At 33.6% G+C, this 107,142-nt stretch overlaps 12 protein-coding genes across 14 annotated transcripts; 6 read left to right on the forward strand and 6 right to left on the reverse strand.

Annotated features, from left to right (window-relative positions):
• Positions 1–9,845: 9,845 nt before the first annotated feature.
• On the forward strand, positions 9,846–10,934 carry LOC146958320 (acidic endochitinase-like). Its single transcript, XM_085739835.1, has one exon. It carries the CDS (start codon positions 9,884–9,886, stop codon positions 10,772–10,774), a length of 891 nt encoding a protein of 296 aa, XP_085595961.1. The 5' UTR covers positions 9,846–9,883; the 3' UTR covers positions 10,775–10,934.
• A 20,593-nt stretch (positions 10,935–31,527) lies between these two features.
• Positions 31,528–34,765, reverse strand: LOC146958321 (protein FAR1-RELATED SEQUENCE 5-like). Its single transcript, XM_085739836.1, has 3 exons — positions 34,423–34,765; positions 33,650–33,743; positions 31,528–33,522 (listed from the first exon to the last, which is right to left on the reverse strand). The coding sequence occupies exons 2-3, from the start codon at positions 33,737–33,739 to the stop codon at positions 31,543–31,545; spliced, it is 2,070 nt and encodes a 689-aa protein (XP_085595962.1). The 5' UTR covers positions 33,740–33,743; positions 34,423–34,765; the 3' UTR covers positions 31,528–31,542.
• Positions 34,766–35,817: 1,052 nt separating this feature from the next.
• On the forward strand, positions 35,818–36,979 carry LOC146958322 (hevamine-A-like). Its single transcript, XM_085739837.1, has one exon. The coding sequence runs from the start codon at positions 35,940–35,942 to the stop codon at positions 36,831–36,833; it is 894 nt and encodes a 297-aa protein (XP_085595963.1). The 5' UTR covers positions 35,818–35,939; the 3' UTR covers positions 36,834–36,979.
• Positions 36,980–38,166: 1,187 nt separating this feature from the next.
• Positions 38,167–40,452, reverse strand: LOC146958323 (uncharacterized). Its single transcript, XM_085739838.1, has 2 exons — positions 39,564–40,452; positions 38,167–38,480 (listed from the first exon to the last, which is right to left on the reverse strand). Exons 1-2 carry the CDS (start codon positions 40,220–40,222, stop codon positions 38,468–38,470), a joined length of 672 nt encoding a protein of 223 aa, XP_085595964.1. The 5' UTR covers positions 40,223–40,452; the 3' UTR covers positions 38,167–38,467.
• Positions 40,453–41,995: 1,543 nt separating this feature from the next.
• On the forward strand, positions 41,996–43,097 carry LOC146958324 (hevamine-A-like). The gene has a single exon (XM_085739839.1). The coding sequence runs from the start codon at positions 42,102–42,104 to the stop codon at positions 42,993–42,995; it is 894 nt and encodes a 297-aa protein (XP_085595965.1). The 5' UTR covers positions 41,996–42,101; the 3' UTR covers positions 42,996–43,097.
• Positions 43,098–47,995: 4,898 nt separating this feature from the next.
• LOC146958325 (acidic endochitinase-like) lies at positions 47,996–49,175 on the forward strand. The gene has a single exon (XM_085739841.1). It carries the CDS (start codon positions 48,170–48,172, stop codon positions 49,043–49,045), a length of 876 nt encoding a protein of 291 aa, XP_085595967.1. The 5' UTR covers positions 47,996–48,169; the 3' UTR covers positions 49,046–49,175.
• Positions 49,176–49,636: 461 nt separating this feature from the next.
• Positions 49,637–54,246, reverse strand: LOC146958326 (plastidial pyruvate kinase 2-like). The gene is made up of 12 exons (XM_085739840.1): positions 53,847–54,246; positions 53,414–53,701; positions 53,139–53,304; positions 52,469–52,603; positions 52,206–52,316; positions 52,012–52,100; positions 51,778–51,840; positions 51,481–51,656; positions 51,186–51,288; positions 50,899–51,047; positions 50,412–50,520; positions 49,637–50,022 (listed from the first exon to the last, which is right to left on the reverse strand). Exons 1-12 carry the CDS (start codon positions 54,075–54,077, stop codon positions 49,903–49,905), a joined length of 1,740 nt encoding a protein of 579 aa, XP_085595966.1. The 5' UTR covers positions 54,078–54,246; the 3' UTR covers positions 49,637–49,902.
• Positions 54,247–57,410: 3,164 nt separating this feature from the next.
• ATIM (timeless family protein) lies at positions 57,411–68,748 on the forward strand. 2 transcript variants are annotated; one of them, XM_085739823.1, is made up of 22 exons: positions 57,411–57,613; positions 57,728–57,880; positions 57,978–58,137; positions 58,264–58,582; positions 58,789–58,926; positions 59,002–59,191; positions 59,311–59,441; positions 60,387–60,590; positions 60,930–61,096; positions 61,562–61,640; positions 63,548–64,222; positions 64,316–64,686; positions 64,902–64,976; positions 65,050–65,154; positions 65,387–65,626; positions 66,114–66,182; positions 66,339–66,563; positions 66,821–66,931; positions 67,218–67,328; positions 67,604–67,714; positions 67,903–68,010; positions 68,370–68,748. In XM_085739823.1, the coding sequence occupies exons 1-22, from the start codon at positions 57,511–57,513 to the stop codon at positions 68,530–68,532; spliced, it is 4,008 nt and encodes a 1,335-aa protein (XP_085595949.1). In that variant the 5' UTR covers positions 57,411–57,510; the 3' UTR covers positions 68,533–68,748. The 2 variants fall into 2 exon arrangements, with proteins under 2 accessions (XP_085595949.1, XP_085595950.1); XM_085739824.1 differs by lacking the exon at positions 66,821–66,931.
• A 1,655-nt stretch (positions 68,749–70,403) lies between these two features.
• On the reverse strand, positions 70,404–76,998 carry LOC146958328 (uncharacterized). The gene is made up of 15 exons (XM_085739827.1): positions 76,463–76,998; positions 76,247–76,369; positions 75,025–75,166; positions 74,745–74,953; positions 73,935–73,993; positions 73,704–73,798; positions 73,208–73,310; positions 73,014–73,108; positions 72,881–72,943; positions 72,211–72,286; positions 72,028–72,136; positions 71,688–71,800; positions 71,550–71,608; positions 70,975–71,080; positions 70,404–70,798 (listed from the first exon to the last, which is right to left on the reverse strand). Exons 1-15 carry the CDS (start codon positions 76,857–76,859, stop codon positions 70,661–70,663), a joined length of 1,887 nt encoding a protein of 628 aa, XP_085595953.1. The 5' UTR covers positions 76,860–76,998; the 3' UTR covers positions 70,404–70,660.
• A 1,276-nt stretch (positions 76,999–78,274) lies between these two features.
• LOC146958329 (Protein kinase superfamily protein) lies at positions 78,275–82,742 on the reverse strand. Its single transcript, XM_085739825.1, has 5 exons — positions 82,437–82,742; positions 80,576–81,951; positions 79,865–80,045; positions 79,281–79,734; positions 78,275–78,771 (listed from the first exon to the last, which is right to left on the reverse strand). The coding sequence occupies exons 1-5, from the start codon at positions 82,682–82,684 to the stop codon at positions 78,427–78,429; spliced, it is 2,604 nt and encodes an 867-aa protein (XP_085595951.1). The 5' UTR covers positions 82,685–82,742; the 3' UTR covers positions 78,275–78,426.
• Positions 82,743–84,121: 1,379 nt separating this feature from the next.
• LOC146958330 (protein FAR1-RELATED SEQUENCE 5-like) lies at positions 84,122–88,635 on the reverse strand. The gene is made up of 3 exons (XM_085739826.1): positions 88,490–88,635; positions 84,962–87,119; positions 84,122–84,680 (listed from the first exon to the last, which is right to left on the reverse strand). Exons 1-2 carry the CDS (start codon positions 88,518–88,520, stop codon positions 85,093–85,095), a joined length of 2,058 nt encoding a protein of 685 aa, XP_085595952.1. The 5' UTR covers positions 88,521–88,635; the 3' UTR covers positions 84,122–84,680; positions 84,962–85,092.
• Positions 88,636–99,315: 10,680 nt separating this feature from the next.
• Positions 99,316–103,552, forward strand: LOC146958331 (uncharacterized). Of its 2 annotated transcripts, none has more exons than XM_085739847.1 (4): positions 99,316–99,812; positions 99,930–100,085; positions 102,168–102,233; positions 102,857–103,552. In XM_085739847.1, exons 1-4 carry the CDS (start codon positions 99,792–99,794, stop codon positions 103,523–103,525), a joined length of 912 nt encoding a protein of 303 aa, XP_085595973.1. In that variant the 5' UTR covers positions 99,316–99,791; the 3' UTR covers positions 103,526–103,552. The 2 variants fall into 2 exon arrangements, with proteins under 2 accessions (XP_085595973.1, XP_085595972.1); XM_085739846.1 differs by having other exon boundaries at positions 99,316–99,624.
• Positions 103,553–107,142: the final 3,590 nt, after the last annotated feature.

Consider the following 107,142-nt stretch of genomic DNA (forward strand, 5'->3'; position numbering starts at 1 on the left):
CAAGTTATTGTAGGAAAAGCCGAGAAATAAGCGTTAAATGCCTTATTACGCTTTATATATCTTACTCTATCCTTTTGTGCAGGAATTAGCCTCAAGACACTGAGCAAAGACCAAAAATCATGAAAAAGTGCAAATTAGCAAAAGCCGGTTTTGAAGAATTCGCTATTAGCGTGTTCCACGCTATTAGCGAAATTGGTCCAGAGAGGTACGCCATTAGCGTACCTGGAGCGAAGCAGAATCTGGGTTTGAAGATATACGCTATTAGCGTAAATGACGCTATTAGCGTAAAGGTTCCAGAGGACTACGCTGTTAGCGTACCAAGGGTGAAGAAACAGGGCAAGGACCAGCGTGGCACACTGCAATTGGCTAGAACTTAGGCCGACCTACCACGCTAATAGCGTATATTTCGCTATTAGCGTAGGTGTAAAAACTCAGCCCTTTAAAATAGAAGTTTACCTCTCTTTTAGAATATACTATTCCATTAGATATTTATATAGATGCTAGGAGAGAAAATAGGGTAGAGCATATAGAGTGAGAGTGATTTTGGAGGTTGGATTCTTCTTCCTTTGTGAGACATCACAAGGTGTAATGATTCCTTCCTTTTCAATCCATCCTTGCAAGGCTTCCATGATGATGTGTAGCTAAATATCCTTTGTTGGGATGAGAGGTACTTGATCCTTGCTAACATGTAATCCTTTGATTTAAGCTTACATATGGTTCTAGCAATTTATATTCATTATTGTTGTTATTCTTGTTGTTAATGCTTTCAATGAGATTCAAGATGATTTGGACACAAACTCTTGAATCTAGAGCTAGAGTAGCAATATATCTTAGGTTATGTCATTCTTGACAAGTTTGTTTATCTTTGATAATCACCATAATCAAGAGTTTAATGCTTTTGGACACTTAGCCAGGCTGGACACGGTCGATTAAGTTATCTGATCGTCTTTGTGATCGTTTAAGGGATTTGGACATGAATGTTTAAATGATACCTTAGAGTCAATTATATCGCTTTGGAAACGAAGGATAGTCTAGAATTGATTGTGATAATATTGGTTATAAAGCTAGAATTCGTATGGATCGTTGGGTTATGTGTGACGCTTGGTTAAGGAACTCTACTCCTAACAAGTTTCAATCCTTATTAATCTCAACCTTTTACTTTTTGCAATTTAGTTTAGTTAATTATAATTCAAACAAACAATCACTCTTAATACTTGGAATGATATTTGATGTTGAAATATCCTTGATGTCGCACTAATCCCTGTGGAGACGATACAAATACTTATCCTGTTTGATGCAAAACTACATTCATCAATACTCAGTCATATAAAGGTTACTATATTTATAAAATTCTTTAAAATTTTAATTGTGAAAAGGAGATTTTGTGTTATAAAATTCTTAAATGAAAATTTACGTTCTCCTTAATTCTAGATGCAAAATATGTGCTTAACTACGAAACACAATTCTTAATAATATATGCCATTAATAAATTATATATACATAAGGTTTCATACTATCATTGAGTTACCATTGGTGTTACTAATTCTGCTATACTCATGTGCAAAATATGTGGTTGAGTTCATTAAACTCTATTAGTTAAAATTCTATAACCACTTATGTTGATAATCTTGCACTAGCAATTAAGTATCCCACTGTTGAATATATTGCATTATTATAATATTTCTATATCAGTGGTCACTAATGAGAATCCCACTAAGTCTTGTTAATATATATGTGGGATCAGTGGGAGTGTGTACACAACACTATATTATGAGCTCAAATGAGAAATCTCACTCTTGTTTATATATATGAGATCAAGAGAAATGTGTACACAATATTATTCTCATCATTGCCATATACTCTTGTGCATACTATAAAATATGGCATAGCCTAATGACTTTAAACTTTAGTCTCATTCTATTATATTGAGATATATATTAAAATTCTTTTAATATCTCAATAAGCATCATAATTGGATGCTTAAGTCAATTTTGTTGGAATATGCACAATAACTTCTTAGCATGCAAATATATATTGTGCTTCTCTTTTACCAACATTCCACATTTTATGAAGTCATAAATAATAAGTACAATGTATAATATCAATACTCCTATCGAGTATGATATTGTGTTCTTGTAGTACTTATAATCTGATGTAATCATAAATGTCCGTTCAGTATTAACATTTTAGTGGCCACATTAATCCACATCTTATTTTTCTTTAAACTAAGTGTCTATGTTAATCCATTTTGGAGATTCTTGAATTTCCTATTTCTTTATGGTTTTTCATAGTCACATTTTTTCTAAAACTCGGATTAATTGAATGTCAAAGAACATTTATCGATTTTGATTAAATGTAATTACATTCTCTTAATAGGCTATCCCTATAAGTAATTATTATTCTTATACCTGTGTGGATATATGACTTTTATAAAATTGAAAACTCATTGGCAGAACCACTAACCACATACTTATGTATATGAGTATTGTAACTCATTTAAGTCTATGATATTTTGGGTTAGTGGGAGTTTATTATAGCGGGTTAGTGGGAGTTTATTATAGCATTTAATATGCATGGACCTTTACTGGATTACAAATTCTCAATTTATAATGTTAATCCATATTCTTTATTCTATGTGAAATGTAAGGTTTAACATGTATGATTTTGTTTGCCCTATCGGATTCAATTTCTGCATTGTTGAATTTTGTGTTTCTTATACTACCTTGATGACAAGTACTATTATAAATATTTGATATACTTCTACTACCATTCTTATATTACTTTTGATATTTAATTAAAGTAATCCAAGTGGGAGATTGTTGAATATTTGGATTTACTTTACTTAAATATTAAAATATAAATGTATTATATAGTATTAAATATTTAATCTTATTGTGCTTGCTATTTATATTGGGCTTATTGTGAACGGACCGTGATGGGTTGGACCGTGATGGGTTGGACCGTATTTATTAGTCAGCCCATTTGAGAGGTCCCTGCCTCCACTGATGAGTATATAAGCTAACTATCCCATTAGGTTAGTCACACTGGAAACTGAAAGAACGCTCAATCAGTAAGGCGGCAGAAGAGCTCTCAAAACCTAATTCTCTGAAGTCACTTTCAAGTCTCCATGATTCTTCTTCAACCATTCAAGGTACATGGTTATTATGTCAATTAATACCGTTGATAATATGTTATATTCCATATCTATGAATTTGATAATATATTGTAAAATTACTTCAAGTTTCGCATACAATTCAGTCGGTCTTTCATTTTTCTTTGAATATAGCACGATTTTTCCTTCAAGTCCTTCTCTATAAACTCGAGGTCTTCGACCACTTCATGGCGATACTTACGATAGTCCTTTAAGAGTTCCAGTTCACATAACCATTCTCCATCAAACATTCTTTTGAGTAGATGAATCAAACCGAAGAGTGCGTCCATGTGTTTATCAAGTATAGATAATGGAGTATTCTGAGATAATAGCTCTAGCAAGTCATAAAGATTAAAGTATACTTGTAGACGGAAGTCGTCGTCATTCCAAGCCAATTCGGAACGAAAACGCCTGTCTCGATCGTCGGTGGAGAGAAAGTTGGCGATAGTCTGATCAACTTTTTCAGCAGTGAAATCTAGCATGTCTATTCTGTAAACTTGCATTTGTTGTCGAAGTTCTGGGGAGAAGTTCTTCGGTTCATCTTCATTATCGTCGTGGTAGCAGCTACAAGCCATTGATTGAATTCAACGAAGAAGGGGAGCATAGATATTAGGGCTTAGGGTTAGAGAGAGTGTGGTTATAGGGTTAGATTTAGAGATAAAGCATTTATATTGAATTCAAAGCACTAAAATTTCTCGAAGACTATACCGAATTCTTAAAGATAGAGCATTTATATGCTGGCAATTGTGATTTGGATGCAAAGGTTGTTTGGATAAGATTATGAATTAGATCAGCTTATTGTTAGTCCCAACTAAATTGCCCAACGACACACATAACTTCCCATACATGTGGGAATTTTTCTAGTCACATCCAGTATATTTTTCGTTACACCTAAATTTACTTAAAATTTTACAATGATGTTAAAATTACCCTTTCATATAAAAAATTTCAAAACTCTAATTCATTGTTACAATGAATATCAATCAATATAAATGAAAGATTAAATAGTGAATCAAAACATCTTTCATCCATAGTCTGTTGCATATAGATAAATGAATTTATGTCTCTGTGAGCTTAGTTCAGCTGGTAAGGACAATGCATAATTAATATATGCAGGTCTGGTGTTCGAACCCCGAACACCACAAAAAAAAGAAAAAGAAATAATATATGCAAGGTCTGGTGTTCGAACCCCGAACACCACAAAAAAAGATAAATGAATTTCTTCTTTTTTTCAATGATGCTGACTTATTATTTTATCTTGTTGTTCAACGTACTGATATGTTATGCACTCTACAAGGTACGTGTATTTGATGGTGCACTACGCGTTAATGTTAATTAAATTTAAATAAACATTAATTTAAAGGTTGAGATTAACTTAAATTCAATTTACGTAGATACATATAAACTTAGTTTACATAAACTACTTAGACCGAGTTTACATGTACCTACTTAAAATAGGATTACGTAGAATCGTTGAACAATGTTGAAGAGTTTAACACAAATTTCAAATTAAATATGTACACTTAAATTCAGTTGGCATGACCTACTTAATTTAATTCCAATTTCATTAGACGTAATATATATCATAAGTTATATTTGTCCAACTTGTCTACACAAGCTTAGGAGTACTCTGTTATCTCTCATCGCTTTCTAACTTAAATTTTGCCCTCCACGTAAGCCACCAATTGAAAATGTTTGAATGTATGAAGGTGAAGATTTCTTTATCTTATTGTCTTAGACGAATGCAAGTTTAGGTGTGGATATCAGTTTGTTTAGGCTTATCGAATTTGAATTCTCGAATATATATCCAACCAATCAATTTTTTTTTTTAGGGAAAACCAACCAATCAATTTAAATTGGCTATTTTTAAACATTAAATGCACCAAACTAACATTGATTTTTAAATTTGGTTCGGTTCATGTTAGGGGGGTTCCTAAGTCTAGCTACCCATGCCGTGTTCTCTCTTAAAAAAAAACCAATGTTATATTTCACGATTAAAAAGAGTAATGTTATATCTCATAAACTCTTTGTTAGTGAAATTACACCATGCAAGTTTCGGGTTCAAGATCCTCCTCGAACATGTATATTGGATTTGATGGAATTCATGTTGAATATTGGCGCGTAAATACTCAGTCACAAATATTGTTGTCGTGTTCGTGATGTTTATTGTTGCAATGTTTAGCATTTATCATAGAGTGTTTGACTTATATTTTCAAGACATAATTCCTTTTTATGGGTTACTTGTTAACAAGACCCATTATTTTAGCATTGATGAACTTTTGCGAATTTCTTTAATAATGTATAACAACTCAAACCAAATAAACCCGTATATTAAAATCTCAAATTTTCCAAGAGTAAGACTTAAATAATGACATCCCCGTGAGTTAAACTCAGTTGGTACGGATATGCATTAATATATGTAAGGGTCGGGGTTCGAACCTCAGACACCCCACTCACTCATCTTAAAAAAAGTGAATTCTAGTCACTTGACTACCTGACAAAAAAAGACTTAAATAACGACAAAACATACCATTTTTGTTTTCTAGTACTATGATTTAGAATGTGATTGAGGTTTTAGAGTGAGAATATATCGTATAGCGTATTAGCCTTGTCTTAGGATAAAAAAAAGGGATCAACAATTTTTTTTATTCAAACTTAATAGCCCAACAATTTGTTAACTTAGACTTGAGTCTTAAAAAACAAAATTGTTTTGACTAATACATAAATTCTTTAATTGTATAAAGTTGTTTAGCCGAATTTATTTTATTTGTCAACCCTTCAATTATGGTAGACACAATTGAAATATGAGTTTGTATAACATGTGCAACATTGCATATGTTAAAACAATTGATAGTAGTAACTTTTTTTTGGAAAGCAACAATTATTTATTCAAAAGTTTTATATTTAATATTAAATGTATAAGTTTCAATACAAATTTCTATTTTAAACTTCTTAATATGTGCAAATTTGCACATTATAGAAAAACTCTTGAAATATAAGTGATACTTATTAATAAGACACATTTTATTTTTTGAAGAACTCAACTCAAACTACCGATCAAAATTAATATCGGAGAAAATTAAACTTGAGAAATAAAGAAAAACACACTTCAAGATTATAAACTAATACCACCAAAGCAAAGCAATTGGATTAATAAGATCCACTTTAAAGTGGGTCATAAGTTTATATGTGTAAATAGATAGATGAAACAAAATCATCCCGGATGACACGCTAAACATGGTTGGAAGTAAAAATGAAAGCTTCTCGAATTGATATGGATATTGTATATCACGCGTCGATCCTGAAGGAATTTAAAAGACCAATTCAATCATAAAAAAGAAAAGACCAATTCAATACAAATGGTGGTCAATGACGTCCAAGAATTTTTGTATTAATTTGACAATAGAAGGTTGCGTTAACCTGAAACTATACAAAGTTCGTGTTATATATGACAGATGATTAATTGGACAATTAACTAACTCAACTCAATCTTCTTCACCGCACATTACGCCTCAATTTATTAACAACGTATCTTTCAACGTTGGTGGCTATCACCTATTTACATCAGAAGTGGTGTGAACTTCAAAGGCAGCATCAATAAAAAGTGTGAGGTGTTTACCCATCTAAATCAAAGTCGTAAATCGATAAAAAAAAAAAGAAAAACAAACTATATAAAATCAAATTTATTGAATATGTTTAGAAGTTTTTTTTGTGAAAACCATTAAGATTATAAAGTCCACACGAGTATATGTAGGAAACATGCATTGTAATATGTAGGGGTTGAAATTCAAACTTTAAACACTTCATTTATTCATCTTAAACAAAGTGAATTTTAACTACCGGACAACTTGACAAAAAAAATTAGATCAAATTTTAAATTCTTCTCCAATATCCATGTTTATAGTACTAATTGTTTCTTTTTACACAATTGTAATTTAAACATTAAAAACTTATCTAAATTAAACTATATTATATCTTGTAACCAAAAAAAAACTATATTATATCTGACCGATTCAGATTTTTTTAAATAGGCCAAGTGAAAACCGAACCACATACAAATTTATCATCGGATGATTTTTATATCAAAACCGCACAACGAACGGTCGAACACACCTAAATAAGTACTAATTAAAATGTACTCATATTTTAATTTCGGTAGGCTAGTCTATATAGAGTTTTGCTCTGACTTTAAACGAGTCTTAAAGCTAATTAAAATGTACTCATATTTTAATTTTGGTAGGCTAGTCTATATAGAGTTTTGCTCTGACTTTAAACGAGTCTTAACGCAATGGTAAATTTGTTATCATGTGATTGTAATATCACGTGTTCAAGTTCTAGAAATAATACGTACCTTATAAAAAAAAACAAGGTAAGACTCCATACAATACCCAAAAAATAGAGGGCGGGTTTTAGCATGGGGAAATTGTTGAATTTCTCCATCTTAGACCAATTTTGTTTTATTTGTGTTATTACTTGTACTGCTGTGTTGTTACTTGTTATTACCTGTACTCCCTGTTTTCTTATATTTCAATTCAGACCCTAATTAAAAATAATAATTTAACCTCAATTGTTTAGTTAATTCATTTACAGGTGGATGCTTGTTTTCTTTTTTACCCTCCTCTGTTGAAAAGTCTAACACCTGTTACCCAATTCCATTTTCAAACAGTAATCTTTGTATAATTAAATAATTTTATGTTTTTAGAAAAATATAATTTTTTTCTTAAAACATGTTCTTGGTTATACTTTTTTATATGAATATCACCTGATTCATAAAAACGATAAAATCTACATCATCAAAATTCATATTATTAGTCTTTAAAAAAAATCATATTATTTGTAAAATAGCTATTACGGTCATCATTAGTAAGAGTTAAAGTTGTTGGAGATTCAAAGGTCAAATTCAAACGAATGAGTAAATATTGTTTTACCAACTACTACTAACATTTATCAAGTTTTTCTAAATAATAAAGAAAAATGAAATATTTATTTTGACTAAAAAAACAACATAGTAACGGAAAATAAAATAACACCGTTTTCTACATGTTCCAAATCTATAAATCTTTAAAAAAAACTAGGTAATTTATACAATTTCAAAAAGTGTACATTAGTTTTTTAATATTAAAATCTCATTCAAGTTCTAGGTAAACATTCTAGAGCAATCCTATCCATTGATATTTATTAATATTAAATCAATGACCCTTGTTAAATTGACCTAAGTTAGGGAAATGTATCAATTTGCCCATGCTAAACGTTGCCAAAATGGAGACACATTTTCGATCCCCAATGCAGAATTTTTAGTACACAAAACAGTCTTTTTATTTTTTAGATGCCCGTTAACAATATTACGTGGTTGTGACATGCCAAACATTGTCATTTTCTTCTAAAATCAATAATTTGATTTTTTTTAGGGAATAATTTGAATTGATTTTTTTTAGGGAATAATTTGAATTAATGTTTATCTTCTTTCTCGTAATATTTTAATGTAAACCACCAACTTAATTCTTATTAAGACAAATCTTTAGAATTTATAAGTCCTAACTCAACTGGTCAAAATTATTAAATCGAACATTGAAGTTCAAATCCTGATCTCCATTTATGTAAAGTTTCGATAGTTATTTAACTTTTTATCTTTTTTTTTGTGGTGGCCGGGGGTTTAAACCCCGGACCTTGCATATTTTTGTGCATTGTCCATACCAACTGAGTTAAGTTCACGAGTACATTTAACTTTTTTTTCTGTCATATAAAACAAGTCTTTAGATGGCCTATGGGAAATAAATTATACGTGTTTCCTTCCTAGTTAAGACGAATTCAAGCCAGCTCATCATCAACTAACAAGACACGGTTCTTATAAAATCAAAAATCTTTCTCCAGTTGACTGCTAATGAGAATTAAACTGTCAATTTTATATAAAAGAATAATAATTAAACTGTTAGCAAGGTTCATGCCTTAATAGTTTGATCATCAATATTTATTTTACTAATTAAAGGAGAAAATTCTCAATACTTTTTTTTTAATAAACAAAATGTTCAATACTTGAAAGTTGAAACATAGCAGATTAGTTATTCGTGTGCTAGAATAGTGTTAATTACCCATGAATAACATATGAGATTATTCGAGACAAAAAGAACATATGTGATTATTCGAGACAAAGAGAATATTATCAAAAGTTTAAAAGTAGTTATGATTGAAGGAAAACTATTCTAAGGATCGAACTATTTAGAATGATTGACGATGTAAAAAAAATTACAATGATAGTACATATTTAAGTATAATACATTTTGTAGAGGAAAAAAAAATTATTCTCCCCAAAATAAAATGATAGTACATATGAATTAAATCCTATTATAATTTATAAAACCGTCCCATGAAATATATTCACAAACTTTCATACGTAATTTAGCCAAATCTAACCTCTTCCTCTTTGATGAATAAAAAACCAAGCAATCACCATTGATATCTTAAGCGATTCATTAATTAGACCCTTTTACACGCTTAGCTAAATTTAATTTGATACTTCTAAGACTAAAGAGATCAAATGTTGAAATTTCATACATCTTACTTTTCTTCCCTATGAATGAATGCAAACAATTTAATCACCAACGTACATAACACGGTTCTCATAGTTTCCTTACCCAACTTTGTATTTACATACCCTCCAACACCTATAAAATGCTATGAACCCATTAACATTTTCAACACAACCAAACCAACAACCTTAAAAAACAATCAAACATGGCATCCTTCAAACAAGTTTCAATCCTGTTATTCCCTCTTTTCCTCATTTCCCTATTCAAATCCTCTCATGCTGCAGGAATTGCTGTCTATTGGGGCCAAAACGGCAACGAAGGTTCCTTAGCAGATGCTTGCAACACAGACAACTACCAATTTGTAAACATAGCTTTTCTATCCACTTTTGGCAATGGCCAAACCCCAACTCTAAACCTTGCTGGCCATTGTGATCCAGCCTCAAATGGTTGCACAAAGTTTAGTAGTGAAATTCAAACTTGTCAAAGCAAAGGCATCAAAGTGTTGCTATCTCTCGGAGGTGGTGCCGGAAGCTACTCTCTTTCCTCAGCTGATGATGCCACACAGGTTGCAAATTACCTATGGAACAATTTCTTGGGTGGCACGTCATCTTCAAGACCATTAGGTGATGCTGTTTTGGATGGAATTGATTTTGATATTGAAGCTGGTGGTGAACACTATGATGACCTTGCAAAAGCACTTAATGGTTTTAGTTCACAAAGGAGAGTTTACTTGTCTGCAGCACCTCAATGTCCTTACCCTGATGCTCATTTGGATTCAGCTATTAAGACTGGTTTATTTGATTATGTGTGGGTTCAGTTTTATAATAATCCTCAGTGCCAATACTCAAGTGGAAACACTAACAATCTTGTTAATGCTTGGAATCAATGGACTTCAAGTCAAGCTAAACAAGTGTTTTTAGGTGTTCCTGCTAATGATGCTGCTGCTCCAAGTGGTGGTTTTATTCCTTCTGATGTTTTGAACTCTCAAGTTCTTCCTGCTATCAAGGGTTCTGCTAAATATGGTGGTGTCATGATTTGGGATAGATTCAATGATGGTCAAAGTGGGTATAGTAATGCTATCAAGGGCAGTGTTTAATTATTAACTAGTTTATTAGTCTATGTATTTGGAATAAGTAGCATGTTCATGGTAGGTTTTGTTCCTACACATTAACAAGTGCTATGTGATCACTTGGTTATACATTTATATCTATGTAATAATAAGAGGATATTGAAAATAATGTGTGATTTCCAGGAAATATGCAGCTTATTTGAATGATACTTATCATTTAATTAAGATTTAGATGCTCTTATATATTAATTTCATTATGTGCGTAACTAACTTTGAAGAATTGTTTCAGCCTACTATTGTTTATGTTCTTAGAAAAATGATATTGGATCACAAAAATTGGGTCACAGATACAACCCCATGTACTGTTCGTTGTATTCATACAATCAACACTACTTTTTTTTACCATCATTTTTTTAAAAATAAACTTTTTTTTATTATAGAGAAATAATTTTGTAACGCAAAAATTGAGTTGTGCCATTAATCACAAAAATATATGTTGTTAACCATTTTATTAATCAATTTTACTACTTCATTAACCATAAAAAAGCAAGGTATTAGCACTTTTTCATAAACTTATGTACTTCGGTCCTTTTTTTAAAACTAAAATAAGTGGTTAATATCTTGCACTTTTGTGGTTAATAAAGTAGTAAAATTGATTAATTAGATTTATGTTAAAAAAAGTGGTTAATAACATACACGGTTTATGTTTAATGAAATTGGTTAATGACACAACTCAACTTTTAGGTTTCAAAAATCCTCCTCTGTAGATTCAATCGATGATTTGGACGCCAACCATTGTAGATCCGAAAGCATGAGTATTCTGGTGATTTAGATTTCATCATATATTTTGTAGGCATTTTGCCGTTATATGCTATTAACTTGGGTGCTGTGAGTTTGTTCGCATATTCATCCTTTACGTTTTTAGCGATGTTGATTCTGATGTATTCTATCAATTTGAATGAATGAATATCGTTTTGTTTTTGTCAAAAAAAAAAAAATCCTCCTATGTTATTAAAAAAATTCAAAGAAAAAAAAAACATTGTTGGCGAAAAAAAAACATTGTTGGCAAAAGAGTGAACAATACAGGATTTGGTGTCATATTTCCCTTAAAAATAAAATAAAAATTACATAGTGTCGTATTTGTGTGCCAATTCTTGCATTCCAATAATATAGTTGGCGTTTTTATTTAACCTTTGGGATGATTAATGCGGTTACGACTCGAGGGGTTATAAATCACGCACAATTGATTTTCTCTCATTCTCAAGAACAAAATTTGAATTTGGAATAATCCAATTCAATCACAAACAACGCCGCAAACTATATGCACAAACTACCAATATATCTAGCAAATAATATATATCTATCTCATTCTCCATATATAAAATATGACTCTTATTTCTTTTTTTCTTTTTTTGGTACAATATGACTCTTATTTCAATCACAAACAACACAACAAACTATATATATGCATGAACCTTATTTGAAGAAGAAAACAACTACATGCATGAACCATCAATGAAATAAATATTTTACTTAGGGCTGACAATGAACCGAACCAACTCGATTAGAGTTCGTAATTTGATTCGACAATTGATTCGTTGAACTTGGTTCATGAACCAAATGAGCCGAACTTGAGCTGAAAATTAAGTTCGTCAACTAATTGAGCTGAACTTGAGCTATATGTGGTTCGACTCGTTTGGTTCATGAGATGACTCGATTATATATATATACACACATGTATATACAACATTTAAATTTTTTAAAATGCATAATTGATTTTGCACAATTAGATAATTGATTATATATATATATATATATATATATATATATATATATATATATATATAATACTTTAAAAACTAAGACAAACACTTAACAATAATAGGATAAAAATGAGCTACTTTAAAATTGATATACAACGTCATACACAATGTTTTTGTAGTTTTTAAGGATTTCAAAACTAAAATAGTCCCGCATCAGAACATGCATGAAAAATCGAGATATGGTCATCTATAATAAGAGAAACATATGACATAAGAATGAAAACCTGGATTTGGTGGTTTCATACTAGTGTTAATTACTATGTGTAATAATAGCTAAATACTTTAACTTTTGAGTTACGTGGTTCAAGCGACTTTACTCGTCTCCTTACCTAAAGTTATGTGTGTTGGAACAAAATGTGTTTAACAATAAACCTTAAAGAGTTTTGATGATAACAAGGTATTAAAAATTGTAAATTGGATTAGCTAATATTTGTTCAAGTGTACAGGACCATAATTATAAAGTTACATCATCATTGGTTCTGAATGAGCAAATAAAGAGCTATGGAAACAACAAAAATTTGAAGCTTGGACGCTCCTGAAGGCAACTTGCTCCTGAAGAAAAAGCGCTCCTGAAGTCAAGCTGCTCCTGAAGAAATAGCGCTCCTGAAGAATAGTGCTCCTGAAGACAAGAGGTCCAGAAGTCACATCATCAGAAGCTGCATCATCAGAAGCTGCCTCATCAGAAGCCATTTCACCAGAAGCTGAATATCAACTGGATTTGCAAAGAATCAAGAATTGAAGAATCATCAATGCAAAAGCTGTCTATTGGATTCGAAAACACAAACAAAGGATTAGTGGAGCTTGCAACGGTCATTTCAAAGGTGTTTGAAGGTGTGTGGTTGCAATTTGGACGAAAGCGTTGACATTGTACTTTGTACGAATTGTACAACCACGTTCTCCACTACTCTGTTTTGTGTCTGCACTTCAAGACAAGAAAACAGCTCCAGAATACGGTCTCGCCTGCATAGATGTTCCTTTGGATAAGGAATGGATTTCAAATTTGTTCTTCATAGGACAACAACCAAATCAGGCAAAAGATCATTGGTGAAAGATCAAGCTTCAACAACGACTCTTTGGTGTGCTGGCAATTTCACAACGTCTCTTTCACACCTCTATATAAAGGAGTGAAGACCTAGAGAATTGGTAATGCAAGAACGCTGAACAAAAGACTCACAAGATTTTCACAAGTACCAAACCTCTGCTGAAATTGTTCTGCATTCACTTAGAATTTCTGTGTCTCAAAGTCATATCTTAGAAATTCTTAAGTCCATTGAGTCTGTATCTGATTTGTATTGTGAGCACCTCTGATTGTATATCAAGTGTTCAACCTTAAACAATTTTCTGTGTAATTTTGTTTAGTTAGGAAGTCTCTTGCAGTTGTGCTTGAGCAGGAAGTCTCTTGATTGTGTTCTTGAGCAAAGGAAGTCTCTTGCTTGTGTGCTTGAGCATTGGAAGTCTCTTGCTTGTGTGCTTGAGCATTTGTAATCAGATATTACTCATAGTGAAATCTCCTTGGAAGTGCAAGGGGGACTGGACTACTTCCGGATTGTGGAAGGAACCAGTATAATTGCTTTGTGTCGTTCTTCTTCTCTCTCTCTGTTTTATTCCGCTGCATTTAGATTCTGATCATCACTTCAGAAGCTGTCTCACTTAGCTTCTGATCCGTGTATTCAGTTATTTAGAGAAACGAAGAATTTTTAAAAACACAATTCAACCCCCCTTCTTGTGTTTTTCTCACCTTCAATTGGTATCTAGAGCCTTGGTCTGTTGTGTATCACTTAACCGTGCAACAGTCAAAGATCTGAGAAAAACATGACTACTCCTCCTCCTGATGGTGATACTAGCTATAAAAATGTCTCACATGATTATAGTGATAGTAAGAAAACCAGTGTTGGAAAAGTTCCAAAGTTCAATGGAGATGCTGAAGAGTTCTCTTGGTGGAAGACCAATTTTTACAGTTACATCATGAGCCTAGATGAAGAATTGTGGGATATTCTGGAAGACGGCGTTGGTGGTTTAGTCCTTGATGAAGAAGGAGCTGCTGTGGATAGAAAGAAACATACTCCAGAACTGAGGAAACTTTACAAGAAGCATCATATTATCAGAGGAGCTCTTGTCACTGCCATACCCAAAGCAGAATACATGAAGATGAGTGACAAATCCACTGCTAAAGCTATGTTTGCTTCTCTCTGTTCAAATTATGAAGGGAGCAAGAAGGTCAAAGAAGCAAAGGCTCTCCTGCTTGTACATCAGTATGAGTTATTCAAAATGAAGGATGATGAAACTATTGAGGAGATGTACTCAAGGTTTCAAACCTTAGTTTCTGGTCTACAGATTCTAAAGAAGAGCTATGTTGCTTCTGATCATGTAAGCAAGATACTCAGAAGCTTACCTGCCAGATGGAGACCAAAAGTGACTGCCATTGAGGAAGCTAAAGATTTAAACACTTTAAGTGTCGAAGATCTTGTTAGTTCTCTCAAAGTTCATGAGTTAAGTCTTAATGAACATGAGTCTACTAAGAAGAGTAAATCAATAGCTCTTCCATCCAAAGGCAAGTCATCAAAAGCTCTCAAAGTGGTTGAATCTGAAGAGGAAGAACAGTCAAGTTCAGACTCTGAACCAGATGCTGCTGAAATGGCCATGCTCTCAAACAGACTTCAATATCTGGCCAAGAAGAACAGAAAGTTCCTCTCCAGAAGGGGTAACTCCAGAAGCTCAAGGAAAGAAGATCAGAAGGGATGCTTCAACTGTAAGAAGCCAGGTCACTTCATTGCTGAATGCCCTGATCTTCAAAGAGAAAAGTCAAAGGACAAGTCAAAGAGGTCTACCTTCAAACCAAGCAAACTCAAGAAGCAGATTAAGCAGAGTTTAATGGCAACCTGGGATGATTTGGGTAGTGAATCTGGATCTGATAAAGAGGAAGCTGATGAAGATGCAAAGGTAGCTGTTGGGTTGGTAGCAACAGCAACTTCAGAAGCTGGATCAGATTCAGACTCAGAAGATGAAAATGAGGTATATTCCAAAATTCCCAGAGATGAACTTGTTGAGTCACTTAAAGAACTTCTTACACATTTTGAAGTAAGAACCAATGAGTTGAAGGATTTAAAAGAAAAATATGCTGATTTGGTACAACAGCAAAAATCAACTCTATTGGATCTGAAAGCTTCTGAACAGGGACTTAGGGGCTTTGACTTCATGTGTAAAACATATGAAGACCAGCTCAGGTTCTTATGTCAGAAGCTACAAGAAAAGTGTAATGAAAAACCTTTAAGTAATCATGAAATTGCTCTTGAAGACTTCATTATATCTGGCATTGACAGAAGCAGAGTGGCTTCTATGATTTATAGCATTTACAAGAACAATGGCAGAGGAATTGGCTTTCCAGAAGTGAAACTGGAGAAAACCAATCTAAAGTCTTGTTGTGAATGCATCAAGGAAGGTCTGAAAACATTCTTTGTACCAGAAGGGGCTGAGTTGGAAACTGTTGTTCAATCAGAACCTGAAGCTTCTAGTTCTAAGGCTAAGATTACTTCAAAGCCAAAGAACTCTAAGTCAAAGGCTATGATCAAATCTGATTCCAAAACTTCAAAGGTTAGGATCCTGAAAAGATCAGAACCTATTCCTCAGAGTCTGGTGAAACCAAAATCTGGGGTTCTGAAGTCTAAGTTTCAGAAGAAGACAGTTACTGCTTCTGAAGTACCAAAACCTAAGGTGATGGCTAATCAGAAGCAACCCAACTCACAGCACAAGGTACAAGAAGTGAAGAGTAAAGCCTTAAGTACTAACCTTCCAGGACCCATAGAACAATGGGTACCTAAATCTAAAAATGTCAATGATGCAGGTATGTCTAAGAGCAGTGCCAAAGCAAAGATCATGGTACCTAGACAGCGGTTGCTCAAGACACATGACAGGAGACAAGTCCATGTTCCTCAGCCTAACAATGAAAGAGGGAGGAAATGTGAAATTTGGAGGCAACCAGTCAGGCAGGATCATAGGTACAGGAACTATTGGTAATTCCTCTACCTCAATTAATAATGTATGGTTGGTAGATGGTCTTGAACATAACCTTTTGAGCATAAGTCAATTTTGTGATAATGGTTATGATGTGCTTTTTGAAAAACCCAACTGTACAGTAATCAACAAGAAAGACAAATCCATTGTGTTCAAGGGAAAGAGAGTTGACAATGTCTATAAAATCAATTTTTCTGAACTGGCTGATCAGAAGGTGATCTGCCTACTATCAGTGAATGATAAGAAATGGATGTGGCACAGAAGGTTGGGACATGCTAACTGGAGGTTAATCTCTAAGCTTAGTAAGTTACAACTTGTGAAAGGGCTACCAGACATTGACTATCATTCAGATGCACTTTGTGGTGCATGTCAGAGAGGGAAAATTGTGAAATCATCTTTTAAAACCAAAGACATTGTCTCAACCTCAAGACCTTTAGAATTACTCCATATTGATTTATTTGGACCAGTGAGTACTGCATCCTTATATGGAAGTAGATATGGATTAGTCATTGTTGATGATTACAGCAGATGGACTTGGGTGAAATTCATAAAGAGTAAAGATGTTGCGTGTGATGTATTCAGTAGCTTCTGCACTCAAATTCAATCTGAAAAAGAATCAAAAATTTTGAAAGTCAGAAGTGATCATGGTGGAGAATTTGAAAATGAGCCATTTGAAGCTTTTTGTGAAAAACATGGAATTTTCCATGAATTCTCTTCTCCTAGAACACCACAACAAAATGGAGTTGTAGAGAGAAAGAATAGAACTTTACAAGAAATGGCCAGAACCATGATTCATGAAAACAATTTACCAAAACATTTTTGGGCAGAAGCAGTGAATACAGCATGCTATGTTCAAAACAGGATCTATATTAGACCTATTTTGGAGAAAACAGCATATGAACTCTTTAAAGGAAGAAAACCCAATATCTCTTACTTTCATCAATTTGGATGTACTTGTTACATTCTGAACAACAAGCTCTACCTAAAGAAATTTGATGCCAAGGCCCAAAGAGGAATCTTTTTAGGTTACTCTGAAAGGTCAAAGGCATACAGAGTGTATAATTCAGAAACACTCTGTGTTGAAGAATCTATGCACGTTAAATTTGATGACAAGGAGCTTGAAGATAAAACTTCAAAGCAGGGTGAAAGTTTTGCAGAGATACAGGTTCCTGAAGCTACTCCAGAACCTGATCAGATAGCTGAGTCTGAAGATAGTCCAGAAGCTGAACCCACATCAGAAGCGCAAGATGAAACTGCTTCTGATGAAGCACAAGATGGCTCACATCAAGAAGATCCTCCCAGAAACACATTCAAACACAAGTCTTCACATCCTGAGGAGCTAATCATTGGAAACAAAGATAGTCCAAGAAGAACAAGATCACATTTCAGACAAGAAGAGTCAATGATTGGACTAATCTCAATGATTGAACCTACAACAGTTGATGAAGCACTTTCAGATGATGGATGGATCCTAGCTATGCAAGAAGAGTTGAATCAATTTCAAAGAAATGATGTGTGGGATCTGGTACCCAAACCTCAGCACAAGAACATTATTGGAACAAAATGGGTATTCAGAAACAAGCTGAATGAGCAAGGTGAAGTAACAAGAAACAAAGCCAGACTTGTTGCACAAGGGTATAGTCAACAAGAAGGCATTGATTACACTGAAACGTTTGCTCCAGTTGCAAGATTGGAAGCAATCAGGTTACTTCTTTCCTATGCAGTTAATCATGGCATAATATTATATCAGATGGATGTCAAGAGTGCATTTCTCAATGGTGTCATAGAAGAAGAAGTGTATGTTAAGCAACCTCCTCGATTTGAGGATATTAAATATCCTGACCATGTTTTTAAACTGAAGAAATCACTATATGGCTTGAAACAAGCTCCCAGAGCTTGGTATGATAGACTAAGTAATTTCTTAATCAAAAATGATTTTAAGAGAGGACAGGTTGACACTACACTCTTCAGAAGGACCCTTGGGAAAGATATTCTTGTTGTGCAAATATATGTTGATGATATAATATTTGGTTCTACTAATGCATCTCTTTGCAAGGAATTTTCTGAGTTAATGCAGGATGAATTTGAAATGAGCATGATGGGAGAGCTGAAGTTCTTCCTTGGCATTCAAATCAATCAATGCAAAGATGGAGTCTATGTTCATCAATCAAAGTACACAAAGGAGCTTCTGAAGAAGTTCAAACTTGAAGATTGTAAAGTGATGAACACTCCAATGCATCCTACGTGCAACCTGAGCAAAGAAGATGAAGGAGCTAAAGTAGATCAGAAGCTGTATAGAGGTATGATTGGTTCTTTGTTATACCTCACTGCATCTAGGCCAGATATTTTATTCAGTGTATGCTTGTGTGCAAGATTCCAATCAGATCCTAGAGAATCTCATATGACTGCTGTCAAGAGAATCTTCAGGTATTTGAAGGGAACAACTAATCTTGGACTCCTTTATAGGAAATCCTTAGATTATAAGCTAATTGGATTCTGTGATGCTGATTATGCTGGTGATAGGATTGAAAGAAAATCAACCAGTGGCAATTGTCAATTTCTGGGTGATAATCTTATATCCTGGGCTAGCAAAAGACAAACAACTATTGCTATGTCTACAGCAGAAGCAGAATACATTTCAGCTGCAAGTTGTTGTACACAACTACTTTGGATGAAACATCAGTTGGAAGATTATCAGATAACTGCTAACAGTATTCCCATTTATTGTGATAATACTGCTGCTATTTGTTTGTCTAAAAATCCAATTTTGCATTCAAGAGCTAAGCACATTGAAATCAAACACCATTTTATCAGAGATTATGTTCAAAAAGGAATTTTAGATATACAATTCATTGATACTGAAAATCAATGGGCTGATATATTCACTAAGCCTTTAACTGTTGAAAGATTTGATTTTATAAAGAAAAATTTGAACATGCACTTCGTGTCTGATTAAATGTTTGCTTGCTCCTGAATAGGATTTTAGGTTCTGAAGTTAGTTCAGAAGCAGTAGTCCATCAGAAGCTCTTTATTGAGGTTCTGAGGAGAACTCGCTTCTGATGATGACATCAGCATCTGAAGTCCAGAAGCTGGATTTGTTGCTTCTGAATAGTTGAATAAGTGGAAACGTTGGGAGTTACTTTTTAAAGTAACTTCTGGCCCACTAACCTGGTAGTTACTCTGTGAACTTCTTACGTGGCCTGTATGTGTTGGTGTATAACTAAAAGGGCAATGATGATTTAAAAGCTTTGAAAGTACTTTTCACGCGCCCCCAATTTTGTCATTAATGTTATGTTTGTTTGTCTCTTTTGAATTGCAATCGTTTTACTTTTAACACTTTGTCAATTCACACACTACTCACTCACAACAAACACATTTGCTCTCAAACCGTTTGCGAAGTAAGCGCATTCTCTCAACCTTAGAACCCTAAAATCTTCATCTTCTTCAAATCTTCGTCAATCATCAAATGGCATCATCAAGCTCGCAACGAAAAGATTCAGTATCTACTTCAAACAAGCAAAGCGTATCAGAATCTGGGTCCATCTACAAAGAAAAGACTATGGATATTCCATGGGAATCCTTGATAGTCCAAATAGAGTCACCAGTGGATTTTACTTCACTCAAGAAGTACGAAGTAAACATGGAAGGTTTAATAGAAACACAGGAGCTGTCTGAGTATTTCAGAATGCTAAATGGGCCAACATATGTGAATTTGGTCAAGGACTTCTGGTTAAAAGCTGAAGTGTACAATGAAAATCCTGCAAAAGTTGCAAGCAAACAAGCTGGGTCAAAGAAAGGGAAAATGGTCATGGATATGAATCCTACATCATTTGACAGCTTAGAAATAAGGTCTGAAGTGATGGGCATTCCTATAACCATCACTGAGGAAGTTATAGCTAAAGCTTGTAGAAGGCATGCAGAGGGAAGATTCCAAGAAATAGTCAGGAAGGAAGATGTCCTGCTACAAGGTTACTACAACACTCTTTTGGGTGGGAAGAAGGATGCAAAGCCTTCTGAAATGGAGATTCACAACAGGATGTTGGTGAAGTTCAGTAATGATTGCTTCTTTCAAAGAGCAGGAGGATCTGACCAACCCAACAATCAACAGAAGCTAGCAATTTACTTCATGGCTATTTTGGAAAAGATAAACTTCCCAAGATATGTAATGGATCATCTCTGCTGGGCCATAAATGAAAGCACTATCAGAGGAAGAAAACAAGTACCCTATGGAAGATTGCTGTCTGAAATCTTTTATCAAGGAAGGGTGCTGGAGTTCTTAAAAAGGACAAGGAGTGCTTCTGATAGATGTTTCGAAGTCTCTACTGCTGAAAGGACTATCAGTAGCAGGAGCTTACACTCTATGAAGTTCTTCAAAGAAGCCCCTAAAGATGAGAAGTGGTTAGAGATGACAACTGCTGAGACTGAGATAATCAGGGACTTTCCTCCCATCTTTAAAGAAAGCAACCCTGAAATCTTAGCCAATTTAGTAGCTGAGTACATCTTGGAGGAAGATGCAAGCACTCAGGAGAAAGCTGTTCCTGCTAAAGTAAAGAAGGTAAAGAGTGCCACTGCATCAGAAGCAATTACTGATAAGGGCAAGCAAAAGAAGGATGTCAAAAGAAAGAGGGGGAAAGCTGAAACAGTTTATCACAAGGAAAAACTGGATGAAGCTTTGGATGAAATAGAAAAGGAGGAAGTTGAGCCCAAACTGAAGAAGAAAAAGGCACCTGTTGATATAAAAAGCTCTATGGTTGAGCTGACTCCTGCCAAGGCCAGAATGGCTAAGGAATTTGCTGCTTTTAAGTTATCAGAGTTACAGGAGAAGAAGAGAATTAGGGCTGCTTCTATTCCCATAAAAAGAAGCAAGGACAGATCAGAGTCAGTCATCACAGAAGAGCATCTGAATAAAGCTCTTGATGGGATAAAGGCAAATGAGCACAAGAAGAAGGCATCTGAACTAACCTTCACTCCAATGGTTGAAGTAACTTCTGATATGGAGAAAGAAGCTGATGGGCAAGCTGTTCAGATGCTAACTGAATTAAAAAGGAAAGAAGCTCAATACAATTTGGAGAGGGATCAAAGGCTCAAGGCTTCAGGTCTGGAGAATTGTGATGAATTTTTTAAGAAGAAGTCTGAAGAAGTCAAGGAAGTGGCTGTTAAAGCTTCAGAAGCGGTTCTGAAAGCACCTAGTACTATCACTTCTGAAGCTGGCCCTGCAGATCAGGTAATCCAGATTCCAGTCACCTCTATCCCCATTTCACCTTCTTCAACATCTGTACCTGAACCAATAGAAGACACTTCTGTCTTAGACAATCTTGCTCTCCATTACTCAGGTGAGTTACCCATAGACAAATCCACCTCAGAAAAAGCCTCTGAAGCAACTCCAGAAGCAGCTGCTTCTGAAAACGTTGTTTCAGAAAACCCCCATCAACAAACACCTGAACCACAAAAACCCACAACACCCCCACAATCACCAATAGCCATCATTGACCCCCAACTCAACACTCAAACATCAACTTCACCACAACAACCACCATCTGAAACTGAATTTCAACCTTTACCTGAACACTCTCCTGAACCAACTCCCATGGATGTTGACATCTCTCTAGTCAATGTTCAAGCCTCAACCTCCACCACACACATTGATTCTGACCAGCCCTCATCTTCTAACACACAAACACACCTTACCATTCCAGTTCCTAACCCTATTCAAGACTTAGAAATCAGTGATTCTGATCTTGAAATCCTTGAACATCCACCCACAAACATCCTGGAATCTGGATATATCAATTCTGAGCTTCAGACAATCCTTAGTCAATTGCTTAATCTTGTGGATCAACGAAGGACAATTGATCTCACAAGTGCATATGAAGACTCCTGGGCATCACTTCAGAACCGGGCAACTGAGCTAATTGAAAGCTTAAGGGCTAAGTGCATCAGAAGCAAGGAAGCTTCTGTCAGGAAGTTAATGGAGCATCTGAATCAGAGTCTCAGAGTAAGAAGTTCTACACTGCTCCTGGCAAACCAGCCTTTCTTCTTAGAAACGGATTACTTGACCAGAGAAGCAAGGTTGTGTAAGCTTCTGAAGAAACAGATGGCACAGCAGCAGCAAGAAGCTAAGGAAAGGGAACAGGCTCTTCTCCAGAGGCAACAACAGCTTGAAGAACTGTTGCAGAAGAAGATTGAAGAAATGGAGGAGATGAAGAAACAACATCAAACCAACACTTAGTTGCACACCCTTGTGTTTTTCTTTTTGTTTGTTGTTTGTTTTGAATTCCTAGTCCTTGCTTCTGAAACCATTCTGTTTTAATTCTCTTTGCTTCTGAATGCTTACTGATTCTGACTGTTTAGCTGCTTCTGACAATTGAATATACATGTTTTTTGCTCTGATTTATTTAGTTCATTGCTTAGTATACTCTCTCACGTTTGAGTTTTTCTCATATCTTTTTGTCTTTTGTGCTTAGATTTATTTTATTTTTTGATAATGACAAAAGGGGGAGTATATGTGACAAGTATTTAAAGGCTCTGAGCCCCATTAATGGCATTTGAAATTTTTGAAAAACTTCTATCTTTTTACCTTATTGGTATAAGCTATGAATGAACGAAGGAGTATCAAAATTTCAAGTAAAGTTAATTGAACCATTCTTCTTATCTATAAGTAAATTCTTTCAATGATTCAATTTTGCTTTTAAGCTCTGATAATAATTATTGCGCGCAAAATGAATTTAATTAACCTGGATAGAACTTAGGGGGAGCTTACAAACCTCACCTTAAAGACTATCAGACTCAGGGGGAGTTTGAGCTTACAAACCTCAGATTCTGAGCTTACAAACCTCAGAACCCCAAAGTCAACTTGTTAATTAGATTAACAACAATTGATCAATTTTAAATACTTTTGTTTGTCATCATCAAAAAGGGGGAGATTGTTGGAACAAAATGTGTTTAACAATAAACCTTAAAGAGTTTTGATGATAACAAGGTATTAAAAATTGTAAATTGGATTAGCTAATATTTGTTCAAGTGTATAGGACCATAATTATAAAGTTACATCATCATTGGTTCTGAATGAGCAAATAAAGAGCTATGGAAACAACAAAAATTTGAAGCTTGGACGCTCCTGAAGGCAACTTGCTCCTGAAGAAAAAGCGCTCCTGAAGTCAAGCTGCTCCTGAAGAAATAGCGCTCCTGAAGAATAGTGCTCCTGAAGACAAGAGGTCCAGAAGTCACATCATCAGAAGCTGCATCATCAGAAGCTGCATCATCAGAAGCTGCCTCATCAGAAGCCATTTCACCAGAAGCTGAATATCAACTGGATTTGCAAAGAATCAAGAATTGAAGAATCATCAATGCAAAAGCTGTCTATTGGATTCGAAAACACAAACAAAGGATTAGTGGAGCTTGCAACGGTCATTTCAAAGGTGTTTGAAGGTGTGTGGTTGCAATTTGGACGAAAGCGTTGACATTGTACTTTGTACGAATTGTACAACCACGTTCTCCACTACTCTGTTTTGTGTCTGCACTTCAAGACAAGAAAACAGCTCCAGAATACGGTCTCGCCTGCATAGATGTTCCTTTGGATAAGGAATGGATTTCAAATTTGTTCTTCATAGGACAACAACCAAATCAGGCAAAAGATCATTGGTGAAAGATCAAGCTTCAACAACGACTCTTTGGTGTGCTGGCAATTTCACAACGTCTCTTTCACACCTCTATATAAAGGAGTGAAGACCTAGAGAATTGGTAATGCAAGAACGCTGAACAAAAGACTCACAAGATTTTCACAAGTACCAAACCTCTGCTGAAATTGTTCTGCATTCACTTAGAATTTCTGTGTCTCAAAGTCATATCTTAGAAATTCTTAAGTCCATTGAGTCTGTATCTGATTTGTATTGTGAGCACCTCTGATTGTATATCAAGTGTTCAACCTTAAACAATTTTCTGTGTAATTTTGTTTAGTTAGGAAGTCTCTTGCAGTTGTGCTTGAGCAGGAAGTCTCTTGATTGTGTTCTTGAGCAAAGGAAGTCTCTTGCTTGTGTGCTTGAGCATTGGAAGTCTCTTGCTTGTGTGCTTGAGCATTTGTAATCAGATATTACTCATAGTGAAATCTCCTTGGAAGTGCAAGGGGGACTGGACTACTTCCGGATTGTGGAAGGAACCAGTATAATTGCTTTGTGTCGTTCTTCTTCTCTCTCTCTCTGTTTTATTCCGCTGCATTTAGATTCTGATCATCACTTCAGAAGCTGTCTCACTTAGCTTCTGATCCGTGTATTCAGTTATTTAGAGAAACGAAGAATTTTTAAAAACACAATTCAACCCCCCTTCTTGTGTTTTTCTCACCTTCAATGTGCTTTGAACAAACGAATTGAACCTAATGAGTCGAACCAAACTGTTCGTGAACTTTAAACGAGCCGAACTTGAGCTGGAAAAAAAAGTTCGTGTCAAGCTCGAACCGAGGTTCGAACCGAGCCAATTCTTAACGAGTCGAGTCGAGCTCAGACAGGTTCAATTCGACTCGACTCATTTCCAGCCTTTTTACTCATTATTCATGTATTAAATAAGTCTCTTTGAGTCATGTATGTCATGTGAAAATAAATTTTATATATATTAAAAATACAAAGCAATCGTAAATTTTACCTCTTATTACCTTTATGCATTATGTGTGTGTGTATTTATTTGTCAAATAACAGAATTTATTTATTTTATGAATAATCACATAAAATGTTGTAACCTTATATCATTTTATGGATAAATTATAAGTTATATCATTTACCATTTTGAAATTAGACGCAAAACATCAACAACATTAATTATTTATATGTTCTCTAATTTATTTTCATTTATTCATTTATATTTATTTGTTTCCGTCTCTTTCGTAAATGCGTAAAATAAAATATACTTTTGTGAACGGCTAATTACAAAAAAATTGTTACCCTCCAAGTTTTTCTTTTTGACAGAATGTTACCCTCAAGTTATTTAACATATAATATTATAAAAAAAAAAAAATTAGTCCACATCTTAATATTTATATTATATGTGTACAATCAGGTTCCCTCAAAGGACTCTATCTTAGCTTGGAGGTTACTTCGAGACAGGTTGCCAACAAAATTTAACCTCTTGCACTGCGGCATTATTCAAGCGGATGAATCTTCATGCGTGGCAGGATGCGGTCTTATCGAAACTGCCCAACATTTGTTCATTACGTGTGATTTTTTTGGCTCTTTATGGCGGCATGTCATGTTATGGATTGGTATTACAGGTGTTGATTATAATGTTATAAGAGTGCACTTCACTCAATTTACGAACTACTTAGGTGCCAGGAGAAGTTGTCGATCTTTTCTTCAACTTTTGTGGTTGTTGTGTGTGTGGCTCATATGGAAGGAATGCAATAATAGAATTTTTAATAATGTTTACTCTTCCATTACGGAGCTTACGAAAAAAGTTAAATTTCACTCCTATTGGTGGTTAAAGGCGAATAATGCCTCTTTTGTTTATGGCTGCGAGCAATGGCGATCCGACCCTTTGTTTTGTTTGGGTATTGGATGATGCTCGTTTTGTAATTCTGACAGACATCTTGTTTTTTGAGCGTTCTCTTTAGTACACCTTGTGCTTCAGAGGCGCCCTTGTACCTTTATGAACGGGGCATTGAGCGGTTGTTCATCCAATTTATGTTCAACGCCAGCAATGTTTGTCGCATTTGACTATTTCGCATGGATTAAAAAAAATTAAATTTAAAATTGAATCTATAAAATACTATTTGCAATCTTTTTATCATATTAGGCAAAGAGTCAACAACATGTCAATTTCGGTAATTGTATTCCACGAAACGATTAATCAGTTTAGTTGAACCATTAAAACAAAACAAAAACTACTCAAAAAATCTCGTTAATGAAATTATAAGTGTAAACAACTAATCGAATATGTTTATATTTATCACAAAAAAAAAAATGGAGATATTTATATATTATAAATATTCTAACTTTTTCATTTTAGTCCCTTAAAAAAATCGACTTTTGCCCCAAAAAAATTTACATAACCACTTTTGGCCGTTGCTTTTAAGTCAGCTTATGTGTATTATTGAAAAATTTAAATGAACTTTTGTAGACATATTTAATATACTATAATAATCTCTAAAAAAAATAGAATATTTAACAAAATATAATTAAATATGACATTTTAAGCGCTAAAGACATAAAAGTTAATATCTAATTTATCATTTTTTTAATGTTCACTTTACCGGTTGTTCTCTTGATTATAGCTTGATCACCTTCCATATTTTTAGCACGATTAACTTCCGTAGTTTTTCCAAACTCAAGCTTGCTCACCCTCGACTACATTCTCAACATGATTTTCAGCTTGATCACCTCCCGTGTGTTCATTAACATCACCCTTTGTAATATTTATATTACAACAACTACAATTTCATGAGCTATTTCATATTGACTCCTACGGATCTTTCATTACTCGAGCTGTCAAAATGAGTCAATCCGATCAGCCTTTATTTTAGTGTGTGTCGGGCCGTTAAACATAAAATGTTGGATTATCCATTCTGAAATATAATGAATAGAAGAGACTATACTATTATGTTTATCTCAATACTCATACATGTGGTAATTCCACTGTCAATAAAAAAGGTCAACTGAAAATTTTTCCTTTATGCGGTGCACTAAGATGGAGAGACCGAATATGTGTCTTGCACATGCAATGATAACAACTTTATGATGGCAAACTTTTTTCTATGTATTTAGTTTTTATTTAATGTTATCTTTATTTATGTGTGACCGTCATAAATTATATTAAAAGAACCACGAATCGAACCAAACCAATCAACCTAAACAAACCAAATCGAAATTAACCGGACCATTATAGTGGTTCGTGAACCGAACCGATAATTTAATAGTGGTTCTTGAACCATAACCACATTGTTCTGAATCGAACTATTAGCAAAGCACACACTTCATATTTTAATAATGAAGTTTTATTTTCTTTTCCACCATGCATTATCATTGGAATTTGTTGATGTTGTTGACATTCCTAAAATGAAAGACTAGTATACTACAGGAATTTAATATCTAGTATGATTTAACTCTTAAGGCTTACTAAATTTCAGTTGATGGAAATAAAACAGTTATATATTGTTGGAAATTCCACCTTTATTGCGATCTGCCTCTAGTCGCCTAATTGCGATATTTGAGCTGTCTTGTGTTGGCTTTGAGGGGGTGGATTTAGTCCCACATCGGTTAGATATGAGTCTTGATAAGAGTTTTATAAAGAGGAGACACTCATCACCTTACAAACCGGTTTTGTAAGGATGGGTTAGACCCATATTTCTACATGTATACCACATGTACATAGAAACTCTAGCATAGAAGATAACCATGGCATAGAGTACATAGAAACTCTAATACTTTGATGTTTCAAAAAGGTAGAAATAAAACAAATAGAGATATATAACATTTTGATGTTTTCAAAGGTAGAAATAAAACAAATAGAGATATATAACCTTATGTGGTTTTCAAAGGTAGAAATAAAACATTCAAAATATTGATTTAGGTTCAGTTCGGTATGAACCATAACTTCAGTTCAGTTCGGTTCCTCGCAAACCTCAAACGAAATTAGTTTGTTTTTTTTATCCATTAGAACAGTTTGGTTTGGTTCGATTTTCTTCAAAAACTAAACCATGTTCACGCCTAACAACATGTATATCTGAAGGACGGGTATCAAATTCCTCCCATGAAAATTTAAATGAACATATATTTTAAGGGTCATGTTAACCAGTGCCCCTGGGGCACTGGTTAATGAAGCCAAAAGAGAAAATTTTAAATAAAAAAACATACTTTTTCAGCTTTTAATGCAATGATTACACATCTTTCAATGCAAATCCTACTATATTTGACCCTTAACCAGTGCCCCGGGGGCACTGGTTAACATTTCCCATATTTTAAAATTGGAAATAAAACCGTTTGCACAAATTAATTTTTTTTTGAAGGATTTGCACAAATTAAATGGTGCCTAAAGTTCTAAGCATCTAGAACGGTGCCGTTTGCTATACCCAAGAGAATGATTTGTGTAGGATACACAATGTCACTTGTGTATTGCTTAAAATCGTTTTCAGCCTTTGATTTATTAATAAAATATTCCAACGGTTCAGATTTTGCAGAAAAGTAGAGAGGGTGACCTGCTGGTACTTTTGTTTAAATGGTGCAGCGGACCCCACGAATGGAATAAAAGCTGATATTTTATTCCTTTTTTTGGTGACTTTTGTATTGGGCTTGGGACCTTGTTTTAGCACTAAGTGAGTATGGGCTGAATGAAATTTTCTGTCTTTGTGTTGTTGGCATACCAAAATTGCTATTAATATCACTACAAAAAATTAAAATTGCTATTAATATCACTAAACATTGTTGTAATCCCACCTCCAATTGGTTAATGTCAATTAATATCGGTAAACATTGTTGTGGGAGTCTGTTTAGTCGATAAATGTCACTTAATATCAGTAAAGATATGTAGTTGGATTTTTTTTTCTTAAATGGAAAAATCGAAAATGATGAAAAATTTAGTACAAGCTATTAAGTAATTTCAACGTTTGTAATTGGGATATATTTTTTATCGGGAAAATTTAGAATATGAATAAATTGGGTGTAATAGTTGGGTAATAAATAGACAGTTCAGTCACTATTATAAATAGTGCGTGTGATGTATATTAAAGACCACGTAGATAATTTATTGAATAAATCTTAAATTTCAAGTTTTGCTTATTATGGTGACCGAAGTGTGGACATTATTGTTGAATGGGTCAAGGTAAATGAACATTAAAATATGCAAAACATTTATTCGTTAGCCAGTTTGATTTGTCGTTGTGACATCTTGATCAAAAAATTAGCAGCCTTCCAAGTAGTTTAGGTCCAAGAATCTTGTCATTAGGGTGAGAGATGCATGTCTGGTTATTCGATAAATAGTTGGGTTAGTCATTGAACGTCCATCCAAGTACTATGACTCCAAGATTCTTCCAGTTAGGGCAAGAGTTTTGAGTTTGATCGGTCGTTATGAAATCTTCGAAGTAGTTTAGTTCCAAGAATCTTGTCGTTACGGTTATAGTTGTCATTAGGGTGAGAGATGCATGCCTGGTCAGTCGATAAATAGTTGGATTAGTCATTGAACGTTCATCCAAGTACTATGACTCCAAGATTCTTCCAGTTAGGGTAAGAGTTTTCAGTTTGTGAGTTTGATCGGTCGTTATGAAATCTTCGAAGTAGTTTAGTTCAAAGAATCTTGTCGTTAGGGTTATAGTTGTCATTAGGGTGAGAGATGCATGCCTGGTCAGTCGATAAATAGTTGGATTAGTCATTGAACGTTCATCCAAGTACTATGACTCCAAGATTCTTCCAGTTAGGGTAAGAGTTTTGAGTTTGTGAGTTTGATCGGTCATTATGAAATCTTCGAAGTAGTTTAGTTCAAAGAATCTTGTCGCTAGGGTTATAGTTGTCATTAGGGTGAGAGATGCATGCATGGTTAGTCGATAAATAGTTGGCTTAGTCATTGAACGTTCATCCAAGTACTATGACTCCAAGATTCTTCCAGTTAGGGCAAGAGTTTTGAGTTTGATCGGTCGTTATGAAATCTTCGAAGTAGTTTAGTTCCAAGAATCTTGTAGTTAGGGTTATAGTTGTCATTAGGGTGAGAGATGCATGTCTGGTTAGTCGATAAATAGTTGGGTTAGTCATTGAACGTTCATCCAAGTACTATGACTCCAAGATTCTTCCAGTTAGGGCAAGAGTTTTGAGTTTGATCGGTCGTTATGAAATCTTCGAAGTAGTTTAGTTCCAAGAATCTTGTAGTTAGGGTTATAGTTGTCATTAGGGTGAGAGATGCATGCCTGGTCAGTCGATAAATAGTTGGATTAGTCATTGAACGTTCATCCAAGTACTATGACTCCAAGATTCTTCCAGTTAGGGTAAGAGTTTTCAGTTTGTGAGTTTGATCGGTCGTTATGAAATCTTCGAAGTAGTTTAGTTCAAAGAATCTTGTCGTTAGGGTTATAGTTGTCATTAGGGTGAGAGATGCATGCCTGGTCAGTCGATAAATAGTTGGATTAGTCATTGAACGTTCATCCAAGTACTACGACTCCAAGATTCTTCCACTTAGGGTAAGAGTTTTGAGTTTGTGAGTTTGATCGGTCATTATGAAATCTTCGAAGTAGTTTAGTTCAAAGAATCTTGTCGTTAGGGTTATAGTTGTCATTAGGGTGAGAGATGCATGCATGGTTAGTCGATAAATAGTTGGCTTAGTCATTGAACGTTCATCCAAGTACTATGACTCCAAGATTCTTCCAGTTAAGGTAAGAGTTTTGAGTTTGATCGGTCGTTATGAAATCTTCGAAGTAGTTTAGGTCCAAGAATCTTGGCGTTAGTGTTATAGTTGTCATTAGGGTGAGAGATGCATGTCTGGTTAGTCGATAAATAGTTGGGTTAGTCATTGAACGTTCATCCAAGTACTATGACTCCAAGATTCTTCCAGTTAGGGCAAGAGTTTTGAGTTTGATCGATCGTTATGAAATTTTCAAGTATTTTAGTTCAAAGAATCTTGTCGTTAGGGTTATAGTTGTCAATAGGGTGAGAGATGCATGCCTGGTTAGTCGATAAATAGTTGGATTAGCCATTGAACGTTCATCAAAGTATTATGACTCCAAGATTCTTCCAGTTAGGGTAAGAGTTTTGAGTTTGATCGGTCGTTATGAAATCTTCGAAGTAGTTTAGGTCCAAGAATCTTGTCGTTAGGGTCATAGTTATAAGTCTAGTTAGTCGATAAATAGTTGGATTAGTCATCGAACGTTTATCCAAGTACTTTGATTAGTCATTATATTAATATTTTGGGTTAAATATGTTTTTGCTCCCTATAAATATGTCAACTTTTCGTTTTAGTCCCTCTAAAAATTTCCTTCAACTTTTAGTCCCTATAAATTTTTCAATCACTACTTTTGGCCCCTATTTTTAATTTAATTTCCTTTAACACGGCATTTGCCATCCTCTTACAACGCTCCACAAACATAACATACGTAGTTACAAAAGCAGGATCCCGGTGACTTGAACTATTACGATTTTGGGCAATGATTTCATCCTTAGCACGTTTGGTCCATCGTTCCATCACAATAGATTCCGGCAATTTTCTTATGTTCATATACACTAAAACAGCTACGACATGTTCACAAGGAATACCAAATGTCTCCAATCTCTTGCAAGAGCATTCAAATTTTAATCGTTCTTGGCAATATGAAACCGTCCAATGAATGTCATCTCTAGGGTATTTGAAAACATTATAAGTATAAATGGAACCACTGCTCACAATTTCTTCGATTTTGCACCGACAAGATCTCTCCAACATAGGCCTAAAAAGCTTGAAAACTGACCTTGTATAAATATTTGCCGCTGACTTCTCTAAACTTTTATGTTGAGTTTGCAAAACGGTTTCACCAAAAGAAGATGCATAATCTGCCTCTATTTCTCTGTATCTAACATAATTCAGCCACCGGAGAAAGTGATTTAAAAAATCCACCAAATTTGACAACACACTAACATATTTTCCAAATTCAGAATGAAGACCTTCACACCTTGAAGTTGTTCTAAAACCAGCATAGAATCTACCACGAATGTGGGCAGTTGACCATTGATTCCGCTTCTCATACAAGTCATGAATCCACTTGTTATTTTCCAACCCAAATTCACCAACCAAATTCTCCCACCTACTTTCAAACTCTTCGATATCAAAATCACCAAACATACATCGTTTGAACTTCGGGACAAATTTTGGATTTTTGATATTGCTTGATGCATTTCTTGCCAAGTGCCAGGCACACAAACGATGATGAGCATGTGGAAATACACTTTTAATAGCATTTCTCATGGATAAATCTCCGTCAGTTATAACAGACACAGGTGCCTTTCCGTCCATTGCCTCAAGAAATTGTTGCAAGAGCCACACGTAACTTTCCTCAGTTTCATCACCAACAATTGCACTGCCGAATATTACACTTTGATTGTGATGATTTACTCCGGAAAAAATAACTAACGGTGTGTTATATTTAATTTTTCGATAAGTAGCATCAAATGCCATAACATCTCCAAACACCGTGTAGTCCATACGGCTAACCCCATCACACCAAAATAAATGTCGAAGTGTTCCATCCTCATTAACAGTGTGCCTCCAATACATCATATCGTCCGTCCTAGACAATCCCTTCAGAAATTCAATTGCATCATCTGCATCCGAACTCTTCCTCCCCCTCTCCTTGAATTGCTCATTGTACATGGTCCTTCTTGAATATCCTAGATTTTTGAATCCACCAGCTTGTGAAGCAAAAAAACCATAGATACGTGACGTAGGAATGCCAGCTTTTCTCATTGCTTTCATTTGGAATTTGTCATAATCACTCATCTTTCTATGTGCAGGTAGCATCCCCTCATACTTCTCATCCAAAAATGTGTGATTATGAATATCGTCAAACATTTTTATGTACCACCGATCACTACCGTAGTCAACGTGTACTTGAATTTTTGCCATACACCCACACCTACTAGTTGGCTTGTGCTCTCTTTTCCTAGACAAATTATTGACATTCCTTGCATCCCGGAGACCTTCTCTATGACAAACAAAGGTTTGTTGAATAACATCGCCATCCTTGTTCTTAACAACACGGCATCTTCTACCAGCAAATCCATGCACACAACCGTACATATTGTAAAACTTGAATGCAACTCCACGATCCGGAAAATGGTACATCATTATTTCATCAGAGCTTAATTCCTTGAAATTAATTTTCTCAAAGTCAGTCGTGCAATCAACCGCAAATTCATCCTCAAAATTGCACCCATAGAACGAATTGTACGTGTCTTCCATATCATCATCCGAGGAACATAAAACACTCTCCGAACAAGAACTACTGCGATCCTGTACAATATAACATGCAAAATAACTTAGTAATTGCCAAACATATGACCGTAATTACCGTATGTTTTTCCCTAATAAATGCAACTTCCAAAATAATTTACGCAATTATGTAATCACTTTAACATACCTCTGAACCTTCCCCAGCTATGTTGCCTTCCCCAGTTATGTTGCTCACGTTTGAAACTCCAAAAATATCAAAAATTTCACCAATATCCATTTTTCTGTTCATAATACATACATAGATTGAGTTAGACAGGATAACCAAACAGTCACATACAACACAAAGTTGGGTAGTTTTTCTTTCTTTCAATTTGCTTTAAACTTTCAATACATGTCAACCAAATTATAACAATCTAACTTAATTTCTTTTTTCTATTCTACATTTTTCTGATGGATGCTCGAATCGGACAACACAGATTCACCCAAAGACACACTTCCTTTTAATTCGAAAATGGCAGAAACCAAACACACATGGAATTACGTAACATGTCTAGTACAAACTAGCACAACTATGTCATTCATTCTCTAGCACGACCGTTTCCTTCAATAGAACGACCGTGTCATTCAATTGCACGACCGTGCGCATTAAATTATGTGTTAATTTTAAGAATTACAGTGTGATATATAACGTCTGTGCCAAAATAACTAACGGTCGTGCGTATTTCCAGAACTATATATTCGACTAGCTCTACACTAGCAAACAGCAAACAACAACTATCATCTAAACAATTTTTCAAATGCAGATCTAAACTTTAGCTACATAGTAAATACACTAAAATCTTGAAACAATTTTTCCATAACATCTAAATAGGACGAACAGTAACATCACATAAGTATTTTCCAACCAAACACTCAATACATTTGAAGAAAATAAGGTTTCAACAACATGATTATACATACCTTTCAGATTCAAAATTCCAGAAATAAAGGGTTTATCAATGCAGATCTGAAGAACACAATATCATCAAATGTTCATCAGGAAATAAGGAGTTTTTGGTGAAAATCAATTTTTATTGAATGGGTAGTAGAAACAAGGAGTTGTGGCTGCTGATAATGTTTGCGTTTTCAGTTGGTGGTGTCAACACCAGATCGGATTCCGACTGCAAATTTGGAGCTTTAAGATTTTAACATGGCGGTGGTCGGAGACAACATGGTGGTTCAGTGGCGGTGGACAAACAGTCTGGGTTGGGTTTGTTTGGTTCTGTTCATGTCTGCAAACAAGAAAGAATGAAACTCAAGACTTGTTGTTTCTAATGACACTGTGTTACTAATTTCTAAAAAAATTGTTGTTTCAGATATGGGGGTGCATCCAGCAAAAAAAAAAAACTATTATTTGGGATTAAAATATGTTGCTTTTTTTAAATGGGATTTATTAACAACAAGTATCAACCGGCAGTTGCCCTTCATTTCTTAATTTGTGCATGCTACACAAGTTTTACACTTGTGTAGGCTAAATGCCACCATCTAGAACTACTATTTAAAATGAAATTTTGAAACAAAACTAATTTAATGTAAGAAAAATATTTTATTAAAATTGGATTGAGAGAGACAAATTTGGTTCCAATAATCAAAACACTGAAATTCAAGGAACAATGACTATACAAAGTACCAGATTTGGCTGAAGTCATAAGTCACAGACTCCATACAATTCGAAAGTTCATAGTCGTGTGATCTTAATCAAACGATCTAAATTTTAAATCATAATTTTGTATTAATCAAAGATAAAAAAAATTGCTTTAAAATATCAATCGTGTGATCAAGATTGGATGGTTCAGATATACTGACCAGTGAACTGCTAGTGATTGCAATCCAATTCAATTCACAAAGCCACAAATTTTAATTGTCAGAAAAGTTAGCTGTTGGCACCTACCAGTATATAAAATTAAGTAAGACCTCTGACCTTTTCAGAGTCTTCACATTAACGGAAAAGACATATAAAACAGAATCGAATTTTTTTTGGTTAATTCACATTAACAGAATCGAATGAAATCAAATGCTAATATTTAATAAAATAAATAAATACGTCTAATTAATTTTTGAGCAAAAATATCATGTTAATTATTCTCTTTTAATCATTGTAAAGTAATAGTATAACATGAAATTTCTCGTAATTATTTTTAATTTATTACATATACCAACTAATAAAACAATAAATTTATGTTACTCTATTCAATTTATCAAGAATTAAATATCTAAAGTTCTAAGCATCTAGTCTAACAAAATATTGACGGTAGTGGGAAAGGACAAAGTTGACTTTTTCATGTTCAAAATAAACAACATCCTTTGCAAATGGGAATCAACCGAACTTCATTCCAATCATCAAATTTCTAAATTGCCATTTTTCTCACCCTATAAATATCCTAAGTACAAGAAATCATTCACAACATACCAAACTAGAAACAAACACTTTCACAAAGATGGCAAAAAACTCTCACACTTTGTTGTCTCTTATTCTTCTATTCCTCACTCTTGTTGCAACTTCCCATGCTGGTGGCATAGCAATCTATTGGGGCCAAAATGGCAACGAAGGAACCTTATCCGAAGCATGTGCAACCGGAAAATACTCCCATGTTAACATAGCTTTCCTAAACAAATTCGGTAACGGTCAAACCCCTGAAATGAATCTCGCAGGTCACTGCAACCCGTCACTTCCAAATTCATGCACAAAATTCAGCTCAGAAATCAAAGATTGTCAAAGTAAAGGAATCAAAGTTTTACTTTCAATTGGTGGTGGAATTGGTAGCTACTCTTTATCTTCAATTGAAGATGCAAGAAACGTTTCAAAATTTTTATGGAACACTTTCTTGGGTGGCAAGTCATCTTCAAGACCATTAGGTGATGCTGTTTTAGATGGAATAGATTTTGATATTGAACTTGGTTCCACCGAAAATTGGCAACACCTTGCAGGTTTTCTTAAAGGGTATAGTAGATATGGAAGAAAAGTGTATCTTGGTGCAGCTCCTCAATGTCCAATTCCAGATAAATTTTTGGGCACTGCACTTGAAACAGGTCTTTTTGACTTTGTTTGGGTACAATTTTACAATAATCCACCTTGTCAATATAATGGAAACATAACTAACCTTGTGAATTCATGGAATAAATGGACTAGCACTGTTCCAGCTGGGAAGATATTTTTAGGGCTGCCGGCGTCTACGGCGGCGGCCGGAAGTGGTTTTATTCCGGCAGATGTGTTGACTTCAGAAATTTTACCTGTGATTAAGAAGTCAAAAAAGTATGGAGGAGTGATGCTTTGGTCAAGGTTTCATGATTTGCAGACTGGGTATAGCACTTCTATTATTGGAAGCGTGTGATAAGTTGTTGTAATTGGTCAATGATGAGTTGTTGTTTTAAATTACTAAAAAACATAATATTGTACTTTGATTCCAAATAGTGCGCAAATGGATTATCCACTTTTGACTTTAAAATCATCAAATAATAATTATTTGCTTTTTGTTTACTGTTTGTTTTTGGCACTCACATTGTTTCACAATAATTGATCATACATTTCTCCCTATCATTATCATTCCTTCTAGGCCTTTATCCCTCTAGTTTATTGTGTTACGTGGAATATTCTTGAAAATTCAACTATCCAATACCTCCTTATCCATATGACAATCTCCTAACTCACGTTAATAAGAAATTATAACAGTAATAATTAATCAATAGATGGTTTGACCATTTCAACAAAGTTTAGAACTAGTATAAGTTTAGAATGATGCGCATAAAATGGAATAGATGGAAAATTCACTATTGTTTACATTTGTTGATCCACCTTCTTTTCTAAAATCAAATTTTTTCATCCTCTATGTTTACATTGTGGACAGTTGACACAGTTGTTTAATTATGGACATCAATGTTATATTCTTGATGACATTTGGTCCCTCTATTTTCAATCTCTCTAATTGAAGAGAGATAAGTTGATTCCAAAATTGAAAATATGATTAAGTTAAATTAAGAGTGATAGAGAGGGTTTAATCTTAAGAGTTTAGCCCTGTAACCTCAAATGAGAGGGTTCAAATCTCTAAGGGCCATTAAAGTTACTTTAATTACTAAAATTCCATCCTTTTCCATATTCTTAAGAGTGATTGATAGATTCTAAAACCTGATTCGTCATTATTATCACTCAACCTTTGGATTTGCTAAATACTTTCAGTGCCATCTTGTTCATGTTAAATAGTTAATTGTGCTCAATGCTCATGTTCCCCACTGTATGCAATGCTTGAATGGAGTGAGCTAATTTCGCATAAGTAGTTGCAATTCTTTATAACTTTGTCAAGTCTAGATTTTACAACCAGAAAGAAATGCTTCATTATCAGATAATTGCATCCATTTGATCATGTTTTGTAATTGAATAACCAATTGAAAGGAGATAATCAACAATAGCTTTAACTTGGAAAACTTTCTTCCAAAATTGACCTGTTTCTTTCTTGATGCTCGTCAAGTCAGAGCGAAGCACATCTCGGCTTTCAAATGAGATAAACATGTTTATAAAACTTGAAATGCATGTATGCAACCAATGACATGAGGCAAAATTGAATCAAATAATTTTGAAATTAAGCAACCAGATGAACAACAATATTTAATATTGAACAAGCTATTTTCATATACATCATATATAATGTCAAAGTTGAGATTACTCTCAGAATCATATTTCAAAAACGTCGGAGGGATTACACACATGGTAGTGAAGTTTGTAAGAGGTGATAACACCTTCATCAGAGTATATACACACCATACATAATCCTGATAAAATAGTAATGTTAGGACACATATTGGCCATAAGGTAGCACTATAATATGAAAGAGACTCAGATATATGTCTCTCCAGCTTGTCCATCTTCACTTGAACTATAGTAACATCATCGGTGTGGAAGGCCGCTTCCCGTGAAAGTCTTCCACATTCATCAGCATCAACCTCCCTCAGTTCCAGCTAGTATACTCACGATCTAAGTAGCGAAACTGCAAAACAACAAGAAGAACACAGATATACATGAGGTGAGAAACATCGACAGTCATCGCAAATAGGAAAAGAAGAGCAAAATACAACATAATGACAGGCACACACGCAGGAAATCATATTCATCTCTCAAGTTAATGTCAACAAACATTTCCAAGGAATCATGACAATTACTACTTTGATGATGAAACTATTTCCTATATATTATAATGCTTATGAAATGATATTATATCCATCATAAATATAATGATTCATAAAATGAATTATCATATTCTCAACCATCTCTTGATTCATCAAATAACTACTGTGAGGCATGCAATCAATTGCATTTCTTTTTCTTTTTTAGTTTTTATTTATTACTTTATCAGCCATTAGGAAATTGTTGGCCCATGGTGTGAAACTCAAACTCTAACACTGAGATGTCCATTATCTAAAGTCTAATAAACCCAAAAACTCCTTCGGATTTCTAACCTTTAAATGAATAACTGATTTTAACTTTCTTTACTTTTGGAAGAGGAGATTATATACTAGTGTCAAATATGTTTCTAGTGCCAACAAAATCACGAGCTTTCAAGTTTATACAAAAAAAAAATTAGTTCTCCCCTTTCTCCCTCTTTTTTCAAAATCAAAGAAAAATGTATAACTATTTTTTCCTCTCAATGTAACTCAAAGCCAATAGTTCATCCCTTGCAACTTCTGCGATGTCGCCACCAACGATAAGTCCCCTGACCTCACTTTCTTTGGTAGCACTTGACGAATGTCTTTGTTCCTATCAAAGCTATTTTTGATTTCATAGGGTATAATGCATTCTATTTTATAAGAATAACTCAAATTAAGAGATATCATTCAAGGGAATGCTACTAGAGTTTTTTGGCTTTCTGCTTTGCACTCATCAAACTAATCTCTTCTATGTGTTCAGTATCCCTTATCACCAATATACTCACATAAACTTCATTTACTTTCAAATCGCGGTTCTTTTTCTAATGTTCTACCGGAGCATATATTTCAAATTACCAACAATAACAACAAAAAAACATAACATGCTGCAAAAAAAAACATAGAAAAAAGGGTAGGTTGTATTGTACCTTTTAACTTTCTTTTGAATAATTGTGCAAGAAAAGATGTTGAACTCTAGCGAAGCCAGTTTGGCTCTGGCGTTAAGAACACATTTCAACTTAGCGCGAACACGCATAAGCTCCTCCTCATATTTAAGTTGTTTCTGAAACAGTTCAAGAAACCTTCTCCTTAGTTGGTCATCACAGTTTCGCATACAATTCAGTCGGTCTTTCATTCTTCTTTGAATATACCACGATTTTTCCTTCAAGTCCTTCTCTATAAACTCGAGGTCTTCGACCACTTCATGGCGATATCTATGATAGTCCTTTAAGAGTTCCAGTTCACGTAACCATTCTCCATCAAACATTCTTTTGAGTCGATGAATCAAAACGGAGAGTGTGTCCATGTGTTTATCAAGTATAGATAATGGAGTATTCTGAGATAATAACTCTATCAAGTCATAGAGATTAAAGTATACTTGTAGACGGAAGTCGTCGTCATTCCAAGCCAATTCGGAACGAAAACGCCTGTCTCGATCGTCTGTGGAGAGAAAGTTGGCGATAGTCTCAGCCTCTTCAGAAGTGAAAGCTAGCATGTCTATTCTGTAAACTTGCATTTGTTGTCGAAGTTCTGGGGAGAAGTTCTTCAGGTCAACTTCATTATCGTGGTGGTAGCAGCTACAAGCCATTGATTGAATTCCACGCAGAAGGGGAGCAGAGATATCAGGGCTTAGGGTTAGAGAGAAAGTGAATGTGATAATAGGGTTAGAGAGAGTGTGGTTAGACTTAGAGATAAAGCATTTATATTGAATTTAAAGCGCTAAAATTTCTCCAAGAGTATACCCAATTATTCTTAAAGATAGAGCATTTATATGCTTGCAATTGTGAATTACATCAGCAAATTGTTAGTTAGTCCCAACTAAATTGCCCAACTACACACATAACTCCCCATACTCACCTGATACTTTTTCTAGTCACACCCGATATTTTTTTTTGTTATACTTAAATTTACTTAAAATTTTACAATATGCCAAAATTACATTTTTATATAAAAAAAATTCAAAACTTCATTGTTACTATAAACTTTCACCCTTTTCCACCTAGAAACAATCATGGATATTCAATCAATCTCAATGAAATATTAAAGAGTGAATCAAAACGTTTTTCATTCATAGTCTATTGGATTAAGATAAATGAATTTTTTTTCAATGATGTTGAGTTTCTTTTTTTTTTCTTGTTGTTCAACGTGTTGATATGTTATGCACTCTACAAGCTACGGGTATTTGATGGTGCACCACGTGTTAACGTTAATTAAATTTAAGTAAACATTCATTTATAGGTTGATGTTAACTTCAATTCAGTTTAAGTAGGTACCTATAAACTTAGTTTACATAACCTACTTATACCGAGTTTATATGTCCCTACTAAAAATAAGATTATGTAGAATCATAAAAGAATGTTGAGGAGGTTAACACAAATTTCAAGTTAAATACGACACTTTTTTTTTAAGGAAAGTTAAATATGTACATTTAAATTCAGTTTACATGACCTACTTAATTTAATTCCAATTTCATTAGACGTACTGTATATCATAAGTTATAACTTGTCTAAAGAAGCTAAGGAACTCTGTTATCTCTCATCCCTTTCTAACTTAAATTTTGCCCTCCACGTAAGCCACCAATAGAAAATGTTTGAATGTATGAAGGTGAAGATTTCTTTATATCTTATTGTTTTTTTGGTGCCAGTTTTAATTTTATTTAAATAGACGGGAGTAAATTAAATGATATACATCTTACTAAACTAACTAGTCAAAAATGACTTCTTTGTCAAAAAAAAAAATGACTTCTAACATTAGTCCAAGAAAAGAACACACGCATTTTTATTTTATTCTTTTGGTATAAAGAACCACACAAATATATTTTTTTTAGGGAAAACCCCACAAATTTTAATTGTCAAAAAAGTTAGTTGTTGAAATTAATCCCTCTGACCTTTTCAGAGTCTTCACGTTAACGGAAAAAAGAAATAGAATCGAATGAAATTCAAATAATTAATATTTATTAAAATAAATGCATCTTATTTATCTGTTTATTTATGTATTTGATAGAATATCTTATCTTATTTATTTTTGAGAAAAAATACATCTTATTTATCATTCTCTTATAACCATTTTAAAGTATAACATGACCTTTCTAGTAATTATATTTATTTTATAAAAATACATCTCTGTCCTTTCCCACTAAAGTATAATTCTGCAAGTCACAATCCCATCTCCACCGCTTCCTTTGCCCTAACCTTCAACTAATAAAGCAATAAATTTATATTACTCTATTCAATTTATCCTAAATTAAATATCTAAAGTTCTAACCATAGTCTAGCAAAAAAAATGACGGTAGTGGGAAAGGACAAAGTTGACTTTTTCATGTCCAAAATAAACAACATCCTTGGCAAATGGGAATCAACCGAACTTCATTCCAATCATCAAATTTCTAAATTGCCATTTTTCTCATCCTATAAATATCCTAAGTACAATAAATCATTCACAACATATAAACAAACACTTTCACAAAGATGGCAAAAAATCCTCACACTTTGTTGTCTCTTATTCTTCTATTCCTCACTCTTGTTGCAACTTCCCATGCTGGTGGCATAGCAATCTATTGGGGCCAAAATGGCAACGAAGGAACCTTATCTGAAGCATGTGCAACCGGAAAATACTCCCATGTTAACATAGCTTTCCTAAACAAATTCGGTAACGGTCAAACCCCTGAAATGAATCTTGCAGGTCACTGCAACCCATCACTTCCAAATTCATGCACAAAATTCAGCTCAGAAATCAAAGATTGCCAAAATAAAGGAATCAAAGTTTTACTTTCAATTGGTGGTGGAATTGGAAGCTACTCTTTATCTTCAATTGAGGATGCAAGAAACGTTTCAAAATTTTTATGGAACACTTTCTTGGGTGGCAAGTCATCTTCAAGACCATTAGGTGATGCTGTTTTAGATGGAATAGATTTTGATATTGAACTTGGTTCCACCGAAAATTGGCAACACCTTGCAGCTTTTCTTAAAGGGTATAGTAGATATGGAAAAAAAGTGTATCTTGGTGCAGCTCCTCAATGTCCAATTCCAGATAAATTTTTGGGCACTGCACTTGAAACAGGTCTTTTTGACTTTATTTGGGTACAATTTTACAATAATCCACCTTGTCAATATAATGGAAACATAACTAACCTTGTGAATTCATGGAATAAATGGACTAGCACTGTTCCAGCTGGGAAGATATTTTTAGGGCTGCCGGCATCTACAGCGGCGGCCGGAAGTGGTTTTATTCCGGCAGATGTGTTGACTTCAGAAATTTTACCTGTGATTAAGAAGTCAAAAAAGTATGGAGGAGTGATGCTTTGGTCAAGGTTTCATGATTTGCAGACTGGGTATAGCACTTCTATTATTGGAAGCGTGTGATAAGTTGTTGTAATTGGTCAATGATGAGTTGTTGTTTTAAATTACTAAAAAACATAATATTGTACTTTGAAAAGTTGTCATATTGTCAAATTTTATCCCCAATTGTGCGCAAATGGATTATCCACTTTTGACTTTAAAATTATAAAATACTAATAATTTATTTGCATTTTGTTTAATGTGTGTTTTTGGCACTTACGTTGTTTCACAATAATTGATCATACATATCTCCCTACCACTCCTTCTAGGCCTTTATCCCTCTTCTTTGTTTTTTTTTTTTTTTGGTCAAGTATCCCTCTTCTTGTTTATTCTGTTATGTGGACTACTCTTGAATATGACAATATGACAATCTCCAAACTCACATTAATAAAAAATTACAATATTATTCCTAAAAAAAAAAAACAATATTAATAATTGATCAACGGATGGTTGACCATTTCAACAAAGTTTAGAACGGTAAGTTTAGAATGATACACATAACATTAATAAAATAGTTTTTATTTTAAAGAAAATGTCATGTTAACTAAGGACGTTGGGGCACTAGTTAAAAAAGTTAAATGTAAAAAACTTTTATTGAAAAGAATAACTTCTTGACTTTTAAAAGGTTAAATAATCACTTTTTTACAATTCTCAATACAATCTTTTTAATTTGGTTTTGTTAACTAGTGTGCCTCAGAGACACTAGTTAACATTTTCTTTAAGGAAATATGCTAGCTTATAGCATATACAACTGGATAGATTAAAATAAAGGTCATGTTAACTTGTGCCTTAAGGGCACATGTTAAGGAACCCAAAAAGTGCAACTTTGCATTGGAAAACATAATATTTTAACTTTTAGAAGTTGACATCACGACTTTTGATACGTATATTTCTATAATAAGTTTCTTAACATGTGCCCTTTTTTTTGACAAACCTTAACATGTGCCCTTGTGGGCACAAGTTAACATTTGTCTTAAAATAAACAACTGGAGTAACAAGAAATGTGGCCTCCCATGCATTAATAAAATGGTATAAATGGGAAATGCATTATTAAAGTTACATTAAAAAATTTGTCAAAAAAGTTACATTAAAAACTAGGTTTAATTACACTTTTGCTCCACCTCCTTTTCTAAAATCAATTTTTTTTACCCGCTATGTTTATATTTGTTGTTAGCCGACCCCATTTAGTGGGATAAGACTTAATTGTTGTTGTTATTGTTTATATTTGTTGTAGTTTTGGTTCAAACTCATAATTTTTGCCCCAAAAATGACAATTTTAGACACCAAAAAATGTGATTTATTGTCCACCGTTGAATCTAAAGACAAACTATCACTTTTAAGACTAAAATTCGAGTTTTTTTCTGCCAAAAGTCACCATTTTTAGGGAAAGTAAGACGGGTTGAGACCAAAATTGTAAAAATAAAGTGTGATAATAGAGGGTCCAAAAAGTTTGATTTTAAATAGGGACACTATTTTGAAAAGTTTGATTAAATTGGTGACCAAAAGTGCAATTAAACCTAAAAATTAAAATTGACAATCTTTCTGGGACATATTTTTGTAAATGCAGCAATTATTATGAGACAATGAGAGTAATTTCTTGTTATTGATTTATTTGGTGAATTTCTTGTTATTAATTTGTCGTCCAAGCATTATTTCCAATGTACTCCCTCCGTTTCAAAATATATGTCCAAGTCAACTACTTCACATATGCCAATGCACAATTTTGACCGTTAATATCTTTAATTATCTAAAGTAAAAAATTATAAAAATTTAATATTTTGAAAATATTTGTCGAGACAAATCAAACAACATCTTACATGCTAATATTTGTATTTATACATTAGTTAAAAAGTATGGTCAAAGTAAGTCAAGTGAATAGTGCACATTGCAAAAATTGGACATGTATTTTGAAACGGAGGGAGTATTTTTAACAATTTGAACTCTTTTTCAGTCTCTTTAATTGAACAGAGATAAGTTGCTTAGAAAATTGAAAAAATGCTAAAATATGTTTTTGGTCCCTGCAAATATAGCAAGTTTGGGTTTTGGTACAGTCAGCAACTACCACCTAAGCGAAATCCAGCCAAATCATCAAGAAAGTGGGTCCAAAGACTGTTTTAAAAAACAAAATTTTTTGCAAGGACGTTTTTCAATTTTTTTTTGCCAGGGACCAAAACCCAAACTCGCTATATTTGCAGGTACCAAAATCATATTTTAGCCTTGAAAAAATGTGGATAATATTTTGGATAGAGACTGACTCAACGCTAGTTGTCTTGGCAGCCAATAGTTCCAATCAGACTCCTTGGGAGCTTAGAAATAGATGGCTCAATGTCATGACCAATTTAAATACAATGAATTACTTGGTTTCTCACATTTTTAGGGAGGGGAATCAAGTAGCTGATCTCCTTGCAAATCATTTTCTCACCATTCCTTCAATCAATGTTTGGCAAGAAGTTCCTATGTTTATTAAGGACTGCTATATCAAAAACAAACTAGGGTGACCTAACTTTAGATTTTGCATGTAATTTTGGAGTTTTGGTATAATCCCCTCCAGTTTGTACTTTTTGCTTTATTTTGGTTATATATTAAATTTGCACACCTGAACATGAGAAACGAAATTAATCTGTGCATTAAATTAAATGTAAAGATTAAGATTGGATATTGGAATTTGGAAGGAATTAAAGATATGAATAGACATGGATATTTAGAGTCTGTAATCGATAGATTTACATGGAGGTTTATAAAAACACATAGAATTTGTGGTGGATGGAAAATAATCAGGTTCTTGGCGGTGATGGGTTCTGATGGTTTAGATCTCAGGTGGAAGAGAAGAGAGACCAACGAAAAGAAGAAGATAATCATAAGAAATCACATGTGTCTAGCCTTTTTTGCTAAAATTTGATCTTGACCGTATATTTTGAATAGAGAAATGATATTTTGACAACCACTTTTTGACAACTTTTGGACAATTTTCTCTCTCATACTCACATGATGTTGTTATCCTCTCTCTTCCTTTCTCTCTCTCCATTGTTTTTGACCAATAAGAATTGAGAAAAACAAGGTTGTCAACAAAGTTGTCATCAAATGGATGTCAAAATATCATTACTCTTTTGAATATTATGCCAAGACAACGCAGAAGGGGAGCAGAGATATCAGGGCTTAGGGTTAGAGAGAAAGTGAATGTGATAATAGGGTTGGAGAGAGTGTGGTTATAGGGGTTAGACTTAGAGATAAAGCATTTATATTGAATTCAAAGCGCTAAAATTTATCCAAGAGTATACCCAATTATTCTTAAATTTTATATGCTGCCAATTGTGATTTGGATGCTAAGGTTGTTTGGATAAGATTACGAATTACATCAGCAAATTGTTAGTTAGTCCCAACTAAATTGCCCAACTACACACATAACTCCCCATACTCATGTGAGAATTTTTCTAGTCACACCCGATATTATTTTTTTTTGTTATACTTAAATTTACTTAAAATTTTACAATATGCCAAAACTACATTTTTATATAAAAAATTTCAAAACTTCATTGTTACTATAAACTTTCACCCTTTTTCATATAGAAACAATCATGGATATTCAATCAATCTCAATAGAATATTAAATAGTGAATCAAAACGTCTTTCATTCATAGTATATTGCATATAGATAAATGAATTTCTTCTTTTTTTCATTGATGTTGAGTTTGTATTTTTTTTCTTCTTATTGTTCAACGTGCTGATATGTTATGCACTCTGCAAGCTACGCGTATTTGATGATGCACTACACATTAACATTAATTAAATTTAAGTAAACATTCATTTAAAAGTTGAGCTTAACTTAAATTCAGTTTAAGTAGGTACATGTAAATTTAGTTTACAGTTTACATGTACCTACTTAAAATAATATTACGTTAAAATTATTAACGAGGTTATTATGAATAAACCATCAATTCATACTTAATATATTTATATAGTTTACAAACTAAATTGGAGAGATAGTGATGGTTTTTTCCAATTTTAATCAGGTGTGAACTATGAGAACCGTAACCCTAAATAAGAAACTATATAAGTTTTTTTTTTAGCAAAGAAACTGCATATGTTATTCTTTAATATCTTGCTCCACTTAGTAAAAATATATATATATTATTTTGTTAACTTTACAAATTATATTGTATTTTATTAAATTTTAAAACACAACATCTATGTAACATTCTTTTAACAAAATCCCTAAATTCTATGCATGCATGTATATTAAATTTTATCTCATTCCAATTTCATTATACGTACTATATATCATAAGGTATATTTGCCCAACTTGTCTACAGAAGCTGGTTTCCTAACATTGATTTTTAAATTTGGTTTGGTTCATGTTAGGGGTTCCTAAATCCTAAGTCTACCCTTGCCATGTTCTCTCCTAAGTCTCCAAATTACCTCATTCAAACACACTCTAAGGAGCAATGTTATATCTCACGAACTCTTTGTTAGTAAAATTACACGATGCACGTTTTGGGTTCAAAATCCTCCTCGAACCTGTATATTGGATTTCATAGAATTCATGTTGGATATTGGTGTGTAAATACTCGGTCACAAATATTGTTGTGGCGTTCGTGATGTTTATTGTTGCGATGTTTAGCATTTATCATAAAAAAAATATATATGAAAAAATCAAATGGAAAAAACGTTTCTGAAAAATTTCTGTTTTAATTTCTTATTTTGGTACCTGTTTTAATTTTATTTAAATAGACGGGAGTAAATTAAATGATATACATCTTACTAAAACTTCAACTTCAAGAAACTTGTCAAAATTGAATTCTAACATTTGTCCAAAAAATAATGGTCAAAAAAGAAAAGACATCTTTATTTTATTAGATATCGTTTTCTGCTGCATTGTCCTACCAAGTAAATTATGTTCACAGAACATCTAATTTAAAATCTAACATGAATCTTTCTCCGCCTATTTATGAAAATGAACAACCAACAGAAATAAGATTTAAATAATCATCATACATTAACCTTGAATATTTTACACCTAAGTATAACCATAGGTCATTATAGTATCACTTTATTATATTACTTGGCAAAACATATGAACATGTATATTTAGATATAATTGGAAGCTATTGTAAAATACTATTAGATTAATTCAAGGTGTAAATACGACCCATTCACAGTATAAATATCACAAGTCACAACAACCCCATACATTCACAAAGATGGCAAAGAATTTTCATACCTTGTCACTTTTTCTTTTCCTCGCTCTTGTTGGAACCTCCTATGCTGGTGGCATAGCCATCTACTGGGGCCAAAATGGTGAAGAGGGCTCACTGTATGAAACATGTGCCACTGGGAGATACACCCACATAAACATTGCCTTCCTCTCCAGATTCGGCAATGGTCGAACCCCTAAGTTGAACTTAGCAGGTCACTGCAACCCTTCAACTAATTCATGCACCAAATTAAGTAACAGCATCAAGTATTGCCAGAGCAGAGGTATCACAATGTTTCTTTCTATCGGCGGTGGAATCGGAAGATACTCATTGGCTTCAATTGATGATGCTAGAAGCTTCTCAAGATATTTATGGAACACTTTCTTGGGTGGCACGTCATCTTCAAGACCATTTGGTGATGCTGTGTTAGATGGCATAGATTTTGACATTGAAATTGGTTCCACAAAAAATTGGCAACACCTTGCACAATTTCTCAAGGATTATAATGGGGTTTATCTAAGTGCTGCTCCTCAATGTCCATTCCCCGATAGATTCTTAGGAAGAGCCCTTGAAACAGGACTTTTTGACTTTGTTTGGGTTCAGTTCTATAATAATCGCGCATGTGATTATACTAAACATAGAAAGAATAACCTTGTGAGTTCATGGAAACAATGGACAACTACTATTCCAGCTTGGAAGATATTTTTGGGGTTGCCGGCGGCTAAGGACGCAGCTGGAAGCGGTTTTATTCCAGCCAATGTGTTGACGTCTGAAATCCTACCTTTGATTCAGCATACATCAAAGTATGGAGGTGTTATGCTTTGGTCAAGATACTTTGATGAGTGGACTGGTTATAGCAGTTCCATTATCGCTAGTGTGTGAAGGTACGTAGTTGCAATTTGTCAATGAGTCTTATTCATTCTATTTTTGAATTAACAGCAAATAAAGAAAAACCATGTTATTGTACTTTGGTAACTAATAAGTGGTGGTATTAATCGTTATTTATTTGTAATATTTGTGTGCCTGCTTGGAATTTGCACGCTTGTGTGACTTTAAAAGATTTATTTGTTTTTGTCTCTTCATTTAATCAAAAAGTTTGAAAGAAAGAAAAAAAGGAAAACGAATGTATTGTTAATTATTTTCTTGTTTGGAAGCTCTCACCAAATCATAAGGAAACTACCATTTTTTTTTTTTTTGTAACTCCAAGTGGTTTTAAATGGAGTATAGTAGAAAATTGTGATAGAGCTTTATAATTATTTGATGGAACAGGATGATGAATTTCCTCATGAGTAGGAAAATTATAGTATTGGCTACCTGAGATTCTTGGTACTGAAAGTTATGGCGTAAGCTTATTCATAAAAACATAAAATATAAAACTGAGTACACAATTCTTTAGAAAGTCACATGATAATAGTACTCAAGGTGCAGTTGTAACACTACAAACAACAAGCTAAATATAACAGTCCTGGGATATGGCTGAATGTGATTCAGATTATGATTTCTTATCAAAATTTCCAATGACATGAACTAACATATGATATGACCATTCTAACTAAATACTGAACCATAAAAGAGTTTACAGAAGAAAATAATGATGAAAACAGGAAAGCAATAAAATGAAGAAAAGATGAAACCTATGAAGCAAAAAAATTAAATAACCAAAATGCAAGTTTGGTATCAACACGCCAAAAAGAGGATGTGTACTTCTAAGAGTATATGTAGGCCTCAGAGGTTGAAACTTAATTTGTGGCGGCTACTGTTCGGACCTGAATATTGTGAGTGGAATGGAACCTCCATATAGGTTGCCTTCCACTTTGTACAAGGGCTACTTCTTCTCCTTCTTTAACCATTCCATTCTTCTGCATATGGAAACAATGTGTAAGCTCATGAACAAATTAAAATTAAAATGGAACTCCTTGTTTAAGCAAGTCCAATTAGAGTTCAGTTCTAATTTCTAAATACAACTCAGTTGACATTTTCATTGGTAATTGCAACACGAAGTATTAGTTTATACTTTAAACTACTAGAAGTTCATAAATGTATAAAGGTCGATGGACCGTGGTTAATTACCGCATGCATGAATGAACCTATACATGGTTAAATGTTCGAACGTAAAGCCAAATAATAATATGAGAGGAAAAATGAGTTAAAATTCAATACCATAACTGTTATTTGTTAAATTAGAAGTTCTTAGAAGTACTATGGAGGTAAATCTCAACCCATATTAAAGATATCTTCCGAAAATTACCTGCAACAAATCCAAGGCTTTTGTGAATGTCTCTTCAGCATCATCAGAGAATTCCATGTAAATAGGACAGACACCTTGATACAAAGCCAACCTCTGTTGTACCCTTTTCCTGCATGGCCACCAAAATTAGGTCAACAACAAAGTCGTCATAGTTATAAATTTTAATAAGTGCAGATAAACACAAAATAGTTTTCAGTTGAAATACACAATTCAACAAAATAAATCGGATTGATCGGTTAATAAGGTCATTTAATCAGTCAGTTTTATTTGTAAACCAAGCACAGATATCCAACCCAAAAAAAAAAGGTAAGACTAATTATTGAGGCAAAATAACCAAACAATTTAACCCAATACATTTCAAAATAATCTCTCAAACATACTTAGGAATACATACAATGCTACTGATTCAATTAGTTTCATGTTTATCTAGTCATCTTCTATTTTAAGAGGTTTAAGCAACAAGAGAAAGGTAGGGGAAATAACTCACTGATCAGTAAAAGCAAATATGGTGCCTGCAGGTCGATAATGGCTCAATAGAATAGCCATGAAACCCGATCTAGTGAAGACAACAGTTGAAGTTCCAAGGGTATTAGACATCATGGTTGCATGGTATGCAAACATCTCGCTCATGTGGTTCTGCACAACCAAAAAGAATAAATCACATTTCAGTGTCAACCGGAATATTTTATTCGTTGCCGACATTAAAATGAGGGTAGTTTTAAAAAAGTTAGCATAGCAAATAGCAATAAAACACATTGAACTTGAAGTTTAGACCTTGAATACTTGGCCAATATTAGGTGGCATCTGCCCACTTGGTAAAGCGGCTTCTGTCCGTAATGCTACGGTGTGCATTACTTTCGCAGCTTTAATTGGAAACCTGCAATATAATAAATACCATATTATTGTCGCTTTCTGTCTCTTGCTTTAGATTCGATTTCTAAATCAGTGAGATGCTATTGCAACAATAATTCGATTACCATATTTATATTCCTTTCTAAGAACTGAAATTGAAGAAATATCGAAATGTCAAGGTAACTATGCACATTGAGATGTGGAGTTATTTACTTACTTTCCATGTGCAGTTTCTCCAGAAAGCATTATTCCATCGGAACCTTCTCGAACAGCAATTGCAATATCAGATACCTCTGCTCTGGTTGGCGTGGGGTGAACAATCATACTTTCCAGCATATTTGTGGCTACAATAACGGCCTTTCCCATGCTACGGCATATCCTTATTATCTCTTCCTGCATTGACAAGCATTATGGAAGTTAAGATAAGCACAAACTAATGTCCAATTATCGAGAAAACACCAAATTATTATATTTACAATTAATTAATCTCAAATTTGTTTAAAAACAATTTTACCTGCAAAAGCGGAACCTCCTCAATAGGGAGTTCTGCACCAAGATCTCCTCTTGCAACCATAGCCTGGACAGGATGGTAAAAGAAGACAGGTCAGCATCCAGAATAAATCAGTGAACAAAATCAATTCAATGCTAAAGATTTATGTTTCTACGGTATGCGCTTAATAATCCCGATTCTCCAAATCAGGCCAGTTAGGCAACAAATTAATGAAATAATGCAGGATTAGGTTATTACCCCATCAGATGCAGTAATAATTGAATGCAAGTTCGGTATAGAGTCTGCACTTTCAATTTTTACAATTACATGTATATCAGCACCACAGCCTGCATTTGATGAGTGGAATTGATCATATTTCTAAATAATCGAGCAAACTAATCAGTGGTACTAATTGGAAAAAAAAAAAAGTATATTGATTATTGAATAATTACTTTTCAAATAATTCTTCAGCTCATGAACTACTTGTGCATCCTTAACGAAAGAAACGGCATAGAAATCAACTTCATTATCGACTCCAAATTTGATGTCATCCCAATCCTTTTCTGCAACAAATTAAAAGGAATGTTATGCGCCTTGGAAACCAACATAACCTTAACCCCCAACCAAACCAACAGCCCACATACAGAGAAGACGAAAAAGTGACAGACAATAATAAGAAATTATCAAGAATGGGAATAATAATCCAAAGTCTAACCAGTGATTGAAGGCAGTGTTGCACTCTTTCCTCTAACATTCAAATGTCTCCGTGACGCGAGCTCTCCTCCATCGATAACTTCGCATTTCACGGAATCCGCTGTCTTGGACTTAACCAAGAAGGACATCATACCACCTACATCATACATCAAGAGTCAGAAATTCACATAAGATGGCCTACAATCAAAGACTTGGTGCTCACGCTTCCAGAGATAAATAGGAAATTGACGTTATTTTCCAACAATAAGAATGTCAAAGCTCTAACTATGCAAAGCACTATAAGACCACTAAGCCACACTGCCTTGGAATCAATGTTGTCAAATAGTTGTTATAGTGGTGCAATAGCGTAGTAAATTTTGAACAAATCGATATTGTCCCACAATAACCTATTTAGTACAGAGTGTTATCAACTAGTAGCAGTGCTATAGCATTGCAGCTTAGCAGAATTTGAACAAACGCTGTTTTCCGCGATCCGTAATTGACAAATGACAACACTGATTTTCTTTCCGAGACAGAGACTTACCCCCTTTGCAGCAGACAATATTTAATAAGATTAAAAAAAGTAATATAAGAATATACCACTCTTGTGTTTGCCGATTCATCAATCATTTAGCACGACACAAGATCGTTAGTAAATTGAATATTTTAGTTGTATGAGTAAGCAGCCATACCGTCAACAAGAAGCATGTCCCCTTCTTCGACATCATTGACAAAATCATCATAGTTCACGCTGACACAACCAGCAGTTCCAACGCCACTCTGGATAGTAAAAGTGAATTCCTGGCCAGTTTTTAACAAGATTGGTTGTGGTAAATCCCCACTCCTAACCTCAGGACCCTAAAAAACAGAAAAATAAATTATCAGCTAACACAAAACCGATACCGTGATCCTGAAGATATCATCATACCAACAAATAAACTTTAATGAAAAGGAAAAAAAGGCTTACCTTGGTGTCAAGCATAATTGCAATAACATTATCTTTAGATTGTGCATTATACTCCTTGACCAAATCAATAACTTTCTTATGAGAAGCATGATCACCATGAGACATATTCATACGAGCAACATTCATTCCAGCCTCAGCAAGTTTCCAAATCATTTCCTTTGTATTAGTAGAAGGACCAATAGTACAAACAATCTTAGTCTTTCTTCTAACCATTGGCTTAGACCACATTCCACCAGAAACATTACCAACTTGTTGCAAAACGTGTAACTTCTCCAACTCCGCCTCAATCTATACACCACAAAAACCAAAAGGGTCACAGCAATTTTCTCAACACTTCCTAAAAATCAAATTTTCTCACTGACCCATCATTTTTTTTCCTTATGAAACAAGAAACAGAAGCGAAATAAGAATAAGAGATGGGTAAAGAACAAACCTTTGAATCATCTTCGGGTGATACAGGGACAACTTCAGCAGATGAGGACTTTCTTGCATTGATGGGTGAGGTTGTGAAGCAAAGCTTGGGGGGATTGTTAGACTTAGGTGGGAAGATTTTGGAGGAAAAAGATGGAGGCTTTAACAAGGTTTGAGACCTGTCATGTGTAGATCCTGAAGTGGGTCGTAAGAGGAAGGTTTGAATGGATCCAGTGGTTGCAACCTGAGACATTGTAGTAGAGAGAGAGAGAGAGAGGGAGGGAGGGAGGTGAAGATTGGTGAAGGGGATCGAAGAAGGGAATGAGTTGGAGAAAGAAACGGCGGAGACAAATAGGGAAGAGGGTGGACAAGACAAGGAGATTTTCTTCGTTTGTATCGAACGGACCAACCAACCAACCAACAACGTTAATGCGACTTAAACCCTTTTCTTGTTCCAAAAGTGTACCACTGTACTTTCGTCGATCGATGATACTAATTGCGACGTCGTTTTCGTTTTGGGATTTACACTCTTCTCCATTTCTTTCTTTTGCCCCAGTCATAATTTCTTTTTCTTTTTCAAATATTTATTTTTTTATTTTTCTTGGACAATTTAGTTTAACTTTATTAGACCATCTTCAATGGGCATGTCTCTCGAGAAATCACTTGATTGTGAGAAACTCTCTTCAATTTGGAGGAATTCGGTTCGAGACCCGTCATCAGAGAGACCATCTCCAATGCTGAGAATTTAAACTTTCAAGACTCAGGACTTGTCAGGTACCCACCCTTATTGGGGAGAAATTTTTTTAGGTCATATAGGATCCAGAGTCTCATTTAAGACTCGTGATAACCACGTTTTTTTAATATTAAAAAATTGATATGTAATGTAATAATATAAAGTTATTGATAATTGATTAGTGGGTCACAATTAAGAAAGTTATGTGAGATGCTGAGTTGTCGAGGATGAGTGCTTATTAGGTACTGCTATTTAAAAATTATAAATTAGTTGTGTGTACACATAGGACCCATTTAAATATCCAAAAATGAATGCCTCCATCGTGGATGCTCTTAAAATTTATTTTTAGGAAGGAATTGACGTCTACAATACTGTGAAAATGGAAGCCAAATTGCAATTTGTAAAACCAGTTGTTGCTCCAATGTTTGCATCTTCACTATCATCTGAGCCTTCTTCAACATCCAAGCCAACATCATTATCATGGTTACTCAGGTTTCCATTGGGTAATATACCGCTTGATGGTGCCCAAGCCACCCTTTCTTGGTAAAACAAGTACCAACGCGTTCACCATTGGTAACTTGACCCAAACATGTCTTGACAAAGTATTTAGTGGCTTTAACATCCCCCCAACTAGATTTGGAACTTTGACCCTCGTCGTTAGTTAAAGGGGATTAGCAGAAACTTTCCTCTTAAGTGTGTCCATAATACTATACACACAAAGTAGGATAAAAAATGAAACAAACTATACATGAGCAACTTGTACAGATCAGATTTGGCAACTTGTTTACTTTTATTCATTGTTTTGTGCAGATGAAAGTGATAAGGGCAAACAAAAACAATACTACTTTGAACACACACCAAGTACCTTAAACAAAAACAATACCTTCTTTGCTAAAAACACAAAAAATAGAAACTCAAAACACAGGCCCTGCAACAGAACAATTGTACTACTTTGAACAAAGCACTCATAATAATCCATTGTTTTTGAAATTATGACAAAACAATCATAACAATCCATAATATAACAATCATTCTACAGACCAAAAAGGTTCATCTAGGGGTGTTCGCGGTGCGGTTTAGATCGGTTTTGAGGCAAAATGTCAACCGATCCAAAATAAAAATTGCATGCGGTTCGGTTCGGTTTGGATGAGTATTCTAAAAAATTCTGAACCGAACCAATCCAAATATATGCGGTTTAATTTGGATCGGTTTTTGGATGTCCAAAATGCAAAATATATTTTTTTATTTACTCTTTTTTGAAGAATATAATTTTTTTATTAATATTAATATTACACAAACACGGTAAAATAATAGGTTTGATGCAAAATATATTAAAAAAATAAAATTATAGTATGAAAATTATCGATTATTTTAGAAACATATGAAGTAATAATAATATAGATTAAATTAGTGCAATGTATAAGATTAAAATTTAACAAACAACATAACATAATACTAATAAAAGAATAAATAAGTATTAATATTTATTTTTGCGGTTCGGTTCGGTTCGGTTTTGAAAAAGTGATCCGAAATCCGATCCGATCTTAGCGTTTTTTACAAAACAACATCCAAACACATCCAAATATATTCGGTTTGCGGTTTTATTTTGGATCGGTTTGGATTTGAACACCCTAGGTTCATCAGCATAAACACATAAATATAAGGAAATTGTTTTCTTCTTTGAGGTTATTTATCAAACATATGCAATGCATTGATGTAAGAGGAAAAAATTAAGGTAAAATATGTAACAATTAGAGAAAATAGAAATAGAAATTAATGATATTGAAGAAAGTAATCAAAGCAAAGAAAAACATATATGAATATGTTTTCACCTTCAAAACTTGACATAGCAATGGATTGATTCTCACAAGTAGCCCATAAGCATCGTATATAGGGGAAAATCCGAAGGAATAAATTCACACCACCAACGCATCTATCACAAGTAATGAGATTACCACAAAATCTGCAAAAATAAGGGAAAAGATGAAGGAAATTGAAAGCCTGGATATGCAAAATCTTCATAGTTAGCAAAAAATTTAAGGTTGAAGTGATGTGGAGTTATGAAATGAAGAAAAGTTGTGAGAAAGAGAAATTGAAGGCTTGAATTTATGGGTAATTAGGTAAAGTACCTGCATTTGAAATATTAAAACTGAACCACATTTTCCCTGCTGTGGAAGCTAGGAATATCAGAACTGGCGATTTGAGCCCAAAACCACGTTTCCTAGATTCACTCTTCATTCATCCAAACAAGACAAAAAAACGGGGAAACATCGTTTGACAAAGTAAACACACGTTTGGCTTGTGAGAACGTGTTGTCAGACAGATGCTTAGGATAACTCCAAAGTTTTGGTATAGAGTATAAGGACGTGTCTTGAATTTGAAAGTATCGGATTTAAACTGTATCAGTGCTTCTGAAATGTCATAAATGTAAATACATTTGTAAATATTCTACGAACTCAAGGGTCCTCTCTGCCTTGAATTATCACCCTAAATTTGCTCTTATCGAAAAAAATTGTCTTGTTTTTTTTTCCTTTTTAATTTTAATATTCATATGCAAGTTTTGTATGGGAGACCTCTTCCTTATATTTCTTATTTATAAATCTCTTTATATTTTTTATTTTTAATGAACTTTGTGTATTTCATTTTAGCTGTTAAAGTTCTTTTAAATAGTAGCTCCGTCCTTTAAGAATACCCTCAAAGGGAGAGGAGGTGATAAAATTAAAACAAGTAGGTGCCAATAACATTTTCCAAATGAAAAGATTGGCTCGTTAATAAACCCAATTCTTCTTTAACCATGAAACGAAACGACAGCGTTTCTTACCGAAGCACTGAAAAATCGCGGGAAAATTTTCCGCCATTTCAACCAAGATCCCAAAAACAAAAACCCCATCTTTGCAACACTTCAACTCCCAAAAATCCCCAAATCTCTTCGTTCTCTCAAAACCCTAACATCATGGACACCGATGGATTATCCCTAATCTGCAGCGGTCTCGGCGCCATCGAAGAAGACGATGAAGGCAAACGAATCGGTTACTCCAAAGGCGAATACTGTCTCGGTATGAATGATCCTGTTTCATTTCTGTTTTTCTCTTTTTTAGATTCGATTTGATCTGTTTCGATGAAGATTTATAGTGATTAATTGGTTATTTTTGTTTTTGGGATTTTGTTAGATAATTTGAAAGATTTGTTGAGGTTTTTGAGACGTGATGATCCGCAATCCCGCGATGTGTTCAAGCAAGTGTGTAAATGGAACATCGTTTCAAAGGATTTGGTACCGATTATCGAGCATTACCACCATGAACGAAACATGCTTCTCAATGCAGGTTTAATTTTATAAAAATTTGAGTAAATTTTCTGTTTGAGATTTGATTGATTGGATTAGTTTGTGTTGAGTTTTATTTTTGTTGTTGAAATTTTCAGTTAAGGTTTTGGTGTTTCTTACAATGCCGATTGAACCTGGTTCGACTGAGGTATCTCAGCAGCTGGAGTATCTGTGGGACTTGAAATCTGCAGTAACTAACAGTGATGTTGTTACCGTGATAGTGTCGATTCTAGAGAAACCACTTGAGAATTTGGAACTGTGAGTTTATCAGAATTTCATTTTGTAATTAATGATTTAAACAATAGAAATTGGAATAAAGAACCACTCATTTCTTTTGCTAATTTTATTTATTTGTTTTGTGTTTGTTTGTTTGTTTGTTTGCAGTAATAAGTTCACAGAGGATGATTGGAAATTGGTACAATTGGTGTTTACAATATTTAGAAATATCCTCGCTGTTCAAGAAATCCCGTTGCATCTGAAATCAGCAGGATCTGCTAGTCATTTTTTATCGCTCAGAGATAAATTTCTGGAACTCTTGTTCCGCGAGAATGTGATGGATATAATCTTGGTTGTATCTCAAAATGTTGGGAGTTCTAATGTCTATCTCCGTCAGGATAACTTGCTTCTGCTGGAAATTTTTCATTACATTTTTATGGGCCAGGATCCAGAGTTGATTATCCAGGGCTATTCGAATGGATCAAAGGTAACCTCACTGAACTTCAGCAACATCATATCTTAGTCAACCTCTCCAGGAGCGCCCTGTTAGTTTAGATTTTTATTTCTAAACTGCACTTTGCTAGCATATTTTTACAAGGCTTCAATTTATGTTACCTTTTGCTGTAATATCTTAATTCTTACCCTTTGGTTGTATATTGTTTGGTCACTTACATTTTGTAAATCTTATTTCAGGTGGACGAAGACTCCCAAGCTTCTCTTGATAGTCTCCAGTCCATCATGGAGGAAGAAAAGAAGAAAAGAATTATTAGTAGGCTTGGAAATATCAGTCGGCATTCACAATTCAATGCGACATTTGCACGGGTTACCATGGTACTGGTTTTTTACCCACTCTACTAGCTTTTAATGCCGTGAACTTGAATGACACCAGTTTATTCTTTTTGGTAGGACGGTTCTAAAGCCGTAGTTAAGGGAAATCCTAATTCTTCTCATAATATGCATCTTAAATCACAAAATGTTACTCGGGGTCGAGCCAAACCAATTGCGTGGGATCATCCAAAGTTGCCTTCAGCAACGGATAAGATCTTGGAGTTGCTTCGTGGATTTGTCAATCAGTTTCTTTCTGTGGGATACAACGGTATGCTTTTTCAGAAAATGGTGTATCATTTGCGATTTACAAATGATATATGTGTGTGTGTGGGTTTCCTATTATAATAAAGGTAAAAGTAATCTCATTGCTACTTAAATCTATATCAGTTTTGATGCGATCCGTCCGTGAAGATATTGAAAAGGAACATCCTGCAGTTCAAAAAAGTGACGTCGTTTTTTTCTTTCAAGTGGCTGAATTTGTCACTTCATTCCAGTTTTACAAGCATTCAACTTCCAAGGTGAGAATAATAACGTGAACACGGTACATCTCTTGGCATGCCTTTCTCTGTTCCTTCTTCAAACTAAAATATTTCACTTAACTCCTCCTGGATCGCTGATACATCTACACATTGGACTTTAATATAGATTCTCCTCACATTTCTATTTGTTTTCACATTACTTAGCTCTTAGCAGTAGGCAACCTGTTAGGATACCGGATTGGGCCCTAAGCTCAATACATGGGTTGAATAGGAAAGCTGAAGAATTGCCGATGGCAATTAGTGGGCATATGCAATGTGATTATAAAGGCGGGAAGTAAGATAGCGAACATTCATTGAAAAATATCGTTAGAGTTGGTTAGGAGAGTTTTCTCTCTGGTTAGGAACATTGTGCTCTGGTTAGGAGTTCTCGAACTCTGGTCTATCTCTTTCATTCTGTTTGTTTTCCACTATAGAACCTTTGAGCTCCATTTTCAGTAAATAATAAACACACATTTTCCTCTTTGAATTTCTGGGTTCTATCACAACCACATTGGATTTCTGATTTGTCTATTCAATAAGTTGCAATTCTCACTGACAAACTTTTCATATAATGATTATTTGTACTTACAGTTTCTGGCATTAATACATCCTTTCTCCTGACATTCACACACACACACACACACACACTGACACACACACACACATCCTTTCTCCCCTTTTTTTACATGCCTTTTGGAATCATGAAAATTAATATGAAATGAAATGAGTCATTGGTCACATGCTAAATGATAATTTTATAAAAGAATTTTAGCTGAAAATTTGGAAATCAATCAAATAAATTTAGAAGATAAACTACAGCATCACACATGTTCATCTAGTGTTGAGATATCACTTGCTCCTTTATTTATAAATAGCATACCTGTCATTTGTCAATCTACATTTGTGAGAAGATGTTGTTTATACATACTTTCTCTTGTTTAACAGACCAAGGAAGAAAGACACACATTTGATGATAATGATGCTGATGCTTCAGATTTCAGTGGTAAAATATGTGGCCCAATTGAAGCATCCTTGAATGAGTCAATGTTTCAATTAGTCATTTCAAAGTGGCGGCAGGCCTATGATGGTCTAAAGGAGACCAACGACTACAAGTTTCTATCTGCAGCTGGTTCTCTTTTGAAAAACATGGTAATATGCACTATCAGCTGCTTCTCTACAGCTTTCTGTTTTGCCTTCTCTTAAATCCGTACTTGCGCTCTTAACAGAGGTGTCTAAGCTATTATAAATACATCTTACAGCTAGTTCACTTTTATAAACACTATGCTTTTAGCTTTGTAAACTCTATCTCATTCCATTTTTGGTTTGTATTCCAAGTCTTTCATTTTTTCGCTATTATTATTTTGGTCAATTGTTCAGATTAGGACATTGCTGCCTCTAATATATCAAGTTGAACATAGGAACACAGACAAGAACTCTACCTTTGTTCATATTCTCATCAAATGCTTTCTAATTGCTCTTTGTTTGCAGATTCGCATGCTGGATTTAGTACTTAAGTTGCTGCCAGAAGACTCTAAGGAGCCGCAAACAGCTCGCATTCTTTTGTACAAGTTGTTTTATGATCAGACTGAAGAAGGGATGACTCAATTCCTCTTGAATTTGATCAAAACGTTTGACACCCACAAACAATGCAAAAGGTTTCAACTCTTTATTTTAATTAAGAAAAACATCACATTATTTAACCATGAACATGCTTGAAATGTTTTTCTAGTATAGTAAATTCATACCCTAGCAACCTTCCATACTTTGAATAATTGAAAAGCTACGCAAAGGACGTATATGGATTGAGTAGTATATTTATATCCTTATACAAGAATGAATTGGAGCACTATATACTGGTTTGAGTGTAATAAAATAGATGAAAACTATATACCAACATGCTTTGTAATAATATATTTACAAAGAGAATCCTTTCCTGTCCGGCTAGTTTTATGCTTTTTATGCAACTTAATTAATTGGCACCATTCAACTTAACTTATGTGCACAATTGTTTGTCATAGAAGGTATAATACTGACTTTTATTTGTATTTTTGTCATGTGTCTGTCTGTTTAATCAACTGTACTTTCCTTGCTGCCATACTCATGATTGTTCTTTCTTGCAGTGATCTTGCAGATTTGGTTGAAATCATTTGCAAGGTTGTAAAACTAATGGATCATCTTCAGTCTCGAGGAACATTGAGGGTAAGTTGTGATTATGTATTGGTGTGTGTCTAATCTTGCTATCTAAGTTCTCTATATAATAAATTAATAATCATGCCAACAACGACGATACTAACGACAAGAATAACAACAATAACCTTTACTTATATGAAATCTGTCCAAATGACTGCCACATGCAAAGTTTTTATCAACTATTTTCCGATCGAAATAACATTTTAATTATTTCTATATAACACACATTTTTAAATCAAGTGTATTTTTATGGATGAAAATAGGTCAAATCGTCTATTGGGGGTTTATGGAGTTGTTTACACCAAGTTTAGTTCACACTAGACTCATTTGCAAAATTGATTAGGTCCATACTATTTCAAAAAGCCTATTTAGCAAAAAAGGGCCAAATCTAGATATTCAAAAGCCTTTTAGACCTAATGAGTCGGTTTATTTAAACCTATAAATAACAAGATAATATTTTGATTTCTGTTATTACTTATTGTTTTGGAAATATGATTGTTATTACTATTATGAGATTTTAAAATAATTTATTAATCATTCTTATTGTCATGTTTAATGATTTAAGAAAATTGTTTTATATAAAGACATAAGTTTGTAAGCTTATTTAATGATAGGTTTATGGTCTATTTAAAGGCTCTATTAAAAAATAGACTTGTTTTCAGGTGTGACCATACGTATAAAATTGTCATATCATCCAGTGAAAAAAGGTCTACATTAGATACTGACACCAGATTTCAAGTATATATGATACATGTCAGATTTAGGCATTAGAAACTTGGCCCAGCTTGACTCATTTCAACTGCCATGTATTTGTTGTTTCTTTTCTGTGCAAGGCTCGAACCCATTTTAATATATCATATATATATATATATATATATATATATATATATATATATATATATATATATATATATTATTAGTATGGACTTAATAAACTCTTCGTCACTCGTTTCAGATTTTCATTCTATTTTTCCATGCCCATTTTGATGACAATTTTATGATTTTACTCTTCCCTTTTTTGTATCATATACCAACTCATGCTTTTCAAATTTGTGTCTTCTCTCTCTACCTCCTCTTTCTGCCTCTCCTCGTCTTTTTTACATTAAGTACGTGTTTCCAAGGCACTCTTTGTCACATTTCATCAACTCTACTTATTATCGACATCGGCTATCATTTATTTACTTTGTATGATAGATATACAAAGTACTTAAAGAGAAGGGGCTTTAACTATTTTGTATGCTCTCCATTTTTGTCCTTTACATTGGACATTGTTTGTCCCTTCCTAAACTTACATCCCATATACCCCAGTTTACGTCTTTTAGGCGAAAACCATTTCTAGTCTTCTACAGAGTACTTTAGGTATTCTATCATATGCATTTTCTAAATCAATAAAAACCATCATTTTGATTGCCATGATATCTCTGCATTAATCTTTGTAATAAATGTCTTTCATGATTGATCTCTCCATCATTAAACCAAATTAATTTGTGATTTATTGTATTGCTCGTAAGTTTAATTCCTCCATAATTTGCACAATTATGTGCATATCTTTTTGTTGTTAAAGATAGAGATTAAAGTATTTTTCCACCATTCACTAGTCATATTCTTAGGCCTCATAATCTAGATTTATCTGATTGAGGAAAGTAGGAGAGGTCTCTGGGAGATCCTCTGCTAGATTTTAAAAAGATCAGTGTTCACTGGTTAATTATATCCTTTCAAACTTTGCAAATATGTTGCAATCTTTGCCAGAGCTTGTTGCATGAGAATGTTATTGTTTTCATGGTTTCCATAATTGAGAATAGAGGAAAAGTGAAAATAAAGTGATACATTTAAATTTTGAAGTAAAAGATAAAACAACATATATGTTTTCCATTCAATAATTTAATGGTTCTTTGTTTTATATTCTGTAATTCAAGGTGTCAAAAAAAGCAAGGAAATTGAAAAAGAAAATTTCCAGTGCAAGAGAATCAGAGAATAAACCAACTGGAGATCATTCTTGCATTCAAAAAGAAGCTTGCATTTCTATTGACAATCAATTAGCTGAAAATCAGTTGCTGCAGAAGGAATCCATACCAAATGCAAATTCCACCGAGCTAGAAGACACCCCTCATGATAATGAACATCAAAATCTTGAGAAAGATGCAAACTCCCAAGTTCGTTTGGAATCAATGGAAAACAGAAATCTTGATGATAATGGACATGATAATGTCAAGAGAGATGCGAACTCTGAAATTGGTATGGAATCAGTAAGAAACACAAATCTTGATGATAATAAAAATGAAGATGTCGAGGAAGATGTGAACTCCCAAGTTGGTATGAAACCAATGGAAAACACAAATCCTGAACATCCTAATGAGGATATGTTGGATGACACTGGTGATTTTTCTGAAGATGAGCAAATAAATGCAGTTAATGAAGTTGATTTCAATGTTTCCACACTTGTCTCTGCCTTTGCGAATCACAGTATCATTCAGAAATTGTGTTGGTTGCTCAAGTTTTATAAAAGCAATTCCCTTGCTATAAATCATTACATAATAAGCATGTTGCGGAGAATTAGTGATGATCTTGAACTCCATCCCATGCTCTACCAGGTTTGGTCTGGAAAGCATTTCACCTTCAATGAAATTGTGTAGTTGTTTATGAATGTGAATAACATTTCTAAATTTGTTAACATATTCTTGTAGCTTTCGCTGCTCACAATTTTTTATGACATCCTTGCTGAACAAAAGTCATGCCCCTGCGAGGAATATGCAAGTATTGTTGATTTCCTGAACAGTTTGGTCAGAAAGATGCTAAAGAAAATGAAAAGGCAGCCCCTCCTATTTGTTGAAGTCCTTTTCTGGAAGACCCGAAGGGAATGCCATTACATCAATGCGGAATATTTGTTGGATGAGCTTGGCCATTTGAAAAACGAAACTAAAACTTGGAATGATACTCAAGGGGATGGTGAAATCGGTTCATCCCCAGGGAAGCCGTGGACTCGTAGAAGCCTAGCTGATGCACTTGGTGATGATGAAGCAGATGTTGTGATCTCTCATGACTCGAGATATCAAAAGTAAGATAAAGTTCAAACTTAACTGAATGGCTTCTCATTTAAACATTTCTCCGGCTCTGGCAAACTTTTTTTGCTGAGAGTGAGACGACCATTTTTAGAATTGTGGGGAAATTTATGCTTTAATTGATCCATAGTTTATGTAGTAAAGATAAGGCAACCGGAGTAAGAATGGTAGAAAAGCTTGACCATTTTTTTATTTTTATTTTTCATTTCAGCAATGGAGAAAAGCTTGATGATATTGAAGGCATTGCTTCTACCTCAGGCAGTAAGAATGGCAGAGATGATAATAAGTATGTTTACAGCTTGAGATCAAAGTTTATTTAGATTGTATAGTTTCTGATATTTTGTTTACTTGGATAACAGTGGGGAGCCATGGTTAGAAGATGAATATCAAACAGCTCCAAGGAGAAAGAAAAAACTGATTCTAGATGCTGAATTGGAGATACAAATTAAGGATCTGTATGAGAAGTAGGTTTTACATGCTCAAACCTTATTGTCTGAAGTTTGGCCGATGGTTTATATTTGAGTTTCCAACATTAAACAATTTAGTTTTATTTTTTACTCTTCTCTACCATTGGTGCAAAGATGAAAGAGTCAGCATGATAAATTAATTAATAGCTTGTCAGTTTTTTTTCTTTCTAGTTTATAAAATGATAAATTAATTTTGATAATCGGTTCTTCCATGCCTTGAACATATCAGATTCAAAGATGACCGAAATTGCAGTCGACGTATTGCTGAAGTGCTAGATCCAGATGGTAAAATTTCTCCAGCTCAAATATCCAGTAAATTGAAAAAATTAGGGCTAACGATTGCATCAAGGAAAAAGAAGGGCGATGCTGATGAAACATTTTCAAGAAGCCCTAATCAATTAGAAGGGGGTGGATTGGCTGGAGGTGCGAATCATACATCAGTGGAGGGAAGCCTGTTGATTCAGCACCGGTGAGTATACAATGAACTGTTATGCTTATTAAGTATTACTGGTTCTGTAAAAAAAAAACTATTACTGTTATTTTTCCATAAAATTTATATTTTGTACTTAATACTCCCTCCGTTTCAAAATGAGTGTCGTTTTAGGTGTTTACACACATATTAAGAAATGCAATGATTAAAAGAAAGAGAATGGTTATTTTACCAAATTATCCTTATTAACTATTGGTTAGTTTTAAAAGTAATACTTTGGAAGTAGTGTGCTGAGTATTAATTGGAGGGTACAATTGAAAAGAAAAAGTTATTATTGCATTGGAAACTGAAAGTGACATTCATTTTGAAACAATTTTTTTTGGCTAAAGCGACACTCATTTTGAAACGGAGGGAGTACGAAATGTTTTGGCATCATTGTTCATCCTAATTCAACACATTGTTTATACTTTCATTGTATTAGATGTCAAGGTATTCTCTGAGCTTGTGTTTAATTCCATATTCACAGGCAGAAAAGAAAAAGAGTCAGTGCTTTCAATGAAGATCAGGAAGCTCGTATCAAAGTTCTATATGAGGAGTGAGTGTCACTTAACTTGGCTGCTTGGTGGAAGATTTAATTTTGTCTCTCTGCTCTCTTAATGAATGCCGAATGAATAGTTAAAAAATAACGTTTTCTGAATTTTCTTATATTTTTTACGCAAGACAAGTGATATCTGGGTTGTTAATTTGGCAGATTCAAGGACCATAGAAGATGTAGCTATATGATAGCTAATGCACTGGACGAGGATGGTAAATTCACTCCTGCCCAAGTCTCTCGAAAACTTAAGCAACTTGGCTTATGTGTTTCTCAAAAGAGTTTTAGAGGAAAAAACCACCAAAAGGGTGAGGATCTTATGGATGGTTCAAATGATAGAATGCATGAATCTGACGAGGACACATTGATATCATTGGTAAAAAGGTAATGTTGCGTTAATCTCTTTTATATACAAAATCAAGATATAAATACTTCTGTCTATTTACAAAATTATATTAAATAACCAGCATGTAGAATTCATTCCAAAACGTAATATATACAATTGTTTTTTTAAAATTTTATATATAGATACACGCTTTATCTGAATTTCAATTATTTTGAAATGCAACTTTATAAGTACCCTGCTGGATGAGTCTCTCCTTCTCTTTCCTCCATTTAATTATTGTTTTATGTAATTTTAGGAAAAAAGGGAAGAATAGAAAAGAATCAAGCAAACAGTTACAAGAACAGACCGGTGAGGATAAATTATCAAAAGATGATTCTGATGATGAAAAGCTCGCCTCTATCCTGAAGTAATGTCCTCTTTATTACCTTTTCAGCTTTTCTGAAACTAGTAGTTTAACGACAATGATAAGACCATAAATGTTTGTATAAGGAATTTAGTTTGAACTCGTGGTTCTTCATGCTTCTGCTTCTATGACTATCCATTCTAGACCTGTCTTGTGTGTATCTACAATTTTATACATAGATACACGCTTTATCTGAATTCCAATTATTTTCAAATGCAACTTTATGTGTACCCTGCAGGAACTGTCTCTCCTCTTTCCTCCATTTAATTATTGTTCTATTTAATTTTAGGAAAAAAGGGAAGAATAGAAAAGAATCAAGCGAACAGTTACAAGAACAGACCGGTGAGGATAAATTATCAAAAGATGATTCCGATGATGAATTACTCGGCTCTATCCTCAAGTAATGTCCCCTTTACTTCCTTTTATAGGACTAGTAGTTTAACGATAATGATAAGACCATGAATGTTTGTATTAGGAATTTAGGCTGAACTGGTGATTCTTCATGCTTCTGCTTCTATCTACTCTAGACCTGTCTCCTGTGTATCTACAATTTTATACATAGATACACGCTTTATTTGAATTTCAATTATTTTCAAATGTAACTTTATGTGTATTCTGCTGGATGAGTCTCTCCTTCTCTTTTCTCCATTTAATTATTGTTTTATGTAATTTTAGGAAAAAAGTGAAGAATAGAAAAGAATCAAGGAAACAGTTACAAGAACAGACTGGTGAGGATAAATTATCAAAAGATGATTCGGATGATGAAATACTCGGCTCTATCCTCAAGTAATGTCCCTTTTCTTCCTTTTCTGGGACTAGTAGTTTAACGATAAGACCATAAATGTTTGTATTAGGAATTTAGTTTGAACTGGTGATTCTTCATGCTTCTGCTTCTATCTTCTATACACCTGTCTCCTGTGTATCTACAATTTTATTCATTCATTTGGAATTAACAATTCTTTTTATTTAATTAGGAAAAAAAGGAATGGATCAGTATCCGGTGATTATGTACATGAAAGCACCAATGCGGATGAATTGTCCAGAGATGATTCTGATGATGAAATGCTTCAATCTGCACCAAAGTAATTATTCCGTTTTTCTACTTTTCTATCTAGAGACGATTCTGATGATGTATATCAGGAATTTATTTTGAGCTGTTGATTTTTCCTGCTCCATATATGTGCTCCTACTTGGAAAAAATGACTGTCGATTCTTCCATTTATACACGTTTGTTCTATTGGAAATTAATGTAATCATGTTCTGCTGTATATCGTTTCAACCTCTGTGAAACCGAGCCATCATAAACTATCATCTGTTGAACATTCACCATGTTTTTAAACAAATAGACACACTTTATCCGAGCTTTTTTTTTTTTGTATTTAGTTTTTTTTAATGTTTTTAGCTGATAACCTTAATGGTTGGTTGAATTAAACATTTGCAGTGAAAATCAAGGAGGTGTCGTGAATTCCCACCAAGTAGAAAATATACAAGTGGATCCTGACTTGGAAGATTCAGAGGATGAAGTGGCTGTTAATAAACTTCCTGACAATGCAGTATCCAGAAGAAAGCTGAGAATGGTGATTGATCTTGAGGATGATGACTGATGTGGAATCTTTTTTTTTTTTTTTTTTGACTCAATGTGGAGGCATGATTAAGATACATGAGTATTCCTTTATAGTACTTAATTGTTTGCTTCCAATATGTACAAATATTATGTATTAAACTGATCATTTAAGATTCTATCCTTTTGTGTATAGTTGGTTGTAATTGCTCAAACAGCGCAACATCCCTATAAAAGTAATTCCCCTATTTACTTTCAAGTCTAGAAGTATGTGAACTCATGTGTGTGAATATAAAGGGCAAAGCTGTGATAACGATACTAGTCTTTCTGCTAATCTTTTCTATATGGTCAGAAGATAGTTGGAATTGAAAAAAAGATATTGTTAAGAGATATATACATGATTTTTGCAGTTGTGTGGGAAACACTTCTTTGGTTTAATAAAAACTTGTTTGCATATCTATCCAAAAAAAAAAGAGGTGTGGTTGAAAATTGCAACCATTTTTTGCCAACTCCAGTTGATCTTTTTTTGTTTAATTGAACTGAGATAATCTCTATTTTTTGGTCAAAGAATTGAGATAATCTTTATTTCTCAAGAAATTAAAGATTTTTTTTATTTCGGAGAAAAAAGAATACAAAGGAGCGGTTCTGCTTAATATGTTTCCAGCTCCAAATACATGACATGGTTTTATTTAACATAATGCGTGGTTTTATAAAGTAACATTTCATCTGAAACTATTTTCATTCCGGTGTGAATAATCGGCTGCGAGAAGTAAAAAGAAAATAATTTTATCAAAAAACAAAAGTAAAGAAAATAAGATAGGAAAGAGAAACAACATAAGGGTTTTTAATGAACAGTTAGTGAATTTGATACATTATTTTAATTTTAATTTAGATATAAAATATTTTAGTCCTTGTGTAATATAAGGAAAATGCATATTAGTTTCCACTGCAATTTTGTCCATAAAAAGATATTCATCTCTCTTGAAAATGTATCAAACCAAGAAAAAAATTATTGTAATACTCCCTCCGTTTCAAAATGAGTGTCGCTTTAGCCAACTGCACATAGATTAAGGAATGAAATGAAATAATCATTAGACATAACACTTTTACTAAACTACCCTTGTTTTATATGAAAAAGACAAACTTAAAGTTGCATTGAAAATTGTGTGAGAAAAAAGTTCGACTATTTATTGAGGGTAAAGTTGGAATAAAAAAAATTAAAGTTGTAATGGAAATGTAAAGTGACATTCATTTTAAAACAATTTTTTTTGACTAAAGCGACACTCATTTTGAAACGGAGGAAATATCTAATAAGTTAACATAATATTATCGTACTAAATGACTATAAATTTTCCCTTATTCCCAACTCAATTGATCAATTCTTGATGGTTTTCATGGATTCACGCAGTTCTATTATTAAAGCCATCAGGTTTGGATGGTTGCTCAATTGGCACTTCAAATTGTTCAATCGATCGGGTAGTAACTTCCGATCAGCTTTTCTGTGTAAACCTCAATCGGGTCATAACTCCCAATCGTTTTTTCCCAAAAATGTGAGCAGTTTTGTTAACCATGAGAGGCAGACCAGACTGTATAAATGAGACAATTTACAGAGTTAACCATGAGAGGCAGCTTTTCTGTGTAAATTGTTTTCTCAAAAAAACAATTTTTTTTTTTGTACGATCAAAAAAACAATTTTGATCTCCTGTTCTGATAACTCATGGCTGTTTCAATGCTGGGCCAGACGCCAGAGGCAACCCAGACTTAACAAATGAGACAATTTTCATATAGTTATCAGAACAGAAGATGAAAATCTTGATTATGATTCATGACAGCCATTATAAATTTATTTATAAAGAGAGAGAAACCATTGCCAATGTTAAAACCAAATCCCTATGGTGACCTATCCATTCCAAGTGAAAAAAATGATAAATATATTTAGTGGTATAATTATAACGTATTCATTTCACTCAAATTACTGAACAGGATATAGAAAAACACATACAAGCAAACTGCATGAATATACACATCCTAGCTGTAGTCACAGAAATATACAGAGTTAGCAGCCATATACATTATAATGAGCAAGAGAGCAATAAATTACAACATAAAAATCCCATTTAACCTAATTAAATGCTCGCCAAAGAATGAATGAACACTCCAAGAATGGAGCACTATGATAGTAAAGATGTTACTCGGACAGAGTTATCAGCTGAACCAGTCAAGAAAATAGGCAAGGTCGGGTGCCAATCTACAGCAGTGATAGGAGCACCGTGAGAAAGTGTTCTCCAACCATTCAAATGACCCTGAACCTGGCAAGACAGACAGACACTGCCACTTTCAGATAACTAACGAGATAATTAGAAACATTTATACCAAAATTTAATTCCTTTTACAAGTCAAATTAAAGTGCAAATAAGTGAATTATAATCCCTTCTAAGGGAAGGTATAATCACGATGGATGCAGAAGAACTCAAGAAACATCAACCTGATATATGGGTGCTCTATCTGAACTGGATGTTACCAAGAGTCTCCTCCCATTTGCATCTAATGCCATATCATGTCTGTAATAATTTGAACTGGGGTAACAGTACCTACAAAATGTGAAAAACATCAAGCTCAGAATTAGTTATTCAACCATATCTAAAAGCAAGGATAATGGAATGAAGATACAACATTATCCCTCATATAGCATGAATGAGCTCAAATATTCTCATTAGCAAAAAAAAAAGGGTCCTACAACGCCACAAATGCATTGGATCCGATTGTAACTAATGTGAATCATGTGATTAGATCCATCTCCATAATTTGAATTGTTGCGTGATTTTATACTATTAGTAATTATACTATTAGTAATGTTCTAAGTAAAATATACACATGTGTACTGTTTGAAAATGTGTACACATTTTCCTTGGTAAGAAAGGCGGTCCTTAGAAAAGGACCAGCCATTATGAAATCCCTTCATTTCATTTATCTAATTTTGCAATCTTTGGATGGTATTGGCACAAAAAGAAAAAGGAAACATTATGAGTTTAATCATAAGGTGTTAAACTAGAAATATACCTACTACAGTCTCTTGACCACAAGATTTGGCCTTGATTTTGCAAGCTCCACTCAAAAATCTGTTAACGAAGAACCCATTACTATGAAGTTTACAATCTATTTCACAAACATGAATAACATCAAATTAATAGTACTTGCCTTCCCATCAGAGCCGAGGCTAAAAATGCTAGTCTCATCTGGTCCAAAAAGAATAGAACTGATGGAAGAATCATGTGCAGGCCAGCCAGTGATTTGTAGACCAGCAGACATGTCTTTTGGATTGTTAAGGATGACATGATTTTCAAACCATGTGACCCCATGCTACTAGTACATTCAAACTACGTTTTCTTATCTTTGAAAAGAAAAATAAAATCGCAACATTTTTATTTCATGTAACTTCTAAAATCTAAATACAAGCTATAAACAATATTTACTTAATGAATGAATCACAAAATAAATAAATGCACAGAAGCAACCAAATGAATTAAATTAAGGATACCAAACATGTGAATCATTCCATCCACAGCAGAAGCTGCTAAAATTTTCCCATTGTGGTTGAAACATAGAGAAGTAATTGCCGGTGGATCTTCTCCAAGAGGAAGGACTGTCTTTATGGAATCCAAAATTAAACATAAACATTGAATGACAAAAACATAACCACTATATACAAAGAAGCACATACCATGGCTTTCCATGTCTTCATGTTCCATACAGTCAGTGAGGCGAAACCCAGGTTGTCAAAATAGTTAGAACCAGACCTACACAGACAATATGGACCTCATAATTCCTTACTAAAATGAATCAACACTTAACAGTGTACTATTAACAAAAAATAATCAACAGAAAGGTTGTTCATTTAGAGCATAATAAAAGGTGGAATACCCTAAACCAGCAGTGTTTTACCATACTTTAATTATTGTGCCCAAAATCAAAATAGAAAATGTACATGATAGAAACCAAATTAACAGAGAACAGAAAATTAGGATTATTGATTGAAAGGGAAAATATTACCGAAGATTAACCCCCGTAATCCAAACGCAAAAGCTCTCCTCAGAGAAAAGACATTTCTCTCTCTGCCCAAACCCTAAGGTTCTAACTGAATAATGATCTAAGATACCCCTTACTCTCTCTTCTCATTCCTTTATAAAACCAACTCCACTTTCTTTCTCTCGTGTAACTAACTCTCCCTCTAAGTGGGCCTTGAACATTTGGGCCTATGTGTACAAATTAAAGCCCATCAGTACATAACTGGACTAATATCGTGTTAAACAGAGGATCAATATTCAATTCATCAAATTCAGCAAATCTACCATTACAGTAAAGAACTCAATAATAAAAATTGTGATGCATACCCTCCAGATGCTGCTGCAGACACAAAAATAGGTTCAACCGGACTGCACTTTATGTCCAGTACACTGTAAGATCACATACATGAGTCAGACAGACGAAAGTAATACACATGAAAAGGTTATAATTAGGAAATACCTAGGAAATGCTTCTGTTGTGTTAAGGTCACAAACAACTCTTTTAGCGTCCACGTTCCATGCCTTAATGCAAGCATCGGATGTACCTATTAGAAGCTTTTAGCAAGAGGAACAACTCAATTATTATAATTTACAATCTCATATAATCAATAGAATTGAATAATTTCAATCACCATGGAAAATCAACTCACATACCAATCGGTCTGATTTGCATTCCCAGTCAAGTGACAAAATTTCAGTGCCACAATATATGGTTGCATTTCTAGAAGCCGGAGTTGATGCATCATATGTCCATATCCTTTATCAAAAGAAACAAGACCAAATTTTTTGAGATTTCATTAAACTAAAAGGGCGTTACATATATTTTGAGAAAGGTAAAGAAAAAACATTGCTGAAAATAACCATTATAAAAGGCTGTTTCCAATTTCCAAACTAAAATGTAGTGCCAATAAACTTTATATCCATCTTCCATTTTTTATAAGCATTTCAATCTTTTATTTAATTTTTATACGTTGTTGACGGCATTGCTCTTGATACATCCACACATAAGGTTATAAATAGTGGCAGATGATTGAAGGCTACAGCCTAGCAATCTGCAGTCGAGACTAATAATTAGATAAAGACCGTCCTACTTTTCCAATTAAGCAATAATCTTGATGTGTTTATTTACATCACCTCCCAGAGAGAGTACCTGGCAGTTCCATCTAGAGAAGCACTGGCAATATTGTTTCCAGACGCAGAGAAGCGGCACCGGCTGATTGGACTGGTGTGCCCCAAAAAAGTTTCCTACAATCCATAATGATTTCATATTTACACAGATTCCATTGAAAACCTACTATGTTCTTGATAGTTGAGAGTAACACGAAAATGCAGAACAAAGGGGGAAATAGAACACCAATAAGGCTCTATGCACAAATATTACCTGGTGCTCTACTTTGACCTCAGCAAAGTCTTCTTCACCAGACAATTCTCCATCGTTTTCTGCCACAAAATTAATTGTTAATTTTTTAATTCCAAAAATATAATCAATGGTCACTGATATTGCAAATCTCAACCAAAATCCAATTTATTCAGCATACATAAAATTACCAATTTATTCAGCATACATAAAATTAGATGTGGTTTGGAAGGATAAAGTGCATCAAGATTAGGAGCGGTCAAGTTAATACAATGCATCCAATTTTTCAGAAATAATAAATAATAGAAAAAAATTTGATTGTTTCTTTGTTTCAATGCTAAATAAAAAATACAAAGCTTTGTTGTTTCATTTCCATGAGTTCTGCAACTGAATCAATATTTTGCAGGGTCCGCAACTAACACCATCATTTGAAACCAAAACATACTGTCTCTCCTCGTTCAAAATCAATATATTATTTCAGAGAAATTCATGCTTACAAGTTACAGCAAGTTGCAGTATAAGCAATATCATCATTTGTCTTAAGGTTGTATACATAGTCATATTGCAAGACGATTTCATTTACTTCTCAGAATTTACTAACTAACATCTAACACTATCTACCTTCTCCATACACTTAATAACTAGTTATCTTGTTAGAACAATAACTCAACATAGAAGATGTCAGCACATGAATTTTAATAAGTCTATCGATCCATAGAAAGTAGTCATCAACTTGCTTAAAAATCAAATACAAAAGCAACTACTAAATACCACTTCACACAGAGGAAGCGGCCTTGAAGTATATCTGTCTGCCTATATGGGGACTGTCATGACCTTTTAGAGTGGTATTGCCAGCTCTGCCATGTTCCAGATAGTCATTCAATATGAAAGTTGAATCATCACCAGACTTGGAGCTTATAAACTCGGACTGAGCATTTCCAGGTTCACCCACAACTATATCTTGGTCAATCTCTGAAGAATCTTTTGATACATGAGTACTTTCTTCGCGCAAATTGCTTGATGAGCTAATACTTCCTTCCATACTTCAATCCAAATTAATTAGAAAGGTAAACATGTTTCATTAGACTCGAGTATTGAATAAAAAAATGCTTACCTTCTAAACTGCCTTAATTGAGTTTCTTTCTCATTGAGTAAAGCCTGAAGTTCTGACAATTTGATGTTTAGCTGTGTGATATCTCTTTTGAGTATGTTGGTAGAATTCATCTCTGAACTAATCTTCAGTAGAGCAGGGAGACGTGATTTTATTAAGGATAATTACAGAGCGACTTGATGAAATTGTGAATTCAGAAGTCATAAGAAAATCAAATCAAAAAACATATAGGCTTTGACGCACTTTTGGTCCCTCTATTTTTTAGAAATGAAGTTTTGGTCCCTCTATTTTTTAGAAATGAAGTTTTGGTCCCCCATTTTAAAAAACAGTTTTTTGGTCTCCAATTTCACTTTTTTTCTTCTTTCTGAATTTTCCACCCCGTCCCCATTTTCGGGTAATTTTTGCTCATACAGCCTATTCACTAATGACGCTGCGGAGCTTATATGGCCACACAGAATATCCATGTCAGCAAAAAGAGGCCTAATAAGTGTTGCCATGTCATTATTGAAAAGGCCAAATCAACAAAAATGACCCAAAAATGAGATGAGGGATGAAAATTCAGAAAGAAAAAAAAAAGTGAAATTGGAGGACGGTTTTGAAAATCGGGTTGGGGGGAAGGGGGACCAAAACATCTTTTTTCTGGAAATAAGGGGGCCAAAATTGCATTTAAGCCAAACATATATTCTATAGAAAAGTTGTATATGTGAGACTGTGACACTCAGGGTGATGAGTGATCACCAATGTAAAATGATGACAAGGCACAAGCAATAAGTAGCTCTTGAAAGGTTTTTTCATAAAAGAACACATGAACGAACCAAATTTACATTGGAATAAGAGGGATTGTAAGATTGAATTTATTCCTGCCATTCAAACTTAAATTTGGTTATTCATGTATCCCTTCACAGCTTCACCTAGAAACCTTCTACAATCATTTTGTCCATCCCTTTGCACCGGAAATCACTCTCCAGACGGGGTTGTACCAATAAACACCCTATATTTATCTATGTGGAGTGCTTCATAGCAGTAGCACAACATTGCATCAACCTATTATTAATTTTGATCACACCCTTTAACCTTCTTTTAAAACTATTAACAATTCTAAAACCAGATATTTAGCAAACCATATGTACCTAAGAATCTGCAATTACACCTGAATCACAAAATATCAAACTTAAACAAGAGAAATTTTTGTTTTTTCCTTCGAAAAAGATGTTATGAAGGATATGAGTAGCATTGAAGATCTCACTAAAGAAATTTCTAACAGAAAGATGTAACGCCTGACTCCACTCCTTCCCGAAAAATACTCGAAATTGAGGATCCAATTGTGGATTCTTCACATAAGGAATCACTGCAATACAACACAAAATCTCATGATCACACTCATAAACTCAAATTTCATTACAAAATCAGAAAAAACAACAATGCAAACCCAAAAACGCACCAAACCATTGAGTCCAATCCTCCTGAGAAGAACTCTGCAACAAATCAGAACCATAAACATCGAAAAACTCAACAATTTTTTCCCTCTTATTGGATTGCAAAGCATGAACAACGTAGAATCGTAGAATGGAAGCTTCCAATTTGGAGAATGATGAAAGGAGTGTGGATTGGGAAGATGAAGAGAGATAATGTTTGAAAAAAGAGAGAAGTGAAATCAATTTATCGATGTGAAAATTAGGAATGTAAATGGAGAAAATTAGGTCGAGAATTTTATCAACGTGAAATGATTTTCCGACGTCGGTTCGTAATTCGGTTTCGTAAGATTGGAGTGTGGTGGTGAATCCTCGGAAGACGAGAAATTCGCGGACTAATTCTTCCGCGTAATGCATCTTCTCCATCTTCGATGCGAATTGAATTGTGATAGGGTTTTTTGTTACGGTGGATAGCGGCGGTGATATATAACAGATGTGGAGGTTTTAGGACATCACGACGGTAAGTATTTGTTTACGGTGGTGGATCAATGGATACACATTACATGATGGCACGTGATAACAGAGTGGTAGTTACTATTGGTGTCAAAAAAAAAATTTAACAAACTATTGACGTCAAAAGTTGATCTTGAATAAATTAACGTTGTAAAATTAATTTTACTTGAAAATTATTTAAATATCAAATGGTCTATGTTTAATTACATATATGAGTTTATCAATAAAATTAGTTTTTTTTTTTTGGTGGCAGGGGTTTGAACCCGGACCTTGCATTGTCCCCACCAACTGAGGTAAGCTCACGAGGACAATAAAATTAGGTTTAAAATTAATATTCACTAGTTCAACAATAAAATTAGGTTTATAATTAATTTTAGAATCAAAAGTATCAAATTTTAGCTTCGAAGATAGAATTGTTGTTCAATTGTGATTGAGTTAAGAAGATAATTGCATTTCTTTGATTGACAAAGCTTTATAAATTAAGAAAAATACTAGTTTTTGTTAAAAAAAATAAAATAATAAAGTAGTTAATTTAGTTTAATTTTTTCTATATGATTTCATTTAAATGTTTGATGTAATAAAAAAAATAGTTACATTTGTTAAATTATCATTTCTTTTCATTTAATTGCATATAAGAACTTGATTGAAGAACTGTTTTAGAGTAATAGATTCAAATAGAATAAAATTTGTTAGATTTTGCTTATTTTTTGGTTCACCAAACATACTTTTTTATCCTTGTGTTGTACCTCCCCTACCCTTTTTGTAACAAAGCTTCAAAATTCATCTATTTATACAAGTTTTTTCAACACATCTTTTTTTTTTTTTTTACAAAAAGGGTAGTCGAAGTGCAAGGAATTCTAAGGAGATCACCCATCTTAGTAGTACTCTCGCCCAAACATGTTTAAGTGCAGAGTTATGATAGTATCTGATACATTAGCGTTGGTATGATAGCACGCTTAACATATCTATTTATACAAGCTTTTTTTTTTTTTTACAAAATCTATTTATACAAGTTATACAATACAACCGTAAACAAAAAGAATATAACCTTCCATCATATTTTTTCCCCCTTAAATTATACTCCCTCAGTTTCACAATAATTTATCTATTTGATCATTTCACGTGTATTAAGAAAAATATATAATGAAAAGTATTGGTGTATATATCTAAAGTAATTTTATTATGTATTGGTGTGTTTATCATTATCACAAATGTAAAGTAAAAGATGTTTAATTGAGAGTGTTGTAAACAATATAAATTAGAGCATACAATTGGAAAGAAGAAAAAAAACAATGAATGTCTGTGCTGAAAATTGAAAATATCAGTTATTTCAAACAAAATTTTGTTGCAAAAAAATAAAATTATTTTAGGACAAAATGAGTTTTATTTTTGGATGGTACAAAAGAAAAATTCTTAGCTTTTGAAGAAAGCAAACAATTACAACTTCAGCTCAAAATGTATCTATGCTACCATTTATACACTATCTTGGTGACATTGTGGAATTGCTACATGTTGCATGAGATGTAAGATGACTGGTAATGGTGAATGAACTATAGTGGTTATACTCTCTTTTCATAGCTTTGTAGACATGGTCCAACCCTTCCTCAATTAACTCTAGTACTGTTTGTGGCATTGGTGGCATATTTATGCTATTAGAACCTTGACCTTCAAGTAATCTCACCACTTCTCCCATTGGTGGTCTCATGGAAACATCATCTTGTATGCACCAAAAGGCAATTTTTAAAGCTCTCATTAGCTCTTCTTCATCAACTGCTCCATTTAAGTTTCTATCTGCCACTTTGATTGCTGATCCATTTGTCATCTCCTATAATAACCAAACATTATGCTATCAGTATTTTCAAGTGGTTGGATATGTATATGTCTAATGTTCCTAGGAGGAGAAACAAGAATAAAATGCCAGAATGGAAAGGTGACGTTAATTTAAATTCGAGTAAATGAGCGTTTTAGTTATTAAAATTGTAAGTGTCGGTCAATTTCGTCTATAGAATTTACGAGATAGCAATTCAGTCTCATTAATTGAACAACTTCGGTCAACTTAGTGGTTTTTCTAAAATTAGCACCACAATTTTAAATGTTTTAGGTCTATCTTGATGCTTCAAGAGACTGTTCAAGTCAGTATGTAAATCTTTCACTGGTTTGGATAGATGTTTACTATAGAGATGTTTTGATTGAGGATGAAATTGATTGATGTTCTTTAACTTAAGGGACTAATTAGCTATGACCTAAATTAGAGAAACTAGATTGCTCGACAATTACAACTACGGTCCTAGGCCGAAATGCTGATATACTATAAAAGAAGCATATGAAATATACCTTGTAAGCCCAACCAGGATAGAAGAAGTCTTCTGCATCAAAGGACAAGTCAAGATTTCTCCTACCACCAATGATTTCTAAAAGAAGCATACCATAGCTGTAAACATCTGCTTTTACAGTTATAGGTCGATTACTAACCCATTCAGGTGCCAAATAACCTCTAGTACCTCTAACCATTGTTACCACTTGAGAGTGATCCCTTGCCATCAATTTTGCCAGTCCAAAATCAGATACCTTAGGACAAAAGTTTTCATCTAACAATATATTTTCTGGTTTGATATCACAATGTATTATCCTATTTCTGCATTGCTCATGAAAGTATGCAATCCCCTGTGCAGTATTTATGGCTATATCGAAACGAGTTTGCCAATCTAGCAATCTATCTCGCCCTCGATATGAAGGGAAGATCCATTTATCCAATGAACTGTTCTTCATGAACTCATACACCAGAAGCCTGCCAAACAAATATTGCTCAAGCCAATTAAACCATTGAGATTTTACGTCTTATGAATGAGTTAAATTCAATTCAAGCAATATTCGCTTGATCAGGTAAAGAATGATAAAATTGTAAATATAGTACACACCTGTGTGGTCCCTCAGAACAAAAGCCGCATAGACGAACCAAGTTCATATGATGCATAGCGCCAATTGTGTTTACTTCAGTGATAAATTCTTTCTCTCCATGAGGCAAAATCTTGTCAAGTTTCTTCACTGCAATTAGAGTACCATCTCCTAGGCTTCCTTTATACACACTTCCAAATCCACCTAAAAAATATATAAACTGTTAGCAACAAATTCTACTGAAAGCCTAACTTCTCTCCCTGTGACACATCAATCAAAACAGTCCCTCCATTAAGTTCAGTCATTAGACAACATCATGTAACACGTTAAATGAATATGTGACGATCCACGTGGACTTCACATCAAAATCACGTCTCCACATACAAAATTGACTGTTATTATTTTGATCAGCAATAGCCTAAATGTCACTCTTCCCCATATTTTAAAACCAAAGTAACTCCTATGCGTTATCCTAAAATAATTATAATAAACAATTTTGTCCATGAGGATGTGGTAGTGATATGGATTATGGAGTCCACGTGAACTACATCATCTTCATTTAATGTGCCACATCATGTTGTGTAACAATTAAACTTAACATAAGGACCACAGTAGCAAAGTTGCCGGTGCGTAAAAATCAGAGACAAATTTGACCAATCATTTCAAATTTAAAGATGAAATTCCCTATTCACTCCTTCCTCTTTACTATGAAATTCAATAAATGATACACTCACCTGTTCCTAGAAGCTGCGAAAAGTTACTCGTCCTGATTTGCAAAGCGCGATATGTAAAATTCACTGGAGCACCTGATAAGACCAATGAACTTTCCATTTCTCTTTTTAAAGTTCGTTTTCTATGAACACTGTAATAAAGTAACATACATAGTAAAAAAATGAGAACAATCATTCCTAAAACAATTGGAATAATCACAGCCTTCTCCTTAGCCCTCCCCATTCCATCAGAAGAACTATTAGACCTTCCATCTTGTCCTTCCGGTGTCCATGAACTATTGGCTCTAACCTTCACAAACAAAGTAGAACTTGTATCTTCAAAACCACCAAAACTTAAACTCCTCAATACCCAACAAAATGGTCTCTCCTCATTTAGTCCATAAACAGAAGCAACGCAATCACAATCTGATAAACATGCATCACCGCATTTTGATAAAGAAGAAACATCATTCTCACTAAAATTAGCTATTATTGAAGACTCAGAAAAATAATAATTAGTTTGCTGCACCATTGAAATTCTAAACTTTGATGTCATGTTTTCATTTTGGCCATTAGTACATTTTCCAACAAGAGATGAATTCTCATAACACTGTCCATCTCTACCAACTTTAGAAGTTCCTGGCAAACAAGTGCAAGATGCATTTGTCTTAGTTCTATCCAATTTACAAACTCCATTACCACAAATTCCTCCAATATCACATGGATTTGAAACTGCAGCCCATTGTGTCACCCATTGTTTCGATCCATTTACGTCTTCCCAACGATATAACCTCAAATTTCCGTTCTCTTCGAGTGTTAGTCTCCGAAGAACGGTTAACGGCTTAGACTGATGAATTGCAGAAGCCAAACCTGCATCATCATTATCATTCTTATACACATAAACTGCACCATCAGATGAATCTCCATATACAATTCCAAAGCTTCCGGCTTGATCCAAAACCGCAATAACTTGGCCGGTTACATTGGAAATCTCAGGACCTTGCCAATAAGAATAGTTAGCATATGATGATTCATTTTCATCCAAAGTTTGGTAAGTTTCTGGAAGATTGTAAGTTAGTGCAAGGCTTAAGGAAGTTGGTTGTTGAAGCATTTTGAGAGCATAGTAGCCACCATGAGATGAAGATTTTGGTGATGTTAATTCTGAAGAAACTGTTAGAGGCTGGTTTGGAAGGAGTGTGTTAGAAGGTTGAGAAAAACTCTGCCATATAGGGTGGTTGTTTATGTTGTGAAGGATGAAGTTGCCTGATTCTGACATGGTTGCTGATTCTACATTAGCATTTGAAGTGTTTGTGGCCCATATGGTGATTTTTTTGTCTATGAGAATAAGGTTTCCTGTTGTGTCAAGCTCCAAAATTGCTTCTTTAGATATAGGAGAGTTTCTAATTGGATTAAGAAAGAAAATTCAATACGTTAGAAGAAAGATGAAATATGATGAAAACTCAATATAAATAATATTCATAAAATTTTAATTACTTTTCTTTTTGTAATATTCATCATCTTTGTCGATGACTAATCTCCGCTGGATAATTTTGCTAGTCATCTTTAATAGAGTAGTGGAGTCTTTTCTCCTAACTATATTTTTTTTCATCTACAAAGCTCGAATCCAGGATTTTGCTTAGGGGACCCGTGTCTAATTTTACTCGGACCAATGTAATGTTGGTGAAAAAACATCAACTGTTTAACAAATTTAATACTACTATCAACTTTTTTTAATCTTGTGATTTAGTGAATAGAGTTCTATATTATTTAGTGACTGATGCAGTATAAATTAATATTAATATTTAATCAGTTCATTAATAATATATGCAAAAATAGAGTATGATAGTGCAGAAAGTAGTGACGATGATACTAATAGAAGCAGTACCTATTGGGTGACCAAACAATAGTTCGATCTCCTGGTAGCCTAGCAAACCAAATGCCCAACGTGAACAAATGGTTATCAGTTTTTGATGGAGTAAACCCCATAGCAAATGTACCATTATCAGAAACCCAAACTTGGTCCTTACTAGCCAATAATCTAGACCCCAACTCAATCTGACTCGAAATGCAACTACAAAAACTCACCAATAACAACGTAACAACAACACAATAACACGTAAATAAAGAAGCCATGACAAGCTACACTTGCATGCTAGTGTGTTGTTCTTACTATTACTGAAAGAACCAAGCTAATTAACTAAATAGTTTGGCATGGTGTTTTATATATGGGACAACGTCATAAGTGTATAGTGTTTTATTTACAGAAGAAAATGATAGAAATTGAACACGTGGTTAGTGGTGGGTGAACTATAAGTTTGAAAAATGTGGGTTTATGTGTGGTCGGCAAAAGGTATATAATTTGATACTATATGGTGGCATGGCTTATTGATTTTTGTGGTCTTTCTTCAAATGGTAATTCAGGTTTGTGACTCTGACTCACCAAAAGAGTAATGCTACACAATATTGACACGTAGTTGTTGCAACTAATAATTTGCTAATGATAAGGTGAATTTGTGCATTTCACACTTCACATTTTGAAAAAGAGTGTCCTTGCAACATTTTGTATTCACCGCCACCGGCCTATACCAAATTAAGTGTGGTCATTATTAAGCAACTAGCTTGCTCATGTTCATTTGTTTTGTTAACTAGTGTTCTTAAGACAGCTAGTTAGCATGATTCATAAATAAATTAACAATCGAGTTTGAGTATAGTAGTTAGAATAGTTAGAACAAGCTAGTCTTTCACATTGGATCGGGCAAAGAGCAACCCGGTGCACTAAAGCTCCTGCATACGCAAGGTCCGGGAGGGGGCCCCACCATTTGGTGTATTGTACGCATCTTTACCATGTTTTTACACAAGAGGCTGTTTCCAGGTCACATTGGATCGAATTAAAGTTTAAATTTCAATCGAAAAAGAGATGATATATTTAATGTTAGCGACAGTTTATCAAATATAATTGACTTTAGAAAATCTGAACATCTAGCTGGAAATAGACTCATTGTCAAAAATAATTCGAGGATAGTGATTTACACCCAAAAAAATTATTTGTTTGAATTTTGAGATTTAATGATGACTATTGTGTAAGATTCAATTATTGACTATTGATATTTGATGACTCAGACCATATTGACTTAAAACTATAGTTTCAATTTTGGGAGAGAGTTGATTTTAGAATTATAGAGTAAATTTTTACATATTTATGGACAAAGCATTATAGTCAACCGTGGTACTTGTAGTGATATCACTTGACTTGGAATGCATAGGCCATTTACAAAAGGAGTGGAGCCGTGAATAGCTGGTGTGTGAGGCTTATGTTCTGCTGCATTTTTGGATTACATGACAGCATATTGAAAGTGATCACTGCAGAGTTGCAGCATACTGCCTTGTGCTTGAATTAATGTATTAATTCGTTTAGACTTTTCCAGAAAACTTTTTCCAGAAAGAGATGGGTCTGCAAACCCCCAGAAAGAGTTCTGTAATGAAAGAATGCCTGTAAAATTCATACATGATTTTTTTTCTTTGGAAATCTAGAATTTTAATTTCTTTCTTCTAGTACACGGCAGAACAATGTCAACAAATGTAAGAATGTGTCATAAAGTAAATAATGGTGAAAACACATATGGTAGCATGCTGCAAGCATGCTAACACCAAGAAAATATAAGGCACACGAAGTCCCACAAGAGTGGGAGAGTACAAAGATTACAGGAAAGAACATATGCTACCCAGAATGATGTCCACACCACCACATCTATTGAATATAAAAAGTAAATTAAAGTTGCCATGATATTGATAATTTGATTATATGGAAATAAACTAAGCCCTCATTATAGTATAACTAGATACATGTTGTTACCACCTGCACCCAACCTATTTCCAGCTAGAAAGATATCTCCAAATAATGGTCCCATTCAAATGCACCAAAAGAGGACTGTGACCAAAGAGTCGTTTTACTACCCAATGCTTGTCCTCAGCAATTTCAATGTCAAAAGGATTTTCCACAGTAATAATTAGTATGACAGAGAAGAAGATATGACAGCAAGAAAACATTCATATTTACAAAATATAACTTGAGATCCCATTAGTATGATCTAACCCAGAATTCAAACCATTGTTATGCTTCCATAATTTCCTACAATGTCAAGTAGTAACAACAATACTGTTAGGAACAAAATAGTAATTATAAAAGATTTCAAATAAAACAATGATAGTAATATCTCTTAATCAACCAAATTAGAAGCTTAAGCATTAGAGTTTGAAAATTGACCATTGATAATATCGCACCTAAAAAGCATGATGTATGACATAATCAATTTAGCATGGTTAAAATGAAAACTTCTTAAAAAAACATGGTTAAAATGAAAATTAAAAACTATTGAGAGATAAAAAGCTTGAGCGTTTTGAGATACCTACCTTGATTTAAACTTGGACATCTACGTTTGTAATGAACCTTTTTCTTACAATAACTACAAGCAAATGAACCTGTTTTAAGCTATTCCAAATTGCCTTTCACGCACGAAGACTTGGGAGGCTGAAGGAACAGCTTAAGATGTCAAATTAACAAACTCCTCATTTGATTCTTCAAGCTCTAATAGATCAAGTTTTGAAATTGCATTTTGCAAACATTGAATTGCAATATCATGATGTTTTTTTGACCATGAAGCTCTTTCAGAAAATTCCAGTGAACGAACCATAACACTATTAAACAATGAAGTGCTAGAAGCTTTGTTTCCTCCTTCAAATTCTTCAATTGTCAATCCTTCAAATTTTTCTTTCTTAGCATTTCGGGTCCATCGTTGTAGAACATACTGTGAAGGGAGATAACGTACCTTTTTCTTTAGGAACACAGTTAAGATATGCCTACAAAGAATACCAAACGATTCAAACTTTTGACAAGTACAAGTTGCTTCTTTTGAAGTTACATGAAAAGTCACATGATATTTAGGCTTCTCTTTGTAAATTTCATGAACTTTGTATGTTGCCACTTCATCAGAAAATTCAACTTTTTCTGTGGTAAACATTTGAGAGCCAACCAACTCATCTTGAAATATCTCAAACAATTTTCCTGTATAAATTTTTGAAGCTTCTTCTTCCATGGGGTATAAAGTTCGCAAAAGTGGTTTTGAATTCATCGTCTTGACAGTTTTCTCCCTTTCCTCGTTGTAACGTGCATCAAGAGCTTTCTCATATTGTGTCAGAAACTTGCTCAATGGAGTACTTGAATTCAAGAAATCCTTAAAAAACTTATTCATACTTTCACTCCTATGAGTGGTAGACATTCCAGCACAAAAATTATGATGTACATATGCAGGAATCCATTTTGATCGAATTGAGTATATCTTCACTAGCCACTGATTATCTTGCAACCCGTATTTATCAATCATTGCTTCCCATTCAGACTCAAATTCTTCAATTGTGATAGATTGGTGACTGCACTTGTAAAAATGATTTTTAAATTCACTGTGTCCATGATAGATCTGATTCATGTGCTCTGGAACTTTTTCCTCAATATGCCACATGCAATAATGGTGATTAACCTTTGGAAACACCCTTGCAACTGCATTGGTGATAGCAGTGTGTTGGTCTGTGATAATAGTTTTAGGGCAAACCCCATTCATTGCTTCTAACCAAGTACTTAGCAACCAAACAAAACTCTCTACAGTTTCATCCCACAAGAGAGCACAACCAAAAAGAATTGATTGTTGATGATGATTAACTCCAGTAATTGGAACAAAAGGAGTTTTGTATTTATTTTTCAAGTATGTTGGATCAAAAGTAACCACATCACCAAAATATTTGTAAGCAACTCTAGACCTTGAATCAACCCAAAAGCAATTAGTTAATTTTCCTTCGGCATCCATTTGAAACGCATAGAAAAACCCAGTATTCTTCAACTGACAATTCTTAAAGTATGATAACATCAATTGAGCATCTCTGTTTTCAAATTGTTTTTGTCTCTGTACACTTAAGTAATTGATAACATCTTGTTGGCTAGATCCAAAATTATCAATACCGCCACTTTCAGTGCATAAGACAGATGTTGTTTTGCCTAAACCAGATTCATCAAGCACATCAGTAAGTGTCTTTTGCACTTTAGTTTTCTTTCTATGTACGCGAAGAGACTGTGCACTTCTAGGAGAAAACAGCTGGTGATTATGGTCACTTACAAATCTAGAAACAATCCATATATCATTATTTTTCTTTAAATATAACCGTGCCTTGCATCCCACCCTGGTTTCATCATGTGTAATAAGACTACTATTTCCTTGTTTCACATACTTTTTGGCTCGAAACCCCTCCTTGGAACAAAGAATTTCTTGACCAATTATCATACCGTTTGTTCTTGACTTAGTAACACGGCCCATGCGGAAACTAAAACCTTTGTTCTGAGCGTACCTTGTGTAGTAACTCTTTGCTTCTTCAAATGATTTAAACTCCATTCCTTCAATGGGCTCTAAGGGGGGCTCTGATGGTGGTTCACTATTGAGAGGCTTCACATCAAGAGCACTGACATGTGTATCATTTAAGACAACCATGGTAAAATCTCCATCCATATCTGTCATCTCATGACCTGCCATAATAACGCAAACAGTATTGCGACTTTTAAACATGCTATTAGAAAAGAGGTTGCTCTGATAAAGCCAGAAAAATGGAGATTGCACTGGCAAAGCTAAAACATTAACTCACTGTGCAATCAAAAACCACTACTTATTCAGATTGATTTTCTTTGTTTAGTTTATTTGTTGAAACCCATACTGTATTTGTTCTGAAGTTCATAATGTTTCAACCATAAAGAAAAGTTCATCATGTTGACTATGTAACTAATAACGATAAAATGGTTTCAGGTCTAATTTGAAAGATAGCGAAAAAGATAATTATAAAATAAAATTGAATTTCAGAAGAAAATAAAACACACCAAATTTACGGGATGACGAAAAAATGATTAACAATATAAAACTTTGAGAAGTATATACCTAGAGAACAAATAATAATTAGAAGCAATTTCAATCAAAATACCCAATAAATCATAACCATTATATTTAGGGGAAAACAAAATACACCTCCTTAGCTTAGAAGCGGTCCACGACTTTGACCAGATTATCTCCAAAGAAAAACACAAACCAAATGTATGAGATAAGAAAACATTGATTAACCATATCAAACTCTCAGACTGCTAAGTGACAAAGTTTAAGAAGAATATACCCTGATAACAAAACTTGAGACAAAAATAAGTGCTCTTTTAAACTATCAGCAGAATACCAAGTGAAAAAGATTTTTTTTTTTAAGACAAACCCAATAACCCACAAAACATGAGCCATATTGTGCATTCTTTTTAAGACATTTATGTTGTTGTTGCCATAGCAACAAGCATCAAAAGAATGCACAATATGATAATTGATAATCAATTACACCTCATGATCATGCCCACAACAACTGTCGCTATTTGTGCAAAAAAAAAAGTCTTATTAATGAACAGAAGATCGTTGGTTGTGTGTGTACTATACTTGACACGACAGAAATTAAGGAAATAAGAATTTCATCTATTACTGAGTTTTGAATCCCACAAAATTAAATCCCAATAATTCATCGAAAATACATGAGTTGTTTAAGCAGTTCTCTGGTGTACAATGCCTGCATTACTGGTGTGTCATTGCATATTTTACGAAATCCATTTGTGCCTATGTTGCTCTGTTCTACTTCAAAGAAACTTCATGTTCTAATAATCAAATAGTGAACACATTTCCATGGCTATTATTATTTGAATAAATTAGGGTTTACAATGTTACAAGATTACAACATCACTCCGATAAGAACAATATTCAACAACACTTAAATCATTTCGTTAAAAAATGTCTACTGCAAAACCTTTAAGGGGAAACAACCAGAAACTTGAAAAAAAAAGGGGTAGAATGAAGAAAAGAGGAGAAATTTGAAACTTACAAGGTTTTGAGTGCACCGAATCGTCTTTCATTTTCTCGTCGGTTCGGTGGATTGCAATTTCATAGAAGAACCCTAGAAAACGAAACAACCATCAGTTTGAACTTGACACAGTGATGGTAATCTGCAATTTCAATTTCACAAAATCTGCGTTCACTGTCTTTATAACTCGGTTATTATATTTTCGTGTTTCACCTGAACTTTACCAAAATTCATGGTGAAAATTAAAAAAAAATAAATTAAATTCAACTTTTTTTTGCACAATAGGAAGACTAATTTATCTCTTATGATAAATACCAATTACTACTAATTTAGATTTTTTTTTTGAGAGGGAGATATTAGTTTTTTGTCAATAATCGAGTGTGGTGGTGCGCACGCTGCAAATATTTAAGGATGGAAGCGTTGTTCGTTTCCGTATCATCCAAGAAATTTGCCGATTGCTTGTTTTGGAGTGAGAAGTGAAGATTTGTCTTTCTTATCATGAGGCGAATTCACTTGCAGACGCTCTTGCAAATATGGGTTGTGAGCAAGGGCGGACTCACTAAATGGCTGAGTGTGGCTATAGCCACACCGAAATATTACCCAATTTTTTTTTTAATATATATTGGATCAAAAGAAGTAATTATATACTATATTTGTTGCTAGAATATCACAATTTGATGCATGCCTAGCGGTATATATGTGCTTTTAGTTGAAGGCGCGCCTAGGGTTCAACTTTTAGTGGAAAAAAAAATTGCTATCGATTAAATTAAGTTTTTAGACTTGATCTTAATGCACTTAAAGTGGTATGACAAAAAGAATATTTGAAAACTTACACATATAAGTAGAGTAGTCGCAGTTCAAATCTCAATCATGACATCTGATCTAAATTTTTTGGTATTTTTATGAATTGAACTCAAATTTATGGATAAAAGAATGATATTATTTTTTTACACAATAGATGATAAATAATTTTAATTGGATGATTTTACACCTATGTATGAAAATTAGTTAATTAATCTATTTTTTAAAGAGAAATTAAATTTTATTTATTTTTAATTAATTGACTAAAAAGATTTTGGGCTTTGCCCTCTCTTGTAAAAACAAAAGGGTTGAACAAATGAGTAAATTACTCCATACGTCTTCAAAGATAACGATACTAAAACATCATATTCTCATGTTTTACAATACACAATGCTCCATTTTTTATTTTATTTTTGTTACAATGCTCCATTCAAATACGCAAAGTTTTTTTTTGAAGGAGAAATACGCAAAGTTATATGTTTTGTTCTGAATTTATATTATTCTATTAACTTTTGAGAGAAGAGAGATATTTATTATTCTATTAACTTTTATTTAGCCTTGTTCACTATCATATCTTCCATCTTTCTCATTCAAATATAGTTCATTTTGTCAGTCATGTTGCGTTTGATGTTAATATATTCCTCTTAATTTTTAAAAAGATGATGCACTTTGTTATTGTTGTTGTGTTTGTATTATAACCTCAAATGATAGGTGGACTGTAGAGAGACCTACTTCGAAGCTTAAAAAATAAGAGCAATGGATTACAACTCCATTGATGGCCAAAAAATCGATAGATGAATTGGAGAGAGAAAAAAGTTATTTTGGTAAAATAAATAATTGTTTAACATGGTTAGAAGGAAGTTAACATAAATATACATAAATTGGGATCAAAATATATAATTCAGTATATTTGAATGGAGGATTATGCATGTTTTAAAACATGAGATGAGGTGTCTTTTTTTTTTTTTGTGCACATGAGATGAGGGGTTGGAATATCTTTAAAGGAACGAGAGAGAGAGTAATTTACATATTAGTACAAAATTTTGTGCATGTCAATTAATTAACGAGATTAATTCACATGCATCAGCTTTAAAACTTTCAACATGAATCAAGTGATTGAGTTCAAGAAATTAATAAATTTTGAAAGAACGAGTTCGATTATTTGATACATAAATTTTTCCTCAAACTTTTGTATTTGCCGAACTTTAATTTATTCCCATGAGAATCTTATGATTAACAAATAAAAAGTTTTTACCATGTGCATCCAATTACATTGCACAAAAACATCACTTTTATATATATATATATATATATATATATATATATATATATATATATATATATAGGGTTATGATAGAAGACACCTTTTATGAAGGTGTCTTTTATCAAGTTACTCTATGAGCATTTGCGAAAAGACACAAACTTACTTTTATGAAGGTGTCTTTTAGCAAAGTTATAACTAAAAAGTGAAAATCACACCTTAAGGTGTGACTTGTTAAAAGACACCACCAAAGGGTGGCTTGTAACAAAACCCATATATATATATATATATATATATATATATATAGAGAGAGGATCCGTTGACATCAGGTGTTAGTCAAAAGACTTACATCAAATCTCAACAGTTAATTTTTAATGAATCTTACGGTTGAAATTGTATGACAAAATAACAAACAAAAACTTATCCCACTGGATCTCGTTTGAGAATTTCTTCCTTCTTCTTTCTTTGGCTTTCCTTTACCACCGCATAGCAAAGAAACTATCGAGCACTTCTAACATGAAACAGTTCCAAAGTTTGGCACGTTAGGAATCAATTATGATTTTCGCATACCCAAAGAACCTTTACAAGCACCTGGATATCTCAATTCTTTTACAGTGTGTTTGGTTTAGAAGAGAAGTTGTGAAGAGAGAAATAGGTAAGAGAGAGTATGAGAAGAGAGAAAGAGAAGAGAAATAGAGTAGATTTAATGGATTGTTTGGTATAAGAGAGAAAGAAAAGAAATAGAGAAGAGAGAAGTGTTGATGATGTCAAAAAGTACAAAAATACCCTTGAGATAAAAAATCTCACAAAAATATTTTAATTGATTAAATTACTTTTGTTTAAATAATTAGATTAATCCCTCTAGAAAATTAGATTAATTTTTTTTTTTTACAAAACAATTAGATTAATTTAACTAATTATATTAATTAAAATACCCATTAAATAAAAAATAAAAAAACTCATCTAGATCTCCCTTCTTCCCACATGTTATATATCTCGTTGTCCCCTCCCTCATCCCGAATTGGAGCAAAAGATTTACAAAACAACCAAAAGAACAATTCTTATCGCAATTAGAAATCATGGCTTTATGCTGCATAAGAATTAAGCACCATCTTTTAAATGGGTTTGCATTAAATCACCCAAAACAAAACAAAAATAGAGCTTTCTATGTAGTGTAATGGTTGAACGACACTCAATTAAGCAACGGTTGGTGCAGCAGTAGCACAACAACAATATGGAAAAAACTATGAATGAATAAGACAAGAACAAGGGTAACAATGGAAATAAAAAGGCAGAGCTTGTTTCTTCCCCCTTTCTTCGCGGTTCAGCAAGGAAACAAAAAAGCAGTGGGGCCCGCGTTTTAATGATCTCTCTCAGCAATTTCTTCTCAAACCAAACAAGAGAAGTTGGCTATCTCTCTTCAATTTCTCTCTCACCAACTTCTCTCTTCTCTTTTTCACCTCAACCAAACACAGGCTTAGGGTGTAGAATCTACAAGTGATGTTGGCTTGATTATCTATTCTTTAGATTATTAGGTAATTAATGGGTTCCATTATTTATCCGAGGTTGCAAGGCTTTTCACTGGTACAAGAATTTTTCGAAGGAGATTTGCGATCAGTTGTAATGTGTTTTATTAGTTTCTTTTGTCTATACAATTTCAACAGTAAAATTCATTCAAATTAACGGTTGAGATTTGGTGTAAGTCTTTTGAGTAGCACCTGATATCAACGGATGTTCTTGTGCAATGTAATTGGATGCACATGGTAAAAGCTTTTTATTTGTTAATCATATGATTCTCATGGGAATGAGTTCTAATAATTTAAAGTCGGCCAATACAAAAAGTTTGAGAAAAAAACTTATGTATCAATAATCGAACCCGTTTTTTCAAAATTCATTAATTTCTTGAACTCAATCATTTGATTCATGTTAAAAGTTTTAAAGCTGATGCATGTGAAGTAATCTCGTTAATTAATTGACATGCACAACTCCCTCCCTCCCTCCCTCCCTCCCTCTCTCTCTCTCTCTCTCTCTCGTTCCTTTAAAGATACTAGTTTAGACACCCGGCGTTGTCCGGGTTAGATATTAAATAAGTTTTATAAGTTTGTATGCACGAATACACGTGTCAGTATATTACATTTAATTTATTTAAATTTACAATTATAATAATATCATAAAAATAAATATAAATGATGAGATGAATGTCCAATGCAAGAATAAAAAGTGTAACAAAATCAATAATGAATTAGTCCAAGCGGTAAGAGTTTTGGGTCCCTTTAAACATGTGGTCATGGGTTTGTTTCGTGGCTCATGTGTATGAGAGAGAAAAATCGATTGAAAGGAGAGAAAGTGGTTGAAATATATATATATATATATATATATATATATATATATATATATATATATGAGAAATAATAAAATTGGTGTTTGACAAACTTGAAGAAGAAAAAATGTTAGATGAAAAGAAGGTTTGGGTTTCTGCTTGTGCTCAAAATATATAAATACGTGATTAACGAAAATTTATTTATTTATAGTTAACATTTGCATTAGAATATGCTGCTAAAAGATAACATAATAACTAATCAAGCCGTTTTTTTATCAATAAAAAAAGTACTAATCGAACCTTTTTTTTCCTCAAACATAAAAACTAATTGAATGATACAGTGCTAAAAGATTAGTAATAACTAATTGAAGCTTCTTTTCCTAAAAACAAATAAACAAATTGGAGTCTTTTAATTATAAAATAAGATCGTATATGTAAACTTTGTTGAAAGTATTATGCGTAGTTTGTTGAGATATTTCTGCTATATAAAATATTAGAAATTCAATAAAAATTTAAAGAAAATATTGAGTGGGTAAGATCAAAATGTTGTTGAAATATTTATGTTAAATAAAATAGGGTTAATTAAGTTTTTAGTCCCTATAAATATTCACGGTTTTGTTTTTAGTCCCAATAAAATAAAATCACATTTTTTAGTCCCTGTGACATTTTCCTTAAGCATTTTTGGGACCAAAAATGTTGATGGAAATTTTTTATAGGGACTAAAAATGCTAATGGAAAAATTTTATAAGGATTAAAAATGCTGATGAAAAATTTTATAAGGAGTAAAAAGTATGATTTTATTGTATAGGGACTAAAAATAAAATTTTGAATATTTACAGGGACCATTTACTTAATTAACCCAAAAAAATATTGGTTTTTAAAAATTGAAAAAATAATAAAAATATTGAGAATGAATGTGGAAGTGACATGTGGCATAAAAAACCTTACTTTATATATATATTATTACCTTATATATATACTATTGATTGATTGATTGATGTGTAGTTTCTTGAGATATTTCTACTACATAAAATATTAGAAATTCAATAAAAAAATATTTAAAAAAATACTGAGTGCATAAGATCAAAAGTTTGTTGAGATATTTATGTTAAATAAAATATTGGTTTTTAAAAATAGAAAAAATAATAAAAATATTGAGAATGAATGTGAAAGTGACATGTGACATAAAAAAACCTTATTTTATATTGATACTATTGATTGATTGATGTGTAGTTTGTTGAGATATTTCTCCTACATAAAATATTAGAAATTCAATAAAAATTTAAAGAAAATACTGAGTGCATAAGATCAAAAGTTTGTTGAGATATTTATCTTAAATAAAATATTGATTTTTAAAAATAGAAAAAATAATAAAAATATTGAGAATGAATGTGGAAGTGACACGTGGCATATAAAACCTTACTTTATATATATACTATTGATTGATTGATTGATTGATGTGTTGTTTGTTGAGGTATTTCTCCTACATAAAATATTAGAAATTCAATAAAAATTTAAAGAAAATACCGAGTGCATAAGATCAAACGTTTGTTGAGATATTTATGTTAAATAAAATATTGGTTTTTAAAAATAGAAAAAATAATAAAAATATTGAGAATGGATGTGGAAGTGACACGTGACATAAAAAACCTTACTTAATATATATACTATTGATATTGATTCCAACCTTTTGATCCCAATTGAATTCGTTGACACCAGATGTCAAACTTTAGTTTGACACCAATTCTCAACCGTTGATTCTTTTTAATCAAAGGGTGTGTACTTATTTGCTAAATTAATAGCGTGATCTTTTTTCTCTGGACTCACAGGATTGCATACTCGTTTTTGCATCGGTTGTTACCTACAACAGGGTTCGAATGACCAACTATTCATGTTTCTTCTTATTATAACTGATCTCAAATTCTCAATTACACTGCTCATCTCCTTATTCATAGCCAAAGGGTGTGATCTTTTCTCAATTTAATTTAAAGGGATTCTTATGTGATCGATTCAAACCATTTTCTCACAAATTCACAGTAGTTGCTATGAAATCATGTTTATTCTAACCAAACTCAATTAAAAAACACTCAATTAAGATATATGGTTTACATCAGTTTCAATCCATACGTGAAATGGCGGAGAACAAGTTTTCAAGAAGCAATGAATGAATATCATTACGGTGGCGGTGCAATCAAATTGAGTTTTCTTTTCTAAACTCATAACACTGAATCAAAAGTAAGGATATCGTAAGTCCATTTAAAAAGTTATCATTAGCCTTTGATTAAAAAGAATCAACGGTTGAAGACACTTGGTGTCAACGGATCCTGACTCATATATATATATATATATATATATATATATATATATATATATATATATATATATATATAAGTTTTTCTAGAAGACACCTTTTATGAAGGAGTCTTTTAGCAAGTTATTGTATGAACATTTGTTAAAAGACACAAATTAATTTTTATAAAGGTGTCTTTTAGGGACACCCCTAATATGGACCCTTATTTTTAAGGTGCAGCTATGGACCCCTTTTATCTTACCTGCTACTACCGGTTTATAAGAAAGCAAAATTAATGTATTTGAAAAGATAAAAAAAGAATATTATATTTAAGAGGAAATTGCATTCACCTCCCCTAAGGTTTATGAAAATGACACAAACACCCCCTCTAGTTTTAAAACATACACTAACCTCCCTCGAGTTCTCATGAAATAGACATACAGATCCCTTACTTATTAACACCGTTACTTTTCCGTTAATTTTCACATATATTGATCCCTCTTCCGTTAATTTTCACACATTTTTTATTTGAACAGCTAAATTATATCAAAGCCAAACAAATCCTCTGAAGGAGAGAAGGATCAGGGCAAAGGGAGAAACAAAACACAGGCCCTGAAATCCTGTACACAACAGGGGAAAAAAAAAAAAAAACTCCCTAAAGCTGATGAAGCACAACCGCTTCCAGCAGGAAAGCCAAACACCATAAAAACAGCATAGCAGAAAAAATAAAAAAGGCCAGCCGAAGCACACAGGCTGCTATCACTGCCTCAAGTTCAACACAGCACACCCCACAAAACACCGAACCCAGCCATTGATCCATCTTCCGTTACATTGAAGGACAAAGTTGTTTTTAATGAGCAGTTGGAACTTGAAAACGCATACATGGTATGATAGTGCCAATGACGAAGACATTATACTATGCAAGTGAAACCTATGATCCAGATTAGGATTCTTTTGTCAAAACAAAGAAAACAAAAAGGAAGGAGTTCATAAACAGGAGAAAATCAGCTACATAATTTGAAAAATGTTGCAAAGTAGCAGGAATAAATTGGGCATTGTAGCAAGAATTTCCCCGAACGCCACAACTAGCTGTGGGAAATTTGACAAAAAAATTGCCAGGTGAAAAGCCCCCGCAATATAAAGGAAAATATCAAAAGTAGCTTTCGTTAGAAGAAGGAACACGAATAGGATCACTGGAAAGGGAACAAAGTTCAACAATGTTGAAGAACCTCCGTTAAATATTAATGGAAAATTCTCTAAAGAAATTAACAGAAAATTAACAGTGTTAACAAACAAGGGTTGTGCTTGTCTATTATATGAGAACTTAAGGGAGGTTAGTGTATATTTTAAAATTAGAGGGGGTGTTAGTGTCATTTTAATAAACCTTAGGGGAGATGAGTATAATTTTCCCTATATTTAATTATTGGTAAAGTGATATTACTATATTAGGTATGGTTATTCTCAAATTTTACAGACATGAGAACACATGAGATGAAAGTCCCAACAGAAACGAAAACCACGCAAACATCACAATAACAATTCTATTCTTAAACCTAGTGCTTTATGAATTTGGTATTTCAAAACCTAGCTCTTGTTACAGTTCCTTCCGCTCTTTCTCTCTATCGTGAAGATGGTGCCCGTAAGAACGGCTTGTAGAAAGAAGCGTCGGCAAGTCCGTCGAAGACCGAGCAATACTTTGAATAAGAAGGAAAAAGATCAACATATAGTGAGAGATCGAAATGAAATTTTGTGATTATTAAGATCAGCATATAGTGACCGATAAACTACGAACAGTGGTGAAGATGAGAGGGTTTATCAGATTTAAGATTATTATGACGGTGATAGGAAGAAGAAGACGACTTTTTATTAAAGAATTGGGGGTGGGTGATGAAGGCGGAGAAGACATATAAGAAGAAGGAATTAGTCAATGAACGTAGAGGGAGAAAGAGGATGAAGCTGATCATGGACTAGAAAGACATAAAAGTAATCACATACTTCTGTACTACACTTAAAAAATGACCATGGAGAAAAAATGAAACCGGCTCCAGAAGGTCAATTAAAAGGGACCATGGGTGGACCTTAAAAATTAGGACCATACTAGGGGCTTCTGACTTTTAGTAAATTATAACTAAAAAGTAGAAATCACACTTGAGGTGAGACTTGCTAAAAGACACTTTCATAAGTGACTTCTAGCAAAACCCTATATATATATATATATATATATATATATATATATATATATATATATATTATAAAAAAAATTATATATTAATTCATAAGATATATGTAACCAAAAAATAATTCATAAGATATCTTATAAATTTAGGTGTAACTAAAAAGACGAAGGATATAGTAGAAAAACTCTCTTAATTGATGCATGTGTAAGAAAAATTACACTGCCTTAGTATACCCCTAAATTAAATCCTTAATTAATTAATGTTTTTATTAGGAAGAATTATTAAGTAGTCTATTAGAAAACATAAAATTTGATTTTATGCTTTTGTCAAAATAAAAAAAAAATTGATTTTATGTTTTTTTTTTATTTTTTTATTTTAAATTTTGATGATAGAAAGAAAGACGAGTGAACCATCAAATTCGTCCCTGAGTTTTCACGCGTCGGCCAAATTCATCCCTCAATTATGCAAAATATCAACTTAGTCCCTGAATTTGTCAGACGTCCATCAAAAAGGTCTCTCTGTCCAAGTGCTCCGTTAGCCGTGCTGATCTGTCGCCATGCATGCTGTGCTGTCTTGTACGCGTGGCAAGAAGGAAGCCACGTGTTCAGGGACTAATTTGATTGAATTGGAAAAAGTTGAGTTTTCACTTTTCAGTTTATTTTTTTCTGCTTTTCCCATTTTGCCCCTGCAATACCCATATCTCCTTCTTCACATTTCAAAACATCAAAAATGTCCTTGTCCCTTCTTCTTCCCGCTAAAACTTCCTCCATTTTCACCCCTCCAAAATCATCATCATCTCCGGCGATTCTGACGTATTTGAAGTTTGTGTGTTCGACTGTGATTAAAGGTAACACCTTTCCTGTTGTTTATCAAGTTTCTGTGTTCGTATTCACCGTTTTTGTCCGTTTTTGTGTGTTTTCGTTTTAAGTTTTGATCATTTTGTTAATGCCCCATAGTTGGGTTGCTTTTGCCTATGTAGTTTCTCAGACTTATGACTTATGACCTATGACTTATGCCTATGTAATATTTCAGTTTCAATTTGTGTGTTCTGCCTTTTTTAGTTTATTTTGTACACATATCTTGCAAGGATCAATTTGATATCTGATTAAACAATTCAGGAACTTATTTGATGGTTTTTTAATATATCGTAGGGATCTATTTGATAGATAGAGAAATAATTTAGGGACTAATTTGATGACAATATTATTATAGAAAGATTACATTTCTCAATCATCTTCAACCTCTTTTCATTAGTTAAACCAACCTTCGACAGAGGGCAAGCATAGAAAGGCCTTCCTGGGTTTTTTGAAGTATTGAATTTTCTAACAACACAAATTGTAGGACACCATCCCTCAAAAAAAAATTGTAGGACACCAACATTCAAGCACTCTCACAACACCATTAAACTTGGAGCTTGAAGATGAAGTTTGACTTTCACAACCGTTTTTTCCCATATTCCCACCCCCAGATTCAATTTCAATAGTTTTGCTTCAAGAAATTTTGAGGATTTTGGCTTTCAGATTCAATACGAAAAAAATTAGGGTTTGAAGTTTTTTGAATTGGGGCAGAACTGGACCACTTATTATTGGAGGAAATTTTGGTGATTATAGAGTGTGGATTACAGATTGTGTAATTAGGGTTTCAATTTTATACAATTGGGGAAGAAAGAGCCGTTGGGGAAGAAAAGAGCCATTTGGGAAGAAAGACAAAACATTTTCTGCAAATCAATCAATTTAGTCCTTCAAAATGTTTGTTATTATCGGTCAAATTAGTCCCTGCCTACGTGACGTCTGACATGTGAGAGGTTAACGGCCACTTCAGCCCCGTTAACGCTCCGTTTGAACATAAGGACTAACTTGATTGACATTTAACAAATTCAGAGATTAAATTAATATTTCGCATAATTGAGGGACGAAGTTGGCCGACCCGTGAAAATTCAGGGACGAAAGAATGATAGTGACAATGAATGAATATTGAATCCGTTGCTGAGGAAGGGGTAAGAGAAATGATTGAAAGGTTTGTGAAATTGATAAGACATCATCCTTAGCATTGGGTCTGTGGATTTTGGTTCCGTTCTGATGCGTACTACTGTAAGGGTTATTCTTCAATCAATCTCAGTCCGTGAAGGTTTTAGTTTTGGTGTTGTAGTAGCCAATATCTACAGCCATGTCCACCACCACAATTTCTTCTTCACTCCCCTTCTCTCTCCCAATCCGTCACAATTCTTCCTCTTCTTCTAGGGTTTCACTTTTCAATCCAACTACCTCTTCTCGCTTTCCACTCCAATCATTCACCTCATCTACTAACGTACGTAACCCACTCTCTCCCTTTCTCCTTTTCTTACACATATTTGCCAGCCCATTTCTTCAAGTTTGCTTTTTTCACTATATTTCCCAGCAAAAAAAAAAAAAAATTTGTTTTTTATTTATTATTTGGTTTTGGAATTTTTATTCACTGTTTAGAGATTTAATTGAATGGTGGGATTGATATGTGAGGTCAGTTGTTACTTGTTAGTTGGTGTATGAAGTTTAATTTCTATGTTTATTTTTAGTTTCAATTATAATTACTTTTTGATTTGAACTAATCTTGGTTGAATCGTTTTTTCATTCCAGAAATGGAGAGTTTTGTGTTTTAAACATCAAAACATTCCATCAGAAAGTAATGACTCTGAGTTTAGAGAAGATAAATTATCACAAGATTCAGTCAAGTTTAAAGGTGACGAGCCGAAAGACTTGAAGAAAAAAGATTGGCTTACTGCTCTTTACACGGTATTATTTTCGTTATGTATACTCTCATGTTTCATGGATATTATAATAGTTGGTATAATAAACTAGGAAGTTACTCGTTTGCTATGTCTCTTAGTGTATGGCTTTTGCTTTAAAGGGGAGCCTTGTCATAGTGGTTAGAGTTACTATGACATGACTTAGTGGGACTCATTTAGTAATTACTTTTGTGATCATTGGTTGGAGGAATTGGGTGCTTATTCAATATCGGCGTTCAAAATTTATAAAATGAGTGATGTGTAAATGTAGGACCCACTTATGCACCCAAATAAGGGAGCTCCATTTTGGATGCTCTTAGAGATCATAAGTTTGAGTTGTGAAATCAGCATCTTGCAAATTTAAAGTAAGACTGTCTATAATAGATTCCCTTTGAGTCTGTTCCTTTCCTAGACTCTTCCATTGCAGGAGTTCTAGATCAGAATGTTGCGCTTTCATTTCTATCACGTGCTTGATGAAGCCAAACATTGCCCTGTTGTGCCAAAGTTTGTATAAGCAATGACTGAGTGGGGAGACATAACAGTGAAGTAGTTATGAGCTCCATAATACAATCTTAAGAATTGATATATTTAATCTATGCATAACTTTTCATCAATTATGTGTCCGATGAAAATATTTGGAAGATTCCATGAGCTATTTGACATTCTGAATATTTTCTTTGACATATTGTGGTTAGCTATTCAGTTATCTTAGTCCATTCTGATGGAAAAAATGCTTAACTTTTTATTGCAATATGTGTAGCAAGGATGTAATCGTGGAAAGAAATTTGTTTCAATTAACTCAAAAGTTTCATATTCTTAAGCCTTACCCATCTGCTGTGTCTACCGGATCACCATTTTATACATCTTGTAATGTTCCAGACAAATTTGACATGCCATTCTGATTTTATTCCAGGGAAGCATCTGAAGAACCTGTAGTTGCGTTCGGGTTCATTCCCCTTTCCATATTAGCAATGGATTGGTTCCTTTCCTAATTTTAAAGCCACGGTTAAAGTTAAACTAAGTTTTTGTTAGGATATAGGGACAGTTAAGTAGTTAAACTCAGAGGGAATGTTTTTTATACATAGTAGAAATAAGAGTATAGAAAGACATTAAGATTTGAAGACATTGAGTAAATTGAGCAGGGGTTCTGTTGTAGAAGGGCATATTATTGCAAATCAAGGCAATCAAATTTGTCAGTCTAGAGGCTGGAGTTCACAGACTGATCGCAACAATGAAATTTCAGCATACCTTTACTACTTTCAGACACGGAAAATTTGTGTCCTGTATTTTCAATTTTCAGATTGAAACCTTCAGGATAATAGGGGCAGTGAAGGAGTTAAAGGGAATGCTTTGTATAAATAGGAGAAATTTGAGTAGAGAGGCATTTAGATTTGCAATCGTTGTGTGATTAGAGCTGCCAGTGACTCTATTGTAGAAGAGGGAACTCTTGGAGGGGGGTTTCTCTCCTATTCTCCCTCTTTCTATGAAATCATGTTATTTCTATTCATTTGTCTTTCAATTTCCAATTCTTTGTCTGGGTATCTAACAGTTTTCAACTGTATAGATAATTGGTATGGTCAGACTCACAGTCATGAACCAAATTCATTTTCATTATTCTAGTTTCAACTGGCAGTCTGATGAGAGGAAAAAGCAAGACTTTACACAGTCCTGTGAGAATGAACAAAGAAGAAAAAGAGAATTTAGAGCTGACAGAGAAAAACTGAAAAAGTATATATGAAAGAGAATTGATGTTTCTAGAAGAGTTAAATAAAAATGGGGTTTTCATTTTGCTAAATAGCGTTAGACTCTAGAATTAGATAAACTCTAGAATTTATATGGTTGTAGTATTGCAATCATTATAATAAAACCAAATCTCAAGGACCTAAATATTGGTGTGTCCACACACACACACACACTCACACACACACACACACACACACATGCGTTTCTTGCTAATATGTATTATCCAACTATCAAACAGCAATCTGCTTTTAACTCTTCATTGTTCGTCTCAAAGTTTGTAGTTTAACAATGGAAACATATTTAGAGTGTGTCGGGATTAATAAAAGTATTGTTTTTTACATTCCAGATTATAAATACCGTTCTTAGTGTTGAACCCTGGAAAGTTCCTTGGACGGCAAAGACCATTGTTCAGGTAAAGTGTATCCTTTCTTATCACTTTGCATATCATTGTTAATGTTATCTATGCTTCAAGTATGTTCGGTACTTCCGATTGTGGATTCCTTCCTACCCCTTCACCGTATAAATGTCCACTCCTATGTTTCATATAAATGTCCATTCTTGCCTCTTCCTGTTTCTGTTGGGATAAATGTGGATTCCTTGACAACCGAGATGATTATACAACTTTTCCCTATTTTCTTTCTGGTAAATCGATAAGAATTATCAGTTATCGCTTCTTCTTAGACAAATAATGATTTGTGGTTAAAAATCACTGTTATTTTACCAGTTTCAATAATAAAAATTGCTGAAAATCAATCAATTAATCTTTCACAAATTAATGTTGAAGAATTCTTTTGACAGAATGTTAAGAAAAATATCTAAACAAACATAAAATAATGAAGAATAACTTGTTTTTGTTTTTAAATTCAAGTGGTAAAAATGTAAAAATAGTTCAACTTCTTTAATTATTTTAATAGTTGATTTGACAAGGGTTGTTGATGTCATAATTACAATTATGTTCCTGTTCCATGCACAAACATATATTTTTTTTTTAATGAAATCACGATGTTAGGAAGCAAACTAAGTCGGGTTCTGCAGGTTATGCTCCTCTGGATTTGCTCGTTTTGGTTGGTAGGTTCTTGGATAGTTCCGTTTTTAGCTTACACAGCAGGGATTAGAAAAGAAACACTTTCATACAGAGGCCAAGCATTGTACAGTCTCTTGACAGATGTTGCCGAAGGTATGGTTGGGATAGCAATACTTCATCGCTGTCTTGCAAGGTTTAAACCACTCTCGTCTGACTGGTTCAAATTTGAACTCAAAGGGAAGTGGCAGTTTGATGTCGGTTTGGGCTGCCTCATGTTCCCCCTCATCAATCATCTGTCACAAATGAACCTAAATTTGTGGCCTGTTCTTCAATATGCTCCAGTTACGGTCTCGAGTGTAGAGCAATCCATTGTAGCACGAGACCCTGTGGCAATGGCCCTCTATGCGGTGGTAGTTTCAGTTTGTGCCCCGATATGGGAGGAGATTGTGTTTCGTGGTTTCCTTCTCCCATCTTTAACCAGGTACATGCCTGTGTGGAGTGCAGTATTAGTTAGCTCAGTAGCATTTGCCTTCGCACATTTTAACATTCAGAGGATGCTGCCACTTGTATTTCTTGGCATGGTGATGGGTGCTGTATTTGTACGGTCTAGGAACCTCTTACCATCAATGTTGTTGCACAGTTTGTGGAATGCTTTTGTATTTCTGGATCTCATGAAATGATATATATATATTTTTTGCTCTTCTTTACTTCTGAAATTTTATTTTCGTAGACTTTTAAAGAGACAAGGGGACTTGACAACAGTCGTCGTAATTTGTTTTTTAAGAAGCAAATAAAGGTTTTCATTAAAATAAAGCTCACCCCAAAGCACCAAAGATACTTTGAGGTAGGTAGTATGTACATAGGTCTCCCAGACAGCATCGCGGAGCGGCCGACCCCGAAAGTGGGATAGCGGGATAGGAGTAGTGGGATCTTCGAGATTGATCATTTTTTGGACAAATTACATGATAAATATTAAATATAAACAACCATATATTTAGTATAAAATTAAACAAATAACTCAAAGCTCATGAAACATTCATATATCAAAACACCCAAACATTCACAAGTCTTAATCAAAATATTACATCCAATTCCAAATACCAATAAAAGTCAAGGATTGGCCAGGTTCCTCTCCGTCGTGGTTTTCCTCTGGGATTGGCCGGGATTGACTACCTAGGTGTGTACAAACAATTTGAATAGAGTCTGATATATTAAAGACAACCACTAGACACCCCACAACTAAGAACCAATGTCGAATAACACCTGGACCAAATTGCCTTGGCCTATAAAATTAAGAAAGGGAATACATTAGTGAGGCTGATGTGTTCTTTGTCAATGACATGTTCGAAAGCAAGTTCTATAAAATTAAGCTAGAGACAGTGGCTGCACAAAGGGAATCTGAACATGAGAAATGACAAACATGAAAGAATGTAGAAGAGGATAGAAGGCCTCAAACTGATGCGGCAACTGTGAGGATTATGAAATTCAAGAAGCAGCTCATAACAATATTATAGCAGAGTTGACAAAGGAGTTAAAGTCATTATTCCTTCATAATCCAACAGAGATAAAGAAAAGAATTGAATCTCTTATTGAAAGAGATTACTTGGAGTAATTTGTATAGGTATCTTGCATGAAGAAATTAAATGTGGTGACTCTTCTTTAGTAGATATTAAAGTGAGGTTCGAAGAAGTCAAATTCAAACTTACATTTGTTTCTATAACTAGTTTTATAAATCAAATGATTTGTGCCTTCTATATTTTTTTATAGCATTGCAGTTTTATTTGAGAGTTCTAATATTATTATTTGAATGTAATTGTTAGAAATTCTAGCAGTCTTCATTATGGCTACCTTGCATTGACTTCATTGCATCTTTTGGTACCTTCATTTGATGTAAAGAGGTGTGTTGACTGTTGAGGTCCAGACCCTACGTAGATGAAAACTATGACCTAGTAATTATAAGTTATAAAATTATCCCTTGAACTTGTTTTTAAGGTTGAGTTAGGCTTAACTCAAATAATGTTGGAGCTTATTCATAGATATGTTGGACCACCCACACTTGTCACCTGTCATTCGTCAATGCATCAATCAGTTCGCTCATTGTGATGGACGCAGGCGAATGTGTTGAGATCCTACATAAATTGGAGATAAGGCTTGTGCTAATCTTACTCCTTAAGATGCCTTTTGAGGTAGACCTAAACTTGGCTCAAAATGGTATCAGAGTTTATCTTTTGTTACTGAGTTATTGAATCATTTGCATTCTATAGTCACTCGTATTCGTCATTTGTCTGTGCTCACTCGCATTTGTTATTTGTCTATGCTCCATATGCCTAATTCTAGTTGTGTAGGAGTATTAGAAAATGGATTTGGATCATCTCCTTTTCTCCCTCATGTTAGGAGAGAGATAGACAGAAATAATTTTGATGAACCTCCTAGGAGAAAATGAGAGAATCAAGATCCTTTGACAGTTTCACCCAAAGTGAAATCTTGAAAATTTAAACTTTCAACTCCTATTGTTGACATAATTACAGGACAAAATATTTAGGCAGTGGCATTCTCTGACATCTGATTCATGAAGGATTACTAAACAAGAAACTACATAGATAACATTATTTGGCAGTACAGAATCGAATAATTGTTGATAGCCTCAAATGTTAACATCCTTTCAACCAGGACCCACAGTGGATAGTTATAGAATGAATGCATGTGGTTTTGCTATATGCATATAGTCACAATTTACCAGCTAATGAGCTGGTTTGCCACAATTCTCCATTGTAAAATTTATCTGCTAACTGTATTCTGTCAATTTCTATGAAAACAAAAATACTTCAGTCTACATTTAGGGTCCTTTGTGCTTGCAAGAACGGTGTAACATTCCTTTCAGAATTAGAGTGCATTAATGAGAATTGTATTTACTAGCAAACACATACTTGTCTTAAATGGGAACATAAAAGAGGGGACCGATTGGTTTCAAGTCATTTGCTATGCTGGCTTACTAACTTTTGTCTCATGAAACTTTGTTTCTGTTCACTTTATCCGACAACAGTAGGGTCCCTTGTCTGTTGTTTTACAATTTCAGAAAGTTGCTTAACAAAATCATTTCATTCATTTTGGGATGACAATGACTTAGCCTTCATATACATTTCTTTAGGGGGTACTTTGTCCTACAACTTAATTAAACTTGTAATAAGTGTTTATGATACAAAAGCTTATCAAGACCAAACATATTATAAGACCAAACATATTAGCTGTTTTAATAAATTATCTTAGAAAACTTATTAAGATAAATTGAAGAAATATGAACCTTAAAAGTTAAAACCTCAACAAAGATTACATGCAGTACCTATCAGCTGTTAGTAGTGGAGGAAAAAGTTTGAACTTTTCTTAATGTAAGAAACCTCATGATAGCTTTCTATATTTTTACAAGAATCTCATATCCTCATGACAGTTATTCTTTTAGATTCCAAAAGTATGTTTAACTTGTTATGGATAACAATAATGCCACGTATGTCAATTGGTGGTGATGTTATGATTTAGCTTATCAATTATGCCTTGACTTCTATCTACTCTCAATATAACAAAACAAAATACTAGCAAAATTATTTAACTGTCCCTAACTCTATTAATTTTCATAGTTGCTTTTTACTACTAATTAAGGGTACTTTTGGAATTTCATTGCCCTTTGAAAGGAAGGAAGTGCCACGTGTCGCGTTGTGATTCGAGCAAAAATGGCAAGTGTATCACAATCGCCGACAGCGCAAGTGGGGAGCAGAGGCCGGAGAGAGAAAGCAAAAAAGCTGGACAGCATGGACGCGTGTTGGGTTTCGATTGGTTGGTTGGTTTTTAATTTTTTTAATAATTGTAAATCAATTATTTTGTCGAAAAATAATTTTAAAAAAAAAATTATATCAAAATTCATGATTTTTTTTTCTCTACAAATAGAGACTTGGTTCATTTCATTTGGACACAGAAAAAAATACCAAGTTTTTCACTATCTTCTTCTTATTATATCTTTCTATTAGCAAACTAAGTGACGTTTTAATCTTCTTTTTAGTGAAATGGATCCCAATAAATTATTTTAATAAATTTTTTAAATTTTTTTCAGTTTTTCTTTATTTTAATTTAATTATAATCGATAATTGTAATTTTATGTAATTATAAAACCAAAAATATAAAATTAGAGAAGGGTTATTTCAGATATTTTACATGAAAAAAGCAACTATTCCCAATCCTTGGAAGTGGGCACGTGAGAAGCAAATTTTGAATAGTGGCTTTTGTTTTGCTGAAGGGTTGTTGGAGT

The sequence above is a fragment of the Medicago sativa genome, chromosome 1 (genome assembly GCF_051527215.1).
Source record: "Medicago sativa cultivar Bolivia chromosome 1, Bolivia_mono, whole genome shotgun sequence".
In the NCBI taxonomy this organism is placed as follows: Eukaryota; Viridiplantae; Streptophyta; class Magnoliopsida; order Fabales; family Fabaceae; genus Medicago; species Medicago sativa.

Coding starts and splice junctions, on each gene's coding strand:
- LOC146958320 (XM_085739835.1), top strand. CDS start 9,884: ATGGCATCCTTCAAACAAGTTTCAATCCTGTTATTCCCTCTTTTCCTC.
- LOC146958321 (XM_085739836.1), bottom strand. CDS start 33,739: ATGGATATTGGTGAAATTTTTGATATTTTTGGAGTTTCAAACGTGAGC. Junction 33,523..33,649: donor TAGCTGGGGAAGGTTCAGAG/GTATGTTAAAGT, acceptor TATATTGTACAG/GATCGCAGTAGTTCTTGTTC.
- LOC146958322 (XM_085739837.1), top strand. CDS start 35,940: ATGGCAAAAAACTCTCACACTTTGTTGTCTCTTATTCTTCTATTCCTC.
- LOC146958323 (XM_085739838.1), bottom strand. CDS start 40,222: ATGGCTTGTAGCTGCTACCACCACGATAATGAAGTTGACCTGAAGAAC.
- LOC146958324 (XM_085739839.1), top strand. CDS start 42,102: ATGGCAAAAAATCCTCACACTTTGTTGTCTCTTATTCTTCTATTCCTC.
- LOC146958325 (XM_085739841.1), top strand. CDS start 48,170: ATGGCAAAGAATTTTCATACCTTGTCACTTTTTCTTTTCCTCGCTCTT.
- LOC146958326 (XM_085739840.1), bottom strand. CDS start 54,077: ATGTCTCAGGTTGCAACCACTGGATCCATTCAAACCTTCCTCTTACGA. Junction 52,604..53,138: donor GGACATGCTTCTTGTTGACG/GTATGGCTGCTT, acceptor TGTATGATGTAG/GTGGTATGATGTCCTTCTTG. Junction 51,289..51,480: donor GGAGAAACTGCACATGGAAA/GTAAGTAAATAA, acceptor ATTATATTGCAG/GTTTCCAATTAAAGCTGCGA.
- ATIM (XM_085739823.1), top strand. CDS start 57,511: ATGGACACCGATGGATTATCCCTAATCTGCAGCGGTCTCGGCGCCATC. Junction 58,927..59,001: donor CATTTGCACGGGTTACCATG/GTACTGGTTTTT, acceptor TCTTTTTGGTAG/GACGGTTCTAAAGCCGTAGT. Junction 65,627..66,113: donor AGCCTGTTGATTCAGCACCG/GTGAGTATACAA, acceptor CCATATTCACAG/GCAGAAAAGAAAAAGAGTCA.
- LOC146958328 (XM_085739827.1), bottom strand. CDS start 76,859: ATGGAGAAGATGCATTACGCGGAAGAATTAGTCCGCGAATTTCTCGTC. Junction 73,994..74,744: donor TGGCAATACCACTCTAAAAG/GTCATGACAGTC, acceptor ATTTTGTGGCAG/AAAACGATGGAGAATTGTCT. Junction 71,609..71,687: donor GCCTCGGCTCTGATGGGAAG/GCAAGTACTATT, acceptor CTTCGTTAACAG/ATTTTTGAGTGGAGCTTGCA.
- LOC146958329 (XM_085739825.1), bottom strand. CDS start 82,684: ATGGCTTCTTTATTTACGTGTTATTGTGTTGTTGTTACGTTGTTATTG. Junction 80,046..80,575: donor TTCGCAGCTTCTAGGAACAG/GTGAGTGTATCA, acceptor TATATTTTTTAG/GTGGATTTGGAAGTGTGTAT. Junction 78,772..79,280: donor ATCCTGGTTGGGCTTACAAG/GTATATTTCATA, acceptor TGGTTATTATAG/GAGATGACAAATGGATCAGC.
- LOC146958330 (XM_085739826.1), bottom strand. CDS start 88,520: ATGAAAGACGATTCGGTGCACTCAAAACCTT. Junction 87,120..88,489: donor TTCGGTGCACTCAAAACCTT/GTAAGTTTCAAA, acceptor TTATTATGGCAG/GTCATGAGATGACAGATATG.
- LOC146958331 (XM_085739846.1), top strand. CDS start 99,484: ATGTCCACCACCACAATTTCTTCTTCACTCCCCTTCTCTCTCCCAATC. Junction 100,086..102,167: donor GGCTTACTGCTCTTTACACG/GTATTATTTTCG, acceptor TTTACATTCCAG/ATTATAAATACCGTTCTTAG. Junction 102,234..102,856: donor CGGCAAAGACCATTGTTCAG/GTAAAGTGTATC, acceptor CGGGTTCTGCAG/GTTATGCTCCTCTGGATTTG.